Source organism: Trachinotus anak, unplaced genomic scaffold (assembly GCF_046630095.1).
Source record: "Trachinotus anak isolate AG129_WGS33_773 ecotype Australia unplaced genomic scaffold, CSIRO_AGI_Tana_v1 ptg000020l, whole genome shotgun sequence".
Taxonomy (NCBI): Eukaryota; Metazoa; Chordata; class Actinopteri; order Carangiformes; family Carangidae; genus Trachinotus; species Trachinotus anak.
Genome location: NW_027273871.1, coordinates 826200 through 964280, shown reverse-complemented (window position 1 = coordinate 964280; position 138081 = coordinate 826200). Strand labels below are relative to the sequence as shown.

The window sequence follows — 138081 nt, the reverse complement described above, 5'->3', positions numbered from 1 at the left end:
AACAATAATAATCCTCAGCAATTTTTACATTACCCAACAGGAATAATACAAAAGATGTAAAACTGACAGTGCTCTGTTGTGCTCCTGCTACCGAATAGCGACACTGGTGAATATTAACTTGGCTTGTAATGTTGAATGTGGGTCCAGCTCATCAAAAAAAAATGTCTGTTCAAATAAATTAGCTTTTATGATAAGTAGAGAATGTTTTTTTTTGCCATTTGTTGCACGCACGCCAAGATTTTATGCAAATGCAACAATCTGATGGGTTCCCCAACCCTCATATACGGCCTCATTACACGACGGTTTTGCATCGTTCACATTCCCATGTAGGCTCAAACCCCAGAATCTCCATGTGTGGCCTTATCGCAGCAGAGCAGCTGCTGTGCAGTAGGAAACCCAACATCCCATACTGTATGAATATGTCATAAATCTCTAGGCTGGACTTTCCAAAAGTTTCAAAGTGCTTGGTAGGTAATAGACATGAGCTGCGAGGGATGAGCTACAGTTTCTGCTGCTAATTAGTCAGATGGGAACAGAAAATATGTTTGTGAAAAGCTAGACATCCAGGGAGTTGAAATAATAAGCATCCCTTACAAACAGGTGCTCATCACGCCATCATATGGACGCCTTTGTTTTCTATGGAAAACAATATTGTGGGAAACAGCTTAAAGTTCCAGGTGAAAATGTTCACTAGCCTCTAATTTAGTCAACCTGAGAATAATAATTCTTACATCCCTCTTTTGTTCCCCGTCACTCCCTCTGTCTCCCATCAGACACCAGCATCCAGTATAGCCTGTCTTAATGTGCTCACTTCTCACAGAGCAGATCCGACATGCATGTATCTGAGTGGCGTCTCTCATTTAAACTCGCAGGAAGAATGCTCTGCCACATATAAAGAGTATGACAGCTGGAAAAGCTCGGGGTGCCATGTACTTTTAAATGACAAGGCACTGGAAACCCTCTAATCACCTGGCATTTAAAACGTGGGTGGTGGAGAGCTGAGAACAAAATGTAGTCACAAGCAGCGCTTCTCAGGTTCATGCTTATGTACGCGGCTTTTTAAGACTGCCAGGTTTGCAAGAAGAGCTTTTCAGGTATTCATGTCTGAAACTTGTAGTCATAGCGATTGGGAAATCCTTCAATTGGATTACAGCCTCTATATGAATTTGAGTCATAATGGCATCGTTAATTGTCACATATTCACGTTGCTGATGGTCTGACCCTCACTGATGAACTCATGTAAGTTCCAGTAAGATATTTCTCCGTCATCGTAAAACTTTTTTTTTTGCACAAACTTCTAACTGACTTCTATTTGATTAATGGCAGCCGTGCTTTTCATTTGCCCTGGGACTGTTGCCAGAGCCACTGCAAATCCCTCTCCACAAACGCTAAATATCAAATAAGAAAAGCATTCAGCAAAAATTTTAAATGGCAGAGAACGGATCACATCAAAACGTCTCCCTGCAGAGCAAGGGGGTGGGGGGGGTGGGGGTGGGGGTTGAGTTTGCTAGACCTTAGTAGGACCACTAAGGTCTAGCAGCATAGATTTTCCTCCAGTCCTAAGAAACAATTTGCTGCTTTTTTTTTTTTTTTTTTGGGCCCTGACAATAGAATGTGTATTTCACACCCCCCTGCTGCTGCGTATGGCAATATTTTGGATTCTCATTTTTTGCGTTATACTGTAGTTTACTGATGTAGAGTGACAAGGACAGGGTCATTCTGTCTCCAGCCTACTGGGCAATGAGAAGCTTTCAGAGTTTTTTTTTTCTTGCTTGAGGGAAGGTGAGTCTCAGAGGCCCATGTTCAACTGTTTCTTCATGACAAAATGCAAGAAAAAAGAAAATAAAAATGGATGAATGCATACATGAATAAGGAATAAGCCACTCAGGCTTTGGCTTTCATCGTTTTATTAACACTTTCGCTTTTTTTCCAGGAGGTGTGGAGGTGTGGAGGAGCATTAGAGGGGATGGTTACTGACAGTTTAGGGGGATAATGCCAAAAGGCTTATAAAAGTTTATCTCATCAGTGTCACATCTTATCTCTCAAGTCTTGTGCACATGTTTTGTATAACAGGTCCTTACCATCTTTTTCTTTTAAGATAATTTTAGAGTTTATTCTTACACTCAAAAAATATCATCGAACAGTCTGACAGTAGACACTGGGAACATTTAAGTAGCCTAGAGAGAGAGGACACCGTAAAGCCTCAGTTTTTGAAACTCAATCATTATAAATGAAGACAGGGACTTATTATCTTCTAAAGAGCATAAATTGTGTGAATTATTCATTCATTTTTTTAACTTTTCAAGTCTAGTGTTTATCATCAAAGCAGTAACGTCCCAAAATTAGTGGAGTGACTGAACTTTCTCTTTCTTTATATCATAGAAAATACTGACAGTCTCCCAAATGCATCGGTGTGTCTGTATGTTCACAGGAGACATGATTATATGATCTTATGTCTTACTTAAATAAGGTATTTTTCTTCAGGCCACTGTTATTTTTACCTGATCTTATTTCTACATCTTAGAGAGATTGTCGAGTACTTCTCAGCATCGCCTCGGCAGAGTGGCTGTTTTCTCCTCCTCTCCTTTTCGCTCCCCCCCGACTTCTCCTGCGTTTCTCACTAACAGCTTTTGACTCCGTGCAGTCTCAGTGATTGAAGTAAATGAATCACATCTGTGTAATTCAGCTCATCCTCTGGTCCCCGCCTCCCCGGGAATGTCAGCCGCGCTGCCTATCGCCGCCCAGGCATGAGGCACCGAGCCTTAAAAACCCTCCAATATGCGCAGAGGTGGGCGGCGGCACCTTTACGCAGGCTCTCAAGTGCCTGAACTTAAAAACTCCTGCGCGCTATTCCGGCGGAGTATGTGGAGGGTCCGGGAGGACAGATACACGGGAGTCACCGTGTAGGCATCCAGCGGACTCCCAACACTTTGGGATTTTTTTTAATTTTATTTTTTACCTTTTTAAGTAAAAAAAAAAAAAAAAAGAGCGGGGAATTTTTCCAGCATCACCTCGGCAGAGTGACTGTTGTCGGATGCTTTGGAGCACATCCGTCGCCAACATGTTCCCCTACAGACTTCTCCTGTGTTTCTCAGTAACAGGTTTTGTTCTCCCTCAGCCTGACAGCTCTGGATTATTTTACGCGCTGAGATCTGAACTGTCAGAGGATGCGATCTTGGTGGCCAACAACGGAATACGCGTGCCTTTCGGGAGATCGGTCTTCATCGATCCCATCAATGATTTGGTGATTCAGACTCAGCCGGGGGATCGGTGCAGCATCACGGTGCTGGACAATGATCCGCTCTCACAGAGACCGGGCCACCTCTCTCCCAAAAAGTTTCCGTGTGATTTCGGTCCCAATGATGTGACGTACTCCCACTACGGCTCCAGGAGTCCGGCTAAAGACAGAGTGAGGCTGCAGCTCAGGTACGATGCGCAAACCGAGACCGTTATTATCCCGTTTATGATGGAGGTTGAAGTAGTTTTTACGCAGCTCGAGTTACTCACCAAAAACATGCCTCTCACTGTTGATCGTCTGAACGGGCTCAGTAGTCCTATTGATAAAAAGATTTTAGAGTTTACCTATGATAGAGACTCTCATAAATGTGAGGTGGCAGCCCTGTCCAGCGGCAGCGCTCTGCCTAGATATGGAAGACTTATAGATGGGGGGAAACTTTCCCAAATGATGGACTGTGACGAATTCACACAAGCTGACATCCGCTATGAGCACACGTTTGACCGCAAGTCCCCCAACAGGGATTATGTTCCCATGGTTGTGGAGCTGCATGACAAGGAAGGCAACCTAGTGAAACAGGAGTATTTCCATCTCATGATTCGCATCAAAGAGGGAGAGGAGAACACTCGCCCCAAGCCCAGCTTTGTGTCCATGATGATGATGGAGGTCAGCCAGTTTGTCATGACAGCCCTCACCCCTGATATGCTCGCTGCAGAGGATGCAGAGTCAGACTCAGATGAGCTTATTTTCAACATCACCTCCCCTCTGTCTTATGAGGAGGGCTACATAGTCAGTACTGATGACAGAAACCTCCCTATAACATCCTTCTACCAGAGGGACTTGCGCAATCTGAAAATAGCTTACAAGCCCCCCTCCCTGGACTCAGACACTGAGAGGATTTTCCAGCTTGAGTTTGAGGTGGTAGACACAGACGGAGCCGTCTCAGACCCCTTCGCTTTCATGATCGTTGTGAAGCCCATGAATTCTCTGGCCCCCGTGGTGACGCGCAACACGGGTCAGCTGCTGTACGAGGGCCAGTCCCGGCCTCTCTTCAGCACCCACAACCTGGAGATCAGCGACGAAGACAACCTCGACATGGTCACTATCACAGTGGTGGATGGGCTGCGCCACGGGGAGCTCATGGTGCTGGGCTCTCATAGGAAATTCTTCACAACTGCTGACCTTACAACAGGGGTTGTTGTGTACCAGCATGATGGGAGTGACACATACAGCGACAACATTGTTTTCAAGATGACAGATGGGAAAAATGAAGTAGAATTCCTTTTTCCCATCACAATCGTTCCCACCGATGACGAGCCACCAATTATCAACGCCAACACTGGCCTGGTGCTGTTCAAAAACCAGATGATGCCCATATCTCCTCTCATGCTCAGTGCTGCCGATATTGACTCTGAGGACTCAACTATCAAATTCACTATCGTCCCCCCCTTTTCTGCAATCGGCACAGTGCTCCTACGGCAGTCAGACGCCCCTGAGGACCCCTCCTCTTGGAAGTTCAACGCTGAAGATGAAGTGTACGAGAAGGAGGTGACAGAGTGGCTTCAGAAAGATATCACTGATGGGAAGTTGTTTTACAAGCACACAGGCCCACACAACACCGATACCGTCATGGATCAGTTTGTGTTCACAGTTCAGGATGACAATGACCCCCCTAACGAGTCAGGCGAGAGCGCTTTTATAATTCGGGTTTTACCTATCGACGACGTACCCCCTGAGCTGTTCCCTGGCACCACCCTGCAGATGACGGTTCAGGAGTACAAGCTCACTCACTTTAACAAAGAGGTTTTGCGCTACACTGATTTGGACTCAGAGGACCGTGACCTCAAATACACCGTTATCCAGCCCCCGACAGATACAGATGAAAATAACCCAGCTGTGTTTGGTTCTTTGGTTCTGACAGACAGCCCAGACACTGAAGTCACAGAGTTCACACAAGCTCAGATTAACCATCATAAGATATCCTACGGCCCCCCGGATGTTGAGCTTGGAATCACGGCCCATGTCGTGCAGTTTCGTTACACTGTTGAGGACACAGCTGGAAACAGCGTAGAAGGGGCTTTCACCATCTACCTCCAGCCCGTCAACAATAAACCCCCCCAGATTACAAACACCGGCTTCACTGTGCTCGAACGCGGCATGCACATCATCACCATCGCTGAGCTAGACGCCACAGACCTCGACACTGAGAGTAAACAGATTACCTTTACTCTAAGCCAGCCCCCTAAACATGGCCAGATCCAAGCTGCATTCACTGACCTAGAGAAAAAAGGGGTTTTCAGACTTGAGGATATCTCAGAGGGGAAGATATCATATACTCATAGTGGGGAGGAGACGATGAGCGATGAGTTTCAGCTGGATGTGAGTGATGGGATCCATGTTGTGACCGTGACGGTCAGAGTTAATGTAAAGCCTGTCGATGATGAAACCCCGACCGTCAGCCTGCCTGCGGGAACAATCGGGTCTCACATGGATGTGCTGGAAAACGGAGCCACAGAAATCACAACTAATGTGATTCAAGGCCATGATGATGACACAGATGACCTCCAGCTGACCTTTATTGTGGAGGATCCTCCAGTTATGGGTGAAATATTGGTCAAAGGAGTGCCTGCCACCAGGTTTACGCAGGCTGACATTATTAACGGTGTGGTCGTGTACGCACACACAGGTGGTGAGATAGGTCTCACCTCTCAGCACGACGGCTTCAATTTGACTCTTACAGACATGTCCGATGAATGGACAGTAGGAGGCAATAAGGTCAACGGAGTGCACGTTCAAGTCACCATCCTTCCTGTTGACAGCCAGGCCCCTGAGGTCGGGGTTGGTATTCAATTCAGTGTCATTGAAGGGGAGAAATACGCCATCGGCCCTCAGCACTTGGACGCTGATGATAATGACACTCAAACAGATGATATCCTTTGCACCATCATTGTGCAGCCTACTGCTGGCTATGTGGAAAATATATCACCGGCTCCAGGCTCAGAGAAGTCCAGGTCAGGAACAGCTATCAGTGCGTTTACCATCAGAGACATCAGGGAGGGGAATGTCTACTATGTGCAAAGCATTCACAAAGGGGTAGAGCCGGTGGAAGACAGGTTCACGTTTAGGTGCTCTGATGGCATCAATTTCTCAGAGAACCATTTCTTCCCAATTGTTATCATCCCCGCAAATGATGAAAAGCCGGAGATTTATTTGAGGGAAATAGTCGTGATGGAGGGGATGAACATTGTCATTGATACTCCGATTCTGAATGGAGCCGATGCCGATATCCCACCCGAGGAGCTGACGTTCATCATTTCCAGACCTCCCAAACACGGTGCCATTTTGAACCAGCTATCCACAGGCTCAGTTCTGGTGACTAATTTCACTTTAGAGCAGATCAGGGAGGCATCAAGTATTATTTATGAGCACGATGACTCAGAGACAACAGAGGACAGCTTTGATGTAATCCTGACAGACGGAAAGTACTCTGTGCAGAAAACAGCCGTGGTTATGATCGTCTCTGTGGATGATGAGACACCCAGAATGCTCATCAATGATGGTCTGGAGGTGGAAATTGGAGAGACCAAAGAGATCAACAACAAAGTGCTCAAAGCGACAGACTTAGATTCAGATGACAGCACACTCATATATATCATCCGGTTTGGGCCTGGTCAGGGTCTCCTGCAGAGGAAAACTCCCTCCGGGTCTCTGGAGAATATCACGCTAGGAATGAATTTCACACAAGCTGAACTCGATGCAGGGCTTGTAGTCTACACACACAACGGGCAGGAGGGCATCCGAGACCTGGTCAAATTTGATGTCACAGATGGAATGAACCCACTAATCGATCGTTACTTCTACATCACCGTGGGCAGCATTGACATGGTCTTCCCTGATGTTGTCAGTAAAGGCGTGTCTCTGAGAGAAGGCGGCAGGGTGACTTTGACCACAGATCTTCTCAGCACTACTGACCTTAACAGCCCTGATGAGAACTTGGTTTTTACTGTCACAAGGGCCCCTGTCAGGGGCCACTTGGAGTGCACTGATACTCCCGGTATGCCCATTGTCTCTTTCACTCAACTGGAACTGGCTGGGAGTAAGATTTACTACATCCACACCTCCGATGACGAGGTAAAAATGGACAGTTTTGAGTTTGAAGTCACTGATGGCTACAATCCTATATTCAGAACATTCAGAATCTCTATTGTGGATGTTGATAATAAGAAACCTGTTGTGACAGTAAATAGTCTGGTTGTGACAGAAGGGCAGATTAAGCTGATTACACCATTTGAGCTCACCGCTGAGGACCAGGACACAGCTGAGAAGCTGCTGAAATTCACTGTCACTCAGCTGCCTGTTCATGGGAAACTCCTCTACAACCACTCCACACCTGTCACCAGCTTCACAAAACAAGACCTAAATGAAAACCTCATCAGCTACAAACATGATGGCACCGAATCGTCAGAGGACTCCTTCTCCTTCACTGTCACCGACGGCACACACACTGACTTCTATGTTTTCCCCGACACGGTTTTTGAGACCCGGCACCCTCAAACCATGAAGATCACTATTGTGGCCATTGACAACGGCATCCCCCAGATAGTGGTGAATAAAGGCGCCCCCACTTTGAAGATCTTGGCCACAGGTCACCTGGGGTTCCCCATCAGCTCCAAAGTGCTGAGGGCAGAGGACAGAGACAGCAGCCCAGCCTCCCTGGTGTTCCACATCACTACCCAGCCCAAACACGGTTACATCATTAACGTGGGACACGGGAACAACTCCATCGACACATTCAGTCAAGGTAAGCTCTGAACAAAACTTTTATCAGAATTATAATGTATTGACCTTTGCATGAATATTGCATCTGGATGTTATAATGAAATGACAATTAATATGATACTCCAAAAAAAGATTTTAAAATGTAATCTGTCCTATGCAGAAGGATAAATGATATGCCACTCTCTAATATATTAACAATTGCTTTTAGTGGGTTGACCTGATAGACCTGGTTCACCTCCTGACCGGCAGAACTCTTTGGTGCATGTAATTCACCTTCTCTCGTCCCATTTCCCATCACTCTTCAGTGTCCTATCCAAAAATAAAAGCATAAAATGGCCAAGAAATAACTTTAAAAAAACAACAAAAAAATTGTAATTTGTAAGCAAAATGACAATATGATCTTAAAAAAAACTTTTTCTCAATTCAAATCTCTTCAACTTTTTGAAATCATTTGGCAAATGGAAGTGGTGTTAAATGTCCTTTTTTGCAATCAAATGATTATAATCCCCTGCTGAGTAATATGATACTTTAACCTCAGAGGGAAATGTTTAAGTTAAAAATCCCTGCAAACCTGCAATTTTTGATTCATTTTTCACACCGACTAGCAAAGAGTTTAATTTATGGGGTAATAATTATTCCCATGAGTGACGAGTGCCGGCTTAGGAATCTCAATGGTTAATTTGCGGGCCTGATTTAGATGTGCCCTGTTCATCAAATCATAATTAGCAGACCAAAGTTAGGGGCTGCTGTTTCGCACAAATGTCTTGTAGATGGTTAGAGATGAATAATTTATTACTTCTGCATCTCTGGGGAAATGTTCACATCTGATGTTCTCTACAGTGGTTTGTTAAATGAAGCAGGGCAGAAGTAGAGGATGGTGTGAAAAGGTCAGCGCAGGCCTTTTTAGAGACAGGATGGCATTTGAGTTTCAGCAGGTCACTGCGGAATGGGAATTCTTAAAAAAAAATTGCTTAGAAAACTAAAATCTCTCAACAAAAATCCATTTCAATGCACGGACAGAGCAAGACGTGGCGCTTGAACTATGAATTTGTAAACAATTTTTCATCTGTGCATTTCTCTTTATTGACATTGGACACAGAGTTAAGACAACAATGTCAGTGATTGAGCTTTGAAATGATGCAATCAATGCAGCATTTCGTTTCACGCTGAGGCAATTATACGGACAAGTACGAAATTTCACCTACTCGCGCCACAGCCTGGCATAAGCACAGATGGCGGCTGAAAACACAGAGGGCTCAAAAGAGCTCTTCAGTCTGCAGGAGACGAACACATCTGACAACTGCTGTGCGGCTGCGGCCTTAGAAAGGAAAGATTTTTTTAAAAAAGGGCACAGATGAGAGTTCAGCGAGCAAGAGAGGCAAAGGGGCAGAAGAGGGGGCAGAGAGAGCAAGTAAAGTGGAAGAGAGTGCAAAGGATGCAGGAGGAAAATGGGGGGGCTGGGGGCGGGGGTGGGGGGGTGTAGGTGGCATGAGAGAAATAAAGAATGAGGGAAGGGGGCGTGAGAGAGCGGGTGAGCGAGAGCAAACAGGCTCGTCAGAGGAATCAGTCAGGTGAAAGAGACAATCCCTCGCTCTTTATTTACTCCTCCTATTTCCAGGGCACATCCCATGAGACATTCTCTTTAAATATTTGATGAACAGTGTTGCCCCTGGTTCACAGTGTTGACTTTATATTTGCAAGGTCCTCAGGTTCAAGGCTGTGTCACAATGCAGAGAAGATCCTTTTCTTGTTGCCTCCCCCATACAAGCAGATCAATAGTCACTAATGTGAAAAAGTTGAGCGGAGCAACGTGATTGTTGTTTCCATCACTGTAAAGTGTAAAGCGGTTATGCTTTTTTTTCTTTTTTTTTTTTTTCCTCCGTGCCACCATGTTAGCAGAAGAGGCAGCAATGACAGGAAGATGTGTCCCAGTCAGGAGTCAGGGGTTTATACTTTTATGAACCTCCTTCCTCTGACATCTATTATTGAAAGAGGTGGTTCGCAAGGGCCAAGCCCTTTCACAGTCTTGATGATTTTTTTTTTTTTCTTCACTGTAATAGACGTTTCTGGAGAATGGTGGAAAAAAAAAAATGCAGGCAGAGCCCTGTAATTCAGAGAAGTTGGGGGGGGGGGGTAAACAGCTGTGGAAGTGCAGCTTGCCCACCGCTGTCCTGTTTTTAACATTCTTCTCATCGTCTGTCATTACAACATCCACTGTCACCTGGTTTTCAGGGCTGTTGACACAGAGAGTCGGCAGGTTTGGGATTTAAACATTTTCTGTTGGTTTAGCCGGCGCTGTCTCCAATTTGAGGTGGTGGCCTTATTGTCCTGGATTACAGATGCATGACTTTCAGAGTGCTTTCTCTGGTAGAAAATTGTTCATGCTGAGTGCTGATAAGGAACTGAACCAGTGTGATACTTGAGACCTGCTGTTACTGTAGCTGATATGGTGCTGAAGCAGGACAGCTTCCATCTTTGAGCGATTATTTGACTGAGAGAGTGTTTGAACAAGCCATAAACCCATAATGCAACTTCAAAGTGTGTTTGAGGCTGTTTCCGCAGCCAGCATGAAACTTCACATGACGGTTGTTTTTTTTTAATCTTAAAATGCAAATTGTTTCGTAAATAAATAAGTGAATATATTTTTTTAACCTTCGCAAGGGCAAATCTCTTCGATGTGCGTTTGTATAATTTAGCATTCACCTTGCTTTAAGTCAGAGCCACATGGTTGTTAAAATTTTAATTGTGCATCATCTCAAATTGACATGACAGTGTAGTGCTTCAGCTTAAAATGCAGAGCGCGCTGGCCCTCATTTGCACTCTGTCATTAATTTTTTCAAAACATTTGTTGTTTGCTTGTCATCTCTGTGTCATCGTCGTGTTTGTCCCCCTTTGTTGGTTTTCAGGTGACAGGTTTTTTTATCATATTTGCACAAATTAAATTTTTTTGTGGTTTTATTTTTTATTGTTCTAACCAAACACCTGTTTTATGAGGTGTTTCTGAAAAAGAGAAAAACAAAACAAAGCTAAACTAAACTGCAGTTACTTTTCTGTCACAGCTGATATTGACGACCTGAACATCTGCTACGTGTTGCGGAATGAAGAAAATGCCACGTCTGATCTCTTCCATTTCTCCGTTGAAGATAACGGTAAGACTTGCCGCATCTTCTCCATCCACAGAAACTTCAAACCTGTCACTGTTTGGTTGTGGTGCGGTTCCGACTCATCTCGTCTCTCCGGGTGAATTAGTGGCTCTCCTCTTTTCTCTGAGTTTCTGCAGCAGTTGTCAGGGCTCAGAGAATCGCTCATTACTCAAACAGTAGCTCACAGCTCATGTTTGTGATGCACCTGCGAGTCAACTGTCAAGCATCATATTCCAGCTCATGGTGTGTTTAATTTTGCAAATAGTTCCCCACAGATTTTATAAACAGTTCAGTGAAGTTTGCTTTTGATAGTTCTGTTGTTTTCATTCATATTCATGGCTCTTAATCGAGGCCTCCTCCTCTCTGTCAAGCTTCAGATGCTATTGACTGACTTCATTTGATTCAGGATTTTAGAAATCTGCACGGGCCAACAAAGGCCGTCCGTCTGCACCTGTACGCTACAAATGATGCTACATCTTATTAACTCGCTGGGGAAAGTGATGAGGCTTCCAGTTTCATTAAAGATAGAAAACTCTTTCTGTGGTGCTGAGATTAACTCGCGTCATTTTCACAGTTCAATGATTTGATGAGACTGCCTGGGTAATTTTTTGAATATGACTGCAGGATATGTCAGAGAGTATTACTGTATATTCTGTCCTGATGCAAGGAGGATTTACCGGGGCTTTTTTTTTTTTTGGTCAGCACAGAGAAACTGATTTTAACTCTGCATTGAAAATACCAGCTGTAGGTCAGGACAACTGTCATATAAGAGAAATGAGCACTTTGATTTTGGAGAAAATAACAACATGCTTTCATTTCTATGTGTAAAATCAGCATCAAATTTTGCCTCCTCTATTTTTGTCATTACTAAATAGAGATGCATATAATAACTGTCATCTGCAGCTTAAATTATGCACATGCCACTTAAAATTTGGTACATTCCGTTCTATAAGAGTGCTTGCTATGTGCATAAATTAGCTTCCTTTTGCTAAAGGCAGCAGCTAATTGAGCAATCAGCGACTGGGAGGCTCATATAGGAAATTTCTGCGACTGACAAAGAGCTAAAGAGATCAGCAAAGCTGAGGAAAGGAAACCAAATGTTGTATTACTCAACAGAAATGATAATTAATGAAGTAATACCATTTCAAATCCTTTGCAAAGACTGCAGTGAAGATTCAGATTCAAAGTATTTATGTCAGTGGCCAAACCATTTAAATACCAAAACATACACAACAGGTTGGACTTCTTTCTTGTCTCGTCTTAGTGTTTTGTCCTTGCGGGCCTTATTATTCATAGAAAGGTTTGTGGAGCAATGCAGAACAAGATATTAAATTTAAAAAAAAAAACATATGGAATGACATAAAAAGTAATACAAATGTCTAGATTTCATCTAAAAAAAAATCAAGTGAACATAATAAATGCCTTAATAAAACCTTCACGTTGTGGTTTAAGTTCAAGTTCAAATGTAATCACCCCTGAGCTACAACTCCCACTCCACACTTACCATGTGTTAAAACAGTCAGATAACAGGTTTATGGGTTTAGTTCTTATTGGCTTCTGCTCTACACTTATTTCATAGTCTTTTGTGCCAGTTGTGTAATCCTCCCTTAAATGCACAGTAAAAAGAAGAAGCGTGTGTGTTTTGGTACAGAACGCATTTGGAACAAGTTGCACCAGTTTCTCTCATTTCTCTCAATCTGTTCATTTTTCTCCTGTATGATCAAATATGATGCTGCTGTATTAACGACCAAACACGCACAGAACAACTGATGTCGAGCGTTGTAAGCCTCCCATCACTGGGGTATTTGAATTTAATGGACTTGGCAGAGAAATCCTCATATTCACATTCAGTAACTCAGCGAAATGACACAGTGCTTCTCCGAGACTCACAGGACTACAAGGCTATGTATAATTGTGAGTCAAATTAAAACGCTGAGGTCATGGGTCTCTTTTAAAGGTTATTTTGTCTATTGTTTGCTCAGGGCTGAGTGTGCTCTTCAGTGGGATATAACAATCATGTTTTCATGGTGATTCTGCCCTTCATTTTAATACTACTCTATGGCTCAATCACTGAAGAAAGTCAAATGTGCTTTCCAAATTCCACAAGAGGAAATCCATGTATCGCTTACTTTCTCTATAAAAACATGTGCTAATGGCCCTAGACCCATTTTTCAGATGTGTTTTTCAAACTGTAGCCCTAATGCACCTAGAAGAAAATGCTAATGTGTAGCAGAATAGCAGAATCTTTATACACATGAAAGGAGAAACATTGACTAATTGATTGTCCATGCTCCTCTAAAGTTCTTAGGTTTTTTTTTTTTTTCTTTTTCTCTGCTCTCGGCAATAGTCTGGTTTCAATAAAAAGGCCTGAGGCTTTTAACAGGAGCTCTGTACTTCAAAAACATGAGTTTATTTTATCAATCCATACGTTTACTGGATCTACTTGGGCTTCCTTCCCTTTCAGGAGAGGAGGCATTACTGCAAACTGGTTCCGGATATTAAGAAATATTAAGAAAAAAAAAAACAAAAACAAAGACCTGTTACCACACTGTTTAAGGGCAGCAGAGCAATGAGTCACAGCTGCTGGTCCAACAAAGCATCCTTCTCAGTGTCTTCCTCCCCAGAAATCCCCCAAATCAACTCCTCCATGTCTACAAGCCTCTGTTTTACAGCAGGAAGTTGTTCTTGTAATACATGAATGTACATGTAAGATGGTACACCTATACTTATATGTATACACACACACACACACACACACACACACACACACACACACACACACACACATATAAATATATAAATTGAGAGGTGTTGCATCAACTTTACATGCGCACTTGTTAAAAACCACTCACGCAAACAGTCCCGCACATGCATGCACAGCAGGGCCCAGAGGGGTTGCCGAGGGCTAAGGGACGGTCAGCCCTCCAGCACAAAGAGGTGTTTGATATTTAAGAGCTCAGGCAGCGTTGTGAGTAATGAGGGCCCTGGGCATCTAATCCAGGCAGAGCTCCCAGGCAACCACTGGTAATTACCACTGGTAATTACATGGCTCTATTACAGGCTCATCTGCAGAGGAAGAGTGGCAGGAAGCACCTTCTGTCACAGGTTAAGACCAGCTGCGATCGCTGTGGTTGACTGTAATGGGCTGGAACACAACTTGTTTCCCAGGCTTCTCTGTGGCTGTGGGCTGTTCAGCGGGTTAAAACGCAGCAGCAGAAAACAACACGAATGGAGGTCACAAAAACAAAATACTCGACACTGATTTTCATTATTGGTTGGCCTGCAAATTATTTTCTCGATTAATTGCTTAATTTATTTGGTATATAAAATGCCATAATGAGTCGAGATGTCTTCAAATATTTTGTCTGACCACAACAATTGGAAACCAAGAGCTGTTAAACAAACAGAACTCGCAAAGAAAAGCAGAAAATCCTCATATTTGAGAAGCTGGGACTGCGGAATGTTTGGTATCTTTCAATTATCACAATAGCTGGTAATTATTTTCAGTGGCTTGGCTAATTAACTGTGTCCGTTCTACCTAAAAGGTCGCTTCACCCAAATTACAAAACCACACATTTTACAGCCCAACCAGCCATACAGAAATTTAGGTTTCATTTGTCCAGGTTGTGAGACGTCTGTCTGTAAGATCTCTGCTGCTGAATGGAATTTAATGTGTGGTGCTCATATTAAAAAAAAAAAAAGAAAAAAGTCAACAGCAACATATATCTGTCTGTTAACAATGTTGCAGTTACTGGAAAGCACACAGACCTTGCTGGTGATTGCTTTTATTTGATGAACCATGTTGACGGTGATCTCTGGATTACTCAGAGTGAATGGTGCATTGTGTCTGAAAAGAGATGCTGCTGAGTAGTGGCAGAAATAAAAAGAAAAGAAAAAATGGCTGGCTTGATACCAGCGGGAGTAAGTGAGAAAACATGTTTTATTGGTGATTTGGAAATTTTCCATCTTGAATGGCAATAATCCTGCTGCTTAAAATACAATAACTCATATTAATATTTTGTCATTTTCATTCAGTTACAATGCAAAAAGCTTTTCATGCGTTCTCACACAGACAGATGATTTCTGAGGAATGTACCTGCTGAAAAAGACCAGCATGTTTCCTCTCGCTCTTTCCTCTCATCCCGTCTTTTTTTTTTTCTCTGTTTCTCGTCCCACTGCAAATGGGATTGATTGTTACAACAGATTCCTTTCATCCCATCCTCACCACTCCCTGCCCATGAGCAGCCCCGACATGCCACTGCTTTATCTAGAGTTACAATATATCCCCTTAAAAGATCCCCTGCAGTTTCCATATCCTCACTTCATCCACGTTTCACTGCGCATAATACACACTACGTGCATTTAGTTGTCAGAAATTTCTCTTGAATAAAACAACATACTGAGTGCAGCCTTTCCCCTGTTAGTGCTAGAAGACTAATTATCACCACAGACTGCCCTGCAAGGGCACCAGTTCTTTATCATCAGTTTTGTTTGTGCACATTGTGTGATTGGGTATGAATCTGCGCTGCCACAGTGACTTTTTCCCCTCTCTTCAAAAAGCCTTTTTTCCATAATAGTAGTGCCAACACTTTAGATGAAATAACCTCCCCGGGGTGCCCTTTTCTTTTAGGCTGCTTCTCTAATAACTTTTAAACTCTTCAGCTCAGTGATAGAATGAGTCACAGAGTCTGATTGTATCTCGGCTCAAAAAATGTGAAGTCATCCACCAACACACTGAATGTAAATAATAATAATAATCCTTGCTTAGATTCTTGGATTTGCTGGGATTTCTGGAATTTAAAAAAACTAAACAAAAACTCTCTTTAAAGGTCCCATATTTTACTTTTACGGTGTTTTATTTGAAGTGTTGATATCCATACGAAGATTTATTTGTGGATTTAACAACCAAAACCATCTCAGTTTTACATCTCCTCTCTCAGGCTTCCCTCTGGACCTCTAGTAACAACAGAGGCTCTGAGCCTCTCTTCTGATTGGCTGTTGTGTGAGTGTTTAAACAAAAATATAGCAGATTTCTGGTAAACAGTCAGAGAAACCAAATCCCGCAAGGCTGGATGGTGGGTGCAAGTGGGCCAGGCTTGGAGCGTAGCTGAAAGAGGTGACTGCTTTGTTGTGACATCACAAAGTTACAGAAGTCCTGACGGCTCGTTTTAAGGCTCAGTTTCTGAATACAGGCTGTGTGCATTTCTCTGTGGACTGAGGCTTTGATACTTTCACGGTATTAATATAGAACCTAGACCTGCTTTATAATCAAAATAGACATAGAAATCTCACTTTACACTATATGGGTACTTTTAATTAGTTTCCGAAGTTGTAGTCCCTTTTCCTTTCTGTATCCTATTTAACATATCTCACCTTTTACTCTTTGAAAGTCGAAAGTGAAAGCACCTAAAAAACAAACTAATACAGTGTGAACTGACTGTTGCGTGGCCACAAATGGAGCAGGTTAATCCCTTTTTTTTGTTGTGAACCTGTCCATCTGATCAGGACAGAATTGCACGGTAATACATCAGCATGCAGCTGCAGACACGCTCACACTAACATGTCCCCTGGCTTTAAGAGAGGATTCTCTTTATCTGTCTACATTCAGGAATTTACTGTCATTCACTTCTCCCAGGGCCCAACTCTTCCATCTTTATCCCCTTCACCTCTCCCTTCTCACACTGTCAGTCTTAGATCTTTCTGGATGTGTTTTATTCATTTTCCGTTCCTTTACTCCGCTCAACATCTTTTGTTCATTACATATTTTGTTCTTTGGTGTTATTTTTATCTGTCTCACCACCCATCAAAGTCCTCTTTTCCTCTCGAGGAACAGTCTTAACGCGCTGCCCTCCCTGTCTCGTTGAGTTTAATCTCAAAGTATGTTGCGGTTTATTGTGCTGAGTGTCGACACTTGTCTGAGGCATCAGAATTTGGTTTTACTGTCTCACCCTTGCTGTTTCGTCCTTCCATTTCTTCCTGCCGTGTTTGTCTGTCAGCGCTGGTACTGATGGATGTCTCTGTTGTAGGATTATGGCACGTTCTGCAGTTGTGAATGTCGCTGGCGATGATCTGCATCTCATTAGAGCGTTGAGATGAGAGCACGAGACTTGTTGAGGGATGTGAAGGGATTTTTTTTTTTTTTTCATCATGCTAATCATCTGTGATTCTGTGATTCTCAAAGCTTGACAACTGATCCACTACGCAAACATGACCAAACACACTCTAATCTGAAGAATAAACAAGAAGACTCTTTGCAACATTTATTTTGCCACTGAAATGTTATGATTTACATTTTGAAAGATCTTAAAAGTTAGTTCTTTCATCCAATTTCCACCATGTCCTTCCTCCTCATGATTTTCTCTGTACAAAATGAAACTGTAGGAAAGTGACAATTCCAGCTCATATTCTGTGTTTTACTGCCTTGGCAGGTGTCATGAACTGACTCAGTTTCCCGCTATTTCATTTAAAATAGATTATAATGGATCTTTAATTTATGTTTACTGTTAATCATGTAAGCATTAGGATGTAAAGTGATACTGCATTTGCACTTTTCTGTTCACACTGCAGTATGATAGTACACAGCACTGGGGAGCTGTTCTGAGCTCCGCTTTATTATAAAATAATAAAAACCATACATCTAAAAGTATGGCAAGTCACTGAAGTAAACATGTACATCTGAAGAGTTGGAGGAGACAACAGAAGGAAATGAGAGCATAGAAAAAAAAAAAAAAACCAAAAACTGGCAGGGAGAAACCAGGGATTTCAGTAACCCATCCCTGTCTTAAATATTATATTAGCGGCATGGGGAGACTGGCGCTGAAGCTGGAGTGATAGGTGTGCTGGAGTTCTGCCTCTGTGATCGGCACAAAAAAAAAAAAATCCTGCGGGAGGACAAATGCTTCTAGGTGTTATTATTCATCTGACACTCAGATACAGATGTATGTACTCACACGTGCACAGCTGTAGCCACGACTGCAGACACACACGCACACACCTTAAGGAAGCGGCCATTTCTTTATCCTCGAGCCTTCTCCCCGTAAGCTGGGCCCAGGGTCATATACGGCTGTTTTTGCAGACATCAGGGAAAAACCTCAAGGTTATTAAGTGTATCGCAAGAACTTCAAAGGCGTGAGGAATCTCTGCCCTGCATGTCAGTCGCTTATGGTTTCATGTGCAAGGTAGCTCAGGGTGTTTCTGCACCACAGCCATGCCTGATGGCTATTGAGCATAGGAAAGGAAACAATGCATTATTCTATCGCATGCAAATTTCATTGCTTTAGGGCGAGTGCGTGGTGGTGGGGTTGGGGATGGAGGGGTGGTAATTGTATGTGCACTTCACTTCCTTTGTTGCCAACAGGGACCATAGTGTAGTATAGTATTGAAGTCTCCCCGATATATAAACGGCGGCACCACATTTGTCCTTGCGTTTGGATTCGGTTGTGAAGCCGTGTGAAGTGACTGATCAAACGCTCTGACGAGTGGAAATAATTACCTGCACACATGTAAAAGTGTCAGTGCAGACAATCAAAATATATTTGATCCCGGCGAATTAACAACAAAGAAAACTCGTGCACATTGGCGTCAATTTGCCCTCGAGTTGAGAGCAGCATTTCAAGTACATGTTCTCAGCCCTGGTCAGCCTACTGATAACTCACCACACCTCAGGAGATACCCACTCTCATGCTGCTTGCCTTGGGCAGAGTGTAAATGAAGTGGGATACACATGCGCGCACACACACACACACACACACACACACACACAGACATATTATAAATAATCTGGTATCCGTGTCTGATCTGGTATAATTATTCAGTCTGATATATCCGTGGCCACACACACGCACACACGCACCTTGTGATCTAAAGAAACAGCTGAGTGCAGAACCCACCACAGTCTTTTTATGATCATCTTTGCCACTCGTTGCACAAATGCCGAACCCACCAGCGTCGGTACAGTCACTGCCACATGTCTGTCAGGATAATCCAAAAGGTACTGAAACATCCCGAGGGGGAGTGAGATATGTGATGTATGTAGAGTGCCGCTCCTGTCAGATGGATGGTGCGAGGGGTCCTATTACTACTGAGATATTACTGCCAGTCTATTTTAGCAGAGAGAGAGAGAGAGAGAGAGTGTCAAAGTGCTCAACGTGCAGTGTACTTTGTGAAAAGGAACATCTTGTCAACTGAATGAATAGCAGATTTAGCGATTATGTCCTAGTCCGATGCTTCTCAAAGGTTTCCCTTGCTGAGAAAAGATCTTTGGGATTGTTGGTTGCATATAGCTGTTTGGTTGCCAATGGCACTGGGAGTTCTGGACTCATATACAAAGGAGTGCCGAGGTAGATGGAGATATAACAGTGAAGGAAGGGTCACTGTGCCAGGAGCAGATGTACTGAACAGCAGACGGCGGCGTCTTGCTGTGAAAAATCCTCCTTTGATTTTGGGGGTGAAATCTCAGACATGTAAACACATTCACACACACACGCAGCTGAAGCTGAAAATGAGACAGCCCTGATGTTTTTGTTTTTTTTTTAAAGTGAAGCTGAAGTCCTAATTAAAACCTTGATTTAAAAAAAAATATATGTCATGGCAATGTTTCTAATCTAAGTGTCGTTTTTAACATGCAGGGCTGGCTGTTACATTCTCCAACACAATAGTCTCTGTTATCAAAAGCCACACATACACAAACAAAAACACATGCTTCACACATCACCCAAAACCTATGAATAATAGCTTCACCTTTTAAGCCTGTGTGCAACACATTATGATTGGACAAACATGAGTCTGTGTTGGAAAAGCGTTTTTTAGGGAATCTGATCTGAAGACTTAATGTGGCAATTTTGAGATCACCATCTCCCTCAGGCTTGAGCTGTTCCCATATTTGCACAGACCGTTTTATGTATTTATTGTGTGATGATTTCAGTGTCATTTCTTTATTGTAGCGAGGAGGAACTTAATTATATGGCTCTCTGACATGTCACATACAGCATACAGCATAAAATGGGTTTATTCCATATTGTGTAAAACATCGAGTGGACACTCATCGTGTAGTGACATATGGTAGGCTACAATCAGCAGAGCTGTAAAATGCCAGTAAAGTAGTTGTAATGGCGATGTGGTTGGTTGGTGTAATAAGCTGGTACTTGGCTGTCATACGGTATGAGTGTCATTATGTAAAAAAAAAAGAAGCACTTTCAGCAGCCAGTCTTGCTGATGTTCAGACACTCGTTTTGCTGTTTTATCCTTTTTCAATGTTTCTTTTTCACTACACTCTGACTTTTCAGCTTGCTCTTAAGCTGACTCAGACAGAACAGGCGTGACAGCTCAGTGCACTCAAATCACAAGACTTTTGACTCAAGATCCAAAAATTCGATAACAGATTCTGCTTTAATAAAGTCAAAAAATTACTTTCAACTCCACTTTGACTTTGACACAAACATCTCTAGACTTTACATAGCCTCAAGTTTTATGACTTTAAAGACTTGATTCTCTCCCTAAGCCCAAAGTGTGAGAATCTAGGCTGATGCTTAGCAGCATGTTCAGAAACAGAGCAGATACCCAGGCCTTGTTACTGAAGGTCAGCAACACTTTTGATGTGCTTTTGAATGGTTGTACTTTCATGGCGGGTATATTTCAGGGGGTTGAGGTTCTCCAAATCTCTAGAAGGAGCAGGTTAGAGAGAAAAGAGAAGTGTGGGTTACTCTGTGTGTGTGTGTGTGTATATATGTGTTTGGGGGGGGTGGGGGGGGGGCATTTTATTTAAAATAGAGGTGACAATTCTCAAGACCACAAGCAGCAACATTAGCATTCATTTACAGTTGTGTTAATGGCCAAAATCATTTTCCTTATAGCTCTGGTCAGGTGTTCATCAGAACTTCTGATACGTTTCACGCACACTGTTTGGTGTTAAACAGAGCTGTTTTAGCTGGAAATAGTTGCCTGCCTGTAAAAGACACTATTAAGACTGAACTATAGTGTAATATGTGGGCCGCAAAACTGAATCAGTGAGATGAAAGAAACTAAAAGCTCTATTGAGGCAGCGTTGGTTAATATAATTCTGACTGTTTCATCACTGCAAGCAAAGGCTTTCACATGACTTGAAACCAATTGCTTCAGCAATATTTCACAAAAACACTGGCAGAGCTTTAACAGTGGATGTTCATTTCATAAGCTATTAGCTATTACTGTCGGTGTTTACATTTTGAATGACATTAAAATGGAAGCAGGAATATGATGTGAAATTTGGCGAAGAAACATGAGCTTTTTTTTATGTACAGAATGTGCCACAAGAAAATTTCAAGATATTTGAATCTGTTTAATCTGTTCATCATCGACATTTGACCAGCAAGTTCTGTCATGTCAAACCTGATGACATGAAGCACACCAGTCACTAACTGAACAAATCTTATGTAGAGGGAGTTTTTCCTCCCCACTGTTACCACAAACTTTCTCACTGTGGGAACTGTTGGGTCTCTCTATAATATTGTAAAGTCTTGACCTTGTACCTGTACCTTGTAAAGTCCCTTGAGATAATGTATGTTATGATTTGGAGCCATATAAATAAAACCGAATTGAATTGAATCTTGAAGTTCGGAAGGAAATTGTGAAAAACCAGCAGCTGCACCAAACTTGTAGAGCAACATGTAGACCTACAACAAAAACAGTCTTGCTGTGCATTAAGTTAAGATGCCTTTGTCAGTTTCATCCCACTGGACAGCTGTCTGTGATTATTCCCTACCACGCGCCATCATCAAAACTGTAGTTTTTCTCTGCAGATTTCTCAGAGTGCCCAGATCTTTAGAATTTGTTGTAGAGAAACTATGATCCCTAATTGGTTTTAAAAAAAAACAAACTCTGGTGAGTATTTGTTAGAAAAGCCTTTGAAAGAGGGTGTAAAGTGAATTTAGCTCTATTGAGGATGATTTCAAAGCTGCTTTTTTGTACGGTAAGCACACGTGAGAAGTCTTTTATCCATCTGAGAGGCTGGTGGAATGAAGCTCATTGATTCAGATCCCTATTGTCTGTGCACAGCTCCTAACCTTTAGTAAGAGGTCACACAGTAGGAGAAGTACACACTCACAAACATGCACACAAACACACACACACACACACACACACACACACACACACATACACAGTAAGACTTCAGGCAGCTTATCCTGCAGTTACTTTCAGGGAGCTGGGCTGAAAGTCAAGGTTGCAGCAAAGCTGAAAAGGAAGAGTTGTGTGTGTTTACATGGGTGTAAGTGTAAGATATTATATTTGCAACCGCTAAGTGAAGGCTGAACTTGGCCTACAGACTGTTTTGAGGACACTTGAGATGTGATTGTATTAGCTGTCTCGTCACCTCGACATGTTTGTTGCTGTGTGTGCTAAGCTGGAAAGTGCTGAACTTTTCACCTCTGCTGCGTTTTAGCACCATGTCTGGATACCATGTTTGGAGCTTCATCCTAACAGAGAGCTGGACCTGTGTGTGCTTAGATGTGGAGTTGGAGTTTTGCACTTTATGATACTATTTATGATTTTTTTTTTTGGTTTTTTTTGGTTTTTTTTGATCAGGGTAAGGATTTTTTTTTATTTTAACCATTACTAGAGTGTGAGAATGCAGGATTAGTTACAGAGTGTAGCACCCCCTTTTTTTGCACAAGGAGGTTTGAACTACAATCTGCCCTGCTGCCATTTCTGATCACTATGAGATCATATGATGGAGGTGAAGTGCCACGCTGTTGGTGCCTTTAACAGCCATACCGCTTCAGCCTGTAAGAGACATAAATAACTTGAAAACAAATAGCTTTGAGATCGTCTTCAATAGAATTCAGTGAGATTTTCTGTATGACAGCACCATGCATAACATTTGCGCAAACAGTCCTTCACCCCTGCATTTCCCTCTTCCAGCAAAACACACACTCAGACATCTAGTTTAGAACTCACTGAAATGCCATGCATAGCAAAGCATTGTTTATCACTACACAAAAGCAGGAAAAAAAAGGAAAAAGATCCCTCCTCCACTTGTTTTATTCCAGTTTTACAAGGTGTTCTCATTATTTCCATTCATTACTGCAGAATTCTCCCCTTTACCCCAGCAGTAGGTAGGTAAATTAGACACACAAAGCATCTCTACAAATGGCATCCTTTCTGGCTGCTTGTTGAAGTGGCAGCTATTGAGTACTATTAGCCTGGTGCTAACACAACCATTTACTCTGCAAACCCCTTCCTTTATAGCACTGATTGGTTGGCACAGTCAGATCCTCATGATGATGTGCTATTTTTGCAGAAGTGAGAAGAAAAGAAAATGCAACAAAGGAGAATGTGGATTTAATTATAGAACCCAGTAAAGATCAACTGTTACCTATAGAAAGCTTCAAGATTGTGTGTTTGGTTGCTTTTTTTTTAATGAATCTGTAAATATTCTGCACCAGATGCATTGTGAGCATTTGCACTGCACATTGGAAATAATTAAAACACTTTTTCTTCATTACAGTTTTACAGTTATTGCTCCTTTGGGGTCACAGAATATCCCCTTATAGTTTCCTTTCCAGTTTATACTGAGAACTGAATGCAGTATTTGGTAAATCAGAGGAATAAATGGGCACAGACTCATCACACCAGCTTTTCTGCAGAGATCTAATAAACAGTCTGTTTACACTGTCACACTTGAGTTATTTGAGAAGCAGATAGTTTAGATAGATAAATACTAAACCAGTAACAAAATACCTTTATGTTCTTATGTCTTTCGTCCAGGTGGTAACAAGCTAAAGGGACAACCGTTCCGTCTAGATTGGGCCTGGATCTCTTTAGAGAAAGAATACTACGTGGTGGACGAGGAGGACAAGTTTCTGGAGGTGGTGCTCAGACGGAGAGGCTACCTCGGAGAGACGTCTTTCATTGGTGAGTGTTTGTGTTTGTTTGGTCCGGTAACAGCAGACTTGTTGACTAATGTGCAGAATAAAATGACAATGAATGATAAAAAAACATGACATGTACCTGATGATAAACAGCCGATCGACAGTCAGCTCTCAGTACAGTGCAATGCAGCATGAAACAAAGCAAAATGAAATAAATGAAACTTGCAGCTCATTAAACGGTTACCGCCAGGATTAGCCACAACCACATTAAGCTAACAAAGTTACTGACGACATGTACAGCCACTAAAACGCACTTTTACCCCTAAAAATAATAGTATTTTGCCAGAGCTTTGTAAAAACGACCACCTACCACAAGGTCCCGTAACTGCAGACTGTTGACCAATTACGGGGTTTACCTGCGGAGTCTGCAGTGGCCCATCAGAGTGTGGCATTCAAATACTCACAAGAAAATACGGTAATAAATCACCGTGGCAATATACAAAGCAATAAAAACAACCATTGAGACAGCAATCAGCATAATATTAAGACAGGTAGCTGTGTAATAATGAATTAAATTCAGTGCACCTTCAATAATGACAGCAAGACAGGTAGTGGTGGCAAGTGAGATCACTAACTCTACTAACTCCGTTGCACTAGCAAGTTAAACAAAAATGGTGAACATGGTAAACATTATAGCAGCTAAACATCATATTAGCAAAGCACATTCGCATTTTCATTGTGAGCATGTGAGCATGCTGGCATTGCTCCTTTCTTGAATGTGAGTGTTTTTAAATTACTGCTCTGGTGTTGTCTGTCTTCTTGTTAATTATTTTTGTGTATTTATTCTGTTTTAAGCATACTCTCGACATCAGTGAAAATGAGGGCATGCCTCCAATGATTATTAGAGAGTTCAACAAAGGTTGATTCTTAAAAGAAAAAAAAGAAAAAATAGCATTAAGCTCCAAGCATCGCTGTGCAGCTTCACAAACGTAGCGTGGCTGTGGCCTCACAGTGGCATTCATTTAGACTTCCATTACTTTACACTACTGTTAATACTGGGTTTTTCATAGCTCTGTGTTTCTCTTTCTCTTGTGTGTAACTAGCATTAAAGGAAAAAGTGCACTGAAAAAACTGCAGTTAGATTCAGGAAATAGCACAAAACCTGAATCTAATTTTTCAGTTTTTGCTTGTATTGTACACAGTTTTGTCATGTTCTTCACTGCAGAGCTTTATGTATATAACAATCACCTACTGTGCTGCTCCCCCAATACATATAAAGACCACAGATGGAACCAAAAAGCAATTGCATATTTCTTACACAGAGCATAACCAGATTTATTCTCTAAGCCAAAGTAATTTTGTTTGGCCGTGAGTCATTTCCAGAGTTTACAAAATGATTTTTTTGTTATGTATTTGAGAACACTATATGATATTGCTGTGAGGACATTTGCAGAGATGTAATTCTTTATTTACCACCACATTCAGGAAAACGATGTCGAGAAAAGTTGTTTTTTTTCTTTGCCAAAAGATTGTTTGTGAAGTAACATGCTATTTTGAGAAATCACTTACCCACATGGGCAAGTGATTTCTCAGCATGTCACAGAGGGAATGAAAAAGGGTCAAAAGGCAATAAAAATTGCATAGCACTGAACTGTGGATACGACAAAATCTACAAAGAGTAAACAAAGCATAGATAGTAGTGACATAACTGAGGTTAGATCTGATCATTGATAAAATGCTTCACAATTAACAGAATTGCTACCCCATCTTTGTCTCTAAAGGAAACAAAGCTGTAGAATAAATGTTGGTCTGTCTATATCTGTTTGACTTGTTTTCTAGGGCTCTCATACACCAGGCTGACATTCCGCCGTTCAGTCATGTATGGCCAATGAGCCTGTAGTTTTCACAGTGTGTCCAGCACCGTTGGCGCTTTTAAGTGCACATTTGACCAACTGAGCACATTGAACTGGCTTCAAAGTCTGACTGGCTGCTCAGCCTGGGGAATTCATCCTTTCAGTGCAGTTTTTCTTTTTTTTTTTTTCACCTCTGCCTTTTATTTTCTATGTACGAGCTGACAACTTAAGTACAAAGCCAAACTTCTTGGTGCTCTTATACCATGCATATTCTCAATTTGTATTTGTTCCATATCACAGGACTACTTAATCAGACTCGCAATGGCTTTGAAAAAGGTTGGCTTGCTGCTTGGAGTAGAAATATAGTCCTTGCAGTGTTTTGCAGTGTGCAATGCAACTTTAGACAGTAGGCGGGAAGCAAAGTGAGCCAATATGTCGGTCATTCCTTGTCAAGTTGCTTTATGTAGGTGGGTTTGATGTGTCAGCGCCCTAAACTGAAGCATAAAAGGGAAGAGATTGAGATGACATTAAGATCAGACAAAATACAAAGCTGCACTCTCCCAGTTTTACTTAAAGTGACTTAGTGTACTGTTGGCTTTGTGAAACACACACATCAATGTCTCATTCTTTAGAAAATGTGCCCATGGCTGTGAAGAAAAAAGCTGCTGTTACATTTTCTTACAAATTAGACCTGTTTGGCTCTTGAGATTCAGCTTAACAATCAGGTAGCTGTTCACCTGCCTTAAAGGTAAAAGTTTAGCCATATTAGGCTGTAAAATGTCTTGTCACAGCAGTCAACAGTGACACTAAGAAACATTTCACCTCTGTCTAGAGGTCTAGAGGACAACAGGTGAATCTTCAACAGACTTAAGAAAATAAAATGATCATCATACCAGTTGCAACACTCGTCATTGTGCAAAACGCAGACAACACACTGCTGGCTCTGTGCTTGTAAAATCTGAAATCCAGCCAGCTACACAAATATCAGTGCCACAGTTTTTAATGAGCTTTTTGACCAGCAGAAACAACACTGCAGCATGTTTTTTTTAATTGTACTTCACATTACATGTAACATGGAAATTAAGCCGCCATCGGCTCCCCATCCATTACATAGCCAAGATGGCGACTGTTGAGGGTGAGATGTGTCCTGCACCGCATGTTGCCGTGAGCATGAATGCATTTATGAACTCAGACCAGCAGGTGTAAGCATGGATGAAGGCTGCACAAATTCAGACACAGCATTAGTGTTTGTGCAGGTTAAAAGGATGATGATGATGCTGATGTCCCTGTCCCTGAACCCTCCTCTTAGCCCCTACTTTATCATGCTTCAGCTCGTTCGCTCTGGGAGAAGCAGCAGCTGTAAGCAGCTTTTACTCTCTCCCACCTCTCAACGTCTTTCTGATCCCTGCTAATCGCTTGGTCAGGTGTTAGCATCGCAGTGTAGCAGTTTATGTGAGCTTAAAGACTTGTCTACCTGCGTGTGTGTATATATGTGTGTGTGTGTGTGTGTGTGTGTGTGTGTGTGTGTGTGTGTGTGTGTGTGTGTGTGTGTGTGTGTGTGTGTGTGGGTGGTTGTGTGATTCCTGTCGGGAAGGTTTTGAGTGTATCTCTTGGGCACACATGAAAGCTTGCGTTCTGACTCTCATCTCTTTGCAGTTGGTTTGTGAGCACCTGTTATCTCTGACCACGCACACACACACACACACACATACACACACAGACACACACATTCACATTTAAGGCTGCTTTTTGAATGAATCTACCATGGCAGGTCAACATGGTGCTAGAAAGCATCAATGTGAAAGTAGCCTCCATCTAGACAGACAGTACCCACAACATATTGAGTTAAGGTGTTTCTATGCATAGGTTGGTTTGAAGGAAAATTTAAGAGTAAAAGTTTGTCTTTACTCTGTATCACCAAATCAATCACTCTGACAACACCATTTTGTCTAATAACCCAAATAAAATGTGTATGCATGTTTGCATGTACGCATTTCTATGCATTGGTGTGTCTAAGCCCAGTCTGGATCTGTTCAGGCACAGATGATGAAATATGGTCCAGTTTAGGGCAACCCCAAATGGAAAAACAAAAACTGATCAAAGTCTAATAACTTTCATAGATTTCAATTTGCTGGGCTGGTGAACAGAGGAATGGAGCCAATGAACCAATAATAAAGTGGCAACACACTCGAAATGGACAAAATAGCGGGAACACCATACAGCGTAATTCAGTCCAATCCAATACTCCCTCAGTAATGGTGCCTTTGATTGATTTTGATGTCAATTGAGTTTTAAAGGTGCAGTTTGTGTTGTTGTCAAGCAAATATCTCATTAAGAGTGAGTGTTGCTGAGGCTCCACTTAAGCTCCTCTTTGCTAATTTCGCTCACATGTGTTTGGCTCAGGCCTTAATGATTTTTTTTTCTCTCTTTACCCATTTGGACAGTTTTGTAGTGTGTTTGATGGATGTCCTCAACTGGCCTCTACCTGAGTCCCCTCATTTAGCCTTGATACTGGTGATTGCCACTTAGCTATTAAAGCAAACACGTACTACAAATAGTACTCAAATCATAATATGACTCACTTGTGTCATTGCCTTTGTAATTTGGATTTACAGGCCAAGGACAAAACAACAGGAATACGTTGAGACAGGATGATTTACAAATAAAGCTACAAAGGTGACCTCAAAACAAGTCTCAGAAATGATCTACTAAACTGATAAACACCTCATTTTTTTGTAAATGTATGTTTACTGTTTAAAACAATTTAAAGTTCCCTGTCACCTCTGTAAAGTGCCAAAGAACAGTGACAACACTGATGTTGTTACTTTTTTTTGTCACTTCGATGACAGAGCAGTCAGAAATTGTTACAACGAAGACACATTTTTCCATCACATTAGGGTTGAAATAAAACAGTAAGTGTGAGGTTAAAAATCTCAACTTTCATCTAATATTTAAGGGTTTTTCGGATGAACAGTGTAGAAACTGAAAGCCTGTTTACACACACACAAACACACACACACACACACCGTCATCAATATTTCAAGACAGAAAATAGTTGAACAATCACAAACATCAGTCAGTTAACTGATTTGGACAGTTGAAAACTTTTCACTATTTGGCCTTGTTTGTATGTTTCTGCCACATTGTCCTAAAAATTGGATGCGAGTGAAAAGAAATGCCATCACGATTTCCCAGAGCTCAAGGTGACATAATTCATCTGACAACAGTTCAAAATCCAGAATATATTGAGTTTACAGTGATATAAAACCGAGAAACAAAGTAAATCCTCACATTTGTGAAGCGAGAACCAGCAACTCTTTGGCTTTTTAGCTTTAAAATGAAAATTAGATTATCCATATTGTTGCCAATTAATATTCTGTTGATTGACTAATTGATTGAACTCTTAAAAGGGATGAGGAATCAGTCTCACACTGTTGTCAGAACAATTAAACATCTGTGTGTGTGTGTGTGTGTGTGTGTGTGTGTGTGTGTGTGTGGTATTCTAAAGAGGGACATGGGAGATTAGTAACAAAGATTAAAGATGGCAACAAAGTCAGACCTGTAAATGAAAAGAAAAATTGATTACAGGAAAAAAAAAAAAAAAAGTAGATGGTGTACTTGCAGGTATAGATTAGAGAGAGAATGTGTCGGGGGTGGAGAAGCGGGGAGAAACACACCCTGCAATGCTGTCAGAAGCTTTGCTGATGAAAGCTGGTGTGGTGCCAGGCAACGGCGGAGGAGAGCTGTTACACATGCTCCATCACAACAGGACATATAGGTAGAGAGGATCAGTGAAGGAGGAACACGCAGATAAGATCAAGGTTCAAAGATGCCCCCGCAAAGCAGAGCTCAGGCAGAACGGGGCCGGACAGGAGCGCGGGGATCAGATTGGATTCTTCTACCACTGTTTTCAAGCTTATACCTCGCTTTCCCGCCTCTTATGAAAAAAAAACAAAAAAACAAACTAATCCAAACATGACTAAGATATCAACCTCCAGCTTAATTCTCCGTCTTCATGGGTGTGTGCTCTCCGTCTCACCTGCTGCGCTCCTCTAATTGAGTTTTGTCACTTCCTCCTCTCTCCTGTGACACTTGTCCCGCTGACTTGTCAACCCACTTAATCCGTCTCGCATTCTTTTCTTTTCATCCATAATCTCTCCTCACCTCATCTCACTGTGGAGAGCATTTGGTCCTTTTGCACCTAACCTGCTTTTTCTCATCAAAGACACCACCTCTGTCCTTCCTACTGCCTCACAGCCGTACAGCCTCTGGGTCTGGGTCATAAGCTGTGTCTTATATTCCTCCTCCACCCACTCTCCGTTTGTCATTCATCGTCTTTCTACCTTCCTCCCTCCTTCCCTTCTCACTCCAGTGCAGCGCTCATTCACAGTTTGTTCTTTCTCTGTCTTTACATTCTCACTTCATTGTGTGCATCCTGTATTTGGTTGTTAACTGCTGTGGTGCACCGCTGCTTATTCATCTCTATCTCTGTTTTGTCACATCTTTTTGCATTGTCCTTCATCCTCTCCTCATCTTTCCTTGCCTTTCCTTTCCTTTCCTTACATAAGTGAAAGCTCACTCCTTGACAACTTTTTTTTTTTCTTTCCTCACTCTCCTTTCTTCCTGGTCCTTGTCCTTGCTCTGAGAGATAAATGGAGGATTGTTAACAACGTGTACTTTTGCCAGGTTAAGATCTATCATCTCCTGTGGGATGTATTCCAGCCTCATTATTGTTGCCAAGCAGGGTGGATAGAGAGATAATTTTATTTCACCGGCAGAGAATGGGAACTGTTGCCCCCCTGAACCTCACTTCTACAGATCTCCACCTCAGCTGCCTCGGCGTGAAATGACCTTTATGGTATAATGAGCAGGAAGGTACCTGCAATCATAAATTTTATGATGAATTGTATATTTTACATTCAGCCAAACTCGGCTTGCTGCAGTATTTGCTTTCAGCAGTGAAATGAACAACAATGCAGTACAAAGGGAAGGAAAGTTTGCAGCTGTAAACAGAATTTGTGTGTGTTTGTGAGCAAATCTTTGTATCTGCGAGTATGTTTGTTTTTGTGTGGGTTATGGAGACACAAACACAAAGGACTGTAGCACTGAGGAACAGCACCCTAGACATCAGAAGGCCCTGTGTGGGTATATTTCCACCTGGTGAGAAATAACCCCACTGCAACCCCAGGCAAGGCATGACTCTGCCCTCCAGGGAGTCCACAATTGTGCTCCACCGTTTTAAGATCAACGCTTCCTCTCACCTGTGGGCGGGACTTTGTATGCGTGTGTTTTTAATAAGATGTGGTACAACTGATCCTCAAGATAGAAGACAGATAGAAACTCTTTTGTACAGTTTTCATTTCTCTAAAGTTATAATCTTGCATTATGTCAACACAATTTTTTCATCTATAGTTATAATTAAATGTTTTTGCATTATGCAACCGCTTCTCTATATAGACAGTACATACTCAGTCTTCATTATTGTTTGAGTCTCTCTTTCTTGCACCTCATACAAATCATGCACAAAGAAGAAGATAAACTCAACCTCAGTATTTACATGTCAGACAACAGTGTCGACTCTCTTCTTTATACAATAAATCCTTCTCACCCACAGTTTATTCTATGCTGCAAGCAGATAGTCATGATGCATTTATTTAAGAGTAGGGCAGAATGGATGACTGCCTGTAACAAGAGGTGCAGCCCTAAACTGCCAACAGAGTGTTAAAAATAGCATGACTTATTTTGGTAAATTTATTTAATTAAAGAGATGCGTTTTAAAGAGTACATTATGGTTGGTGTGCACATTACTTGACCTGTACATGGTCCAGCTGTATACATGACCCAGCTATATATATTTATATATTTATATATACATTTTTACATTTTACATACATTTGTGTGTATATATATATATATATATATATATATCACAATCACTCTCATTCATGTTTATGTACCTGTGAGGATTTACATACCCCATAAGTAGTGAGGAATGTAAGATTGTTCTAAATCTTGTATGTTTGCCTTTCTGGCTTTATTTGATTGTCATTTGTGTTGTTATCAAGAGTAATTGGCCAAATAAGCTGCTCAGTAAATGGAGTGTTTCATCAGAATTGCTTCTCTGAACTGTTTTGTTCCACTTTTCACAACCACGACTGAGAGAAGTCCAGAGCAACCAGTTTTCGCAGTCGTGCTCACCACGGCCAACCAAAATGCAGCGCAGTGCAGCGCTAGCTCACATTTGACCTGAGCATGATATATTGAATATAACACCCTCTGTTTCTCTGTATTTTGTCAACACAAAAAATAATGATGCTGCTATTCCTGACTGCAGCTGCAACACAGCACAGACAAGACAAGGTATAAACCTATATATATATATATTTATATATTCATACATAATATCAAAGATTTCTTACAATCTTACATTCCTCACTACTTTTGGGGTTTGTAAATTATTATAATCACTGAGGGTCCTCACAGGTACATAAACATGAATGAGAGTGATTGTGTAAAAAGGTTGCATTCCTGCACGTGTGATTAATTTCAGCTTTTAATTTGCATACAATGCTCGCCTCTCAAATCTTACTGTTTGTACAATCTAATGTATCCAGCCTCATCTGCATGTGTTTGTCACCTTCCCCTTTCTCTCTGTTTGTTCAGGCCTGAAAAAGGAAAACAAATCCTTTTTATTTACAGGCACATGCATCAACCTGGCATGCATCTGCTCACGTTGTTCTCGCGAGGCACTGCGAATGCAGACAAAGGGGGAATGAACAGCATATTTACAAATGTAATATGTTATCTTATGGCTTCCACCACCTGGGTTTCATTGATGTGCGTTTATATGTGAAACCCCGTATTACCAGTAAGCTCCCCTGCTTTTGAAGAAGGTGTATCGATGAGCATGAATGTTAGATGGATGTCTGCAAAGTGGATTCACATGAAAGATTTATTACAAATGAAATAAGAGCCATTTGAAGAGAAAAGAAGGTGACACGCACACATTCACACTCACACCTAACACTTGGAAAACAGCCATAGTAGCTAATCCATCCCAGGGAGGTGAATATGCTTATTTAAATGCTTCAGTCACAAATTCACTTCACACATTTCTGAGGCTCTGTAAGTGATCAGTGAAGAAAAATAGATGCGCCGCTCATTTTCACACCACTCTCTGAACAACATTAAAGGGTGTGAATATCTAATCTGTTTTTCATCTGTTTCTTTCTCCTGCCTGTCACCTTTTTGCGGTTGCTTTCTTTGCTTTGTCTCCACTTCTTCTTGTCTGTTCTCTTTTTTTTTTTTTGTTAACTCATCTTGGTGCTCTCTTTTCTTTTCCTGCTCTTCTATGTCTATCACTGTCTGTATCTCCCAGGCATTGGCACCCAGGATGGCACTGCAAAGAAAGAGGAGGATTTCAAGGGTAAGTCCCAGAGGCAGGTCCAGTTCAACCCAGGTCAGACCAGGGCCACGTGGCGGGTTCGGATCCTGACTGATGGGAAGTACGAACAGGCGGAAACCTTCCAGATCTTGCTGTCCGAGCCAGTGATGGGAGTGATGGAGTTCCCTGCCACAGCAACGGTGGAGATCCTGGATCCCAGTGACGGTCAGTACTGCTCATGCAAACATTAGAGCTTACAGGAGTTAGACCATTTAATATTCTTTTGTGGTAAGGAACATTTTTCAAAGTTGCATCACAATTGATGATAGAAGCTGGAAATTATTTATATATCTTTGCACATTTAATCTGAGTATGCTCAGAGGATTTTCTTTCCTGGAAGAAACAGGATTAATAGATCTGTGACACAGATGCCAAAAGTTTTCTGTAAGGGAAACTTGTTCGGCAGCTGCATGTTAACTCAAACAAACAGATCACACAGAGCTGTATTCTTTAAAGAACAAAACTGATTCTACATTTATTTATTCTGTATTTTCCCACATGAATATAGAATCTATTCACTCTTGTGTCTGTATTCCATGTGATATCCATTATTGAAAAATGGAAATCAAATGTAGCCTTTATGGACAGGCAATATGGAGGATTCAAAGTTAATACGATATGCCTGAGCAGATGAATGTGACGGCAGGTACACTGAAGAGTCTGACATTTATAATGCACAGCACACAGAATCCCAGGTGCCACTCAGGTATCCCTGTTACAAAGCAATGAAAGATACACAACCCGTCAGTCAACTTGGCTCGTGCAGAATGAAGAATTGTCAATATAAACGTTGCCTACTGTAGATGTGGTGTCATGCAAACCCGCCCTGAGGCAAAGAGGAGAATACAGATTTGACACACCAGGCAGTAGAGATTTGTGGTGATTTTTTTGAAGAATCTTTTTGAAGAATCAAGCCAAATTCAGTGTTATCAATAGGCTGAATTTAGCCAACTAGCCTCATTGCGGCTGCTTTTCCTCTCACATTCTTGTTTTGCTGTTTACCACTGAACATTGGTGAAACTCTAATGTTGACAGGAGGTGTCACCCTTTCTGCCTGCCATTTTCACCCACCTTGTCCTTTGTGTCTTTGCCTGCAAATTGAAATATTAATGGAATATTGAGTGCAACAAACTGGCTGCCCTGCTCCATCAAGGCTGGATTTACTCTTATAAAGCTTTTACATTCACATTTTTTTTCTTTTTTTTCTTTTTTTTCTTTTTTTTGTGTATATGCATCGCTCCCCTCCAACAGTACAATTTCTAAGTAATGCGTAACAAAGATGGAAACACTGAAGCTCCCATTATATTCATACACAACAGCTGCTTTCATCACACTCGCTCTTCATTTGTCTCCTGGTTCTCTGTCTTTCACTTCGTCTTGATCTCTCTCTCTCTCTCTCTCTCTCTCTCTCTCTCTCTCTCTCTCTCTCTCTCTCTCATTCATCCTCTTCAGTGTATCCTCCCCTGTGGGTTAATTATGGTGTGTGTGGAGCACAGGGGTTGGTTTGTTTTCTGTCATCTCCGGGGATTGTCTAATGTGACAGAGATGTGCCACTCTGTACTCTAATGGGCCAGTGAAGCTTTAGCTATGCCGGTGGCGTTAGCTGTACTCCAGCCTCTTCCTCTAATGATGAAAACTGGCTTTGTCTGGTCCTCTGCTTAGCCTGAAGATTCCCTCCCTAGAGGACATGTCAGCTAAGCTAATATCTGCTTTAGAGGAGGAGAGCGGATCGACAAGATGTAACCAAAAGCGCTTCAAAATTAAGGACAGCATAACAAGCTGAGTTTGTACTAACAGCATGGGCAGTCTCTGTCTGTACGAACAGCCTGGAGCTCCTCTACATGTCGAATATTTTTCTTTTAGCTGTAAGAATGCATTCTCTCTACCACCCGTCTGTATTGAAACTTTGATTAATAACAAAGAGTGAGCTCGTCCTGTTGTGCGTTCGCCTATGATACACCCACTCTCAGTGCTGCAGCAATAACAAACTGTTTAATTACAGGGTATGATGCTCTGGCCTTCCTCCTCCAAAACTTTATCACTTTCTGTCATATATAATTCATGCACAACGCTGACTCAAGATGAAGCTGGTAGCCTGCTGTTAGACTGTTTGCTGCAAGCAGCAGTAGCATCTTGCCACAGCCACTGATATCTTTCTTGCTTCCTCAATAGCCACTATATATCACTAGAGCTGCTACCACGCTGTATTTTGCGTCAAGGTCATTCCACTAAATGATGAAGAACTGCTCTCTCTTTGTTGCGACATTTCCATTTATTTATTTATTTTTTGTGTAGACGCATCAAGGCCAGCTGCAGTCGCGTCTTGTGTAATTAGGAGCTTTGTCTCTGTTAAGATGTTAAATCTGTTGACTAATGAAAGGCACATAAATCGAGGGACTGCCTTTTGCATTGAACTGTGACCATGGTTGTTGTGCTGTGTTCACTCGCATAGTCCAAACAGGCTCATTTGCTTTACATTTGCAGTTACATCTTAGGTAATTAGCTGACGCGCATAACCAGCATTATAAACTGCTAATGAATAAAAGTGCACAACTATATCACAAACAACAACCGAACAGTAGAAACAAAATACCCCCGCATCCATAGAATATTTATGAAATGATCAATAATGGAGAAGTTCTAGGCGTAGAAAAAAGAGCCCACCATTTTTTATTTATTTATTTATTTATTTATTTTTGTGTTCTGTGTTGTTTTGTTTTGTTTTTTTTTGTGCCAAGATGATAACAAGATAAGGTGCAAGTAACTCCAGTTCTAACACCATCTCAAAATGCATGTGTGTGTTTTTGTTGTTTTTTTTTTTCTCTCTCTCCACCATTAATGTTTTAAAATGAATGTGTATTTTCCTCCAGGATGTGAACTTGACCCACTTGTCTGAAAATTTGTTGGTTTTTTTCTGAATCTTGGGTGAATTTAGAGGCACCAGAGGAACGAAGTGTGAGGTGAAATGTGAGAGAACTGTGAGGAGAGGAGGTGAGAGAGTGAAAAAAAATCAGGGTATAGTGTGTTTTTGTGTGTGTGTGTGTGTGTGTGTGAGTGTGTGTGTGTGTGTGTGTGGAATAGGTAAGATGTGGACCCTAATCCCTTGCTATGAGCCCCTGTCCCCCCCCAGGGAGTGACAAATTGTGAGCATGGACAGAAAGGAGAAATGGAGGAGAGGGGAGAAAATTGAGAGGAGAGTGAACAATTTAGGGAGGTACCCATAAGAGAAGAGAAATGTTTGACCCCCCCTGTAGTGTGTAAGATTGTTTTATGTTGATGACTTCATCCCACAGAATCATCTCGGTTGTTGATCTCTTTTTACGCTAGGTGTTTGAATCATATGTCCAAATCTGTTTTTGCTTTTCTTTTGTCTCTTTCAGATTTTCCTGCTCTATCGCTTGCCTTTTTAAATGCGAGTTTTTGTCGCACAAACGAGCCACAAGTGTCTTGCAGTTCCCATCATTCACTCACTCATTCATTCTCTCGCTCAAACAGAGAAAGAGAGAGGGAGGGGGAGGGGGAACGAACTCACAAGAAGATCTGGGACGAGCTGAAGCTCAGTCCACTCTGTGTTTTTATTGGTCCCCGTGCGTCTGTGGAAAATAGCTCCAACATTTATTGTTTCTATAATGCCAGTAAGTTCTTCGCTTTGATAGATGGTGCTTTCACTGGCCCTAAGTCTCTCTCTCAATCACAAACTCCTCTCAGAGATGGAGAGAGGAGCAAGAGAAAGAGGGGAAGAAAATAAGAGAGATGGTTTGGCTGACCCCCCCCCCCCCCGTGTGCACTGAGCAATCGATGTATGAAACTCCCGGCTGGTTCGCGCCGTGGGATGAACTTAGAGGCTTGCATGTGTAATTGTCTGCGACGCACTAGGCAGTAAGAAGAACTTGTGGAGGGGTCTCTTTGAAGAGCACCTCTGGTTGCATCAAACTGAAAACTATGATGGAGAGTTATTTTTGAATATGAATAAGCACACTGCAGGTCCACCACTTCAATAGATGTGAATAAAAAAAAAAATGTCAGCTGCGGCTCACTAATGCAGAGCCAGAACAAAAGCCTGTATCTGCCTAATGTACTGTGGATTTTTTTTTTTTTTTTTGCAGATTGTTATACATATCATTACCCTTTTCTTTTTTTTACCTCTGACTCCCCCTACTCATTCTCTTTTCTCTCCCGAATAGAGTCGACTGTGTTCTTCCCTGAACAGATCCACTCAGTGGAGGAAGATATTGGGGAGCTTTTCATCCCGGTGCACCGCAGTGGAGATATCAGCCAGGAGCTCATGGTGGTCTGCTACACACAGCAGGGTATGGACTGGCCTTTTTTCACCTCATCTAACCCATTTATCCTCAGCGTACCCTGCCTGCCTGCCTGCTGGATATGGTGGTCAACTTGTACATATACAATGGTGGAAGTTATTTTTTAAAGGCTTGATGCATAATTTTCAATCACATATGGTCACGTACACAATTAAAGAACTGGAGGTAAAGATGGGAAATTAGCATTTTATGTTTCTCAGATTAACATAATTGAAAACATCATCCAGGTCTATTGCTGTGTATTCGAACCTTACTGACACAAACACACCATAACTCATATTTAATTGTTGTTTATGGATCCTGCAATTAGAAGACCTGCCAATTAAATTGAGAGTGATAGTAGGTTTCAGTCTTTTTTTTTGTTTAACTTTCTGTTCACATCGGTGAAGAGTTAAGTAGAGGCAAAGAAGGGATAGAGACGAGAGTTAACACTGCCGTTGCTCTCCACCACTGGAGACAGCTCTTGGTGGGTAAGAGAACGAAGTTTGTTGCTGCACTCACCACGTGTCTTTAAGACCGGTGAATAAACAGCTGTTAGTGCTAAAGTTGGAAGCAATCGCAAAACTTACAAATAGCTCCTTTAATGTAATGTTAATATATCAATGTGCCTAGAGGCGTGTGTTTAGAACAAAGCAAGAGGGGCAGTTCACACAACTTTAGCCTATTACCAAATAAAAATCAGCTGCAAAATCACAGTAGTATCATAATTAGCTGTTAACCAGTGCCCTTCTAAGTTCTAAGTAGTTCATTCAGATCAACAGTGTGCTTCTACACATACTCCACAACAGCTCCACTCTCTTTGCGATACTAAAAATGACTTTATATTGTTCCTATGGAGCTGGTTAGGGGGACAATGTGTGAAAAGTTACAGATTGTAGCCTGTATGTTCTCCTTGTGCTGTTAAATCCCACAAAATGAATTTAGACAGCACGTGAAGTGATAACGTGTTCGCTGATTAGACTAATGAAGGTGCTATTGTTAAATGTCAGGGGTAGCTACACCACAGGTTTCATTCTGAGGAAACCTGAGGGGGTGGTCTGTTCACATTGTGTTCTGATATTAAAGCTGATATACTGACTGAACTGATGGGCTTGCTGTAATTAAAGGTCAAACTTTCACAAGCCATTATGGCTACTTTACCAAACTGAAAGGGATAAATACATCTTATTACTGATGTTTTGTTTGTGAACTTGATGTATTCAGCCCCCTCTCAATTTTCAGATTAAGCTAAATATGAATATGTATATGAAAATTGAGATGCTGTTTGAAACGGCTGTTATATGTACTGAGGGCTCATGTTTTCTGATGCCTCTTTCAAATAAATGATGTTTTAATTATGTGATTTCAATCTTTTAGATGTTTTAAATGTTGGCAATCTTTTCATTTCTCCCCAAACATCGCATACCTACCACTGTCCTCACCTGTCCTCATCTCGGCCTCTCTGAAGGGTCCGCCTCAGGAACGATTCCCACCACTGTCCTGTCTTACTCGGACTACATCTCCCGTCCGGAGGAGCATGGCAGCATCGTTCGCTTCGACAAGGGTGAGAGGGAGAAGCACTGTCGCGTGGTGATCATCGATGACTCTCTGTACGAGGGAGAGGAGAGCTTCAATGTCACGCTGTCTCTGCCTGTCGGGGGACGTCTGGGAATGCACTACCCCACCACCAAAGTCAATATCTTGGAGGATATGGATGATGGTAAGGCCTGCTGATTCTGATAATATGTATGTTCAATCCAAAGGTAATTAGTTTTTTTTTTTTTCTTCGCTTATTCAGTCACGTACTTCCACCCTGTTTCTATTCCCAGCGATCATTCTGTGAAAGTTAGGATAACTTTTATAGAAAATCAAGCTGTGGTTAAACTTTCCTTCGAACGTGATATACCCAAATCACACGGATGAGAGGTCGCAGTGAACTTTGCAGAAGACATTTTGTCTCCAAAGAGGCGCTGAGAAGATTTAATTAATTTCTACTTGGCCTCTGTATGTGTATGGCTTTAAGGTTAAAAAAACAAAAAAAACACACATATGCAGACACACAGTTTCATATCAACACAGTTTGTGGGAGTGAATTCACGGTGCTAGAAGTTGTTAAGGATTGAATTGTCACCAGAGCTTTTATGTCACACAAGTTCTCTTAATTAAACGTGTTTACAAACCTACTGGGTGTTGACACATGTGGGACGAGAGCGCTGAGAGCACCCTGACATGGACCCTGCACCCTGCAGGAGACAGATGGAATAAAACTCTCGTCTCACTGTCATTCAGACAGATTTTAATTACAGTCAAGACTCACATAGGAGTCCAGTGGGAGCACGTTATCACACATGTCTGTGGTCTGCTTTCATCGCGTTGCAGCATTGTATGGACAAAGTAGATTACATCTTCTGAAAGGCAAGAGCAGTGTGTATGAGATTTATCTTGGGACAGACAGGTCTGCTGGGAAATACCTATTCCAATCTACAAGCGTGCTCCACCATCTCACTATTCTGCATTGATTTACTTTATAGACTCGGAGAGATCGAATGTCTCTGTTCATCGTTTTTTTTGTTAAATGCCATGCTGTAGATTGTTACGGTAAAAGTCATAATTTGTTCTTCCCAGAGATAAATGATGAAGGGAGCAGTGGTGTAATAAATTTGGGTCAAATACCAGCCATGTAACAAAGGGGTTGTTACAAAGGGGTTGACTTCACATCAAAGCCAGAAAGATAGTGTGAGCAAAGACTTCCCCGTCCTTGTGCACACTGTGGCCGTCACTGTAAAAGCTTATGAGCTCACATATCGATCTGGCATCTAACTAGACAAATGCAAACCTGAAAAAAAATTGCCCCAGTTTCTTTTTAGTTAAGAAACACTTGCATCACAAAGCATCACAGTGCTAGCCAATATTTTAATATGAGTTGTGAGGAAGATGCATCAACAAATAAATAAAAAGTAAAATTGACCTACATCCAGTCCATCTAAGTATAAATGGCTTGTCTTTACTGGCTACAATGCTCCAGATGTAGGAACACAAAAGTGTCCTGAATTTTTTCATCCTTTTCTATTCAAGTGTTGCTTTGCTTTGGTAAATAGACATTAACCTTGTTCTTCATCATATTCTGTAGCTGGAAAGAAAAACCTTCGTCTTCTTCAGACGCTCATAGGCAGAGCAAGGAGAAGAGTTATATTAAAAGCTTTAATGTAGTTAGATATATGTTGCAGCATTCATCCCCCTCATCTGGGTGGAAATGGTGCTAGAAATATACAATCCACCAGAATGCTGTGTCACGTAAGGTTACTAACAGGTTCCGATAGTTTCTTCGGCCTAAAAAGACATTTATTTGTTGGTGACTGTTTTCCTTTCAGCCTTCTTCTTTAGTGGCTCCTTGTTTTTGTCATCTGTTGTTTGTATCGGGAAGAGCGGTGACAGAGAGTACCTGTCATGCCATTGCCAGACGGCGGAATGGGATAAATAAAACAATGAAGACTCAGTACTGAGAACTCATTTAGGCATACAAACAAATACGCCAAATTGAATGTGTGTGTGTGTGTGTGTGTGTGTGTGGTGGCGTCAGGGGGCTAGTTAACAAGAAAGCATGACACACTGTCTGAATGTTAGTAAATTGTCAGAAGACTTCAGTCGTGGTGCTGAGTTCAAAGGAATGGAAATGTGTTTGTGAAAGCCCAACTCCAGTGGGAGATGATGTGTCATTTTTAGCCTCCCAGAGGATAATGCGCTGTCTGACGCTGCTCTAATACCTGCACCCAGGCAGTCAGGCTGCAGCCTCCCTCACTTCAGTTCAACCTCAACTCGCCGAGGGAAATGGCGAAACGAGTTACCGCGCTCCGTGTTTACTTGCGTGCGTCTGCGGTGCACGTGTGTTGATATGTGTCTGCACCAGGTAAACGCTGGACCTCAAAATTCTGCATCAAATGCAAGTGACTGCTTGTGCCCACTCCAGCCCCATTTTTCCTTCCCCCAGGTCAAAGTCAAGTTCGGTCTGCTGTTCTCCTTCCATCCATTTCTCCACTACCACTACTCTCTCTCTCTCTCTCTCTCTCTCCTCTTTCTCACACATTCACTCTTTCTCTCACTTAAGCTCAGAAAAAAAAGGGCCCAGGGGTGTCTGCTAGATTTAGTACTTTATCAGATTAAACTCTACAGTACCTGTCTCCCTGCGTGCTGCACTCCGCATGGCTGCACACCCTGACTCAAAGTGAATGTTGTCATCTCCTTGTATCCTGCCAAGGAGAGAGGACACTCAGGCTCTCTCAGTCGGGTACATATGGCCACAGCTGAGTTTGTAGAATTGTAGATTAGCTTGGAGTACTTCTTGAAACCCAGTCCTTCATATCAATATTAGGGCAGCCTTTCTGTTGAGCACTCTCCCAAAGCAGCAGACTCACTCACTAGTTTGTACCATGTGCCCTGTCTGTAAATAAAAAGTGGGGTTATTCTCCACTTTGTAGGAGGTAGATTGCAGCAGACTTAGAATTGGAGGGATTTTGCACATTTTGCACAACAGCACATCCCATTCTTAAACCAAATCATTTTAATTACAAATTTTTCTGTTTTACATACGCGCCATCTTGCAGCCATATGTCCTCAATTAGCATACGAGCAGCAAATTGTGGCATGCTCCGTCACTGTCATTTCCTTCAGTTTCTGCCTTAATTTTACCTCTTGTTACATACAACACACAACTGAGTTTTAAAATGAAAAGAAAATAGGGAAAATCAGCACAAGTTTTGTTTCATTTTATTACTTTTAAAGGCCTGAAACCTGTCACTGAAAAGTCAGAAAACATGAAACAAACAGATTGTTTTGTTTTGTTTTGTTTCCTGCCTCCTTAATCACTGCATGATCCCTTACATGTTTGAATTTTAACTCCATGCACCAATGAAAGGTGTGTAACAAAGAGAATAACTTTAGGTTCCAGGGGTAATCTTTACAGACAAACCTGTAAGATCTTTCCAGAAAACACAGGGGCCCTTCTTAAGAGGACAGCTGAGAATGCTCCATAAATGGTATTTAAAGGTGCAGTGACACACAAATGGCTACAGACCCCCACACACAGTAATTATCCCAATTTGGCTTTACACCTTCGCCAGCCCTCACACACACTTCAGAGTGCTAAACCACAGGCGTTGCCCCGGAGGGGAGAGAAGATGCGGTTCTCACTCATCACTCATCACTCATCTCCCTCTCATGGTGTCAAGAATTTGTCGTCTCTGGTGCAGTCGGAATATGTGTGAATGCAGACGTGTACATTAGCACTGGAGCTATAGTTTCCTCTCTGAGCATAAAAGGGATGTGCGCCAGATTGCAACATGTCTCCAGTATTACTGTTGAAGCATCCATTAACAGCACGAGTACAGTAATAATCAATTTTTTTTTAAAAAGCCTCCAGCCTCCAGATGAGATCTGATCAGATGATTTCAACCCACCCACACAATCTGTAATTCTCCCTTTACTCTGCCACTGTGCAAATACGTAAATTCTATTTGCATTACAAACCAGCGCTACATCTGTGAGGTTAGGCTGACTGTGTGGGAGGAAAAGGTACGAGAGAGGAAGACGGATGCACTGAGGAAACAAGTCTTCAGAAGGGAAGGCTGCAGTTGATGTAAGATGCTCGCTCGATATTGTCAAGTTGAGAGTCAAAATGCAACTGCGGTAATTTTCCTCAGTCCCCTCATTGTGAACGCTGTGCTTAGCTTTTATTATCTGGCCCAGTTAAAGTATATAAATAAAATATGAAATTTAATATGTCATTTAAGTATTATTCAGGAAAAAAAATACCTCTGGACTGCTGAAGTGTTTGATCATGACACAAAAAAAATGATAATACGCAGGCTATTTTTGGATTATATGCCAGAATATAAGAAAGGATCTGAGTGAGAGAGAAAGGCAGTTTAAAATGGAGACAGAGGAACTTTTATTCTGTCAGTTTTATGGACTTGACAGTGGGGGGATGAGGGAGGGGGGGTGGGTTGCGAGAGATGAAGCTGTCAAATACACATTGGACTGCCTCCACTTTGCTGCCTCAGGAAACAATGCCAGTTCAAACAAGCCTTTGAGCAGTCTGGGGGGCCGCTTTCTCTTTGTCTCGCTCTCTCTCTCTCTCTCACACACACACGCGCGCACACACGCACACACGCACACACGCACACACATATTGTTTTTCAGCGCTAACTTCATCTTTTTTTTTTTTTTTCCATTGGAAGTACTTAGTGGTTTCTGTCAGAAGAGCGATAAACAGAATGATAACAATGAGGTTGGATGAGAGACCAAGAAAGGTTGAAAGGTCACGCTTCCCTGCGGATTAACTCCAGACTAATGGGCTGTCGCTGTTTGACCTCTGTGTCCGGATGCTGGCTGTACAAATGAGTCATGTCAGAGTGCGGGTGGCCCCCAACAGGTCTAATGTTGCCGCAGGTGCGTGCATAAGAAGAGAAGACAGGTAACATTAACACTGAAGAAAAAGTAAAGTAAGAAAGGTTGGTCATATGAAGTGGAAGGCCACGGAAAAAGGCACTGATATTGAGTTTGAGTTACGTTTCAAAGCAACATGAGACAGCAAAGAGATCACCTGTGCCCAAATATGCACTGATAAAAAAAAAAAAGTTCAATATGTGTGTCAGTATTTTATATGTTAAACATTTTGAAAGTTCATGGCAGAATGTCAAACACAGTAAAACTGCATCAACAAACAACAGGGGCAGGATCACAAGTTGGAACATCAGGGAAATTATGAACCCATTGTGCAAAATAAACAAGATGATAAAAGAATTACCAAGCCCGTCTAATTTATTTATTTATTTCCTTTCCTAATTGCTTTCTTTGCTCCCCAGCTCCGGTGTTTTACTTTGGAGAGTTGGAGTATCGCGTGGATGAGAGCGATGGATATGTGGAGGTCAAAGTGTGGAGGACGGGAACTGATCTGTCTAAGACTGGCACAGTCATCGTGCGCTCTCGCAAGGCCGAGCCTGTCTCTGCAGAGGGTGAGCTCATATAACCAGACAACTGCAGCTTGTGACTGATTAGACATGATTGAACTTACCAGTAAGACTCAGCTTCTTATTGTTGTAATTTGTCTGACTTGTCATCCCACTCTCTGTCCTTCCTCCAGCCGGTATTGACTACGTGGGCATCAGTCGTAATCTAGACTTTGCCCCAGGTGTCAGCATGCAGACGTTCAAGGTCACCATTCTGGATGACCTGGGACAGCCAGAGCTGGAGGGGACTGAGAGCTTTGAGCTGGTCCTACGTATGCCAGTGCAGGGCATCCTGGGAGATCCTGAGAAGGCTACAGTCTACATCAATGACTCAGTGTCAGACTGTAAGTGATTTGATTAACTCTTATCTAGGATTTGTCTCACCAACAGTATTTGTCGCTTCAGGAATAGCTCCAGGGAGGGCAGTGTCAGTCTTTCTGAGTTTATACAGACAGTCGTGGGCCCCAGAGGATGAATCCTGCTCAATATGGTGATCCCCTACTTTTCCTCTAACTACACCAGCAGGTTCATATTTTTTGCCTGGATTTTAGTGGATGAATTGCCATGAAACCTGGTAAATGAGTACATATGATGCCCAAAAGATGAATCCTAATGAGTTCGATGATCCTCTGATTTTTTCACTTGTGCCACCAGCTGCTTTCACAAACAACATCTACAACTACATGTTGTCATGCACTCCTCCCCTTTTGGTAATCTTTGGCTTTTCATATAGCTCCACCATAGGATGGTGAAATTTCAGTGTGTCCATTACTATGGTGGTTTATGGCTCCCATGAGCCTTGGCTTTACTTTATGTTTCGTGTCAATTGGCAAATGTTAGCATGCACAGGTGCTGAGCATACTGGCCCTAGCATTTGCTGTCTTTTAGCTCAAAGAACCACTGCACCTCACAGAGCCCCTAGCATGACCGCAGATTCTTTTTTTTTTTTTTACATGTCTAATTGCATCTTTTTGTGTCACATGTGCTATATGAATAAAGTTAATAGTTCTTAGTGAAAGCAGCTGATGGAAGTGGTTAAAAACTACATGAAAGTCTCAAGAAGGACGGTGTTCACGGACATCTTCAACACCTCACTGGAGACCTGCCATGTGCCAGCCTGCTTCAAATCCTCCACCATCATCCCTGTCCCCAAAAAACCAAGGCCCACAGGTCTAAATGACTACAGACCCATTGCCCTGACCTCTGTGGTCATGAAATCATTTGAGCGCCTTGTCCTGTCCCACCTCAAATCCATCACTGACCCACTCCTGGACCCCTGCAGTTCGCCTACAGAGCCAACAGGTCTGTAGACGACGCTGTCAACATGGCTCTCCACTTCATCCTCCAGCACCTGGACTCCTCAGGGACCTATGCCAGGATCCTGTTTGTGGACTTCAGCTCTGCCTTCAACACCATCATCCCGGCTCTGCTGCAGGACAGCTGAGCGTGCCTGACTCCACCTGCAGGTGGATCACCGACTTCCTGTCTGACAGGAGGCAGCACGTGAAGCTAGGAAAGCACGTGTCTGACTCCCAGACCATCAGCATTGGATCCCCACAAGGCTGCGTTCTTTCTCCTCTGCTCTTCTCCCTGTACACCAACACCTGCACCTCCAGCCATCAGTCTGTCAAGCTCCTGAAGTTTGCATACGACACCACTCTCATTGGACTCATCTCTGATGGCGATGAGTCTGCCTACAGGTGGGAGACTGACCGTCTGGTGACCTGGTGCAGGCAGAACAACCTAGAGCTAAACGCTCTGAAGACAGTGGAAATGATAGTGGACTTCAGGAAGGGCCCAGCCCCACCCACCCCCATCTCCCTGTGTGACTCCCCCGTGGCTACCGTGGAGCATTTCCGCTTCTTGGGTACCACCATCACAGAGGATCTCAAATGGGAGCTGAACATCAGCTCCCTCATCAAAAAAGCTCAGCAGAGGATGTATTTCCTGAGGCAATTGAAGAAGCTCAACCTGTCAAGGACTATGATGGTGAACTTCTACACCTCCATCATTGAGTCCGTCCTCACCTCCTCCATCACCATCTGGTACGCTGCTGCCATGGAGAGGGACAATAACAGACTGCAGTGTATCATCCACTCTGCAGAGAAGGTGATTGGCTGCAATCTTGCATCCCTCCAGGACCTGTACACCTCAAGGACTTTGAGGCGTGCAAGGAAGATTGTAGCTGACTCCTCCCACCCTGGACACAAACTTTTTGTGACACTCCCCTCTGGCAGGAGGCTGCGGTCCTTCAGGACCAAAACCTCTCACCACAAAAATAGCTTCTTCCCATCTGCTATTAGCCTTATCAACAAGGCTAGAGAGCCCCACTGTTGCTGATCAATTGCACCAATCACCAGAAAAAATTCCTTGTATGTGAAAACATACTTGGCAATAAAACTGATTCTGATTCTGATTCTGATTCTGATGAAACGTGTTTTGTTGAGCTTGTTACTTTAAACCTTCACCTAAACACAGCTTAAAAATTAATTTGTCAATCTTTTACTGTGTGTTCCTAGTTTCACAGCATTCATTACCGATGTTCAGTCAGAAAATAGCTAGTTGCTGTTGACAGCTGTGTAATTGGATTTGCTTTTTAAAATCACTTCAGCCAGTTAACTCCAGCCCAGACAACATGAAGGACAATATTACTGCCTTCATCACACCTGATGATTGAACTATCCTGTTGACTGACAGTGCCAAAGGTCCAGTTCCGTGAGCCGGTGTACACTGGAGAGGAGAGTGACGGTCAGATCGCCGTGACAGTGTACCGCAGTGGCGACATCAGACACAAATCCACTGTTCGCTGTTATAGCCGTCAGGGCTCTGCTCAGGTGGTCTCTGACTTTGATGAACGGCCCAACACAGATGCATCTATCATCACTTTCCTACCAGGTACTTCAGTAATTACACAAGTACACCACATGTTTCCTCTCCCTCTTCTTTATTTTTTTTATTTAAAAAGTATCTTGTCTTGAGAGTTGACACCCTTTTAATTAAATAAACAGCTCATCCACAAATTTTCAGCTTCTTGTCACACATTTTTTGCAAGATCAACAGTGCCTTGCAGATACCACAAAGGCTTGGAGGTTTAACTGTGTTTCACACCTTACTTACTGTGCTGTCATTTACAATTTTTTTTTTTTTAATTTAAATTTTTTTTTTTTGCAAAATATATTTAGTTCAGTTTTTCCAAAAACTCTGGAGGACCTGAACAAATGGGGGAAATACAAAGAAAAAAATGAATAATTGTGGGACTTATTCTATCAGTTCTTTCACCTTAAATTTTTTAACATGTCCTGTCATCACCATCTTGCTGTGCACTCCAGGCGAGGTGGAGAAGCTGTGTGTTCTGTCACTAGTTGATGACACGTTGTATGAAGAAGGAGAAGAGCTTCGTTTGGTCTTGGGCAACCCGAAGAGCGACTCACAGTTTGGCGCATCAGTGGGAGCTCTGAGTGAGACCCTGGTGAAAATAAAGGACACAGCTGACAGTAAGTGAGATGGCGAGGGGAGACGATGTGGAAGCAAAGTCAGAGATTAAATATATGGTGATATTATTTTTTTTATCTATTTTTATCTTTTATTTATCTGGATACTTGAGGCGTTTTGGCTGATGAATATGAAACACACGGCAAATGCAGAGTATACCTGAACATTTATGTTTTTTTTTTTTAATTGTCATTAGCAGTGATTAAAGAAGTTGTAATTAAAAATTTACATCCATAATCTAACAATGTGTTTGCTTTTTATTTCTTCTTTGTCCCTTTTGCTGCACCTTAGAACCCATCATCCGTTTTTTGGAAACCAAGTTCAGTGTTAGTGAACCGAAAGAGGCGGGCGCTGTGGCAACTGTGAGGATCCCTGTGGTACGAGTGGGTGACACATCAAAGGTGTCAGTGGTCCGGGTTCACACCAAAGACGGGTCGGCTGTCTCAGGAGAGGACTACTACCCCGTCTCTCAAGGTAAACACATCATCTAATGGCTCAGGGTTAAAAGTACATTGTGACATATCAAAATCAAAATGGATGACATTTGGTGGGGCAGAGCAGACCTGATCTTCACAAGAGTTTTCTAACTGACCACTGGATGCATCCAGAAGTTTAAATCACCAGCATGGTTTGCAAAAGTAAAAGTGATATGTACAAAAGCTTCTTCTCCTTCTTCTTCCTACATATGATACAAATAATTCAGGAACCTACCTATCGATGTATCACACTGCGGCACCACTAGTGGTCAAAAACTTCACAAGATTTATCACCTTTGTTCTTGCTGCTTGCAGATATCCTGATACATTCCCCTTATGCATTTGCAGCAGCTAATATAGTTTTGACAAGTGTGAAACAAGGCACCCCATAGGAATGTTAAGCTAATGAAAGTGGGCATAGGGGGTTTATTGGGCCGAGGGTCATTGATTTCTAATTTCATCCCAAATGGGGAAAGATTATTTCTTCAATAGTCCAGCGGAGGGTCGTGTAATTTTTGATTGAATTTCACTACTCTTCCTGCTTTGTCAGCAGGGTGAAATCTTCCTCTCTGTTCACTCAGCTTTTAGTGCAGTGAACCTTTCTCCTCTCAATCAAGGCTTGAAATATTTATGTGAATTACATTCAGTCTATTCAAATCATACCTGCCTGCCCCACCGTTCAAATAGTGTGAATCTACCAGCAGTTTTGAATCATTCAGCGTTGAATTTCTCATTTTGTGCAATATTTTCTCAGTGCACCACAGTTCTAATGCAAAGCTCTATTACTTTCTTTGCAAGGAGATGGAGCACCTTTGGCAGTATGCAAATAGAAACCTGCATGCACTGCTTTTTAGCGAAGTGATATATTCCTGTGAAGCAATAAAACATGAATTGGACGAAACTGTGAGGCTTTCCGTTTTTGTGGAAAACTAAACTCAGCAAAACTTGGCTCTGACATCACCTGACAAAAAATATCACCAAGGAAAACTGCAAAAATTTGCCAATAATGTATTACACCTAACAATGATCTGTTAATGCTGTATTGTATGTGGAATATACACTCGACGAACTACATTTCAAACTGCTTTTTTTGGTGTTGGTGTGTGTCCGTTTGTGTGTTTGTATGTGCGCAGACATTGAGTTTAAACAGGGGGATAAGGAGCACGTGGTGGAGGTGGAGGTGCTGTTTGACGGCGTCAGAGAGATGAGGGAAGCCTTCACTCTCCACCTGAAGCCTGATGAAAACATGGTGGCTGAGACTCAGGTCAGGAATGTGTTCATGCCCAAGCATCACACAACAATCACACAAAATCCAAACAGACAGTTACAGAATTGCAGCCTGATGAAAAAGTAACGAGATAAGAAAAAAAAAAAAAAAGAAAAATATATTTATTTTTCCCTGGTTTGACCCATATTTATCCAGGTCAGTCCCACTGAGATGGGGGATCTCTTTTACAAAGGTGTCCCAGCCCAGACAACAGCAGCACTTAACTGTAGTTGCAGCCAAAAGTGATGAAAACATTTCACAATAAATAATAGATAATCTAAGAGGAAAAAAAAAAAAAAAAAAAAAAAGTTCAGCGAGTAGAAGAAAAAAGGGAGAGAGAGGAACAAGAGAGAGTAAAAAGAGAAGCCAAGAATGAGCCGTGACCATGAGCTCGTTAACACATCCAGCTCTGTGATGACTCCAGTCATCTCATTAACAGCAATTCATTGTGTCTGTGTCAGTGGTTCTCAGTGGTCTTAAACCTCTTTCTGTGGAACAGGTAACTAAAGTGATAGTTTACATCGAGGAGACCAACACCATGGCTGATGTCACCTTCCCCTCCCTGCCTCATGTGGTGTCTCTGTTCCATTACGACGATGTCACCAGGACGCCAGACAACCTCCACCCACCAGCAGGCTACCCCGTCATCTGTGTGACGGTGAGTCAGAGTGAAACAATATTCGGGGACATGACTGGTGTTTGAAGACGTCTTTTGAATTGAACTGAAATGAATTGCTCTTATCCTTACTCTTCAAAAACAGTGCACTCCTGCAGCACCTGGAAAACTGTTACTTCGGAGCATAGTAGTGTGCTTTTTTTTTTTTTATAATGAGGAAGCAGGACCTAATCAGGACCCACTTCCTCTGGGAGTGGATTGTATATCGTTGTCCCCCAAGGATCCATACTTTTCCTCAGCCAAAGTTAAACTGTCCTTCCACAGTTTGCCAGTCTGTCCTTAAAAGACACACAGCTTAGTAGGCCACAGTCCTCGTGCTTTCATACACAGGAGAACCACTCTTGAATACAGGCTCAGTGCGACACTTAAATGGATTTTCCTGATGAGCTAAGTCGTTTGATTCTCAGGCGAATGCGATGTGTGGCTGGAACTCTTTGTGTGTTTGTTTGTTTCCCTGTGTTATGGTCAGCTGCGTAGGAGGCTCCCTGGGAAGACAAAATGAAGTAGTCTTGTCAAAATTGTTGAGTGCTGCAGGAGGGGCCGGAGCGTCAACAGGTTTAAAGGGATATCCACAGAAACACTTCAAAGCTTACACTTCCATGCCATATCTCTATCTTTGTGATGATAGAATAAGCAATCTTACAAATTTAAATACAGAAACATAATATAATGCTCAGAAACATCTGGATTTCTTTGGCAACAGTCTCTTACTCATCTGTATGCTCTACCTCTCTCACCGTTTGTCCTCTGGCATCTGCTCAATCTTTCCCTTCCCTCTGCTGTCCCTGTCCATCCGCCCACTCGTGCTATATCCCTTTTCCTTCCTCCAGGCTTGCAACACAAAATACCCAGACTACGACAAGACGGGCTCTATCTGTGTCAGCGAGCACATCAACAACACCTTGACCCGCTACCGCTGGCTCATCAGCGCCCCAGCTGGCCCTGATGGCGTCACCAGTCCCATGAGGGAGGTGGACTTTGACACCTTCTTTACCTCCTCTAAGATGATCACGTTGGACTCAGTCTACTTCCAGGCAGGCTCCAGGGTTCAGTGTGCTGCTAGGGCTGTTAACTCTAATGGGGATGAAGGCTTAGAGCTCAGCAGCCCCATTGTCACTATCAGCCAGGAGGAAGGTGAGGACAGAAAAAATGAACATCCATCTTTAAATCTTATGTTGCCAGTTTTCTAGAGGAGGCATTAAACAGGGATTTGTTCTCATGTTGCAATGATAAGCAAAAGGACTCTGTTCTTATTCAGCATCATAAAGGTTCAGGAATAGTGCATTTGAATGAACAGTACCCACTGTTCGGTACAGTTGCATAACAGACTCATTAAATGAAAAATACACCAGAATCACTGGAAAACAAGCAGGTTTTTTGGTCTTATTTTGTTTTTAAGCCTTTCAGGTCTTCTGAATTCACTGATAAACAGTCTTCAGATCCTCCACCACAATGTAAAAATACTCCAATACAAGTAAAATGCCTGCATTCAAAATGTTGCTTGATCAAATAATCTGCAAAATATCTGTAACTAAACTGTCAAAAAAAAAATGTAGGAGCTTCACTCTGAAGTGTAGGAGTAGAAGTATAATATGGTATATAATGGAAATACTCAAGCAAAATGCCTCATATTTGTACTTGAGTAAATGTACTGAAAGACCAAAGAAATCTTGGTGAACCATTTAGGAAATTATAAGCAGAGACATCATTTTCATTGCTCTCAATAGCCCCAATAAACCATAATCCAGTGCTGCTACAGGCTATGTGCTTTGATGAAGGGTCAGAGCTCTCACTCTTTTCTCAAATGAAGAAAGAAAGGAAAAAAATGCACTAATTTGCTGTTGCTATGCTATTTCAGTATGCTGCGCTCACTCCACCTACAAATCCTGAAAGCAACAAGTTCAGGCTCTCTGTCTCAGGGTGGTTGCAAGGTATTCTTAGAAATATGGAAATCACTGCCTGACTCAGTGATAGATCAGGCAGAAAATGTATTCAACAGTATGTGTAGTATACTATATATACTGTATGTTTGTATTTAAGTAACCAGACGAGGATACAGTCATAGCCATTTAGTTTGTCTTGTTTCCTCCAAAGGGTTGCAGTGTGTCCTTGTGTTCAGACTCTCTCCTCTGTCTAATGAAGGTATGTGTCAGCCGCGCAAGATGGGGACCGTTGGCGCTGAGCCTTTCTCTGCCAAGCTACGCTACACTGGAGCAGACGACCCGAAACATCCCAACCTCATCAAAGTGACTGTCACCATGCCTCACATAGACGGTGGGTAGGAGCTGGAGGCAGGACTCGTACCACAGATGAAGTGAAGTGTAATGTAGTGTGTGTAATATTCACGTCTGGGGATCCTCAGGAGCGTGACAGCCAGAATATAGATCTTGCCGGGTTGTATCGAAACCCCGCTGTAGAAACCCTCCAGCACACCCGCTACTTAACATTCCCTTCTTGATTTTTAATCAGTTTCCTTCTGCCTCGCCTCCCCCAGGTTTCCTTCCTCATTTTTTTCCTGTTGCTCCCCTGCTTTTCTTTTCATTACTTTTGCCCTCTTCGCTCAACTATTTCTTTCCTCTTAGTTTTTTGAAATAATCATTTCTCTCAGTTCACGTATCAAAGGCGCCCAGGATCACATCATCCTTCCCTCTCTCTGTTTTGCAGGCATGCTTCCAGTAATCTCCACACGCCCTCTGATGAACTTTGACCTGACTCTCAGTCCTGATGGAACCCGGGTTGGAAACCACCGCTGCTCCAACTTGCTTGACTACAACGAGGTCACCACCGGTTACAGCTTCATCACCGCTTCGACGCGCAGCCCCGAGAGCATGGGAGACACGGCTCCCTATCAGTTCAGCAGCTCTCTGCGGGGGAACAACACGTTACGCTTCTACAAAAACCTCAACCTTGAAGCCTGTCTCTGGGAGTTCACCAGCTACTACCACATGTCTGAGCTGCTCACTGACTGCGGAGGCACCATAGGGACTGATGGACAGGTGTGTGTGTGTGTGTGTTTTAGTGTGTTTCTGTCCACAACGTATAAATTCCAATCTAGGGTTTGTATGTACATCTGCCTGACTGTTAGCCTTTGTGTGTGCGTGTGTGTCCACCTGTGTGTGTTTCTGTCTGTATGTTTAGCTTATTTACAGCCCTCTGAATGAGAGGGATGCACAGACAGAGCGGCACCATATCTGTTTGCCTGCTTCTCATCCATTGTGTGTGTGTGTGTGTGTGTGTGTGTGTGTGTGTTTGCTTGCCGGCTCTGTACCCCACCATATGATTGGCAACTTTTAGAGTGCACGCACTCGTAAGTACACAGAAATGTACACACTCCAACAAAGTATTTCCAGTCTGTCAGTCACTCCCCCTAAAGCTTACCACTGCTATCAACATGGAGCATTAAAGCTTAGACTCACTGGAAGTCTGTAAAATTGTAAAAAGCTTATTTGGAGCAATGGATAACCTGAGTACACCATCAGCCTGTCAAGGTTAAGGGCACAATTGTAACTTACCTAACAGGCAGCCATGCTCGGTTTCTCTTTTACTGCTATGACACTGGAGCTCTCCAGAGAAGTCAGACAGTGCTGTTAACTTTTGCCATTACTGTTGGCTGTCACTTAGATGCTAACAAACTTCCAGTAGTTGTTCGCTGTTGTTGCATCATTGCTACAGATGTTGCAGTTGTTATTTGTGTTCAGAGCTCCAGTATCCTCCTGCCTCTTGTTGTTTTTGTGCATTAGGAAACCGACCCTTGCTCCCTTGCTCATGTCCTGCTGCTCTTTTGTGCTCCTTCAGCCTTTGATCTACCAGCTTCTTGTTGCTGATCAGACTGCTGAGTGTGTGGGTGGGTTTGTGTGTGTGTGTGTGTGTGTGTGTGTGTGTGTGTGTGTGTGTGTGTGTGTGTGTGCGTTTGTCGGAGACAAAGAGATACAGAAGAAATAAGAAATGAATGTACTTGTCCCCAGTCACAGCAAGAGCCCCTTGCACACATAGTTGCACATGGTAGCCGTCATCCACAAGACCTCCACTTCATTAAGGGAGATCACACACACTGTCACTTCTAAGGGCTCAAATTAGGGGCAAAAGGAGTTTGAGTTTGTGAAGTGATGTTCGCAAATAATTCTAAAGTTTGTAGTTGTAAATCGACCTTTGTAAACCTGTAAAAGCTCACTTTACGAAATCCTGTTAACCCTAATTCAAGTCCATACACTTGAGTTAGATTTTTATTGTTTGTTTTTCCAAGTAGTGCCAAAAAAAACAAAAAAAACAAAGCAGCAGTCACAACCTTGCAGCTCCAGCAGGGAGCACAAATCAAAGAGGACAGAACGAGTTAGATAATTCAGTTTCCTCTGAAGACAAAACTATGGTTAAAAAAAACAAACATTACATTTCAGCTATAATGAGTTTGATCTGTGTTTTATTCTTAGTTTTTCATCACAGTTTTCTTTTGAATAGCTGTTGAGTTATTTCCTCAGTCCACAGAGTACATGCATCTCTGAGATTGAAAGGCTGAACGTAGAAAAGTAAGGATGATGAAATTTCAAGACCGTTGAAAATTCCTATTGTAATTTGGGATCTCAAGGTGAACAGCTGTTTTATTTATTCTGTCTGTTCCAGTCAGTATAAAGTTACTGTTGAAAAAAAATTCTGGGTTTTTCAAACCCTCGGGCTGTGGTAGTTCTGCTCTCAGTTTACAGTCATTAAATTTCTCATTTGGCTTTGGTTAGCTTGGGAAGTGAATTACAGGTCTGTGGTGGAAATTCTCTGTTTGCAAATATATTTTATCAGACTCTTAATATACTGATACTTTGTGTTATGTTAGAAATGTTGTTTTATAAAATAAGATTGGATGTTGCTTTATATGTACTCAGTGATAAAGAATGGTGGATGAGGGCAATGAGGGGATTAGCAATCACATTCTTTTTTTTTTTTTTTGTACTGAAAATATCTTGTGCCAAATTGCTTTTCTGAGCTTTTCTTGCCAATTAATCTCCTGCCCAGTTCTCAGTTTGGTAATTGACTATGTAAATTGACATGTTTTCACTTCAAGTCCAACAAAAAAATTTGCAATTTCAATCACTTTCTAAGACAAACTGGCTTGTGTGTGTAGGTGCATAGTTCAAATCTTTCAAGTCACACAAAAAATTTTGAAATAATGTTGGTGAGCAGAGACACCTAGTGGAGGAATTTATGTAAATACATTTAAAATTTCATATTTTCTTAAGCTTTAAGTTGTGTTGGATTTTTTAAATGATTTTTTAGAAAAGGTATTGAGTAGATTTGTTTTGTTTTCAGCTTTATAAATCAAAGGAAATGTAATTACATTGTTTTCCAAAGTGTCTGTAATTGCATTTATATTTTAGAGATTATGTTTCAATAATTTTCAAGATGAAGAATCAAGTTTTTAAATTCATGGAAAGCTTAAAAAAAAAAAAAAAACCCAAAAAACAGGAGACCAAGATAGAAAAGAAAAGCCCACACCACTGCCCACTGTGGTAACAAGACAGGAAGACTTATGCATCTTTGTGAGCACTGAGTAGGAGGGAGTTCAAACACCTTGTGGAGGAGAACAGTGTGTTCATCTGTTACTTGTTCTCATTGCTTATTATAGCTGATCGACCTACAGTCACCCTTAATTTAAAGGGATAATACAGCTGTTGTCATACAGTACATACTGAGGAGTTCTTGTGTGGAGATTCAACGGAAATATCAAGTAAGGAAACGGTGTGCTTTGTCTATAATGAATTTTACTCCTGGAGAGCCTAAAGTTATACCTGCCTTTGGTTCAGGATGAGGCCAAACAAATGTTCAAGGATGGTCGCATTCAATATATTTGATGAAGCATGTTCTTCACTCATCGCTGCGGGAAACATCCTTACAGGTGCTGAACCTGGTCCAGTCCTACGTGACCCTGCGTGTACCTCTTTACGTGTCATATGTGTTCCACTCCCCCGTGGGAACCGGTGGCTGGCAGCACTTTGACCTGCAGTCCGAGCTGCGCCTCACTTTCGTGTACGACACGGCCATTCTCTGGAAGGATGGCATCGGCAGCCCCCCGCAGGCTGAACTACAGGGTCAGTTTCCAAGACTGTGAGAACAATGTAGTTTGTGTTTCTGGACTCAATATCATTCACACACAAAAAAAAAAGGAGCGTTTTTTTGTAGAATCTGATGTGTTTTTCAGGTGCGTTGTATCCGACCAGCATGCGCATCAACAACCAGGGACGTTTGGTGGTAAACTTCCGCACCAAGGCTCGTTTCAGGGGTCTGTTTGTGGAGTCTCATTCTGGAGGCAGAATAAAAAGAGCTGGTGAGACTGACAGATAATTGTAACCATAAATTATTCACAATCACTAAAGACTCGGACACATTACTTCAGTGATCAGTTCAGTGGATTTTCTGAATTGTGAATCAGTTTGTCGTTATGAGCTTCTCCTCCTCTGTGTTACCAAGGAACCTCAATGTCATCCATGGTGATGAGCGTGGACCACCCAGGCCTGACCTTTAACCTCACCTTAACACGGAGTGAGCCCACCTACAACCAGCCGGTCCAGCAGTGGACGTTCACCTCTGATTTTGCTGTAAGTCCGGCCGCATTAAATACTTTTTTGTGTCCTGGTGCACGACCTGAAACATCCTCTGTTTAAATCTGTGTTCCTGAAACATACATACTGATCTTTGTGTGTCTGTTCCCTCTGCTCCACACAGGTGAGAGACTACTCTGGGACCTACACAGTGAAACTGATCCCCTGTACAACAGCCCAGAATATGGAGTACACTGTTCCACCCGTTTGCAGTCCCAGAGAACCAGTGACCTTCGACCTAGACATCAGATTCCAGCAAGTACGGCAGTCTTCTTTGTTTTTTTCTCCCTCCTTGTTACTTGCTTTCTCTCTTTCTTTGTTGTGCTATCCCTCACTAACTATCAACATCCGTCCTCAGGTGAGCGACCCAGTTGCAGTGGAATTCAGTCTGAACACTCAGATGTTCTTGTTGTCCAAGAGGAGCCTGTGGCTCTCTGATGGCTCCATGGGTTTCGGTCAGGAGAGTGACGTGGCCTTTTCTGAGGGTAAGTGACCTCCTACAAGCTGTAAAGACTTGAATCATCTGTGCAGTGAAGATTTAAAGAATTAACAGATATTTTTTATCCCCACAGAATTTTCTTTATATAATTTTGTGTGTGATTTCTTAGTTTTTACTCCAGGACAGTATTAAAGTCAAAGGGCTAAAATTTAGACTTTGCCTGACATACGTGTAGCTTATTCATCACAGTGACCATTACATCAGCTAAAGCGTGGTGTTCAAAGGAACTCATGTCTGAGATTTGGGCATAAAGGCATTCATTTTTACAAAATACTGTCTGAAAACCAAACCTGGAAAACCTGGAAAACCACATATATGCAAATGTCAATTTGGTCGTTTTTGCTTCATCAATATATTGATTACCGCCTACTTTGACCTGAACTGAAACCAGGGAGAAAATCAATATTAAAAAATAACATTGTAATGCTGTGGGCATTGGTCAACAGTTCTGTATATGAATTTGTAGTTTTCTGGCTAAAACATGCAAAACCAACTGTGCTCTGTTCTCTTCGTGTTTATAAATGTGATTCATCCCTTTTTTCAGGTGATACGATCTATGGCCGTGTGATGGTGGACCCTGTGCAGAATCTGGGAGACTCTTTCTTCTGTAGCATAGAGAAGGTGTTCCTCTGCACCGGCGCTGATGGATATGTGCCAAAGTACAATCCGACCAAATTTGAATTTGGCTGCCTGGCTGATTCCCCATCATTGCTCTATAGATTCAAGATTCTTGTGAGTGTATTCTTTTTTTTTTTTCATGTTTCAGTACACAGAGAGATGCGCAATGATATTTTATTATCAACACAAAAATAATTTCCTTGCTTCCTTTTTTTCCTCCTCAATCTAACACACCTCATCAGGACAAGGCTCAGCCTGAGACTCAGGCACATGGGTTTGGGGATGTCAGTTTTAATGCTGTGCTGGCGGTGGATGATCCTTCAGCTATGTCTCTCGTCAGACAGCCAGGGTCTGATGGCTTTAGAGTGGACTCTACAGCCATGTTCCAGGTATCCGATATTTTTCTCTTCCTCATTAGGAAACGACTGATTTTTATTTTGAAGCAGCAGCGTGAGTAGTGAGCTACTTTGTTTTTCAACATATAAAAAGGTTTTACTGTGCAAAAGCTCCTGTGGGATAGAGTGGTGAAGCACAACAGCCATTTTTAATCAGCAAATAAATTCAGGCAGCTCAAGGCAGTGAAAGCGCACAGAAATCAAAAGTCGAATGAGTCAATTTACCAGCAAGTCCCACCTTATCAAAAAATTACTGCAGATGATTCATTTTGCAAGAGGTGCTCATTTTGGACACTTAACCAATTCATCATGCTTTCTGTTATGTGCCAAAATTCATTCTGTAAATTATGTGTGTTCCTCAGGTGGCTGCAGGCCGTGAGTGGTACATTCACACCATTTACACAGTCCGCTCCAAAGAAAATGCTAACAGAGGCATTGGAAAGCGCAGCCTAGAGTACCACTCGTTGGTTTCCGCAAGCAATGATCTCGCCTTGACAGCATCTAGTGGCAAAGGTCATCGCCCCAGGAGGTCAGCTGGCGATGAAGTCCCTGAGATTGCCGAGGACATCGGGGCAGACAACAACCGTGGCACCAATATCATGCACATCGCCTTGGACCGCACCAAGCGGCGGGCGGTGGGGTCAAACGACGTGTTTGTCGACGGGCCGGAGCCTAGCGAGTTGAACGCAGAGGAGGGAGAGGAGGGTCTGGTGACTGTGGTGGGGGCGCTGGTGGGGCTGCTGCTGACTGTCCTCATCGTTGTCATCGTCGTACTTGTGCTGAGATCCAGACAGAAGGATGTGAAGGAGGGGTGGAGGGAGGGGGTGCAGGAGGTGGTGAAAGGGTCTGTCAGTACGGAGCCCATGTTGGTGGTGAGGATGCAGGACTGCCACAACAGCTCGGAGGTCTGAGCAGTGGATGCATGCATGGACAGATGGACAAAGCGATGAGGAGTATGTGGGAGCTTTTATAAAAAATAAAAAAAAATTTTGGATTTTCTTTTTTTTTTCTAAATTTTTAACTGGTATTAAATTACTTTCATAACACCAAAAATCTGAGATTGACCACATGAGTTATTTGGTGTGTGTGTGTGCCTGTTAGTCGGGGGCGGGGGAGGGGGGTTTCTACAGTGTTGGATCCATTACGCACCTTGATCACTGCAAGATAAAACAGCACAACAGTCCTAAACACTGTCCTCACTTAACATTCCAACTCGTGCTGCTGGTAGCATGGTATTTCCATTCTCTCTTACTGGCTTTATGGTGTTAAAGTGCCTGAAGCAGCTATATCCCTTCAGGACAGTCCCAATCACTGAGAGCACTTTTCTAATAAAGGTAGTGTCACACAGACCAAGTCAGATGTAGTGCTGCGGATGCACCTCGGGTAAAGGGGACTGGATGATGTCAGTGCTCATACTGAAAGGAGCCGTTCATTTCAGAAAGAGCACTGGAACTGCCCTTGTGTCAGACAGAACTTCACTGAAGTGTGGTACTTCTGTGCATCTCCTAAACAAGATCATCTTTTCTACAGCTTGCAAAAGATAAACTTGGTTTCTAGTGTTGAGCAGCTTCCAGTTGAATTATGGATACAGTAATCTCACTTTTACTGTCTTCAGAGTTCTTCTGAAGGGCATCCTTTGCCAGAGGATTATATCATTTAGGAATGTATTGGGGATTGAAAGATACATATTGGACTATATAATTGGACTATTATAATTATTGAAACCATAGCCAAGATTTTTGGCTACAAAACATTTAAGACTGTGCTGCATGAGTAGATAAGTATTCATCCTGGGCTGAACTGTGCCTTTAGGCTCACAATTTTGTCCTGAAATATTTGCTGTGACTGTCACTCTGGATTACACAATGTGTAAACAAAAAACATTAACACAAGACAACACTAGTTGTTTCTTATCCGTGAGCTAAACCTGCGTAACTCTCCTATCAGACTACTCGAGATGAAAACCACTGCTGTCAGAATTGATGTTTATTAACCAGCGGAACATTTTATTCATTCACCGTGTTTACTGTTCTTTATTTTGTTTACCATATGATGAGGAATGTTTTCCTAGATGTGTTGATCATTTCTGTTTTTTTCTCATATTGTTCATTTTTTTTTGTAAACTCAGTCATTTACTCTTGTCATTCGTTTACAGTTCGTCATGGCTTCTGTTACCACAACGTTTCCTGCGATCCATCCCTGAAGTTTTGTCGCTTCACTGTGTCGCCATATTTATTCAAAACACTTTGGGCATAATATTTCATAAGTGTTTTAAATAACTAGTTAAGATACATATGTATAAAGACACTCATCTCAGGAGTTATTTATTTTACAGATAATGGACTGTGTGTTGTAACACAATTTAATACCGTTGACTGTAGAGAATCTCTGTGGAGCCACTTTCCACTTTTGTGTTACACTGCTGATAAGTGTGGTGCTGTGAACATGCAAAATACTGTATCCATAGCCAATGATTTGACCCCTGTTCTTCTCATATTATCTTCCTGTAAGCTTTATTTTTGTCACTAGTGCTGTGTGGGATTTCGGTGTTCTGACTCATGTTTTTCGAACAAAGGGTGCAAACAAAATAGCTGCTCACAGATCAGTGCGTCACCATGAAAAACATTACGTTCTGCTATCTCATTTTGTTGATGTCACTGGTGAAATTTCTTGTTTACATGTGTTGTTAAACCTGTGTCTTACTCTGCTCTGGATATACAACATGCTGAGATGAGTGTTCCTAAATATTTGTCTTACTGTGGTGTTGTGAGTCATCAATGTGGACTTATTTCCAATATTTATCAGGGTTAGCTGATGCGACGGACATCAGCCGGAGATCACCCGGGATGTGAGGGTTTAAACAGCTAAGTCGGTGGCTTTTTTTTTTTTTTTTTTTGGCCCTGATGAATTTGGAAATAACACCATATCTGACATCAAATGCACTTTTTGAGTCACATCCCTCACATGCCAATCCAAGCTATGCAATGTAACGTATAACCCACAGCCAGTTATTCCCATTTATGACAATTTTAGCACAATCAATCAAACTTGATATTCACTTTGTGTCTTTTTATGAATGGGTTTTTATGTATATGTATTTAAGAATAAATATTGTTGCTTACTGGTAAGTTGTTGATTTAATCAGTATTTATGCTGAGCTGTAGAGTTGAGGCTCAGGACATGGACTTGAGTCAGGCTGAAAAATGAGGGCTTGATTTGATTGGGCTTTACTCAGAGGTGTAATGAAGGTGGAGCCACTTTTTTTTTTTCTTCAAAAGAGGAAATAGAATATTCGCAGTTCACATAATATGGTTGAAAATCATATACAATTTTTAAGCACTTGAAGATCCAGTCGTAAAGCATATGTTATGCAAGAGAGCCAGTAAAAACAAACTGAGTAGTCAAAGTTGTCATATTGATATTCAAGGTGTGTTGATTGAGTCACAACATCAACTCATGCACTGAGTAACGTGAAAGAAAATGTTTCATCTTAAAGGTGGCCAGTAGCTTCTGGTGGCCTTTGAGCTGAGACACAACTAAATAAACCAGCCATTCACCCTGTGTTCATCGTTTTAGAGTCGGGATTATCTTAATTTATAGTGAGCAACTGATTCACATGCATTGTTTAAAATAAAAAGGGTAAAAGAACAAGTTGTTTCCACAGATTTCCAGAGTCAACATCCATACCCATAAGGGTGCCGGAAAATGTTTTACAAAATGTCTCCTTATTTTACTTTTAATATATGTTAATTATTAGAATACACCTCTAAAAAAAAGAAACATAAGTTTAAGATAGAATGATTTTGTGTAATTATACTTTAAATCTTACCTCTGCAAGAATCCCACAGTTGCTCCCAGCCAGATAGACATCTGTATTTTGTTGATTACAAGGTAATCGGCCAAGTGTCAAGTCCGCAACTCAGCTGCTGGAGATTGACGGCTAACTCACCTTCACTCTTTGTTCCTGCTCCTTGATCCCGCCCCCCCATACCTGGGGTCAAAATGATTTTGAGTTTATAAATTGATGCTGATGAATACATCTGTAAAATAAATCCGCAAAAGATTCCCACACACAGACTTGAATTTCTATTTGTTCGTTACTTCACAGCATACTGACGTTATACATAAAACACCTTTCACCTTAATGGGTTATTTTGTATGCTCCTATTCAGTGATGCTGCATTCGTGCCAGTGCAACCCATATATAGGATTATGCAAAACATATCCCAGCTTCAACATTAAGCCTTACATTGATCAAAGGTTGCATGTTTACTGCTTAAACCTGCCCAAATTATACACACTTATGTCAGGATGTTTCCTTTGCCTATGGGATGGTGAGATACCAAAATACAAAACAGAGTAATTAGTGATGAATGTGTGCTGAATGGCATACCAATGCTGCTGGAGATGTTCCATCCACTCCACCCACAGCAGTCATCCCTGGTGTCTCTCAAGCCCTCTGATCTGGTCCCCTGCAGTGAAAGAAAATTTGTGCAAGGTTTGAAACAAATATCTAGAACTGCCTCAGCTCAGCCCTATTCTCAGGATGTCTGGTGTCAGTGGCTCTCTTCATGTCATTCCACAGCATCTCTACTGGATTAAGGTCTGGGCTCTAAATGGGCCACTCCAACTGGCGAATTTTCTTTGTTTGAAGTCATTCTGTAGTAGATGTACTTTGATGTTTACAGCCATTGGCCTGCTACATCACCCAGCTTCTACTGCGCCTGGGAATTCACTGTCTCCTTGATGATGTCAAGCTGTCTCGGCCCAGAGGCAGCAAATGCTCCTTCAAACTTCAAGTCTGGGATCATGCTTTCATTTTTGTATGCAGTGGTCTTTTTACACCATAAATAGTGCTGCATGTTCTTCCCAAACAATTCAACCATAGTTTCACCAGTCCACAAAACACTTTTCCAACAGTGACGTAGGGCAGACTTGTAAACAGAGATGATTCCTTTAAGCCTTTCTCTGTTACTCTGGGGTTTTTTTGTTTTGTTTTGTTTTGTTGTTGTTGTTTTTTTACCTCATTGATCATTCTACGTTGTTTTTGGGGGTCATTTCAGCTGACACTCCTTGAGAGTTTGTCATCCTTTCCAGCTTCATGCAAATCAGCAGTTATTGACTGTAAGTCTTCGAAGAGCTCTTTTTTCCAAGGCATGGTTCAGATCGGCATTTCGGTGTTTTTAAAGGTGTTTTTTTAGAGTAGCTCTAACATCTTCAGTATAGCTCCATTGACTGGACTCTAGGTTTGTTAACTCCTGCCTCCAATTAGCTTTAGTTCATGTAATGAGCTGAGGGCTTCACATACATTTTCTAGCCTACACTGTGAATGAATGATGTTTTTAATACGGACAAGAACAAGTCAATTTAGTTAACAGTAGAAATAGACTGTTCTTGTTCATTATTGTGACTTTGAAGAGGATTTGATGAAATTTATACAAACATGCCACTCTGAGAGAGGGGGGCGGGGGCGGGGGTGGGGGGTGGGGGTGGGGGGGGGGGGGGGGGGCTGGGGGGTGTCTCTGATTGGTTAAGACGGAAACCGACGCACCACAAATGTGCCTGCGTCCCCTCTCCCTCCTTCCTCCTCCGCATCCCCCAGTTGTTGTACTGCCGCTGGCTTGTAAACATGGCTACTGCTGGAACAACTGGAGACGACCTGAGGAAGGAGCTCACATGTGCGATCTGTTTGGACTTCTTCAAAGACCCTGTTATCCTGAAATGCGGGCATAATTTCTGTCGGTTTTGTATCTGCATGCACTGGGATGAAAATGGCGGAGACTACGGGTACCAGTGCCCTCAGTGCCGAACGGTAAGTAAATACACGTTTTCTGTATTTTCCACCGTGTTTTCTTCACGGAATGTGTTGGCACAGCTGTGAGAGTATTACCTCCAAGTTGTTTTATCAGCCAATTCAGAGTAGCTGGTTTACGGGTGGTGTTTGCATAATAACATTAGCTACGCAGTGCATTTTGTAGCTACTGTTGCTATGATACCTAGCTAGCTGGATTTAGCTAGCTGCAATTTTCTCACCATATAAGTTAGCCAACAATTACCAAGTGACTTTGTGTTTGAGCTATTATAACGCAGAATAAATAAATACACTGCAAACGAAGTAATACTGGCTTTGTGCTTGGTCACAAACGGATTTCTGTGTCTTTCTCATTTGTTTTCTTTGTTCTCTCAGGTGTTCAATAAGAGGAGCTTCACCAAAAACTACCTGGTGCAGAACCTGGTGGCCAAACTGGACGATCTGGAGTGTCTGGGGTCTTGTACCACACCCTCCAAGCCCGTTAAAGTAGATGGGAAGTGTGACCAACATGGAGAAGACCTGAAATTGTATTGCCAGACTGATAAGAGGCCCATCTGTGTAGTGTGTCGGGAGTCTAGAGCACACAGGTTGGTTGTGGTCTCACTTTCTTTTGGGGGGAATAAGATGCATATTCTGATGAGTTACCCACTTGTTTGCTCTGTAAAAAAAATATTTCTTGTGCAACTTATCATTGTCACTCTCCTGTTAGAAGATTAGTTGTGACCAGTTATCACTCACTGTGATTGCACAGGCGAGGTTGCCTTTGTAGACCTTGCTAGTTGGTAAATCTGAAGAAATACAAAAAAAGTCCAAACACTTGCATTTTTCTCCATAAAACCTTTGCAAACTTAATTTATCCCATTCTATTAGATCATCAAATCATCAAAATAATGACATCACAAATGTAGGTGTTTAAGAACATTAGTGTGAGTGTTGTAGACAATATGGATTCAGCTGCTGATGACGTACTTAAGCAAAGTTAGTAGCACAGCTGTAGCTACAGTATAGGGCTTCAACTAACAGTTATTTTCATCAACCAGTTTACCAGTTCAATTTGTGTTGTCTATCAGATGTCAAAAGGTACTAAAAGACAGCCATCATAACTTAGCAGAGCTTAATCTTTCCACAGACTATTTCAAAGATATTTGATTTACAATCTTATGTCAAATGTAATCCTTATGCTTGAGTTATTGCTGAAACAATTGATTATCAAAATAGTTACTGATTAAAATGTTCTTTTAAGCAACTCATCACTTAATCTACTGATCATATTAGCTCTAGTACAGTAATAGCACATTACAGGGGGGGCACATGGGTATATAATAGGGTATAAGGGTGGGGACTAGGGTTGAGGCATAATGTACAAATGGCAAAAGTCACAAGGGTGTTGCAGGGTAGGTTGAAAGTTTCACTACAGTTAGTTTATTAATTGACATGATATTGTTGAGCCCACCCCTCAAGCCATAGCTTTAACATGAACATTACTATTTGCAAAATTGTACTATTCAGGTTTTGCTAGCCTGATATGTGCTTTTGATTTAATTTACATCCATTTTTCAGAACAAGTAATTGTCATGGTTGCTCTTGCAGAGTTTGGTGATGTAAAAAATAACTTACCATCAACTCATGTCCAATGTCTTGCGCAGCACAGTCCTTGTTACTTAATATTTTTTGCCCCTGATGTCATGTGCATCAGCTTTCTCTCCTATCTGTGTGTGCTGGACTCTAAACTTAAACAGTATATCACCACATTTTGCCATTTTAGTTTGTTATGCCCTTAAACTGTTGGATTAAGCTTCAATGTCCAAGCGTCCAACTGACAGTTTGATCTTTATTTCCCAAATCGTCATCTGAAGTTAGGGCCGTTGTAATTTTCACTCCAAGAATTTAGAATTGAATTAATCAGAAACCAACTTTTGTTTCTAGGTGGAGACAGTGTATGAACCTTTCCATTTACTGATTCATATTGAAAAGAAAAAAAAAAAATAGTCAGAGACCTAAAAGCTTTAAGTTCAGGTGTTTACTTTTGTGGACATTGTACAGTTTACTTTTGTTAAAATTACTTAAATTAAATACTTCAGCTTATTTGAATTTGTAGTTTACATGATTAAAGGTAGCATAAGTATTAGGCATTGTTTCTGCAGGTCACTTACATGTATGCTCAAATTTATTGTCCCTCTTAAGGATAGCTGTGAGGAGACTGAGTCAAGCTGGCCCAGTCCCCAATGGCAGTTGCCATAGCAACCAAGGTCGTAGAACAGACCCTACGCTCGCAAAAGATAAGATAAGCGGAGCCCACTGTCTAGAGAGTGAATAGCCCTTCAGGTCTGGGCCAGATTCTTTCCTTGGTTAAATATTGAATGAAATGTATAACAAGACTTAGGTGAACTTGATGTATTGTGTAGGATCTGGTACTAAACAGAATCTTCACATGTATGGATCAGTGCTGTGATCCCATGAACAATATCCTGAACCCTGCAAGGACGATGACCTTCAGAATTAGGTGGCAATACAGTGTTGACTTGAATTCCTAATCTCTATTCTCCTCAGTTGAACTCAAATATATGCTTCTGCATAAGACGTGGGTGTCCAGAAAAGTTTTCCATCACAATCATTATGTGTAAGAAACATTTCTTTGGCTTCATTCCATTACAAATACAGCCATACATTGCAGCTGCCTGTGATTGGGTAAAGGAAGTTATGAATAATATGACAGATTGAAGCAGTGGGGATACCTTCCAAAGCAGTGGACATTTATTATCACTACACAAACCCACATAGGTCAGAGTTACAGGGGTTTCAGCAAATGTCAGGGCTGATGTTGTTTGTCAGGGGTGAATTAATTCACAAGCAACAGGTCACATGCTTTATGTATTTGCACCTTTTCAACGGGGATTGAAGTGTTCCAAAAGCATGCATGCACAGTTTGTTGAAATTCATCTTCTCCATTGTTGAGTTTACAGTCCTTTCTCATTTCAAGTAAACTCTCGTGTTCGTTTGATGAAGTTAATGCAGGAGGCAAACTCAGAATTCTTTTCACCAATTTATTGAACAAGCTTTCACAAAATTAAAAGAGGATCGTTACAGAGCTCCGGGTCCAAACTATCTTTCCCGGACAACAACATGCAGCTGTGCCAGTGCACGAAGTTTGACACACTAACTTCCCCCTAGCCCGGTCTTTTTATTACTGTTACACAAAGGAAGCAAAGAATGTAGGTTGAACTCTTCTTCATTGGCTCTTGCCCGTCCGGCCTTCGCCCAGGCGCCTCCTTTGCGGTTATCTGACTCCATTTGACCTCCTTCACTCGTGCCTAGGTGCCCATCTGATTTTCCTGTGTGAAACAGAGAAAAGAAGACAGAAACAGACACAACACTCACACCTCCTCAAGGCTGTCTCACATCTATCAGTTAACCATGCCCTTGCATACTTCTGTCCTCGTCTTTACCTATGCAGTCTATCCGTGGCATGTCCGCCCCTACAATGTTTTTACAAGTGGGTCTTTTTTTAATATTGTGTATGAGGATGCACATGCATGCATAACTGTGTGACTCACCTCCTGTCACAGGTTTCGCAGATTTTTTATATTAGTGTTTGTGTTTACTTGCCCTGGGACTGCAGATGGAAATTAGCTCTTTTATTTTTGTAGGAGGCTGATGTTTCTGTACGTTGTCCCTGACAAATAAATGTAATAAATTAAACTAAACTCATTGGCAAGTGAAGACAGAGACACCAGCAAACAGGGTAGTGCACCAACAGAGCATGAGATGAAGAAGACTGCAAAAATAAATATTTTTTAAAGAATCTGCTTTTCAAATGTTTTATTAGGAGGGAAATGCACTCAAGGATATACCTAGGGCAGTTTGGTAAGAAAAACTGAACGTTAACATAACTTTTGTTAGTTTACAAGAAAAAGGGCACTCAGATGTTTGGAGTGTGTATAAATTGCTCTGGAAACCACTAACTGGTCAGCAATTTGGTTTGTTGTTTCAGACACCATGAGGTGGCACCAGTACCAGAAGTTGTAAATGATATGAAGGTAGGTTGATGAAGAGATCAGAGATTGTCTTATTATTTAAAATCTTTTTTTCTTATCCTTTTTTTAAGCCTGTAATATCGTGATACATTATGTTCTGTTTTTGTGTGTGCATATGTCTTGATGTACATGTTTGTTACAGATGGAGTTAAAGCTGAGGCTAATGGAGCTCAACTGGCAGAAGTCTCAATGTGTAAAAGTTATTACAGCTGATGAACGCACCAAAAGTGAAGTGAGGGTATGGAATGAACCTTTTTTTTTTAAGCTTATTTTTGTGTAGAAGACATTTGCATATTTCCGGGACAAGCTTGCAGTGTATGTTTGGTTCAGGCGGTCTTTCAAGATCACAACCTTCTCAAATGTCTCAGTTTTACCCTATTTCATCAGATAACTCAAATGCAAAAGTACAAACGGGCTCAGAGGCTCTAATTATTGGTCATGAGGTGTTAGATGTACAATCATTAGGATACACACTGTACTGAAACATTATGGCTGACACTGAACATATGCAGCGCTACATCATCAAATCTTTCGTTCTAATCCTCTGAACCTCTGTCCCAAAGTTGAAGAAACAGAGACTCAAGGAGAAGATTGAGGCAGATGTCGGTGCCTTGGTCCAGTTCCTGCTAGATGAGCGAGACTCCCTGCTTGAGATCCTGGATGCTGACGAAGTGGCCACCATGGCCGTCATAGACAACAACCTGAAGACTGTGGAGACGGAGGCGGAAGCTGTGGACAAAGCCATAGCTGATATCCACAGCCACATCAGTGGGAAAACTAGCTTTGAGGTCAGTCTAACATATCAGCTATTGGATTTACTGAGGTGATTTAACCCTTAAATCACCATGCTTTTGCTAGAGCCTCATATTACAGATGTATAAGTTGCTGCCAGTGCATAGTAAGAATTATATAAAAAATACTGCATTGAGTTGATTTTGTTTTTTTTCAAAAATATTCCTGAAATTAATTAACACGTACAGTATGTTTCAGACTGTGTTCGAGAGATCCAAAGATTCAAAAACATTCTCTTTCCCTATGAGATCAATATTCAGGTAATATTAATCAATGTGTCTGTGTTTGTTTGTTTTTTTTTGTCTTCCAACAGAGCCTTGCTGAGACATTCAATGAGTAAGTGGCTTACAGTTGTTTAATATGGACCTATAAAAATCAGGAAAAAAACATTATTTTAAAACCATTGCATAATCATTTTAATGCATTTTATTCCCACAGAGTTATCCATTGCAAGCCTTTCACATCTCTGGAGCCAGTTAATTGTCCAACTGAATTTACAGACTTCTCAGGGCCCTTCCAGCTTATTATGTGGAAGAAGATGATGCATGTGCTGCACACCAGTGAGTTTACTATGAACACAGAAGCATACCCTGAACTGAGTCAAAATGTTGCTATAGATGCATAAAAGTTATCTAAATGTATTTATGTTAATTCAGTTGATTGTGGACAGCATAGTTGTGCAGTGGTTAGCAATGTCACATCACAAAAAGATGGTTCAAACCTGCCAGCCGGCAAGGACTTCCTGTGTGAAGTTTGCATGTTCTCCCCATGCCAATGTAGGCAAGCAAAAGCCAGTATACTCAGTGTTCTTGAGTGAGCAGGAAAAATTCAAGAGTTGCAATTTAGAAAAGTTAGGTTGCATCCAGTGGAGATTTTTTTTTTTTTTTTTTGTGCAAAGTTATTTTTATATTTATATTTATATATCTGCTCATGTTCTATGCATGCAACTTTTTAATTAAGGTCTGATCATGCAAATTGTACAACACGTTACATTCTACATCTTTAATCATAAGCACATTTATATTGTAGTATTTAGTATATTCTTTTAAATTTAATACAATTGGTGATACTAGAATTTATTCAACTGTAGACACAAACCAAAAACATGCAGCCAACAGGATGTCCTTTCGGAGTGTAACTGACCACATAGCACCAGTTGGAACTGTCATTGTATTTGGAAGCAGTGTAAAATTTTGACAAAGTTGGCTGGTCATCTACTTGTGCTGTAGCAGTGAACACCAAAAGCAGATCTTGCTGGTTTGCAAATCTTCCAGTTTTCTTGGACAAAAATGTCAGATTGGATTTTTAAATGTGCTGCCAGCTTCAGCCCAATTGTAGCAGCAAGGCAAATTAATCTTTCACTGTGTTTCTGTGTAGTGCCCCAGAACCTCACCTTGGACCCAGACACCGCTCACCTAAACCTGCTTATCTCAGACTTTGACACCAAAGTGGAGGAGGGCCGTGTTCGTAACCAGGAGCCAGACCTGCCAGGCCGCTTCACCCGCTTCTGTGGTGTCCTTGCCACAGCTCAGTATGCCAGTGGCCAGCATTACTGGGAGGTGGATGTGAGAGACAAAGGTGTGTGGTACCTGGGAGTCACCACTGAGTGCAGCAACAGAAAGGGCTTCGTCAGTCTCACACCCTCTGCAGGATATTGGAGCCTGTGTCTGCAGGACCGGCTGTATGCCAACGGGGAGGACGGGCGCATCCCGGTTGCTGACTACTGGAACTCTCCTCGGGTCGGTGTGTACCTTGACTACGACAATGGGCGTCTTAGTTTCTATGACGCTGTCACAATGAAGAGACTTTACATGTTTGACACCTGCTTTGAAGAGCCTGTCTACCCTTTCTTCAGTCCAGGGAAAAATGATCCAGGCAGCAGGCTGCAGATATGCCACTATTACTGAGAGAGCAGTGACGAGTGTTTGATTTAATTCACTAATGGTCAACTCGTGTCTGCCAGTGTTTTCAGATGTGCTGATAGCAGGGTTTAAGGTTGACCCTTGGAGAAATGTATTGTGTGCATTTGAGCTGTTACTTGTTGGTCTTACTGGTGTTAAAAAAAAAATAAGGGTCACACAGACTAAGAATTACCAGGTGTCTCATCAGACTTTGGTTGGAATGAAGAGCTTTGTTTCTCTCACGTTTTGGGGTTGAAATTTTTGAAATTGGGTATTTTTCAACATAGACACACACTGTAGGCTTATACCCCCTGTGTACTGTGGCTGGGGGTGTGGAGAGGTGCTTTGCTGTCTATATCACTGTGTCTGCTGGGATACAGATGTCTCAGATGCTCTTGTTGATTAGAGCATGTACAGCTCTTATCCTATTAGCATTACTATGCTATACTACTGTACACTAACTCGTATCTGGCTAACTCGTTTTTGCCAGGCAGGGTCAGTGCTCTTGCCTTGTTGGGTAGAACTTAAAGGAAATATGACGTAGTTATCACATTGATATTCGTTGACAGTTAAGATTCCCTCGTTGATTGAAGAACAGTCAGTCAGTGCTGATAGTTATCAGAATGATTTGACTCAAACAGGCCAGCTTGCACTGGGATTTCAGCTCTCAGACAATGATTAGACTTCCAGGAACTAATGGCTCAGGTTGTTTTGTTTTTTTTTGTGGACGTTAACATCATTACAGATAATAATTTTATCATCAGCCTTTTAAAATCGTCTTCATGTATCTTTTCTTTTTAATTTTATTATTCTTTTTAAATTATTTTGCACATTGTTTACTTTTTTTTGACTGTTGGAAATCCCTATGTATATTGCTGAGTCACATTTTGCAGCTTATTTTTTTTCAGCAGTGATACTGATGGCATCTTAGCTTTGTTGGAGATATTTTCAAATCTTAAACATTTTATCAGTCTGCTTGAAAATGACAAGGCACAAGACAAAGCAAACCATTTTCAAATATTCTAATGGTAAATGATTAACCATCCTTAATCAGTTCATTAGCTATGTCCCCAAGTATATTAATGTGTGATCCTGTAGATGTGTTTTACTGTGAAAGACATTCCACTGCTGTCAGGATTCACAGCCAAGAGCATGGTGGACTTGACCGACATAAAAATTAATGGAATGCTGAATGAAAGTTTTATTACATGTTACTTTTTGTTTGCTTTTATAACAGTATTTCCTTAATAATATTCAGTTACTTAATCCTGCTTTAGTTTATTAATGGCTAGTTGTTGAGTTGGTCCTGGTGCTGCAAGTTGGTCCTAACAGTTTTAGGTCTATTATCCAACTCAGTCCAATGTGATCTTCTTTTTTTTTTTTTTTTTTTTTTTTTTTTTTTTTTTTTTTTACATTATTTTTGATTATAAATGCAATTTTATTCAATTTTGAATGTAAAAGTACATTTATCTTGACAATTTTATATATATATATATATATTTTTTTTTCCTTCCTTTATAAAAGTATGATTTAAAAATTTTCATTTCAACTGATAATTGTTATGGATCTTTATTTTTGCTTGTGCAGTTCCCCACAGTGTTATTGACCAACAAGTGGGATGTTTGCCATCTTACAGTGAGTTTTTTCTTTTTCAGATGATCTTATTAAGAAGCATAGTAGAAGCATTTAACAACATGATGAGTGATAATATTTGAGAATGGCCATTGGTGCAGTAAAGCTCAAGAGGTTCCTTTTTTTTCAGTTTCCGTTTAGATGTCTAAGGTGTTCATGTGTTAGAACTGCAGAGCTCCGCTCTTTAACTTAGAGTATTTGCTGATTAATGTGTTGTCCAAGATGGTGTACCTCATATAATACGTACACATACATTTCACTGCTGAATATCATTCATGTATTCATCTTAGCCGTTTTTTGGACTGTCTTGATAAATGTAACATGAAAGAAATAATCTTTGTAATCCCTCTTTGTGGCCCTTTCACCCGCTTTTAATGTGCCCAGTGTTTCTCAGAGTTTACAACGACATTAAAAGAGGTAAAAAGACTTGGATTTTATTTCCTTTAAAACTTTTTTACTATCCTCTTGCTGTACCCACACAGACAGTCAGGATATTAGTTACAGGTACATTAAAGTGTATTACTGGCCTGTAATATGGTTTTCCCATATTGGCTTTGCAAAATTAGTGTGGTTAAATCCTGGTGAATTAGTTATTTCTGATATCAAGACACTGTCAGCCAGTTATGTGCGATTCAACACTTTGAATCACTACTCCTAGAAACTCAACATTAACTTTAGTAAATCATTTGTTCTGTTTTTGCACTTTGCAACATCGAAGTATTGAACCAGCTCGATCCTTTCCTTCTCGAACTAAGATGTACAATGGTCAGATTTTTACACCTCAATAATCAAGTCAACTTTGATATGTACGAGTTCCAGGTGAGGGCTCCTGTTTTTTTTTTTTTTTTTTTTTTTTTGTTTTTTTTAACAGCAAAAACTACAGCATAAATCTGCTGGGCTGTGGTTCATGGTTTTCTCATCCTCATCTTCTTTGCTATCCTGCTCCAACATGCGCATTTAACTCTCGGGGACAGTTTGGTGTTGCTGATTCAGTTTTCATAGAGCAAGAACATTTAAGGAGGAGGTGAGAAAACAAGAGTTCTCTCCATCTCCTCCTCCTCCTGCTTTGGTAATGACTCAGCACTGACTTTTTTTTTCCCTCTTTACAGAGATTTGGTTTTAATGAGGGGGCATATAAATAGTTGCCCATACAATATGATATAAATGAATTAACATGAACCAGATGCAGTACCTGGCAGGACCTTTTTCTGACAGCCGTGGTGAAATTGTGAAACTAAAGTCAGGCCAACTGAATCTCTCAGCAGTTTGCTCAGAGTAAGTTGAATAAACAAAACTAGTTACAGGTAAAAGATACTCAATCACTGTCTGTGGCCATTTCCCTGCTGTTTTCCTTTAGTATATATCTCGGTCTCAATTTTGTTATATAAACTTTGTCAGAAACTAAAATTGAATGTGAAAAATTTGTGCACTCATTAAACTGATTAAAACTGTTAACAGTTATTATTCTCTGCAGGTCCTTCCGCCTCCAGAGCTGTAGAGTCTGGATCTGCAATTGCAAACCACCCACTGCCCCCATGATCCTGCTCAACACCTGCTGCAAAATGTATTAAAATGAATATTTTTTTACTTTTATTAGCTATCATTAATACTATACTTATATCAGTAGCAGTACTATAGTTACCATTAACATTATTGTTGTTGCTGTTACTGCAGTCTCTCTCTCTGTCTCTCTCTCTGTCTCTCTGTCTCTGTCTCTGTCTCTGGCAACACGACAGGTCGGGGCAGATGGCTCACCGAGCCCGGTTCTGCCTGAGGTTTCTGCCTCTTATAGGAAGTTTTTCCTTGCCACTGTCGCCAAGTGCTTGCTCTTGGTGGGAATTGTTGGGTCTTTGTAAAAAAAAAAAAAAAAAAAAAAAAGAGAAAGTCTAGACCTCCTCTATTTGGAAAGTGCCTTGAGATTACTTCTGCTGTGATTTGGCGCTATATAAATAAAATTGACTTGGCTTGACATGCTGCACCACTGGCTGGGGACAAATTGGTATCCACTGCAACACCAGGGCTCTTCCTCAACAGAGGACCCATACGGCTGAGCATTATCATCAGCGCAGATTTTAATGGCTGCTTATGTGACCTTGTGCCACAGATTCTGAATGTCAGTCTTTTGGTACGGAGATAGGGGTCTCCAAATATACTGATACTGATTTTGATGCCAACATCAGATTTTTGAGGTAAATAATAAATATCTTTAAAATTGAAATGACTCCCAATCCTGCAAACATAAAACAACAAAAATGCTTGATGCCTAAGAAATAATTATTGCTAGTTTGCAGCTAATTTGACAGTTTTTCAAGCAGCCACTAGAGAGCAGTAAAGGCTTGTCAGGATGGGACTCAGGCTGATCCCCTTTACACACTCACAGGAAATGGATATGCTGATTTCTACTCTGCCAAAAAAAATCACATGAACGTTGACCTGATTCCAAAAACAATGTATCATTCTAGGCCTTAACGCATATTTTAACTGAAGCCTGGTTATACAAAACTGACCATCTGCACAACAGCTTGTAACATTATTTTTAATATTTACAATCATACCTTTGCCATTGATTACATAGTGATTACTTCCTGTAAGACTGGCCTCTTGTGGTATACAGTAGGCTACACAAGATGGTTGATGTTGTGTTAAATCTATAGGTGCTTCCTTTATTTCACACAGACATGAGCAGGTCAGTGACCAGTACAGGGGAGAGACGGACACACCAGTAAAAATAAACACGAGTCCAATTAATGGAGGAGGGAATTCAACTAAATCTGTCACTACGGAGAGTTTTCCGATAAGTGGGAAACGCAGATGGAGAGAGAGGATGAATTACAGATCGGTTACCGGGTGCAGACAATTTAATCAGAAAACACAGGTGGAAAAACTTTCAGTGTCACTGCGTGTTAGCTGGTGTTGTGTTTCTCTGGGAGCAAACACAGAAAACCCTCAAAACGCTGAACCACAAAGCAAACGAATGCAACCACTGGAAGAGTCAAGAATATGATTGTAATATACAGTACACTTTCTGATTATGTTAAATGATAACTATACACAGAGGCATATATTACTCTTGCAAACTATATAACTCTTATAATATTTGTATTTTGTGCAATGTTCAACAACAACTTGACAATACGTTTTGGCGGTGGGAGAAGTCACTGTGTATAACTGGATGTGGAGCTCATTGAGGAGGAGGAGGAGGAGAGAAGAGAGAGAACAGCTTTCAGTGCTACAAGTTACAAGGCCTATGTACAACGATGTTTGGCAAAGAGGAGACAGTTCAAATGCACCAATTAGAAAAATAATTTGTAGAACAAATTATGTAGAAAAGAAAATTAAATATAAATTAAATCCTTTGCAAAAATAAAATACAGCAAATAATGTGTATACAACATTGTTCCATTGATGTCATTCAGCTGGCTACGACTTGGCATGAACCTTCTACTGTATTAGTATATTCTCCAGTGTTGAAATCCTTGATTCATTAAGTGCTAGAATAAGTATGCTATATAGTGAAATAACATGGACACCAAATCCATATATATATATATATATATATATATATGTGTGTGTATGTATGTATATATGTGTGTGTGTGTACACACCTAAATATGCATATGTACAACTACATCAGGTTGTAGAGATGAATACACAAAAGTGCAAGAACTCGTGGGTTAGAATAGAAAGACTGGTTAGACTTAATGTTAAAGTGGAGCTGGTTGAAAAACCTTTTCGTCATCAAGTGTTGTGCTTGTTGATGCTCGTCTTTGGGTACCAAAATTAAAAAAAAATTGCATATTGGTAACAAAAAACTATATTCATGTGCAGGGATTTAAGGTGCAGAATGAGAATAAACAACACATTCCTGTCTGCGTGTGTGTTCTGTTGTGTTTACTGATGAGTAAATCATAAGGCAGTGACCACAGGGTAATTTTTTGGAGCGCACCGACATGCAACAGTGTTCAAGAAAAAGCCTGAGCATTGTTACTTCAGCCACAAAGCGTCGTCTTCTCGCCGGGGAAACAGGTGGTTGACTCCCGCTTGTGCGTCTCACTCTGTTTGCTGGTTGGTTGCTGGTATTGTTGCCCAAAAAATTGCGGTGTAGCACCAACTTCAGACTGTCAGGCTGTCTACTGGTGAGGTCGCACTTTGAAGACACAGAGCTGGAGCGTCATGTTCCAGAGGTTAATTTCCAGTTCCTTTTTTCCCTCATTTGGTTAACATTTGGTTATCAAGTTTTACCAAGTTTAGCAAGACCACAAATGGTCAGGTATCTAACTACAGGTTTTTTCCTCCTTTTTTTGAAGGAGGAAATAATGTCACTTTTTACAATAATTATTGGAATAACTGGCTTGTTTTGTCTTTGAAAACCCTTTTAATCACACTTTTGGAGTTTGGGTTGTTTTTCATGTAAACATTTTTTCTCTGACTTCTTCTTTTTTTTTTTTTTGCTCTAAATATTAGATCTTCCAAATTATGTACAGGCAAAATGAATAGGAAATGAATTTATGGAACATGGGGTCACTGTAAAGTGTGCAGGCACGTTGCAGCTCTATGTCCACAAGCAGTATGTAACATTAACTTGTCTGAACAGGAGTTGTGCCGACTGTGTCTTCCCTCAGCTTACTGCAGATATCTGTAAACCTTAAAGCAGTGGTTGCCGGAGTCAGCGACAGCCACATGTCCATCTGAGGTGAGGGCCAGTCCCTGGGGGCCATACAGTGGGTCTGCTGAGGTGTTAATGTAGGATAAGAAGGAGCCTGTGCTGTCGAACACCTGAAACAAAAACAAAGTGTAAGCAATGACAAAACACTCAGATCTGCAGGTTTCAGGTTGCTGTGACTTGGTCAGACTCAAAGCCCTACAGTTATGATGTTGACAGCAAACTGAAAACAGCCCGTCTCACCTGTATTCTGCTGTTCCCCCAGTCAGCAACAATTATGTTTCCATTGGAATCCACAGCCACACCAGTGGGAGCATTGAACTGACCATTCCCTTCACCGTGAGAGCCAAATCTGAACAAGAACTCTCCATCTGCATTGTACACCTGGGACAGGAAGTCAGCAGAAACACGAGCTTTGTTGTGCACTTTGATACATGTGGTGACTGTAAACTACATAGAAAATGTATATGTGTCTAAAGGAATGAATGCTAAGACCGCAACGTTGTGTTTTCAAAAACGTATGAGAAAGTTTTTCTAATGAACGCAGGACCTCTTACCTTCACAGAGTGATTGTGAAAGTCGGTCACGATAATTTCATTCTTGTTGTTAACTGCAACAAAGTGTGGACCTGGATGCGGAGAGAGACGCAGGTTATTGTTGGAGTTGGAGCTGATTTGTGTAGTTTGCCTCGTTCCCTTCGCTGTTAGTAGGCTGTTTAAACAAATTTACTGCTATTACATAACCTAGTCTCATCAAATGGTTAGCTGTTGCTGTGTGATTTGCCTGGAATAGTCTGCTGGCATTTTTTCATGCATTTAAGTTGAGAGTTACACAATTGTTTTCCTGTTTTTTCAGAGCGTCAAAACAGCACTAAGTTAGACTATAAGGAAAGGTCCTAAGGATCTGAGATTCAGCCCTCCCCTCTGTTGTGCATACATATTGGTAGTTGTGTAGCTCACAGCACTGATTGTCTTATAGCAAACAGGGAACTTTGGTTAGTTTCATGGCACTGGAGCCAGAGCAGAGAGAAATCATACACACCGATCGTTTCATGGCCATTTAACACAAAGAAAAAAAACACAATGCATGTGACAAAAATGTTCATTATTGTAATAGTAAATGAATATTACAATGGCATGTACTTGTATGTTTGATCAGTATCGTACAGGCACAGCTCCATCCAACAATTTGTCAACAATCTTGAGTTTTCAAGAGGTGAGACACATAATCAGGGAGTCGGGTTAGACAGAGGGCACTGCACTGTGGGATTAAAGGTTGCAGCAAGGCCACACTTAGTACTTACTGAAAACTGAGCCAGATTTATTTAAGTTTGGGCCAAGTTTTTCTGAATTGGAAAACAGGAGGAAGAACAGAAAGAAAGAAAAAAATAGGTAGTCAGAGATAAAGGATAAGCAAAGAAGAAAATAGAGCAGGGTGGTCAGCAGAGGCACAGTTTGTGGGGGGAGCAGGGAGGTCATTGCATTGCCTCTGGCTTTGCCTACAAGTATATGAAGCCTTACATCTTTAAACAGAATGTAACACATCAGCCTATATTCAGAAATACAATAAAAGTGGCAAAACAAACTAGCAGTGAAAGTGAAACTTAACTAACTTGGCAGTATATTAGTCATAGTGCTAATACTGTGACCACTGCTTTACTTCCTGCTTTCACGCCCAGATGGGCACAGATAATATCTATCTATAATAGAGATGAGAGAAATCAACTGTAAATGTTCTTCATGCTGTTTGCAGTCCCAAGCTGACAGTTCAAACTTTACCTTTACTGATCACAATGACTGCTTATAAATATAAAAAAGCACTTGTTGCAGAACTCTTTCAAAATCCATAATAATACACATAGTGTCCATACATTATTTTGTGTTGTCATGTGTTTTGCTAAAAATCAATCATGACAGATTTACTTCAAAAAGCTGGCAGACGCTGCTGCATCAGTGAGAGATGAGGAAAGACAGGGCGTTGCTAGTGAGCTCCCTGTCACACATCAGTGCTTCCTGCTCACCTGCAAACTGTCTGTCCGACGTCCCCCTGCCTCCGAACTTAGTCACAAGCTTCCCATTGGACTGAAAGATGAAGACACAGCAGGCCTTGTTGTCCACGGTGATGATGTGTCCGTTCTTATCCACAGCCACACCTTTAGGACCCATGAGCCGGCCTGCGCCGATCTTATTCTGGGAGGGAGGAGGACAGAGAGGGTTTCTAAACCATCGTTATCTCTTTGTGTTTCACCTAAGAAATGCAGGATTTTGCAAAGGTCCAAACTCCCCTTCAGAAAACGTATTTTTCAGGTGACATCATTCTTGAATAAATCTTAAATGAAGCATACTGTAGTGCTGTTTAGCCCGGGGGCCTCACCTTAAACTTGCCATCAGAGGAGAAGATGCTGACCCATCGATTGTCATAGTCAGCCACCACAATGTCACCATTCATGTCCACAGTGACGCCTGTCGGTCTTTGAAGCTGCCCCGGAGACCGACCTCTGACCCCAAAGCGCATCTTGAACTGGCCATCATTGGAGAATACCTGTAATCAGGTGCATCACAGAGCATGAGCAACAGTCTTTTCCTGTTCTACATCTTTGCACTTAACATGCATCTTCCTCACTGTGTCTGCCTCCCTCACCTGTATGCACTGGTTGTTGCTGTCAGCCACCACCACTCTGCCGTTACTAGAGGCTGAGATTCCCTGCAGATTGGTGAACTCCCCCCTCTCTCTGCCCCGGGAACCTGACAGAAAAATAATTATACACTCAGTAAGTGTGCCATTTGATATTTTTTTTTTACCTTAGTCACATTTTTTCTCAAAGTCTCATACCAGTGCTTTGGGGCAAATAAATGCTTCTGCTCAACTTTTACCTTCCAGACAAATGGATGTTTGTCTTCTTTGTCTGTGCAGTTCAAAAATGAACTTGCAAAGACTTGAAAACCTACTTGAGCACACATTATCTCTGCATGCCAGGGATACTCTAATATCAAAATTCTTTATAATGCAAGTAAGCAACCAGCAGATTTTTATTGTGCTTTACACAACATCCATGTTTGCTTGTTGTTTGATTTCTGGATGTGATCGCGAATACAGTGTTCTCTGTGGATGTCACGTGTGTCAGGTCTCAGCAGGTTGGCTTTCAGTCTGCAGTGCAGTGGCATGAATTGACAACAGTAGCTTCCAGCAAGGAAGAATGCCAATCTGAAAACTTGTTTTATGGCTTAGGAACTAGTTTGTGGTAATGTAACATGTTCCTGATTAATGAGCTGAGACATCCAAAACAAAAAAGAGGAAATGTAGTGTTTTCCCTGTTGTTACGTAAGTCTACATCCTCTCCTGGGTGGGTCATCTGTCTTACCCACTCTGTAGATGAGCTCATCTTCGATGGGGTTCTCCTTCTTCTTGGTGGTGCTGTACATGCTGGAGGGCCGCCGCACCGCTTTCTGCCGTATGTGGCCCCCTGTCCCGCTGGGAGACTTCACCCTCCTCTTCACGTCATCTGGAGACGGGGGCACGTCAGAGGGCTTCACCGCCCGCAGGCGGAAGGGGCTGCCGCGTATCGGCTGGCCGTACAGCAGCAGAGAGAAGGAGTACTCTCCCTCAGAGCGTAACGTGTAGCCCACCTCATATGTTCCGTTCTTATTGTCCGTTATCTCTGCCTCTGAAGCCCGGCTCCCGTCAACAGACGTTATCTCTGCTTTTAAAACAGCATTTCCTGTCCGCACCAGCTCCCCATCCTGCAGACACAGGTCACTGATTCAATTTCATAACAGGAAAAAAAAAAATCTCTTGTTGTTCAAGCACTATACACATGGTTGCAGCATCTAGGGCAGCACTTTCTACAGACACATCACAAGCTCCTAATAGATTTTGTTTTTGATAATAACAACACCCCATTAGTTACCTTGGTGACCAGAGTTGCCACCATGAAAAAACTTGCCAAAAAACAAGAGAAAATGGCGTAGAATTTAAAGCTGCTACCCATGGTTCACTCTACACATGTAGCATGTAAATAAAACAGTACTTTGTCTTTTGTCGTCACGGTAATGGTGTGGTGCTGCCCGGTTGCTGCGTGGCGGAGGCCCTCTCCTGTGGCGACGGAGGTGTGAGCTACAGCTGCTGTGGTGAGGAGAACACCCAGGTTTTGGATGGAGCGTCGCAGACCTTCAGTCTCCACCTGTAACCCACAAGATACACAAAATTTTCCACTGGAGAATCACTTCCTGCTCTTGTTGGTGGAAATAAAAGCAGTGTTAAGCCATCAGATGCCCATAAATACAACTACAATGGGATGCTCATGTTGCTCTGATGTCAAAATTTGCCTAACGTAGCTTTAATGTCTATATTCTACAGCCATTCATGTCTACATCTTCACATTATAACTTGAGATCAGTGGTGACAACAAGCAAAAACTGTCACATCCTTAACAGAAGAACAAAAGATTTTTTTTTTAAATTTGCTCTAGAACAGACCTATAGACTGAAGTGCTGCTAAAAACTGCGCGACATGAACATATGGGAAGATCAGATTTGAATCAGAATAAGCCACAGCTGATACCTGGCAGTTCAGGTGTGCATTCTGATGTGGTCTCTCTGGAAAGTCGTGTCGGGCCAGTGCTGTCACACGCTCGCTCATCTGCTTCTGGACCAGCAGCACCTATAGTTGCAAGAGGCACATATTGTCGTCTAAGTCAGTTTTTAATGCAGCATTTTGCGAGAGCTCCCATCCTGTTCCACTGCTGCATCATATTTGATAGCTGGTCCCCATACGGGTTTTAAACTGTTTGTTAGCTTGCTTGAACAACATAACAGTCCGCCAGCCCACCTCAGTAGCACTCCCGTGGCTGAGAGCCTGCTCGGTAAAGCTGCAGCTGCTCTGGATGTGTTCCTTCCCCTGAAGGAGAGATGAAAGCTGGGCCTGCAGGACCTGCACTCAGGTAAGTGGAAAAAAAAGGGGGCACAAAAGAGCAGGAGGATGAAGAGAACAGGTTAGAGTAGAATATGATACGAGAGAAAACAGGAGGTGATCCAGAGTCTTCTATTAAGGCAGCAGGCTGAAGTGTGTTGACATGAATGTGTGCACTTGTGTGTCTGACTATAACTGTGCAAAGATGCAGGTGCACAAAAATATGCATGCGCATGTGTGTGAGAGCATATACTGTTTACATGTGTATGTGCAAAACACGCATACCTTCTGCTTGGCGCTGCAGATGCTCTCCAGGTCTGTGATGAGGGCAGACTTGCGCTGATGCAGCGCCCGCTCCAGCTCCTCAAACGTGCTGGTAATCTCTGCCACCGCCTCGTTCTTCCTGTCATTCAGCTGGCGAGAGATCTCATTCACCAGCTCGATGGCTGCTGTCAGCTGAGGGAGCCTGCGAAATTGCACAAGATCGCACAATGTGAAATTTTCTTCCACAAATTGTAGAGAACAATCATATAATAAATCCTTACTAAAAGATGGAAAGATAATCTGATGATGTGGCTATAAAGCTACAAAAACCCATTGTTTGCTGGGCATGAACATGTGCCACTATAATCAGTGCTAAGTTTTAACATGCCAGGCGCAGCCCAGCACAGCACAGCACAGGTGACGTTTGATGGCAGATGCTAAATCTGGGCCAAATGCTTACGCTTCCAAACACCTGATGTGAAGGATAAAATCTGCAAGCTCTATCAAGGCATCGAGCCCCCACCTGCTGTGTATCGCGTCCAGCTGTGTCTTCAGCGCAGCCTTGTGCTGTTCCACCACGTCCCGAAGAGGAACAGTCACGTGCTCCCGGTGCTCGCCCTCCGTACAGTCCAGACACATGGCCGTCTCACATGATTCACAGTAGAACTCCATCACCTGCGGAGGGGGACAAACTGAGTCAAAGCTGGGAATTGCAGGTGGGGGAGGAATTTAAGTTTAATTCACTTTTCACTTTTACATTCATTATTACTAAAAACAAAAGAGGTGATGAATGAGTTGAGAGCCTCCCACCTTCCCCTCATGGTTCGGGCAGCAGAGGGGTTTTCCTGCAACTGCAGCACTGACTGACTCCAGGACACTGCAGGCCTCCGGCCGCGAGCACTCTGGGTCTCGTTGAAGGACCTGGTCAAAAAAACATTTTAATCTTCATTATGCTGTTTTTTTTTTTTTTTTTTGAATGAGCAAGTTTAAGTGGGATTGGGACATTGCGTTGTTTCTTTTAGTATTTTTAGGGGGTATTTTTCCTTTACTTGGCAGGAGACAGTTAACAGCTGACAGGAAACAGAAAGGGGGAGGGGGGCAGAGAGCGAAAGGACTTGCAATAAAAGTCCCCAGCCAGAATTGAAGCGGGGACATTAGAAAATAAATCCTAAAAAGAGCCCCTTGAAGGAGTAAGGACCGTCCAGAATGACGTCAGTCTGAAAAAATGTCCTCCCTTTGTTTAACACTAGGAGTGGTTCTCACAAAAACAGCATCAGGAGCACACATAAACCCTCTGGCTCAGTACTGTCTGTAACTGTGTTTAATAATGTTGTTTATCTCATAATCGTTTCTCCCTTTGTTCCATGTAATGTACTTGAAAATCCTGTTGGACTGAATGAACATATTTGTGTCTGACTTGAAGTAAAAAGAAGGATTAAGGGTCAAACCTCCATAAGATTAGTGATGAAGAAGTTGTTCTGTAGAGCACAAACTCCTTTCTCAGGCAAGATGGACGTCTGCCGACACACTGGACACGAGAGCGTCAGGGACTCTGGGGGAATGTAGTTCTGGAGACAACTGAGGAGGGAGTCAACAAATTAAAGAAAGCATGAGTTAGAGGAGAAAATATGCCCTAGTGATTCTTTTGCACATATTCGATTTAGCGACACAGCATAGAGAGAAGGAGAGGAAGAGCGAGAGCTGTCACCTTATCACCGTAATTGAAAGACAGCGCCTGAACGGTGCTGCTGTCACAACAAATTGGGGGAAAGTTTAAATCCGAGTTGATACAACAGAACCCACAGCCTCAGCAGAAAACACCCACACTCTGTCTTTCAGTAAGTGAATTTCTGGCAAACCAATCTGCCTGTCAGAGATACAGGGAGACAAAAGACTTCAGGGAGGCTACATGTTTGTGTGTGGCACGTATGTTTGTGTGTGTGTGTGTGTGTGTGTGTGTGTGCATGTAAGGAGGTGTTTGGTTCTGGCTGAGCCTTATCCTGGCAGCAGTCACACATCTATCCCACCAGCCGGCTGAGGATGTTCAGGTTCCGTTGGAGGCAATCAATTTAACATAAGACACCTTCAAACCTAAACCAAACCCGCAGTCAGCAAAATTCAGCTGCAATATGCAGATTTCACTGCATTCCCTGGCCTACAGCGTGGCTGCCACCCAGCGCATCATGCACGACTGCTTTTTCTTTATCTTCTCTGATCACTGATACTGTGTTTAGTGCCGCAACAAACCTGAGGTCAGTGTGGAGGATAAGCTGCATACCAACACCTGTCTGCTTCATTTATGACAACACACCAGGCTGATATCAGCCAGGCTTTGGTAAAGTGCAGTCATGAGCCTTTGAGAGCTTTAAGAGAAGTCTTGGTCTACCTATCGCTCTGTAAACACCACTATTACACTATTCCTCAGTCACACACACAGCCAGGTGGCGACCGCTGACACAAACAGTCACTATGTGGTGAAAAGGTCTGTGATGGGGCCACAGCTAATGATTATTTTCACTGCCGATTAAGCTGATGATTAACTTGAATACTTGTTGGTTATAAAATATCAGAAAATAGTTGAAAATGCTCTTGAAGAGTTCTATTTATTTTTTAAATTGCATATTTTGCTTGATAACAGAAAAAAACCCCACAATGGTATAAAACAGAGAAAAGGAACAAATTGAATGTAAAAACTATTAATCAATAACAAGAGATGTTATTTATACATTTTCTGATTGATTAATTGGCTAATTTTTTAAATCACTATTATCATACTCAACACCGTTAAAATCCTACAGTTATTAGTATGAGTATTTGAAACAGTAGCATAACCCGAGGTGAGCTGATCCTGATCTCTGAATAGTGAGGACACATTGTAAAATAAGCAGATGTGCTGTAAGTTTACATGATTAACAACAGATAACCATCACAAGGAGAGGAAAAGCAGAGCCAAATTGAAAGTGATACCAGACCATTAACAAAAACAACAGGCCCAGCAGGGGTTGCCAGCTCAGCCCTAAAAGCCCTAAAACTACATCAGCCCATCCAGTATTAAAACATCTTTCTGGCTACATCATGTATAGTTCCAGACAAAAATCTGTTCACCTCAGCAGGGCTTCAGATCACATGCCATCCAGTTAAACCAGGGATTAAACTTGCCCTCTGGTGGGCAAATGCCCCTCACCCTGCTCGGAAAAAAGGATTTACCCCATACTTTGTGTGGCTATTCAAAACTATTCCATAAATATTTGTTTGATCATAGGTTTAGACCAGTTTCAAACATAATCCTGGTTACCCTCTCAATCTAACAACGTGCCCCTCCCTTCATTCTCCATCCTCCCACCCTGACCCACAACAAACTTTCCCAAAAGCCCCCACTGCTTGGCTCGACATGAAAAGGCCTCAGTAAGTATCTCCCGAGGGGGTGTTGTCTTTCTAAGGACCTGCAAATTCAAGTATTGTGAATGTATCTCCCAACAATGGGGCTTTTTGTCAGACTGCAGTCACTGGCGGTCCGTGATGCTAAGGAATGCACTTATCCCAGTGGAGTCTGTGAGGAGAAGTGCTCTGAGCTGTTTAATTGTACGTAGGGATTTGCAATAGATGAAGTTCGTCTATTATGGGACATGTAAATATGACAAGAATTCTTCAGTAATAAGAAGGGAGGATAAGCCCTGGCAGGGAAATAGCTACAGTGAAGATTGTGTTATACCACCTTCTTTGCATGGCCACAAAAAGCTACATGTAGCAGACGGTGTGAACAGGAGTGAGCAGAGACTTGGGTTTGTGTCAGGTTTAGCTTGAGGGAATTGTAGGTAATTAAGGCTTTTGCCAGCGTTCATTGAAACAGAGCACGAGTGTTAGTTACCTTTCACAGAAGGTGTGCAGGCAGGGCAGGACCTTGGGGTTGCGGTAGTGATCCAGACAGATGCTGCAGACTAGAAACTGCTTGTCTATCTGACGCACCACAGGGCTGGTGCTCCCAGCCTCACGCTTTGCCATGGCAGAGGACATTTAAAGCCACGGACAGCGACAGCAGTTGGCCTGCAGAGAGACAAAGATAAAAGCATGAATATTTGCCTATATTTGCCTACAAAAGCTTTTCTGTCGAGTGTCACTTTCAAGGCCGCTAAAGCTCAGCAAACTTCCCACAGGAGGTACCAGGAACCATCGTGAACAAAGCTGATTAATTCCTTGATTAGTATAAAAATGTCTCCATTGTTGTAGCGTTATTTCAAGGTTAATACCAGGCAAAGTCCAGCTGAAAGAGAACTGTGTGAGACAGAGTGATTGTAACAGACGGGAGCAGATGCAAACAAACCTGAATGACCATGAACGACTTAAACCAACACAGGAAAATAAAGGAGTACATATCATGTACATATACATAGATTTACAGTACATATCTAATTAAAAAGTTTGGTTCACAAATAACTCATCTAGCAGTTCTATTATGTTCTTGTGTGTATTAAAGGACCTGCGTATTATATTTGTGAGTGGTAGTAGGTTATAATTCTGCATTTTAACTTTGTGTCTTAAAACGAGCCATCAGCACTTCCGTAACTTTGTGATGTTGCAACAAAGCAGTCTCAGCCGAGCCCCCAGCCCGGCCCAACCAGACCCACTGTCCAGCCTGACAGGATTTGTGTTTACTTGAAATCTGCTACATCTTTATTCAAACACTCAGAAAACAGTCAGCCAATCACAAAAGACACTCAGAGCCTCTCCTCTGATTGGCTCCCTGACCTCTTGTTACTAGAGCTGCAGAGAGAAGTCTGGCAGAGGAGATGTAAACCTACATGTAAACCACAAATATATCTTCTAATAGATATCAACACTTCAAATAAAACCCTGGAAAAGTGTAAAATATGGGCCCTTTAATATGTTATTAAATGTTACCAGATATTTTTTTACTGGCTCAATTTGAAACGCCATCTAAATTACACAAGTACATTTTAAATAATACCAAATAAATTACAATGCATACATATCACTGAGAGTTTATTCATTATTAACAATTACAAAACAGAGAAGCCCCATGCCTTACATAATCTCATCCATTATGAAATTACAGCTGCAAGGTATGGATATTCTGCCCAGCAACACACATCAGTGCTGTCGCCAACGCGGCCCACTTTTATGTTCATCAGCCCAAGCCCTAACGCACTTGGTTTAACAATTACAACGGTATGTTAAAGATGCTACTGCAGCATGCTCCCATTGCTACCGTGCATCTGGTATGTGAATGTGAAATGTGAAAGTGGAAAGATGAACTATGCAGAAACATCCAGTCTGAATAACAAAATGCGCACGTCATTTGCGACGGTGACTTTTTTTTTTTGTGAGGAAAGTGACAAATGGCCATGGCAGTGTGTATTTCTTAGAAAACAGTTTCACCTGACCTGACCTAAAGCTTCAGTTGCCACCTTTCATGAATACTGTGTTGCTAACTGGCTCCAGTAATGTAGTCCAGCCACGCTTTCTCAGTGGGTCAACACATGTATTATTCATGTTTCAGACACAGACATGCACATATGCTCATACAAATGTCGGGATGAGTGAAGAGCAGCGTATGTTTGAAACAAACATGCCTGGCCTTAAGATATACACTAGTTATGAACATAGTCACTTACATAAACAATGACAAGGACACACAAACTCATGCACAACAACAGATACAAACACACTGATAATCATCATCCCCCACCAGACTCTCCCTCTGTCTGCGCATCTGTCACTGCTGGATCTAATACAACACTCAATCCCCTATGTCCCATCTCTGCTCATGTCCCATTGTCACACACACACACATACAGTACACACACACACACACACACACACACACACACACGATCAGGGTGGGTAAGAGCCAGGCAGTATCTTTCCAGTCATTGCAAAGACGGTCCAATTACACACAGTAGACTGTGGGGGGGGGGTGGGGGGGGTGGGGTGGGGGGGGGGGTGGGGGGGGGGGGGGGGGGGGGTAAAGGTCCAAATCACACTCTGGTTAGGGACAAGCACGGTGTCTGATGGAAATGATTAGTGGCTAAATAGCTTGTGTTTTGTCTGAATCTAAACATGCATTGTTCTCTAGAAATCCTGCACTTGAAAGCAGCACTTCAAGAGTATCTGGTTTTCTCTGGTGAAAAGAAACTTGAATGTCTCCTGACATAATGTAGAATTAAAGACGGATCAACCACAGGATGTTCTGTACATTTCAGTAAAGTTCTCACACTTCCCTGCTGTTCTCTGTCTGTACCAGAACACACTGATACTAATATCATCACTCTGTAATGACGTCTGTCTAAATTTAGACACATGTATTAGTGGGTAGACTTGGACGCAATGACAGAGAAACTAAAATAAGACCAGGGGTCTTAGGACTGCTGGAGAGTGATGTGGCTGGTGTCCATTTATTTACTGCTGGGTATATCTGAAAAGAAATTTATTTTGGGTGGCCACAGTAAAATAAGATTGTGAATAAGAATAAATCCTCAGAATATGAATTCTTACTCAAAACACCGGGATGAAAAAACACAAGAGTGGCACAAAAGCTAAAACCATCTGCTCAGTGTCAGTCACAGAAAATGGAAATTTAAACTTACAGTGTGACAGTTTGACTGATGCATGAAAGGCGTTGGACCATTTCAAAGCTCTTCAATGTTCTTTACTATCAAGCTGATTGAAATATAAAATGCATACATGCTGCAAAAACAGAACACATGTGAAAGTCATGCATGCACGTGAGTTTTGTCCATGTGTTCAGCCGACCGTGGTCCAGACTTCATTCATGCCTGCCTGAGTGGGCCACAACGCTTAGATTTGAAGCTTTAAAGTAACCATGACCGCTTAACTGACGAGCCTGGCTAAGTTAGAAAAGTGAGTGAAGACGTTGCAGATTCAACATTTAGGCCCTGCATTTAAAAGCAGCAGTGTGGGAGAAAGCCAAGCCCAGACAGGAGTGCAGGAACCTTCAAAGGTGATGTATGAGAGGACACATCCTGCAGGGAACTGTCAACTAGTACCATCAGAATGAAAGGTGTTATAATTCTCCTGGCAATTACACACGCAATAATAAGAGCAGTAATGTTGCTGGCAACCTTAACCTGAGTAATTCCCCGAACTCTCAGGATTACAGTGTTTGCAAGTGTGACTAACTGTGTGCGTGTGTTTTAAGTGCATGGTTGCAGCAGGTTTGCGTGTGACAAAAAGCTAACACCCGTGGAGTTTATACACAATACGCTCATTCACTGCTGGATTAACAGGACACAACGTAATGGTATTCTTTCCCTCACCTCCCTTTGTCTCATTCAGCACTAAAACCTCTGCAGTTGCTTCACTGTACAACGGGATCCTCCCAGTTCATGTGTATCTCCTGTAACACACACGTGGAAATGAAGTGGGGGGGTCGGGGGGTGGGGGTGGGGGTGGGGGGGGGGGGGGGGGGGGGGGGGGGGGCAGGAAATTAATGGCCGTTCTTCCCAGTTCAACGGGAGGGCAGGGGAAAGGGACAGAGAGACAGACGGTTTCATTGGGAAAGAAGTGAGTCCAGTAAAAGTATCAGCCCATCTGCTCCGTGCTCACTGTCATGCACCTGCACAGACTCACACCGAGCTGATACTGTCAAAGTCACACATGCACACATGTACTGCATGAACATGAGGACAAACACACACACACACACACACACACACACATACACACACACACACACACACACACACACACACACACACACACACACAGATGACAGAAAGACTACCTACTGTCAGTGGAGAGGAGTAGATCAGTGCAGAAGGCTCCATGGCAGCTGTTTGTGAAGTCAGACCAACACTGAAGAGTCAGCACACGCCCTGACTCACGCTCGCGGGCCCACTCCCCCTCTCTCGGCTCTCCCTGCCGACCACTCTTCCTTTTCCCTTTTCCTTCTCCCGTTTTTCCTCTTTTCCACACAGCACACACACACTCACTGAAAAAGGGCTGAGCAGGGACGGCAGCAGAGGGTGGGAATGTAAATTGAAAGTCCCTCCTACTGTCAGTGCTGTTTACAAGCATGAGCTGACTGGATACCCTCCTACTGCCGCGCTCTGATTGGCTGGGAAACTTAAACTGTGGAGGGGGGTTGCATCATGGGCCAACAATTTGTGCTGGCCAGAGGGAGAGAGAGGTAGAGATTGAAACAGACAAGAAGAAGAATAAGAAGAAAAGTCCAACTGTCAGTGCTGGGAAGACAATAAGTTGATTCCAGGAGCATATTGCACATCATGTCTCAATCTGCTGCTTCTTTGTGTGGTTTGTGAAATGTTGTGCGCTCAGAAAAAGCCACAATGATTGGGCCCAGAAGCAGGTTGGCATTTTAAATGCAGCTCGCTGTGAAACAGCAGCTGACGGGTGACGCTCATCTAAACAGTTGGATCATCTGGCCTCCAGTTACTGTTATGAAGAAATATGTCATTTCTTAGCCAGCCAAGTACACACATGCACATGCACATGCACGCACACACTCAGGGCGGCCAAACAAAACACAGAGTTATATAATTCATGATGTCACCTTTAAAAAAAAAAAAAACTTTAAATGAGAATTTGGAACATATGCTTCTCAGTCCAGCATTATAGTATCAAATTACAAATATGCAGGGATTAAGAAAAACCCTTAATACTGAAAAGGGGATTATCATTTGGAATTTCAAGTAAAAATATCTCGCCATGGGATAATTTTGCTCCCGATCTCTTAAACATGCTGTCCTTATGAAGTGCTCAGAGTTTAATCTGGAGCAAGAGGTGACGATTTTCTGACAAAAACATCAATCTGCAGTTAATCTGTGCGGATTGAGTCCAGTCGTCTCTCCTCCCTCGCTTCCGGCCATGCTTCCTCCTCCATGCCCACACACACACCTTTCCAAAATCCCATCAGTCTAATCTCACAAGTCGGTCTGCTATGGTGGGTTTAACAGGAAGTAAAGGATAAGAGGATGAAAATACCTCTCTGAGAATGACATATCAGTAGCTGTCTGCAGCGAATTTATTGAGTCACCCATACAGACTATTGTGGCAGTGTTTCACATGTATTGCAGCAGCCTCTTAGCAACTTCAACTGACTTCAGTAGGAACTAATGTTCTTATACCTGTTAAACAAATGAGTCAAATGCTTGCTGGACTTGACGGCAGTTACATGATCTGAGGCGCTTGTTCTTCCAAAACAAAAATCAACTCCCACAAACTTACTGCCGGCGGATAGAACAACCTAATCGGATGTCGTGTTTTCATGCTCCGCAGTAGGTAATTAGAGAGAGGGTATATGACAAAACCAATACACAAAATGCAGCACTCTAGTGTGGGCAGCCTTTTGAGGAAGACTGCTGTCGTCCCCGCAGTGTGCACTCGACAGCATTATTGCTTTAGCGCCGTGCTTTCTGCTGAAACGACAGTTTTATCAAAATATACAACTCCTGCAGTTATTAAACGGGAGGAAGATGAGCCACCAGCAGCAGCCACAGCGAGTCCCCCGAAACTATACAAGTAATACACTGGGAGTATGCAGGAGAAGACTATAGGTCAGAGAAAAGTATTTCATTATATAATGTCAAATATTAAGAAGGAATTTGCCCTTTTCCTCTAAATAAAAATAACATTATGGTTATCTATGTAAGTCTGTGTAATACATATGCTTGTATAATAATTTCTTGCGAGCTAAATGGTCGAAACAAACCCACTGCAGCACTTAGCAGCAGTTAACTCTGTTCCTTGTGCAATAACAGAAGCCGTTCTGCCCCAGGGTCAAGAGGCAGATCAATAGCAGTAATGATAGTGATGACAGCAATGCTCCCCGGGTTGCCTGACAAGAAAATCCACGCCTACTTCAGGCAGTGAATGAAGAATTATGTTTTCAAAGGCTCACCTAACTGTTATGTAGTTTGTTTTTTGTTTTTCTCAAGTCTTCTGGTGTTACACTTTTCCTTCTGTACCTTGTGGAAGTCACACACAGCGACAAATGATGTGACAGGAAAGATTCTGAGAGTGAAAGTGAGTAACAAAGGTTGAGGGTGCTGCTGTGCTTGCCTGAAGCCAGTAATGTGTCCACACTCAGAGCTGCACACCTGATGCCTTGTTACTTTAAAAAAAAAAAAAAAAAATTAATTTTTTGCTTGATCTTGTGTTTTATGAGCTCTTCTCCCTCCACAGTGTTGTATCCTCTATCTGCTGCGCTCTGAAACCTCGTGATCGGAACAAATCTGGAGGAGGAGGGAGAGAAGAAGAGGAAACAGACCTCAGGAACAAGACGAGTAGGAAAAGCGATGGTGAGGATGAGGAAGAGGGGACATGTAGATACTGTTTACACAGTACATTTAAACACACACACTGAATAAGGAGAGGGCTCTTGTGTAACGACGCATGATCCTGAGGTCTTGGAGCTACCACGATGGTGTTAGAGTCTGACAGCTCCAGGCCTGACACGATAACTCTATTACACACACACACATACACAGTCAGCTGTTTCATTCTGAGTCACACTATAGCCCACCTCCCCCTTTCCTCCTTTGCTGCACCAATCACAAACAAAACATACACACGCACGCACGCACGCACACACACACACACACACACACACACACACACACACACACCTTGCTTAAGGGTTCAAACCTTAATTTAGTCTTCATAAGGATATAAATGAAAGAATACACACCCACAGCTAATAGATGGCGTGTATGGACCAGCCTATATAACCCTTGTTAGTATGCTCGCCAAGCCTGCCCTCTCCCGCACGGGCCAGTCTTAAGCCTCCACATACATATACTTCTATATATAGAGCTATCAGTTCTCATCCCCCTCACACCACTGGCAGGCACGTGCGCTGAGCTGCACACACACTGTTTAAAAAAGAGCAGGGATCCTCGGATGACCAGCATAGCAAAGACTCAGAAACACTCCAGAAGGACCCACATGCCAAATATTTACCCTGGTTCCATAACTCTACAGTTCATGTAATGCATATTAGACATCTGAGTTTTATTTGTGCACATCCTCACTCATTCATGTAGTATTCACATCCAAACAGAGCCATATCCTCATGGTTACAGTGGGTGATTATATTCCTCTATTCTATATACTTGAAATATGTAAACACACCACAGTGTATGCACCACACAGACACAACCGGCCCGTTTGAGACTATGCACACACTATCGTAATCAGGAGACTTGTTATTGGCAGCTCATAGTAAACACAGAGGTTTGCTGTTAGTGCAAATCCCTGATTGATTGATGGGTTGAAACCCAGCTGTCGTTACACCACAGCTGGCCTCAGGGGAAGCAGGTGCGTGAGCTTAAATTGTATGCCAAGAGCTCCACTTCAAACAAACATCCTTTGCTTTACATCCATACAAAACAAACCAGCGTAGGAAAAAAACAGAAAAAGTACTCACTCAAGTGTCAGTATCATTCAAAAAAAAAAAAAAGGTCACTTGAAAGTAAATAATTCTCCAAAGTCCTTAAACTGTGCACACTTAACTTATTGTTAGACTCTCACACCTGCCCCTTGTATATGATCAGGTGAAAACCGCATTTTATGTGATCATCACTCACTCATCATATTTTGCATGTAAAACCTGCAAAGTAATTAGCAGTGACGGCCTTAAAATAAATGTACTGCAGTAATGTAGAAGTGTACAAAGAAAGTGTTTCATAGAAAATAATACAAGAACAGATATAACGTAATTCTGAAAAGTCGATCCATTTTAATTTTTTACACCACTGAAATACTGAAAAAAAAATTAAAAAAATTCTGTTACTGCTGCAGTTTGAAAACCATTATATCTCCCTTCGTACTCATTCTACCGCAAACAGAACTTCATCAAGAGATTCTTGACATGAATATCATCAAGGCAAACATCAGAGGAGCAGCTCAACTCCACTGAGCCTTGAGAAATAGATACACGAGCAGCTAGGATAGAGAGATACAGGCTCCACTGCATCTCTTAGAGTACATGACTCAGAGCCGGTGTGTGCACAGTCACATAATATCACAACCTCAGCTTGATATAAGACCAAATTTGGGGAGGGGGGTAAAAGGGCAACTTGTTTTTCTGTCTTTGAATTATGAATACCAAACACACTCACTTGACATCAGCATTCATTATTCTAGCATGTGTTTTACACTGAACATCAGCAGTGTTTGTATGGCCAGTTAAAAGCCTGTAAAAAATCAGTATAGGTGTAAGAAATAAACAGATTATAATGCACATTTTAAAGTGCATATTCAAATATTTTGAAGTTCAATTCAAAGGGAATATTAAATGATGCACAGATTCTTCATCCTCTTTCTTATTCCACCCGACTCTGTCCCTCACCCAGCAGAACATGTGCCACAGGGTAGAGGAGCTGATCCTGACATAATTTGTTTCCTTAAATAACTGTGGGAAAAGATGCCCTGAGCTAAACATATATTAACATAAACAGCTAGTTCCAAGTCACATGGCATCATAACGCAACCACACCACAATGGTGTCTCAGGTAGGTTTGAGTTTAACAGACCTTCCATGTCTCTGTGAGAGGGTTTATCTGTTTGGGTATGTGGGGATTTTAGATGTTTGTCATCATATGAGCGCTTTTAGAAAAAAAAAAAAAAGAAAATTCAACAATTTGGTTTATGTAAGAGCCAAATATCCAGAAAACAAGCACACCAATCACAACAGAGGACAAAAAAAAGCACTTGGCCATGGGCATTTTGCTCCCATATCTTTCACATCACAGAAACACACACACACACCAAAATCAAGCAGAGATAAGGATATCAGAGATAAAATATAGATGTTATGTAACATGACATGGAGTTCTGGTTGGTGCTCTCTGGTAGTAAGGAGCAGAATTGCTGTGCCTCAGTGGTGAAAACTGTTGTGTTTTCCTTTTTTCACCAATTTTAAACAGGCATCATGAAAAACCCTGTGGGTCCTAACAGGGTGGAAATTCATTTACTTAAAGGGGATTAGAAATTCCATCATTTGTTCGTCATGCAGATAGGTCGACGGATTTATGATTTGCATGTCTGTCAATCTCTGCACATGAGGGAGGAGAACTGGTTCTGGGGGGACAAAATAACAGAAACTCCATCCAGTATGAAGAAATCCAGCCTGGCAAGGCATCAAAAGCAACACCTCTCTGACACCATCTCAACACAAATGCAACACAATAAGGTTTCACAAATGTTTTTGATTTTTTTTGCATTGGATCGTACTGTGCACCTTTTCTCTGAAGAAATCTTACAGTATACCGACCATGCTGATTTCAATGCCGTTTTGCCTTGTAGTCTTTCAGATTGCTGCGATGATGGCAGGGCAGAGACACAGGGAAGCCTATCTGCTGACTAACACATTACAACACACACATTTATCACATGCAGTCCTATGGCAAGGACGACGTAGCGGATGACAAATGTCGAGGAGTGGTACCTTTTCTTCACTGTCCTGCACACAGCGGGCCTGACTGATGTAAGCGCAGCTAAAATTATCAGCTCCCCTGATCCGAGCCAAGCTGAGCAGGAATGTGTCACAGGAACTGCCTGTATCAACACATTGACACACGGCTCACACTTCAGCACGCAAGCACACACAGACACACAGGTGCACACACAACTCCGGTGGCACATCATTACCACAGAGACATGTTGATGGAAAACAACAAGCACATCAGGATTTTCCCATACACAGATAATGAGAGAATTCAGATAGAGGCTAGATAGCTGCATTTACAATATAGTGATGGTGCATTTTTGATTTTCTAATTACAGATGGTTGATTGAAGGCCATGGTTTTAATTAGACCTCAGAATAGCGTTCAGACACTAGTGCTTCATCATTCATCCACTGCAAATGGCTAAGCCACAATGTTTTTGTTCATCTAACCTTATCTGCCCATGTATTTCTAAATAAACTGCTTTTATATTGTGTTATAGCCTTAAACACACTTCATACACTCAGCTAAACTTTGCCAACTTAATGATCACCAAGCTATTTGTTTTCACTACCACAGAGTAACCAACGCCTTCGTTTTGTCAAGTTTCTATCCTTATAGGAAACCGTGGTGAACAGCAAAGAGAATTCAGTTTTATGGTTAAGCATTTTTTTCAATACCAAAATATTTGGCGCATGTTCTAACATCAACTGTCCTTCAAGAAGCAATGAATCAACATGTGACTGGTTCAAGGTTTACTATTAAGACAGTGACCTCTGACATCAGCGAGCATAACTACTCAATCCTTCATTTGTGTTCACATAGAATAACAAGCTCACCTCTCCACTGTCATAGACATGGAAATGCCAGTGCTATATAATTCTGATTTGTATGCTGCATAGCTTCCTCTTTTGACCCTTTGGTCAGAGCTTATAATGAGCTGAGGCTCCAGTGCACAAATCTCTGTATTACTATAAAGGTTAGAATTACAAGCCTAGATTCATCTAGTCATCTTCCTGTTCAAGGATAATGTGATGAGAACAGTGGAAGAAGATGGTTTAAATAAAAGTGAGAAACATGCCATACATTGAAGAAAAACCCGAGCACACGAGTTTACACATGAAATGATCCAGTATTGCATAAGACGTGTGCATTTAGCCCTTCTTGGTGAACTATATTGAGATGTATAGTCTGTGTAAATGTAAAGTCTGCCAAAAACCAAAAAAAATCTCTCTCATGGGATGACAAAATGTTTAACTGAATTTAGAAATGGACTTTACTGGGTAAAACAGCACTGTTTTATTGCAGTTTTATATACTGGTAGAAATATAATGCTCAAGAAATGGCATAATATGGTCAGTGCTATTACTGAGACCCCCTGAGGGATCTGTCTAAATATATCCACCATGACATGACTGCATCTCTCAGCTCAGTCACTAAGCTTTCACCACATGGCTCTCCCCCTACAATGCAAAGTAAATACAGTTGAATATGCTTTGTTAAACCTCAATGTCCATAATCAGAGCGCACACATGCACCCACTCTTATTCCACATATACATACTGTACATGTGTGCATATTGAAGCATGTATGTCATTTTGAAACCAAACAAGAAAAAGAAAAATAAGAAAAATGAATTGTTTGTGCCTCCAAGTGAAGCATAAAATACACATAAAAGTGAACATGAAATACATGAAACATAAACTGTATATTTTTTATACAATCTTTGGTGTAAAACACAATGCACATAGACTCCGACACCACAACATAAACCATATAACCCAGTAATCACTAATGTCCCTTCCACATGACGGTTATCAATGAGAAAAAGTGATAGCTGAGTCTAGCATGAAGTTGGAAAAGCTGGAGTTGGAAGTTTAAAAAAAGAGACGATAACAATTAAACTAAAATAACAAGGTCATTATAGCTATGTTAGCCATCACAGCTTTTACAGCAGAGGGTAATAACAATTAGCCTGACCAGATTCTTACAGAACTCCCAGCCAAAGCTGTTACATCTCTCAGGGGAACCCCTCTAGCTTTGAGAGTTTAATCAAAAACGTTCTCTTCTTCTTAAAACTTTGAATTAATGAGTTTGAGCTGTACTTGTTTGCTTCTGCGCCAAAGGGCAAGTTTGCCACAAGGAATCAAAGGGGCATTTACATAAACTTAGACCGGCACAAATATTTTCTTGACCTTGCGGAGTGGAAGAGAAATTTTCTGTTGCTGTTACCCATGGCAACATAGTCACTTTAGAACAGCACACCTTGAACATGCACACACACACATACACACACACGCACAGAGGATACAACAGGGTTTTCAGTGCTGGTGTCATGTCATGTCGATGTATTTATAGACTACAAAAATGGCTCCACGTCTTTCCTTTAATGAATTGCTGCACTGTTTGTTGGAGGATACCTGATCCAGCATGTGCATCAGCATCAGCATCACGACCTCCCCATTAGCAAGTCGGAGGGGGGCCACAAGACAGTAATGACTCAAATGAGGCAGAAAATCCAGGTACTTGTAGTACTGGCAACCACTTAGTTAATCAGTCAGTGTTTTTTCACTGTTAAGTTTACATCCCTTCTCGCCTGACTCTCACCCCCTCCTGGTGACATTCCTCCCATGCCAGCTGGACATTCCAGTCTCTACTTCCCCCACAGTGACCAGAGGTGCCCCTGGATCACTATTTCAACCTTTTCGAAAAAGTCCACATTCAACATCCCAGCTTTACTACACTTACATGTACAAGAGTTGCACCTCTGTTGTAATCCTCCGCTGAGCCCCTCTGTGACTTTTTGGAGTTCTGTTCAAAGCATAATGCTTAAGGTCAAAGTAACGCTCTACTCCCAGCATCATCAGTATGGGACCAGAGTGAGGAACTGAAATCCATTTAACTGACCATGAGCAAAGGCAAACAATTTAGTTTTAGCTTGATGTCAATGTCGTTTTTATAATCCAAAGAGTTTTGAAGAGTTTGCTAAATCCATGTGATACATGTAATCTGATATTGTAAAAAATGACCAAACATCGTGACATAAGATTGTCACCTGACCGTCATGGTGAGGAAATAGCACCATTTAAAATAAAAAAAGCGATAATTTCAAATTGATGCATGCTGACTGAATAAAATATTTTTTTTCTATTTGAGAAAATCACAGATTTTTGTTTCATGTTTAAATGTCTTCAATAGAACAAGGTCTTATCTGAGTTATTACATCATCCATGCAAACAATAGTCACCATCAAGCCACTACTTAATATTCCAAGTGTCTCACACCAGAATATCACCAAACCATCGAGCCAGCACAGATAGCTGCAGCTCATCTGTAATCCCAGCCTCACAGAAGGTGTGTCACAAACACAAGCTGGAAATAATTTTCAGGTTATGCTGCACAGCACAAACCCATCACAGGCCAGCAAGTGGCCTGCAGCATAATTCTGCATACAGCCAACATAGGGTGGAAGCATCCACCGGTGGGGAGGGAGGTGAGTGGAGGAGAGGGGGACGTGAGAGAGGGGAATGGCTGGCACCTTATTACCAAGGGGAGGAAAGTGTGGGAGGGAAATAGTGGAGGGTGAAGGAATGAGCGCTGGCACATAGTGAGGGCCGGGGGAGGGGTTGGGGGGTTGTGGGGTGGGATGAAAGAGCAAGGATGAGAGCAGGCATCGTAGCGAAAGATTTACTTACAGCAGGTTCCTGACAGATGAAAGAGAGGTGCAAGGAAGTTTCAGCACGTTCTCCTCCAGTGGGAGCGAGATCCGTCCACAAAACCCGACATCGCCAAAGCAAAAAGCACCTCATGCAGGGAGTCAGGGGAGGCAGGCAGGAACAGGGCGTGTGTGTGTGTGTGTGTGTGTGTGTGTGTGTGTGTGTGAGAGAGAGAGAGAGAGAGAGATCAGGATCTGGCTTTAACGCATGTACGTGTGTGCTAGCGGGAGGGAAAGTGACTGAGGGAGACAGAGAGAGAGAGAGAGAGAGAGAGACACTCTTAGGAGGCAAGAGATACTGAGATTGTACAAGCTGACTGGCTGGTGTGAAAATGGGAGGGGGCTGGATTGTCCAATAGTGTGAGAGATGAACAGAGTGAAGGGGATATGGCAACAAAGAGACAGAGAATTTTTCAATTCCTGCCCTCACTCTCCCTCACCTATCTCATTTCTCCCTTCCTTTTCTTTTATTGCGTTTGCAAGGAAAATGAGAAAAGCTCAAACTGCTAAAACAGAAAATGGGTGATGCTTCACATGAGAGAACTAATAAAACAGAAAAGGCAACCAGCTCTGTCACTCTCTCCAGCCTCCTCACAAACAGCGCGTCTAGGTGCAGGGCCGCTGACAAGAGGAATGACCAAAGCCTGCTGGGAATTGAAGGCTGGAAAGAATGACAAATGTGGAGCTCAGCTTTAAAAGGGTGATGCAATTGTTGATGGAGTGGTATATAAAAGACAAAGAGAGAGAGGAAGTGAGAGGAGAGACACAGAGAATGAAATGAGAAAGGGTTCAAGTTCTCCCCACGGATAACCCACAGTGTGATTATTGTTTGTAACATGTAGCGAAATATATTGACAGGAAAATAGAGGTAGTGGAGTTTGTATGATTTGTGTGTGTGTGTGTGTGTGTGTGTGTGTGTGTGTGTGTGTGTGTACAGCAGAGGCATGAGCACCATCCTCCTCTCAAGTGTCTGTGGAGCACTTGTGTGCATGCGCATGGGGGTGGGGACCAAACCATCTTCCCAGGATTTTGCCGCGGGAGCACCATGTTGCCATGGAGACTGCATCCAGTGCAGCAGAACCCACAGATGGCTGCTCTCTCTCTCCCTCTCTCTCTCTCTCTCTGAAATAGTACAGTTAGCCTCTCATCCCTGGCCTCCTGCAAATCATAAAAGCTGTGCAGGTTTACAGAACCCTCCAGGTACAGACAAGCTTTTGACTCAGCACACAGACAAGCTATTTTTTGACGGAAGAGGAGAAGGCCTATTCATTTCCTCTGTTTTCAAGAAATTGTAGGGGAAATACTGCAAGAAGATAAGATTAATCACCAAATATCATCGTATTTATTTACACATTCTGTATGTACACATGTCATTACATATCCAGAAGGTGAAATATATTCTACTTTATTCAGGGGACATTTCTCTATGGGTGCACAGACGAATCAGCCCAAGTAGAGTGTACATGGTCTGCATCTGAATGCACATTATGCAGATACTATTATAATATGACAGCTGGAGCAGAAAAGGTGACAGTGGTTTAATCAGTAACTCCACACTGTACTGGTGGTCTTTTTGCTATTTTCCAAAGCCCCGAGTTATCAGACTGACCTCCTAACTTTCCAGACAGTCATGACTGGTATAAAAATTAATGTACAGAGAATTTGAAATTTGCTCAAGATTATGGAATCTATTACAGTGATTATTCAGCTCATTCATGGCCCAGGATGTGAGAGTTAGCTACATGTCATTGCATTCATTTATCTGTGTGGAGAGAAATTTAAAACTAAAGAATAAAAATTGGATTCCTGCATAAAAAAGTCTAATGTACTTTGAAATAAAGAAAAAAAATTGAGTATATGTAAACAGTGATGGTTTAGTTGTTTCAAGGAAGTCTGTACAGGTTGATTGTCATACTGACATGAATAGAACAGTGTGGACCTGGAAGGTAGGGAATAATGGTTTGGGTGAAATGGTTAGCAGAAATATGAAGTACAGACAAATAATATGGTCCTTTAACTATGTCCCTTTCTTCATGTTCAGAAACAAGAACTTAAATGAACTTCTGTTCTTTAAGAGCACAGTAAAAAGTTTCTATGTCGTGCCACTGCTCAACTGCAGTGACAGTAAGAGTAGCTGTGCTTTCTGTCCCAAAAGCTCCACTGAAAAATCTTCCATCAGCTGTGTTACTTATGAAAGCAGACTTTCAACTAACTGGTAGATTGTGTCTTAGATGGATTTTAAAATTGGGCTAAACCCTTGTGAATGTGGTCAGATGGGTATTAGTTAGTCTGAAAATCAAGCAGCGCTGGAGCTGTGGCTGCTGCAGTAGCGAGGTGTGTTGGGCAGGCTGTAGGTATTCTTATTCTGTTTCCTGATGGCGAGGATAGGAATTGTGACATGTAATGTCATGTCTTGTCATGACAAGACTTGTTGTTGGACATGTGTGTGTTCTGTTATTGGACATGTGTTGTCCAATAACAGAACAAATGCACACTGACAGGCTCACATGTTAGAAATCGGACCGAACAAGTTTCCACCTCACTGTCCAGATACAAAGAATATCTGCTGAATACTTTTGAATTAGTGAAAGGAAATCTGGCTTTGGTGTGATAGAAGCAGTGAAATAAAAACAACTGGATGGATATTGATAGCGTTCCTATACTGTATGTTCACCTATCCGGCCAAACAATGTGCTAACTCCCTGACTTTAAACCCAGAGAACAGCATGCTTCCTAATCAGATCAGCTACAGCGTGAGCAGTAGAGACAATAAGGTCAACACGACCTTAACCCTACTGATGACTGTGTTTTAAATAACCTTGATTACCCTGTAACCTTGATTACCCTGTAAAACTAAAGAATACTGTAAAAGCTAAAGAAGCCCCTCAGTTTCTTCTTGGTGATATTATATGGCCAGGATGCAACAACAGACAATCCCAAATGTGTGCACTTACCCATCCATTTTGCTATGAGCAGGCCGGTCACTACCGAAGGTTAGCAGGTAAAGTGCCCTAGATTCTCCAGATGCTCCTCTTCTTTCCTAAGCAGAGAACAGCTGGAATTAACAGACAGGCCTGACAGACCTACATTAACTGAACTACAAGCACATGTACTTATACCACATGGCTCTAGGAAACAACATTTTGTTTTGTTTTCACATTACCACAGATTAATTACAGTCAGTTCTTGCATTGTGCAGAAGGACCATGAACCCGAGCAACAATGTCACATGCATTCCTCTATAAGCTGCATAGTTTAATGCAAATTGAATTTTTTTTTTTTTTTTACTTCACTTATGTACAACGTGCATCCTTTAGAGGACAAACTATTATTTTGTTGAGGGCCTTATGGCTCTTTGCTGGGTGTAAAAGCAATACGTTAAACAAACGGAATTTAGACTGAATCAGAAACCAACTAACCTGTTAAATTGCGCCATCTAGTGACGGACTGAGGACAAAACCACCTGCAACACCTTGACATTTTTTTGCTAGACAGACCCGAAGAGGGACACGAGGAATGAAACGCCGTGCAAATGAGACGACAAAGCAGCGGTGTGATCTCACCTGTTTGCTCTTCTTTTAGTGAAAACAATAAGAGACGCGTACTTCAGAGAAGCTGTTCGTAAAAAAAAAAAAAAAAAAAGCCGAATCAGGTAGGAGCTGCGAGAAACACAGGTTTAAGGGTTCGTGTGCATAAACGCATAGGATGGACGAAACAAACATTTCGCTCACACTTTCGGAAGAGGTGGGACAGACACGGTCACCACCACAGGTCCATGATCGGTTGTCCACTGCCACAATGCACAGGACCTCGTGGCGCAACGGTAGCGCGTCTGACTCCAGATCAGAAGGTTGCGTGTTCAAATCACGTCGGGGTCAATTCTTTGGATATTTAAGCAAAAAACAGAAAAATTGGACGTTGTTCATGAACGACACATTTCTACTAGAGCGGTGGAATATTAAATATCCTCAAAGCCTCTACACTGTAGCAATTCTCTCTGTTGATAATTTAAGAGAGTTTATATTCTGCCTTGAACACTGACTGCATTTAATTTGTAGGCCTGCTTGTGTAAAATATATTAATTTATTTTCCCATTTCCTTAAACCACTGATCACTCATGTTCATTTGCTATTCCTATAAATGTAATCATTCATTATAGATGACATGTACAGTATCCCACCGCGCCTAATCAGCATCTATCAATTTAAGTTCAAATCAATAGTTTAGTTAAATAAAAAAAAATTTAAAAAAAAAAAAAAAAAAACAGAGGCTGAGGAATCAAAAAAAAAAAAAATATGGATATGAGGCTTAAAAAGTTCAGTTCTGGAAACACATCACAGTGCATCACGAGTGGATTCTACATGGTTTATCTGATTACAACACACTTGTAAACCATCTAATACCCATAACTGCTATGGTGGATTAGGTTTGCAGCACAAGCAACCACACAGTGTGATCCTCTGTCACGTTACTAAAGAGCAGAGAATGTCATGTCAGCAGGACTCGGTTTAAACAAGTCGTTTTCCTCATAGACAGTTTGCTTTAGGGGCCTTCGATTTAAAAGTACACAGAAAGGCACAGATTAAAACAAGTAAATGCATTTTTGAAACATGTTCAATTAATCAATTAATCTACCTTTTTGGTCCAGCTGCCAGTTCCCACATTAAAAAAAATATCCAGGATTGTCACTATACAGGCTTTGCTGTGTTCCTTTTCATCTGCAAGTCCTGTACAGTCAGTCCCCCTTTTGTGTTTCCACTGCCTTTCTCTCTCCTCTGCTTAAATGCTCCCTCACAACACAACTTGCAAGTCTTCCTCTGTCTCTCTCACTTGGTCCAAGTTTCCCCCACCCCACCACCTTTCTCTTCTCTATTCATGCCCGTTTCTCATCTTTCACTGGGACACACACACGCACACACACGACCTCTGCGCACACAGCCGATGAAGGATAGCCCCGATGAGAGTGCAACTTGGCAAGGAAGGCAGTACACCTCATGTCCTCAGGAGATGACTCACATGAGACGGTCCTTTAGCAGCACTCAACATAATATAACAATGCTGTCATTGTACTCTGGAGTTCTCATTTGACATCAAATGGGTCAATGCCTGCTGATGTAGTGCTCTCAGTACCAGATTGTTGTGTTCATGGTCTGGCTTAGAGCAATATTTATAGCTAAAAGGCTTAATTTTCATTGTCACATAGTAGCCTACTTTCTTAGAAAACTGTCCATATATTTCCCAAAGTCCCTCTTTTATTCTATTCATCATGCCCCCTGATTTGAAATGCCAGGCGCCTGCAAATGTCCCCGTTGAGCTGAGGCCAGTGGGAGGGATGGATGTGAGATGACAACAGAACAGTCAGAAAGGAGCCTGTATTGAGCAGATTGTTCCAGAGAGTATTATTACACTGTGGGGACTCAAATGAAATGGGTGTAAACAAACCCTGTTGCCCAAGTGACTCTACTGAATGCCTCTTTCTGTCCAAAATCTCACTTAGAGACACCAGGGTGGCACAGTGGTGCTGGGCAGATCAGATCATGTGGAAGGGGGGGGGGGGGGGGGGGTGCAGGCAATAGCAAGTGTGGGTTCATGAACAACAATGTGTCCCATTCAAATTTACTTTTCTTGTCACTTGTGACAACAGAATTTGAAAACAAGTTTGAAATGTAAATGAATATACCTATGGCCTAAATTACCAATGCGGATGCATTTGTCTTTGATTGCCTCAGTGTACATACTCATATAGTTAAAAGTCTGAAAGCCTAAAAGTTAAAAGCCTGACGTCTCTGCTACTTGAACACCTGCTGTCCAGCCAGACTGACTGAGAGAAGAAATAATAGATGAAGTGAAAGGTAAGTACTGGAAACTGAGCAGGCATCACTAAGGAGACATTAGCGCCGGTCAGACTTCAAAGGATTTCATGACAAGAGGAGGTGGATGAGGAAACATTTGAACCTGAAAAGCAGTAGATAACACTCAAATGTTACAGTAAGTTCATATTCCATATACAACTAAATTAAGAAGGTAGAATGTCACCCTTTATTGCGCACAATAAGACAAAAAAAGAAAGAAAGATGTTAGGATTTTTGAACGTGGTTTGACTTCCAAAAATCAAAAGTCTTCACAGTTCAAAGCAAGTCCTCAGTTGCCTTGGTTCCACTGAAGGGTAAAACCATGACGGGGGGAAAAAAAAGACAAACAAAATTTTAACAATCTGGAGCACAAAAACATGACAAAGCTTGGTTTCTGTCTCTAAATAAAACTTTAATCAAGTATTAGATCCTTTGAAGTTTTGTTCTTCCACATCACCAGGCTTATTTCTGCCTCCAATGCGTCTGAAGAAGGATATAAGCCCAGAGCTGCTCACTTGTCCTTCCACATGATTCCTCGCCTTACTGCGATGCAATGGAAAAACTCCTGCAACTTCTTCTGCCGTATTTCCTGTCTTTGAGCCAGAGGAGTATGACCTTTGAGACATGCTTCTCTGGAACAAGTCCCCCAGGCGGAAAACAGATGATGGAGATCGTCTGGTTTCGTCCATGGAAACAGACCTGAGGATCGGACCCTGGGACACAGCTCTCTGATGGGGGCACTCGGGAAGAGAAGCAGAGCCCACAGTTGGAGATGTTAGGCTGTCCCGACCGGGAAGATAATTGCCTCCATCACTCTCCCAGACTCCATCATCAAGGTCATCTCCACCGGATGTTGGTGATAGCCTTTGTTGTGCTTGTCTGTTTCGCTTAGGGATGTTTCTTTGGGAACAAGTAAAAGGGCTCAGGATAGTCCATGGGGAGCCCACATCCCCATTGTTGGCAAAGAAATAGTCTCTGGTTCTAGGCCGAGGGGTACTTGGAGTAGCTGGAGAGTCCTGAGGTCTCTCTGAGCGCCGAGGACTGACTGAAACCCTGTCCCCATCAAGGCTACTTTTGCTGTTTTGGTAGCGAAGCACCTTCCGAGTTATCTCACGCATCTTCTGAGCTTCTTCCTTGTTTTCCGGTGTTGCTGCCTGCTCTTTCTGCAGTTTGGGTTGTTTCTTGTCAGGCCTCCCCTGTTTCGTAGAGGGCGTAGCCCCAGCTTTTTCTGCTGATGGAACAGTCTGAGGACTGCGGACAGTGGGGGATCCTTCGACTGTGGGCAGCACGTTCCTCTTACATCTGGCTAATCCCTCTGGAACAGTGGACAGAAAGCTGTGCAAGGCTGACTCCAAGCTGGCCGAGTCTCGACCAGGCTCAGGTACTGGGCCTGACATTGTGGAGCGTCGTTTGGATGCAATACGCATGCTCTCCTTCCGCTTACGCCTTTGCTCTGCCGCCTCTCGCTCTCGGTTCTCCTACAAGCCAGGTAAAGGGAGAATATATTGAAGTACGCAGTGCAGACTAATGACACAAGGGAGCAGGAGGACAGAGCTTGTTGAAATTAAAAGTACTCAACATTAAACCATCTCAAAGCAATAGTATAATTTCTCACCTGTGATGCACATGTAAGTATAATTGCCAATTCCTTCTATTCTTACCTGCACAGCTGTATCAAACCGCTTGCAAAACGAGTGAAAGATGGAGCAGCACTCCTCCATTTTGAAGGTAGTTGGGTCTTCACAGAAGTACTCAGCAACAGCATTGCTCAGGGCATTTAGCTCCTGGAGAGAGGATTCCACATCAGCCAGCTTGGCATCAGCCCTCTGAGAATTTAAAACATAAAAAAGGGTATAAAGACAAGGGGTCCAAAGTTCGCTCTTGCGCAATTCAGGTGAAACAAGTGAAAACTTTACCAAGAGGAATGTTTCCATCTGTTGTAAGAGGCCAGGCTGTCTGCTGCTGTACAACTTCACTTCCTTGATCTTCTTCACCTCTCTCCCAAAGTCTGTGATTACCTCCTCTTTACAAATTCTGTGGTATCGAGTGACATTTACACATTGACGTGATGTACTCAGTGGAGTGCAGAAATTGTATCTTAAATCATCAAATTTAAGATTTTAAATAGTAAAATACCAATAGCCACCTTGCTGCCATCCCGATGTGTTCAAGCTGGCTGGGAAAAGTCAGCAACGCAACATCAATGTCCTCTGCTTGCTGTGGGGTGACGATAAAGGAGTGAGAGACAGTCAGATGCATAACTGTTCAGAGACATAGCATGATAAAAATCATTATTTCACAAATATTTTCTTCAGTGAGCATCTATCCATCCCAGGGCTCTTCCTCACCTTGGCAACATAGTGCATGAGGTTCATGCCAGGCTTGTTGGCCTTGGTGTCTGCCAACTTCAGCAGAGACGTCATCCTGAAGCCAATAGCATTGGCACTGTAACCACCCTGAATGTGAAATTATTTCAATCGTCCATTCATCAGTATAATAAATGAAATGAAAGCACAAAAGGGCAGCTCAAATGAATTAGATATTATACAGCATCATGTGTAACAGAAACATGATTCGGAAAGAAAAATACCAACAGCGTTCATGTAATTCCCAGCTTTTAACACCAGCCGAATGACTGAGTGGAGGTCATCACAGTCCAACAGCTCTAAGAGGAGAGAGGAAAAAGAGATGGAGACAAAGAACCTTAACATAAACATGAAATGGGGCCTGAGGCCGGTACTACGAAGCAGGTCTGAGGTAAGCAAGGTAACTTCAGGTGTAACTATGGGTTTTTCAAGTGCTACAACAGTGGTTCACATCTCACTGGGCTAAATCACCATGGTAACTAACGCTGAACTCCTTACGTGCCAAAAGCACAACTATTGACCGATCACATCACTGCAAAAACTGAGTTGTCATTTCTACAGGATGCCAACAGGAACAAAAGAGTTTACAATAAAGTGACAAAATAATAACGAGCAGTCGATATTTTTATAAATCATAGCTTCATTTGAGCTGAACAAAGATTTATTAGTCCCAACAGGGTTAATGAAAGATTCAAGCATAAACCCTCTGATAACAGAAAATTATTCACGCACTGTTAAACATTTCCCATAATTATTATTATAATTATAAATGAACATTTCAGTCAGACTGACCTCATCAGACATGAAATATGCTGTGGCAGCAGAGACAGTCAATTATTATGTTAACTGTTTTATCTGCATCACATGTTTATGAAATTTGTTCATCATCAGACAAGAGAGCAAAAATACTCAGAAACTTAATAACAATAAGTCATGTACTTATTTACAATACAGCCTTAGTCTGACTTTTAATAATTGAAAATTATTTCCAGTGTTTCTTTACAGGTTATCCAGGATGACCAATGTTAGGTTCAGTTAAGCCAGATAAGTTATCCTGTCTTTATTTGAACTTGCTTCGTAGTACAGGCCTCTGAATGGTGTAAAACAGACCAAGCTGGGATTGTTAGCAGGTTTGGTGGAAGTGTGTGACGTGTTACCATTGGCTGCTTTGGTCATGACACCAATGGAGCTCTTCACCTCCTCCATGAAAGGAAAGAATTCCTCCCTCAGCACCATTGTTTTCAGGCGTTCCTCGTAGCTAAAGGGAAGACGACATTGACAAAACTGCTACTTGCTGCATCAACTGTTGTCAGTTTTTCAGTTTTATTACCCATCATTCAGCCTAGACAGATTTGGAGAAGGCAACGTTTTCTTTCTGTGAACATGTCACCAATATAACAGCACAGTTTTCTTCAATCAATCATACATAATTTGATGAGCTGTAAGTCTATGGTGCAAAAGTGGTAGCATTATGTAAATAATATCACACTGTACACAAGATTTTAAAAAAATATTCTATACATTTTTTCACTGTCAGCATATCAGCAATTAATGTGTTTTTGTTTTTGTGCCTTAAGTGAGTTAAGATGTGTAACCTTTACACATTTTAGTTAGTTAACATGGCTGTGAACATGGCTAACTAACATGCAATCAAATAGTTCAGAAATGTTTACTGTAACCTCAAAAGATTTTTTTTAATCTTTTGGGAAAACTCCAGACTCACCCCGGCACTTTGACCAGCTGCACCATGAACTGGTCAGCCTCAGGTAACACAGAGAGGTTCCCACTGAACGACAGCAGCTGCTTCACCTTAACAGGGGATTGATGCAACAAATGTTGATTACATTTTTGTTATCATTCCTTCTGATATATACAGTGGGATCTAACAGTCTAAAACAACTTTCCCATTGAAGTGAATGGGAAAGTAGTCGTGGTAAATGATGAACTTCAGGCCGATATCTTTTTTCTTCCAAATAGAGAAAACAGATGGGAGATTACCAGGTCTTACAGTAGCTCATATTCCAAGACATGTACATGTTCATTAGGCTTACTTGATGCATACAGGAGCAAAGTGGAAAGTTGAGCTGCTGTTACCTCACTTTCCTCTGGTAGCAGTTTACACAGCTCTTTTAGTTTGCCTGCTCCAAATCTGAGCCAGTTCCCTTGACGAATGTCCTGTACCAGTTCTGCCACTGGCCTGAAGATGGAGACAAAACACAACAATAATAAAAAGCTGCCATAATTCCATCATAATCACCATAACTTACCAAACATCATACTTCTTGCAAAGTTACAACAGCTCTTTCCCTAGCTTCCATACTACCACTGACACCTGCTTGTATCTATCATGGTGAGCATCCTGTGCCGCTTTTGTTTTTTTTTTTGTTTAGTTTTTTTTATTTTATATTGCTCTTACATTGCAGACCACAGTTGAGACCAGTGGCTTATTTGAAAAACTCCTTAAGGTATTCATGTGCTGGTGGGTAGCCCCCATAGTGCACCTTTACTGGACTAGAGAGGTGGCTGCTACAGTATGAGGGTCACAAAGCCAACCCCTGAATGAGAACACATACAGTGTATAGCATGAAAACAGGAGTGTTAATTTAGTAGCTTATTGCAAGTTGTCGGTTGGCAGCCAACTGTAACACCACATATTATGCTAAGTTGGAGAATCCAGTGTTAACATTCAAATTTGTGCAGCAATGAAGGAATGGAATGCCTGTTGATGTATTCAGCGAAACACGTCACACTTTACAGTGTCCAGCATGTTTTCCAATACCTCATGAAGCACACTTTCGTCTACACCGTGCAGAAACTGATGCAATTTGAATTTGACTAAGTTGCTAAAACAGATGTTATTGCAGTACTTAGCTGCTGACACACACTCAGTGCATTTGATATTCAAAGTGACAGCTGAGTGAACCTCGGACTGAAAGTGACATCATCTTGATAAGTTTCAGACACAGCCCCAGTATATATCTCTCAACTACCTAAACTGTTTACCCATTTGGCCGACTTATGTGACTGTACTTTATAGTAATAGAATTTGGATGTCGAAAAGACACCCTAACTTTTCATGAGGACAATGTCCCATACTTTTCCAGTTTAGTTTGATTTACTCCCCAAGCTCTCTCCAAACACTGTCCTTTTGACGTCCAGCAGGAAAGGGGAGGAGTTTATCAAAATGTTGATACACTTTTAGGAGCTGCTACAAGTGCTCTGTGCATTTTTATCTCTAGGTTTTGGCATCTCAGGCTGCTCCCTAGAAGCCACCCCCTCATATATATGAAGGATATGCATTTGAATGCAGCCTGACAGTAAGACTGCAATCACTACTCATGGTTGAAGACAGTTCTCTGCATGTCTTTTGGGTTATTTACAGTTATTATTCTATTGTTCTTAGGTATCAGGTCTCTATCAAGGGAAGTAAACTTAAGTAAGTGCATTAATAAAACAGCAATTTCTACTGCATTTCCATTTTTTTGTTATACTACCATTATTATGAACACGACTATACCCAATTTCATTGTATTATATTTGATGGATTGATATAAAAGTACATTAGTGCAGGGAATAGCATTTATTTAAAATACATATATTATTTAGGGACTTCTGACACTTGACACCCTGAAACCAATCCTACACACTTTCACATAATACATGGCGCAAGGATACATCATGCATACATTCACCTGTTAGAGTTAGACCACAACAATTGACATTATCTCTCTGTATTTTTCACATCCAAAATCATTAGCAACTCCAGTAACTGACTCTCTAACTTCAAATGATCCAGGGACAATTAAAGAGACAAAACTGTAGGGGCAAATGAGAGGCTCAAAACACTCCCCCATCATCGCCCTGAGGGCCTTAACAAGTGCAACTGGCTGTGTTAGGTTCAACAAGGATATATGTCCCTGATGCTACACTGGAAACTGCATTTTAAAAAGAAACAATTGGCTCAACTACATGGAAAGGATTTACAGAAGTAGCTGAGGTAATCCAATATGGCTACTTCCCTTCCAATTCTCGCTGCTCAGCCTCATCGCCATTTTTCTATAATTTAAAATGATAATGAAATGAGTTGTAATTGTTAAAATGAATGTGTTGTCCCATATGTTGCTACTAAATGTTCAAATGATGTTTAAAAAGGCATTTCCTTGTATTTGAATATGGCCCACTGAGATAAAGAGCCGGTTGGTAATGATTAGCACAGTGGAAGTGGTTCATGCGTAATGGCCTGTATTTGTATTTCCACCATCCACTGTGTTTGGCATGAAAGCACCTTTCTCTGACCACTGCTTACTGCAGTTATTCCAGCTCGAGTCCATTTAGTTCCCATTGTGTGTCCTTTTCTTCATATGTTGCATTCCTTAACTGGATCACGCTCATTTTTTTAGTCACTTACTTTAAATATTTTTCTCCCTTTTGGATTTTACTTCAACTTTTACCTCACCTCTTGAAATGTCTCAGGAAGATCCCAATATTCATGCTCTTTTTAGAGTCAAGGATTGTGACCTGAGGAGAAAAGGAAAAAAAAGCATCAATACCAATAAAAAAAAATAAAAAATAAAAAAAATAAAAAAAACTTTCTCCTCTGTACAGCCATATTCTGATAAGTTCATACTCAACATTATAATGCAAATAATGTTTAAGGAAGCAAAAGAACTTCCAGTTCCTCACTGATGACAGGATTAGTGTGGAACTTCCTACTTTCTGTGTTCATTACTTCCCTAGCACTTGGGTTTTGTTTGAGTTTACTCGCCCATAAAAACTTAGGATGCTCTACATCAGTTACTGGAAATCAACCACTGTTATATCTAACAAGGTTTCAAATATGCTTCAAGTGCAGCCCAAGCTATTTACCTGAGGCTCCTGAGGAAAGAGGTCCATGCCGTCAAACATCTTCAGACCCATGACCCTCGAATTGCGTAGCGATGCCCGTTTGTCTACATGACTGAAGAGCTCCTCCATGCTCCGAATATCCAGCACTAGGTCCCTCTGAGGCCGCTTAGACGTCCACACATTAACTCTACCCAGGACACGCTGGCTGGGGATGGTGTCCCAGTTCAGCTTTTTCATGGATTTTCTCTGGACATTACGAGAGCCAAAGGGAGTAGTAAGAGGAGGAGGAGGAGGAGGAGGAGGAGGTGGTGGGGGAGGAGGTGGGGGAGGGGGTGGTGGTGGTGCAGCGATAACAGACGTGGGGGGGGCCACAGCAGAAGATGCTTGGAGATCTGAATCTTCCTGAGCATCCCGTGGCAAAGGAGGAGACAAGTCTTGAGAGGAACAGTTGGGAAGAGATGCAGATTTTAAAATCAGCACTCCCTCCATCTGTATCTCTCTGGATGGAAGTATGCCACTGCCGGCCACTCAGATCTGAGAATAAAATCCAGAAAAAACGTAGTATTTTAGACAAACAAGGTAATTAGTTTGGAACACGAAACTATGTGCACACTCACAATAGCAGGAACAATCTTTCAGATGTGGTGTTTTCTCATTGTTTCGTAGCGACAGATGTATGTAAGAACATGGCACAAAACATCACACATAAAAATATCATAAAGGTCATATTTCTGCAGCTGTTGCTTTGCTGAAAGCCTCATACATTTTAGTAAAATGCCTCAATTTCTTTAGCTCAAAAATACAACTTACATATAAAAAATAAATAATAAATAAAGAATCAACTTCATCAGCTTCTGCTCCATAAATACAATACCCTGCCCTAAGTGATTTTCTTCAGTGTATCACACGAAACGTCATTGAAAAAAGATCTCACTATGTAATGCTTTCCTTGTCACAGCAAATGAAAATGCCTCACATAACTCACATTATACCTGACATTACTTATTCGAGCTTAGTGGTAAATTCGGCATAGATGCCATCCACCAAATAGCAACTTTCACACAGTAAACGATACTCTAAAATCTCCTTCTACAGTTTGCTGCGGGTTATTTTCGTGGAGGGGAAGCTGTAGAATGAACAAGCAAACCATCTGCAATTAAATGTGATTACACTGAAACACATCCAATTCGGTGGGATATTTTTTTTTTTTTAATGATGAATATTATAGTTGACACAAGAGACTCTGGAAATATGCTCAAAGTTGTTAAAAAAAACAAAAAAAAAACATGTCTGTGCGTTTTCCCGACAAACAAGACATCACTGATTTGACATCGCTTTGGCATAGTTTCGCTGTCACTTACAGTCACATCCCTGTTCGTGCTCCCGACTCAACAAATCCTCCAACAAACACTATCGACCGGCGTGACGGAGTCTGAACTGTCAGAAGAGCAAGGTTACAGACTCGTCTTACTCACCGTGTTTTTAAAGCGTAGCTGTCAAATAAAAACCCTCACTCCGACCTCTCGCCTCGTGTTCCGGCGGACTGCTCCGGTCGGTGTCTCACAAGCAGCATCACAGGTGCAGGGCGCGTCTCCGCCAATCACATTCGAGTCCGTGTTACCGGTACGGAAACGCCCTTTTGAGGGGAGGTGAGGCAAAAAAAAAAAAAAAAAAGTGCATGGGTATTTTCGGTAAGTTCAAAACTTCAAACAGGCAGGTTAAAAGTGATAGAAATATTACCATGTCATTTATTGTTATAGGTAAATATAAAGGCAGAAGAAAGAGCTGTCATATTCATAGGTGTGTACATTTAACAACACAGCTGCCCTCTAAATGTTATTTAGAAATTGACAACTGGTGCAACTTGAGTGTGAAAATGTGTGCTTTTCTTTGTGACGTCAGAAAACAGCGCAGGAATGTATTAGTAATATTCTGTCTGCTTCCAGCTGTCGCCATAATAAAACAGGAAGCTTTAATTACATGAGACAAGTTTGATAAATGAGGACGATCAACAATTAAGTCTTAAATGGCTGTGGACGTCTGTAACCACGAGATTATAAAGTTTTATTTGACTGACTCCAGATGGCTGCTGCCGCTCTGCTCCACATGCAAAACAAAACTGAGTTGAAAGACGAAACAGAAAATACAGCCCAGAGCATTTGAAAATGTGTACTTTTAATTTTGTTCCCTTGGAGTGGGGCGGGGTGGGACTTCTCAGGTCTGAGTGAGGAATGAAGGCAGAGTATCACATCAATCCATGACACAACTTCATTGATCATCTTAAATACCATTATGTGCAATCATTCATACAGTACAATACACCAGCTCAACCTAGAAAATATCGATTGTACACAAATAAAATATCTCATTTTATAAATCTTCATTTTGGTGCAAGGGGGTGGAATTTCAAAGGGGCAGGTTTGGAAAGGAGGAGTCACATTTTTGTTAATATTGCTGTGTGGTGGTCAAACAGACCAGGAGCTGGCCAGTGAAACTGCTCTTTTTGCCGTAAGTGAGGCCAAGGTCATACTAAAGCTGGAATAAAATACACCCAGTTGACACACACTGACACATAAGAATTCAGAAAACACAAGAAAAAAAAAATCTTTAAATCCATTTTTGATATTTGCTTTCCATCAAAAATCAAATCCACCTCCTTTCATGACTGTCCTTACGTATGCAGCATTAAAGAGCAAACCCTAAAGCATGGCATAAAGCCAGTCCATGCGAGCTGGCACGCAGAAGGCCAACAGCAGAGCGCCAGTGCACTCACATATCTGCACCTATACTTTGGATCGCTGTCTGCCATGCAAATAGAGAGGAGCCTGAAAGCTGGAGGCCTAACATATTAACTGATGGCAATTTCACAGAGCTCTCCCTTCTGTTTCTAGAGTTAAATGCAGTGCAATGGTAAAACATTCATTATACTGGATTATCTTCATCTGACTTCACAGCAGGTTCTTTCTAATCAGTTAGTGTGGAGTTTCTTCTTCTTTTGGAGCATATCAATTACAGATTTGGTTAACCTGAGGCATGTTTTCGTGTTAGTGTGACCTCTGCAAAACGCCTTAAAATGTCATACTCTTTGCACAAACCAGAAGTTCCAGTGTACAGTATGTTGATTCCAACAGATTAACACATACGATGGACATAATAAATACAGTGATGCATAAAAGTTCATTACATTTGTAGTACCATGTGACAATACCCTTTCTTAATTGTCAACAATTAATGATTGTTTACTACCATCACACTAAGACAATGTTTCAGTTACAGGAGATTAAAAAAAACAAAAAAAACAAATCATGAGTGTTATCCCAAACACCAACCACTAAATTAGACGATTTTATGTTGCAATATTACAATTAGTAATATTAGACAGCTACAGTAATCTTCAGTGTGAAGAAAAGTAACCATACACAAATATATTCTGCTTTAGGAGGACTGAAAGATATGACCCAGGGTGTCAATGATATGTTAACTTTCAACAAAAAAAAAAAACACATTTCAGTGAATCACGTATCAGTGTTAATTCCTTGTAAATAAAATTAAATAATGGAGAGAATCCATTCAAGTTTGCTGGATCTTAACAGACTGCCATACCAATCTAATACCAGTCAGCTGTCCCTCAAAGCCTCCATCAGTCCTCAGTGAGACTCAACCGATCAGTGTTGCTTAAATAACCCATGAAACCAAGGCAAGGGTCATCGTCCAATCATCATCCACCTCTCGCATTTCTCTTTGGGTGAATAAAATGCAAATGATAAAGAGCCAAACCAGTATAACTTTGGGAAGCTGCGCGAGAGAGCTCAAAGAGTAGAGGTCAAAGGATTTTAAGATTACAATTAAAATCTGTAGCATTTCTGACAACTACAGACTAAACACTGCAGTACATGCAGGCTAAACACCGGCACACACTGTCCTAACAGTAAACTGCCCTTTACTCTGAGGCATAAGACTTACAGCTGAGTAGAATTGATAGAATTAGAAAAAAAAAATAAGGACATGATGGTCAAATTAACAAAACACTAATCTAAACACAGCATTGTCTTTTTTTATAAGCTACAAACAATCATATAATATTCATTTCAAAAGTTAAACAGTACTTAATTTGAAATGTACATTGATTGGAAATGTCTGCACATTCCTTTCCAGTGTAACAAACAAATCCCCTTCATGTGAAGTTTGATTTTTTTTTTCTGGACTTACATTAGCTCATACATTAGGAGGCACACTAGGAGAGTGAGAAGGTTTGGAAGAGTTCTGATGTAGTGTTTGGTTACATCTGAATGTATTTTAACGGGTTTTGCTATTTTTCCTTTACTCATCAGTCTCTGTTGCTAACATGGTGTGGGGTTGAGGTTTAACTCAGAGCACTGGGAGCACTTGAGGAGTACAATAATGTTTAGGTAAATGGGACAGAGGGAAGGAGAGATGAACAGATTCTGTGGGAACCAAGCACGAGGAGAAGGTTAGAGTGGAAAAAAGAGGAAGTTGGGGAGAGAGGCACTAAAAGCCCCCTGACTGTTCATGAAACTGGCCACGTTGTCTCCTGCTGCATTCGGCCTACTCATCGATAATACCCTGCAATCCATCTGTCCGATCTGCCTTCATCTGTCCAATCATCCAGCCGCACGCTCATCTCTTATCTTCATCCACCCAAGTATCTGTCTGTGTTTCCCTCTGTAACGGTCCTCTGTAAGTTGGGGGTTTCAACAGGTAACAGGTGGAGGCGGTCAAGAAGGAGGCTGCAGGAGGTCCAGGAGGCCCTCTCATTGCTCCTCTAACCAGGAGGGCTTGTCGGCCCCTGGAGGCCTCAACTTTATGTTGAACTGCTTCAGCGTTTGCTCCAGCTGCTGCTGGTTGCCAGCAAAGTACGCTGAGATGGCATTATGAAAGAGCAGGAGCTGCTTGTGCATCACCTTCACCTGAGAGACAGACACAAGGGAGTTTAGGGATTTAGTTTGTGTGCATTTTCAACTTTGAGTCAGTGTGAATATAGAGTTTTTCCACTTTGAAGGTTGATGATGATGCAGACCTGTCCTGCAAACTCACCTTATTCTCCTCCAGGAACTTGAGTTTGATGGTGACGTCTGAGCGGAGGCGTTCATACTTTTCCTTATGCACTTGGTACTGCTGCTGAGCTGCATCTATACGGGCCATGGCGACAGCGTCCCTTGGACCCATACTCAGCTCCTCCAGGTCTGCCCGGTAGGCATCAAACTCCAGTCTGTTAACAAAAGCAGAGACGAAAACAGGGAGTTTTGAGAAAAAGAGGAAACATGTTTATATGATCTTAGCTCATTAATCCTGATTTAAAAAAAACTTGAAAATCATTTTTAAACCTGGCCACTTGGGGGAGGCAGAAACAAGTTATGAACACAACATTATCACCTTTTAAGGTCGATATGGTGAACTTGCTAGCAATAGGTTATTTACACATCCGCCAGTTCAGGGGCAAAATTGTCATGGGAGTCAATTTCTGGCCAACTGGCTCCAATAATCTGAGGAAACCATCTTTAAGATGCCTTTAAGGCCTTTAAGCTGCTACACGCTCGACGTAAAAACTACATAAATAAATTGTGCAGTGCGAGTTCACCAAAACAGCTGAGTAGTTGTTCAGACTGCAACACAATGAGCTGAAACTCACTGTAAAACTCCATCAAGCCCAGCAGAGCTGTAGATTCAGGTGATAATCACATTGAGCGACTCTTTTCACACTGTCACAATGTGAAAATATTGTCACTTGATACAGGACAACATCAATGTTTCTGTGCTCATGTTTTGAAATGTCTTGGCTGATTCTCCTCTGAAAAGAATTTCCATCCTGTTTCTTAGATGAAATGAATAATGTCGTTACCTGGCATTTTCATACATCTTGATCGTCATCAAGGTGTCCTCCATGGTCTTGTTGACTAGTGTGTTAATGCTGGACACAAAGAAGTTAATGGCGCCAAGTAGAGTCTCCCCATTCTTACACAGCAACTTCTGAGTCTCTGCATTGTAGCCAAACTCATCCTGTGGGGGAAAAACAAGGCATTAACGCACACAATAGAACACAAATGGTAATTAGGCTTTTAAATGTTGTCTAAATAAGTTTATGGCATTAATGTAGCTCACTAACACAGCCTAGTGTTATCCAGCTTCTAAGCCGCTAAGCTTTAAGACAGGTGACATAAAAACTACATAAATAAATTGTGAGGCCTCACCCGTAGCTCTGGAGATTTCTGACTGAGGTCAGCAAAGGTATCACCCAGTGCATGCTGTGTCTGCACCATGTTATAGAAGTGGTTGGTCAGTGCTCTGGCCAGTCGCAGCACATTCTCATATTTCCTTTTAGTGTCTCTCAGCACCTCGATCTGGGCCTCCAGCTCCAGGTCCACAGTCCGGGAACCCCGACCAAATCGCTCCGAGATCATTTGCTTTGTACACTGACACAATGAAGGAATCACACAGATGCATCAGTAACACAAAGCAATTCCTTTTTATGACTTTATATACTTTATAAAGAAATGGGGAGAAGGGGATCCAGAAGATCCTCAGAAACACACAAAAATAAAAATCACCAAGTAGCTCTTTATCATAAAGCTATTGTCTATTCACCGTTTTACTTGTTAGTCAACATAACAGATACCTTGTAAGTGTTGAGACCCCACTTCTTCACCGATTCTAGTTTCTCCACAGCCACACCCCGGGTCATCTCTTCTGCCGTCAATGACGAGCTGCTGCTGCTGTGGTGCATGTTGGACCCTGAGAGATAAGACCCAAACGCACAGACACAAGAACATGTTAAACAACAAACACATTCAGGCAGGCATCAAGATTAAACCCAGCAAAGAACAGACCAAGTAGAGAATCCTTAACTACTTCAAGTGCATTCAAACTGTGCTGCATTCAGTAAAGACAAAACTTTCACAAGATTTTCCTGCTGTGTTGTAACCCACGTCCATCACCACTAACCCTTAAACCAATGTAGAACATGCATAGGGGTGAAACAGAGTTAGTGAGTGAGCAGCAGGAATGTGCAGCGAATGAAATGTTATGAGGAAATATTAGAAAAACTGGGAGGAAAAAAAAAAAACATAACATACCCTAGCACCAAGTTCAGCTGTGATAAAAGGTAGACTTAATACACTAGACTGCAGGAATATTTTGGGTCACTGCTAAAATGGCGATCTGGTTTTTAATGTGCCATGTTCTCCTCTCCAGTACCTTGGTATTCATGTGATTGGCCTGCTATGTGGCAGACGACAGAATCGCTCGGGGGAACGCTACTTCGCCTGGCCTTCATACGCAGGTCTGTGGCAGTGGATGATGGGTGGTCATAGGGGAGGGAGAGGATGAAGGAACGGTTCAGGGTGATGAATCAGAGTAGGGTGTGAGAGGGCGATTTACATTGTTTTTTTGTTTTCGTTGTTTTTAATTATGGGAATATTTATTTTTTTTTTTTTGGATCAGGATTTAAAATGATGGTTGGATATTTCAGGGTTACAAATAAAGAAATTATTGGTTAAACAAACGTGGCAAAAATGGAACGATAACATAGGAGGAAGTTTGTCGGGAGGAGCAGGGAGACGCAGAAAAGACAGAAAAGTAAGACAACAAAAGAGAGAGGAGGAGGATGAGGAACGTGTGGGAGGGAGTTGTGAAAAGGAGGTGGAGGACAAAGATAGACAAGTACAAAGATGAAAAGACATTTAGTGCATGACAGTCAGTGAACAATGACGACAAATGAGTGATGATGAAGACGGGGGCAGGTGGAACTGCAGCAGTACTGAAAAGTGTGATACTAAATAAAGTGGATCAGCCTTTTATTAAATAAGAAATAATAAAAACGATAAACATGAGAGAAATAGGGGCCTAAATTCTTGCAATAATAACATCAATACTGAAGGTCTTAATACAAGTACGCATGAGGACAGTTTCTGTTTTGCTACAGGGAAGTTCAGAATAACAAAAAAGTGTAGACCAAATTGAAGAATGAGCTTATAACCCAAGAAGAAACCAGCCAGGAAATAGAGGAATAAAATGTTAATGAAATACTGTGACAGAGGAAAAAAGCCTCTGTTTATCCAAGAAAAGGAGCAGTAGGCAGAAATAAGTTTACTCCCTTCTCTCCACTGAAAAAGAGTAGATTTGATGAAAAGGGACAGAGAAGCTGTTTCTCAGCTACTTCAAAAAAGGCACACTCGGTAGAAAGAACATCTTTCCAAAATGAGATAGTGAGAAATAACCATTAGTCCCATTTTGTTATAGCTAACAAAAAAAGTTCTTGCTCACCCAATCCTAACCACAGTGCTTACAAACTGGATATAGCCATCCAGCATCACTAAAAAGGATTCTCATCACATTTTGGAAACAAGCTCTCTATTATCAACCGTAACTAGGTCTAAGGAGCCACCTAATCCTGTAACTGGGATCCTTTTGTTAAACTCTGCATTGTAGCGCACAGCAGGGCCTGAGAGAAAGAGAGAGAGTGGGACAAAGATGCAGAAATATTAGTATCATAAGAAGCAAGAGGGTGTGTAATTCCCTCTGAAACTGTATATACAGCCACACTGCTGAAGTCAGTGCCTTGAAATAGAAACTGGTATGAATACATCAGCTGCAGACCAAAAGCATCCCACAATGTATTGGATCCATTTATCATTCAGTATGTGGCAAGTTTTCATATAAAAAACTAAATATTAACAGCTTGTGGTGAAAGGAAGAAACATAATGACGATTAGTGGGGTGTAACAGAGTTTGATGGCGGGCACCAGCGGATTTCTTGACATGATATGGTTTGAAAACCACTGCCTGACGTTCAGGAACAATGACGTGTCTGATAATGAACCTGTCTTTCAGCGCTGTGAAAAGTTATCATGGCCGCAATCATTTTATCTTTGATTGTGACAATTGCTAAGTGAACTGTACAAACACTGTGTTCACAAAAGTAATCTATGAGGAATGTGTGCTTTGCACATATTTGATTGGTCAATGTGGCTCCTTGCCAACATCACACTGAGCTGCAGCGAAAGTTGTGCATTTTTTGCTGGACAAGCCTGTGTTTTCTTGCTGGAGCTCTCTCTGTCATCACCTTGCTCCGCTGATAAGACTGGAGGGGGCAGACATTGTTGTCTGTCTAAATACATCCTTATGCAGTGCAGATTCAGATTATGTTTGGTGTTTGCTGTTGGTTTTCAAGTAGTTATAATTGCATTTATAGAAATTCATCTTTTTTGACAGGCAGTTTGGCTTTCAATTCAGTTAACACACCACTATTAGAGCACCTTGGTACTCACAGGTGTGTTTTAAAATCAGTGTACGGTAGTTCATCATTCACTCTACCACCCTGCTTTAACCCACGTTTCCACACAGAACCAGTTAATTTGAGTAATAAGGACCAGAGAGAGTGGAGGCCTGTGCTGGTGATAATGTGTGCTAATTAAACAACAATTACCACAAATTAATTGCAGCAGGATCTCATGGGAAGACTGATAGGAGGTCTGAGGAATCAAACACTTAAACTCACAGAAAAACATCCAAGGCAAGAGATGGAGCACAGAGTCAACAAAAAATGGGAGAGCGGAAGTCCAAGACACGGGAAAGATGCCACAAATGAGTGAGAGAGACAAAGAGTGAAGTAGGACTCTACCTTTGATTGAGCTGGTGGGGATGATACCCTCTGCTGTTCCTCCATACCCCCCTGATACAATGCTAGTCTCATTTAGATTGGGACCCGATACCATCACCTGCTGTAGGTCCTGCAAAGTTTAAACGGTCAAATAAAAATAAAAAATAAAAAAAAAACAGAAGAACAAAGGGAAGGGTTTTTGGGTGGGTTGGGGTGGGGATATGTAAACAGGCGATTATGACTTTGAGTGTTACATTAAGACAGTGCAGACAATGTGTTGTTAAAGGCTTATTCACTAGAGGGGGACAAACACTGCTATGTTAGGAATGTTGGTCAGTACACACACAATCTTCAGGCATTGTCTAACTTCAACTACTTATCTAGGAGCCAACAAAACCACAAAGTGTTTGAAAGACAGAAAACACACCACTGAAATTGCACAGTCAATGATTAACTTAACTAAGGATTTAAGCTGAATCTGCTGCCATGATGCTGTTGAGAGAGCAAGCAAGGGAGGCTTATATTCCAGAGCAGTGATCGACTTAAAGTCTAACTCAAGCAGTGACTTCCGTGATCTATGCAGCAGGAAATGCTCAAGCAAACTACTTTCTCCTTCCAAAGTAATCACCATCACAGGCTTCACAGCATAGCTCTGGATCACGAGGGGGGAGGCTGTGTTATAAGCCACATGATCCATCTTGTGTGTTTTCTTTAATTAAAACTCACTGTTTTCTTTTGTCAGCCTTCCTGCTCATGTATCAGTGAGTAAAGAAAAGAAACATTGGTGAGGGGATTTATGGGAAAGGGGAATATCTGGCCTGAACAGATTGTCTCACTTTGTGAGCCCTGGTTCCTACAACAAAACAGGTCTGAATTTTACTCATGCCTGTGCTGTGAGCAAGCCCCTTATTTCACTGATACAAAAACAATACACAGTAACTCAACTATGAGGAAAGAAAGACATCGCCCAGTGGGAAATGAAATGGGAGGATAATATATAGGGCATTTCCTGAAACCTTGAACTCTGACATGGAAACTACAGAAAAATGCTTTAGAAGGGAGGAAGCTATTACCTTGTTGTAAACAAACAGAGAGAGTATGTTTGATAACGACAAAAACGAAGTAAGAATACAGCTGCTGTGATTTGTTAGAGGTCAAACAGAGTTCGCGGATGAAGATTATCTGCGTCAGGGCCTTGTCTGCTTGTTGAGACCTAATAGTCATCTGACTTTCATGCTGTAACACAACTGCATTTCTTGTTAAAACTGAAAAATAAGCTGACACATCACGACACAACTAGTGAAGCCGAAGCACATCACCAACACAGAATTAGTACGACATGATGATTATTAGTGTGCCACCATGTTTTGTTTTGTCAACCAACACCTGCTAAAAAAAAAATAAAAAAATCAAGGGATCACACATCACCCAAGGGAAAACACAAACACACACACACACGCACACACACACACACACACACACACACACACACACACACACACACACACACACAGAATCTAGGCTATATTAGCTCACCCAAGACAACACGTGCTAGGTTATTTTGAATCTCCTAATTTAAATGCATTTTTGTGTTGAGTTCTACGTGTTAGCTGTCATCTATGTTTGTCTCACAGAAATTGAGAGACTCCGTCCAGCTGCAGTTAGTAGGAGCCAAGTTAACAGGCAGCACAATTCAGGCTGCACAGTGGTTTGCCATGAAAATCAAATATTTGACGTTTTGTGAAATAAATCAGCGCAGTGAAGCGAGACAATGCAATGCCGCATAAAGTCAAACCACTGAGCAGCAGTGCTTCACACCAACACCAACATAGACACACACACACACACACACACACACAAATGCACGAATGGCCTGCTCACCCTGGTGCCTCTGGAGCTCCCTACCTTCTCATCTAAGCTCCACTGCAGCTTTGCAGCCTGCACAGAGATGGAGGAGGAATGGGGCAAGAGGGGGAAGGGGGGAAAGGGTGAAGGGGGGGGGGTCGACAAACAAAACAAGAACAACAACAACAAAAAAATAAATAAATAAAAAAAAAAAAAAAGGAAAGGAGACAAAAAGAAAAATCCATGACTGAAATCATGAAACAAGATAGAATGATGTAAACAGAAATTCCCAGAAAAATTATTGTAATGTCCACGGACAGCGGGGATGTAAGATGGAGAGCAGTGATGACTGATATCACAGCAGGTCAGGTCAGGGTTCATCATTTAGCTGGTATATGTCAAAGTTTCAAGTGGATCCTCTAGTCCACTGGGTGAGCATGTTTTTCTCTGTGTTTCCATGTCTAATGTGTTTCCACAGCTTTGCCGTGATATAATTCCATCACTGTCTGGACACACAGAATACTGACTCCAATTCAACACTGTAAAAATGAATATATTCATTTACAAGACATTTACAGACATTAAAAGTGACATTAACAGCAAGGAAACAAGAAACTGTGTAGACATACAAACATCCACACAAACACAAAATCCGGGTGCCCAGACTCCAGGTACCATTTCACCAATTGAAACTGGGTCATGTCAGGAGCAGCCAACTGGCCCTCATCACAGCAGCAGTGCCAATTTATGCAGCCTACAACGATAGTTTTCAACATTTTAACCACTGAACCAACAACCAAAAAAAACACGTTAAAACAGGAGGACAAAACCTTCATTCATTTGAGATCTGCCTCATGCTGTGGCATCTGTTCAGTGTGGGAGAACACTGACGCAGACACTGATCCCTCCCTGGACACTTTGTTGACACAGTGCCTGTTCCCCAAGATGAAGGCGAGTACAGAACCTTTAAGTCATCATAAAATAACTCTGGTTGTCACATAACAGCGCCGTTTGTAGGCTTATAAAACTGTACAGACACACTCTGCTTCAAAATACCACAAACTGCTATTCTTTGAAAATAACTGAGATACAACTATGAAACAGATATCCGCAAATTAATAGCAGCAAGTAATCACCCATGAGTAATTGTGTATAACAGCATAAAAGGCTGTTGAATTTCTGTCTTCACACCAGTGATCCACTGTATCTGATGCTTTTGCCAGGATGCTGCTGGCAGTCAGTCCTATCTGTCACTGTCAAGCTGCCAGTCACCAACCATGTTCTGACACGAGCGCAGTGCTACAGCATCTGAAACCGGACATCTGCTCTTTCCTAACCTGCCAATCTCCATCTCCAATGTGTGCACGAGCGGCACAAACTGCTGCAGCTTCAGACCAAGTGCTGCACGGCAGATATCAATCTGATTTCAGAAGGCTTTCACCCAAGGACAAAGCACGGCTAGTTTCGCAGCCAGATTAATTGCAGAGTTGCTATGACAACTGGTTAATATCCAGCACACTAAACAGTGAAGCTAAACGCACACATGAACACATTAAACTGAAGTGGCCAGATCAAACGGTTGAATACTTGCTTCACTGTGCAAACTTGGTGGGGAGGTAGGGTTTCCTTTTTCCGCATGAGCGGAGCCACATTTAGTTTGGTGAGCAAATAAGTCAAATAAGTAGCAGTGCTTCTACCAGGATCTTAGGTCTGTTTGTCTAACAAGGTGTGCCTTAGGGTGCAGGAAAATGCACCTTACTTACTCTGCAGCTCTACTGCTATTTTATTTTAACTGACTCTGACTAAGACGCTCCCTGTAAAGGGTGGAGACAAAATGTTTGTGCTTGACGCCTCCACGGGAGCACAGTGTCTTTTGCCTTCAAATGAGGCTGACGTGTGTTTATTCCTTCTGTAAATAAACACTTCCCACCTGGAGAGCAACATCCATATCTGAGAGTTTAGCATTTCAGCTTGGCACCCAGTGTTCAGATTAACCAAATACACCAGGGATGTACCTGCAACCCCTGAACATGAGGCCACATGAGCTGTTAATGGGAGAAACTGGTTCCCAAGGAGACATCTGGACTCCTACACCTGATTTCCCAGGTGGTTCTCTTTCCACAGTTGTAGCTAAGCAAGCTAGGGAACATAAGGACCTCTAACAGTGTGTGACAAGCAGAGACGGGAATACAGCTTCAGGGACATTATTCTGCTCAGCTGAATACAGATGTGTAAAGGATATACTCAGGACTGAGAACCGGATTTACTAAGAAGAATGAGTTCTAAACTGTACTGTACATTTTTCCTACAGAGGGTTACCGTGGTGTGAATGGTATGAAAAGAGTCAGCTCACTTAGCTAATCTTGTGATAGCTGAGAACAATACCCATCGCCACTATGTCAACTTCAAGCAGCTGAACGGCACACCTATATCCGTCACACTGTGATCAACCAGCAGCAGAACCACGAAATGACTTCAGCTGGCCGACTTATGTGGGGTTGATTCCCTGCGTGTGATCTCATGTGAATGATGCAGTATGACCTTCAGGGATATTACGGTATCACTGGCTACGTCATCAAGCGAGGGCTATTGTTAGAAGGAGGAGTATATTTATAAGTATATATATTTTTATATGTAAAGACAGGAAAAATATTTGGTGTCTGATGAAAGTACTCATGAAGACTTCATAATTAATCTTACACTAAAACTGACTGTAACCACACCCTTAAAATTGGTAAATACCTTATTGGCTTAAAAGAACTGACTATAACTATAAACTAATATATCAGACTGAGAAGTAAATGACAACTCTGTATTCTCTGTACTGGTCGTGAGTATGCAGATGATCTATTGTTGGCCTGGGATCACATGTGGGTAAACACAAACAGTTTGCATATTTGTCTCCTTGTGTAATAGCTTTAAACAGGTAAATAACAACTACGCAGTGTGGTCTCAAAATGCTACACACACAGCACACTGTCAACGGAAACATTCGCCAGGACTCACCTGCTCAAGGCTGTCATCCTCTGGTAGTGTCCCTGTGTCGCCATTACTGTTGATAGGAATCTCCATTGTGGCAGCTTTACTCATAATGCTGTCTGTCATAATGCACTATTTCTGAGAGAAAAAGGGGAAAGGGGGAGAGAGAGAGAGAGAGAGAGAGAGAGAGAGAGAGAGATAAAGTGCGGATACAACAAGCTACAGTATGTAAATAAAGTGAAAAAGGCAGAGATGGAAAAACAGTGGGGCTTTAATGCTGCTTTGAAGAGGAGAGACCAAAGAGCGTAGTCAAAACAACCAAATCATTAGGCAGATGGGGATATAATTGCCACAAACAAGGTAGGAGGCGATTTTCAAAGAGCAAGGCTACCGCTCGGCATAAAAAACAACGCACCTATGAAAGGCCCTCGCACAGGGAGCCGCCACTACAATGAGCCGTACTGCTGAAGTGGCCACTCTACTCCACTCAATTAAAGGGCCGTATGTTAGCAGCACCCACTCCCCAAAAACCCCCAACTAGAGAGGAGACGGAAAAAGTGTTTACATCAACATTGTCCAGCCGTTCTCATAGACACAGAGGAGACACATAGTCACACATTCAAGTTGTACGATTACATATAAATAATAACATTTGTGGACCGGAATAATGAATTCAAAGCTTAATGAGTTCACTCCAACAAAAACCGATGAAGGGTCTGTTTGCGCTGCATGTGTGACGGATGGTTGTCTCTGTGGCTACTCCAACCCTTTCACATTGCAGAGCAGGTTTGCGGTTTAATAGGTAAATATCCAACCTGGAAAAACTCCAGCATGCACACTAGTAACGCAGCACCTGGTTAACAAAGTTTGTTCCCTTATCTGTTGTAGACCGTGTGAGTTTAATTCACTAAAATCATTGAGACAGGATCTGGGCAGCACCCACATGGCTCATCATCATCCTAAATGCAGTATAACTACATGGCAGGTTTATGGCAGTTAGATCACCTGCTGGCACCAATATCACAGATGCTGAATGAAGGGAGGTATTGAGTAAAACTTGTTTACAATTGCCCTGACCCCGCCTAAGTGGCTTTTTCCATTAGAAATGTATGCTTTGCCATGCCCAGTCAATTTACAGAGGAAGGACACGTCTGTTGACTTGAGACATTACAAGACTGATGAGCATTTCTTGCCTAACAATACTCCACACTTTTCCATACTACTCCAGATGACACTGATTTAACATATAGTGCCGTTTACCAGAAAGAAAAGTCCATTTATTAATATGAAATTCCACATTTACAGCACGAAATACTACAAGGCTGCACAGTCTGAGCAACCAAATGTGCTGCTTTGCATAACATCTCCATCCAGGGCCCTCAGTAAGTGCCTCAATCCACTGCAGCATGTTTTGTCTCTCAGTTAAGTCATTTAGGCCAAACTGAATCAATGGAAAAGGCCATAAGGGTGAGCTCAGACATGAACTTTAATAGTAGTTATTGTCAGTCCATTATTAGTTATGGGCAGCATTAAAAATAACTCTAAATAGCCATTAGCTGCATAATTTGTGCTACATCAGAGACGATGTGCTTCATTATTTTGTAGAAATATTATCATTAAAATGCTGTGAGTCATTTAAACCAGTCATTTAACTTGAAATCAACTGCACAATTACAAAATCCCAATAAACAGAGCGTCAGCCCTGGCTATGGGTTTACACATGTCCTGACGCCGCGCCAAACACGGCTGGGAGCCCGGACAGGTGCACCAGCACAGGTGTACAGTTATTCTCCCGACAGCAGCCGACGTTAGCTTGGCCTCCGGTGGGTTCACCCTGTCCAACACTGCCACGGTTTGTTTAGGCCGTAAAAAAAAACAAAAAAACTAATCATAAACGCTTTTTTTTTTTTTTTTTTTAAAGAATGTGCAATATACTGAAACACAGGCTAGAAATTATTTTGCTCCCAAGAAAAAAAAAAAAAAAAAAAAAAAAGGCCTCCAGCTTCCAGTCCACACATGCAGCTGTTCAGAAGAAGCTGCTTAAACATGGTAAACAAGTGAGTCCTCTGTGCAAAGCCGACCGATCGACAGCGGCAGAAATCTCTCACAATCTCAAACCCATACAAAGACAAACATCGCCGTCTGACTTACGGTATGCTTGGTCCCGTCGTTGACACGGAGATGTTCGGGAAGCTAACGAGAAAGCTAATAACAGGCTAACGCCAGTGCATCCCAGTTCATGCGCGGCTTGGAGAAGACTGCTGTGTCTTATGTCAGTCTGAGAGGGGAGGGAAAAAAAAAAAAAAACTGCCCGTAGGAGACAATGCAGCGTTTCTCGTTTAAGAATATTTTAATGACATAGCAAGGTAAAGAATTGTTCTCACTGCGTTTGTCCTGAGACTTGGTAAATTAATCCTCTGTCTTCTCTTCTGTGAAGGCAGGAGGAACGTTTTACGGAACTGACGACACCGTGGGATTCATTTAGCAGACGGGCGCCGACTCAAAGAACGTCTATTGACGAGAAGATGGATCACTCCTCACAAAATCCAAAACATGCCCTTCACCATTGTCTAGCAGATTGTAACACCGGGTCATTCTTAGCAGTTTTATATATGTATAAATGTATTTATATTTATCTTATAATATAACAGAGATAGTGAAGAAACTGTTGCAACATTTTTTCAGGGGCGTAATTAACTTACTCTTTGCAAAACTTTGCAAAAACAACAACATTGTGTAGTCATTGTAACAGGTCAAATTGATTGGGTCTGCTACACATAGTCACACATTCATGTTGTGTCACCACACATGCACAGTGACATTTGTAACATTTATAAGATATAAAATCCAGGGCAAGTATAACTTCAACCTTTGGCTTGAACTGAAACAATGAATTCACAGCTTAATGAATTCACACCCACACATACTAATGAGGGATTTATGTATGCATTGGTGTGTGAGAGAGACAAGGCCACAGATGATGGTACAAAATTAAGGGTAATTTGAAGACCTACAGATGTGGGAAATGCTTATCAAGGTTTCAAAGTATCAGGAGCAGGATGATGGTTAAACGGGCAAACGTCACACTTAGAAAAACAACAGCAAGTACAGTAGATCTATGTCAAGAGAGATACACAAAAATCAATAATACAGCAGGTAATTATTTATGGCCCTTTTTGTTCTTTAGGACAACAGAACAGGCCTGGGAACAATAGATATATGTATATCGAGTTTATCACATGATTACAGATGGAGAACAATCATCTACCAGTCAAAAAATGTAATAGCCTTGCACATGTATGTGAGTGGCTGCTAAAAGATGAATCACAGAAAGAACTTCAAAAACTGGGGTAAGAAAGTCTGCTGCCTGATCTGTTGTAGACTGTGTGAGTCTAAATTCCACATGCCTTCGAAATACTTTATAACTCATTAAAGTCATTGTGCAAAGCAGGACATAAAGGATATGATGTCATTACAGTACGCTCTGTATACTCTGCATTCACATTTGTGATTTATGTGTTGAGGGAAAATTGATCATGGTGTTATAATTTTCATCATTGTTATTGTACTACTCCATACTAGTTGTTTTAAACATACTGTAGAATTCACTGTAATGATCGGTTGTCTTGCACCTTTAATTTGATGAATGGCATATATTCTACTTTCAGTCATTTCAAACTAATGATCTTTTGACACTTTTAACAAAATATATGGACTGCAGACTTCAAGCACATTTCCCCCATCACACTTCAGAATTGTACCTGAAAATGGGAACGGAGTGAGAGTTCTTCATTTTTCATTTATTCGGCTGCAACCCCTCTTTGGAGGGCAGGTTTCAGGGGGCTGATGATGGTTGAACATTAACTCAGTTAAGTGTGAGTTAAGAATGTTCTTTTAACTGTGCCCCAAGAATTGCGATGACCCCTGTACATCCACGGGTCTGACACAAACTCCATCAGTTAAAGAAAACCCTGCCCCGTGTGGACGCAATTGTAAATTAACTTTGATCAAATAACTGGAGCAGGATGACCTGTACTAAACATCACACATACTGTAGCTTTTATGAGAAAATAAATGACCAGCATGTTAATATGGTAAGACTGATTATGTGTGAGAGAAAAAGAAATTAAATGTATGCAGCTGCAAATAATTGTATTCACTGAGGTTTTAGGATTATTTACCAAATTAGTCGTTTTGTTTTATATAAAGTAGTTTAAAGTATATTGATAATATATATATATATATTTTTTTAATTATTATTTTGATGTACCAGCTTTCTTGTATATATGCAGATTTCTGGAAAAGGCCTAAATGCAATACCCTCCTCACAGATAAAGGAGAATTAGTTGTGTGACAAGGAGAATACCTATTGTATGGGAACAAACATGAAAACGCCTCATCCCAACACCCAAACATCATTAACATACAGTAGCTTGACACAGTGGAGGTAAGCAAGAGAAATGCTTAAACTCTTTCATATATTACATCATATTTTTATTTAACTTTATTTAGACTTACTATAATTTTACTGAGGCTTTGGCAAATTCAACACTCCCATAAATATTGGATGCACTCGTAATTTTTATGTTGTTTTTTTCTCCCTGCTCCTTAATTTCACATGGCTCCAGTGGGTTTTTATCAGTTGTGTACTTGTCGTCTCTATCACTTCTCTGGTAATCTTCCTTATCCTGTTTTTAACTTCCAGGCTTCAGGCTGTGGGAAAAGCACACCATAGCTACAGTGCTGCCCTCTGTGGGTAAGTTGAGGTGACACTAAGGAGGGAAAAGGTGACAGGCAACCGTCTTTCTCCCAGTGAATGCAGCATCTTTATGAAGCTCCTGTGTGATCTTAATTACTGTTTTATTTTTTGCAGCACACACAGAAACAGACAGGCAGACTCATTCAGAATTTAATGTTTTTGAATGAAAAAAAAAATCTATACATTTTTTTTTTCCATATGAGTAAATTCAGGTCATTTTATTTTCAGTTCAACCACAATATCTGGCCACAAGGAATTAAAAGCGTATTTTGAAATTATAAGTGTGTTTGAAGAAAAGGACCGCCAGTACATACATATGCATATTTCTTGCCAAGTCACAATATGGATCTCATGCCAGATTTTCATGGTTACACATGAGTTGAGGGTTAAAAACCAATAATCACAGATAAATAGCTGCTGTTGAGCACCCATGAGAATACTTATTGGACGATACAGTTCAAGCCAAAGTGAATCATCATCACTGTAGGATGCAGCCTCCAAGTGAAAGTGAATGTTTGAGCATAACACATACAGCATATACCACTCACACTCAAGTATGGAAGCAGTGAATGAACCACCTCTTATGAACAATGTTAACAGTGCTGGATGAGGTCCTACAAACACTGACAGGCCGAAGAGCTTAAAACAGCTTCTGCAGTCAATCAGAGTCCGAGGAAGGTGGTGGAAAGTGAAAGCGAGGGAAAGAGTGAACGTTTTATTAATGAATGGATGGGAAACTGAAAGAACTGTGCGGCCAAAAGAAACTCATGGTCTATTTTTTTGGAAGCGGTGTGAAATTCCATATGGGAACATTTTACCAATGGAAGTGTGCTTGAACACAGAAGGAGTTTTCCAGCTGTCAATGTGTGTGTTTTTAAAAAAAAAAAAAGAATTTAATGCCAGTCTGAGTCACTACCTGTTGGAGTGAACATGGCATGGTGTTTTGTGCAGTTTCTTCTTCTTTTCTATCCCAAATAACTTAAACACAACACAATAATGTTTTACAGCTTGTGGACATGCAAACAGTAAAATCACATGTAACATAATTCGCCACAGCTGCTGCTACTGCAGATGTGTGTGTGTGTGTGTGTGTGTGTGTGTGTGTGTGTGTGTGTGTGTGTGTGTGTGTGTGTGTGTACAGTACTGTCCACCAAAATTATAGCCTACAGCTGTAACATTCCCACCAGCTTGGCCAGTTACCATCCATTTCTTCTAATTATGATAATGATTCACTTTTATTGTGTAGTGAATCTTGATTTTCTGGGTTTAATGCATTTATTGACTCTTCTCCTGGTTATGATACATTTACATTAGTTCCAGCCATGTGTGTTACACATGAGAGGAGAGAGGAGAGGTGAGCAAGTATGCAAAAATGATTTTAAAGTTTCTATATTGATACTATGAAAGTATCAGAGCGCTCAGTCCACAGAGAAATGCAAACAGCTTGTGTTCAGAAACTGAGCCTTAAAATGAGCCATCAGGACTTCTGTAACTTTGTGATGTCACATCAAAACAGTCACCGCTCTCAGCCATGCTCCAAGCCCAGCACAACCAGACCCACTGTCGAAACTGTAGGGTTTGTTTTCACAGTATATTGTGCAATGTTTACCTGAAATCTGCTGTATTTTTATTCAGTCACTCAGAAAACAATCAGCCAATCTGAACAGAGGCTCAGAGCATCCCCTCTGATTGGCTAATTTGAGGCTCCAGACAGAAGCCTGAGTGAGGAGATGAAAAACTACAACAAGATAGTTTTTGGTCCAAACCACAAATTAATCTTCTTATGGATTTCAAAACTTGAAACAAAACACTGGAAAAGTGTAAAGTATAGGACCTTTAATATTCAATCATTTTAAAAAGTAATGGCCAAACAAAAGACACTTATCCTCCTTCTACACTCACACTCTGTGGGAGACCCAATGAAATTAAATATAAATTACCATATTTATTATATGATGAAAAAATTATTATTAACCTAAAAAACAGAGAACGCACAATTACAGAGAAAAACATGTTTTAACTATGCCTAACTTTTCTGTAACAGCTGGGATTCATCACTCCAACAGGATGCTAAGAGGAAAAAAGAGGCACGCTATGACAACAGCTGCATTTTTAATCGAGTTATCAAAGCATGTTCTGTAGAGATGAGTTGCTTCCACAGAGGCTTATATTTAAAATTATTCCCTATACTAGAAACTCCTCCAGACAAATCAATGAGCATAATTCAGAGCTCCTTTTTACTCTCTGTGCTCTGCCTTTTGCTTTTATGGACATGTGCAGGAATTTTATTGCATATTCATGTGGAACAAACAAATCAATTAAATTCTCACTTGCTTTGAAATCACAGGCAATTGTGTCCATTTCTCACAAACATTATACAAATTAACACTTTAGGGAAAACGTTAGTGGCGGCATGAACACACGGTATTCGTAGGGAATCACACTTACATGCCCAAGTAGAGCGTGACCTCTCACTGCTGCTGTGGAAAATGCAGAGTTAGCAGTGTGCAGCACAGAGGAGGTAGGTACATATTTTTCTGCTAAATGTCATGGTTGTAGAAAGTGACGGAGAAAGTTTTTGATCTTCTGAGTTACTCAGTGACCGCATGAGGCGTGAGCTTGGCCGCAGAGCGACCGGTTACTGGAATCAGAGGATGTTATTCCTTACTCACTCATTAGTGAGCAGACTCACCTGTTGACTCATATGAAGACTCACACACATTTAGGGAAAACTCTCATGCAAATAAATCCATCACCCGTGCAGATGCTTTCTCCACTGACCCGGAACATAAATTGGAAATCAGTGCATTTCACATTTTTAACTTGGCAGAACTTTTAGAAATATATCAGAAGTGCAGCACACAATTTGTCCTCCCATCCCTTCTTCGACACACTCATTAATACCTGAATACAATTTTTGGTCCATTCAATACCTGATATGCCCTCATGATGGCACCAAACCCCAAACTTAAAATGCAGCCAAATAAGAGTCATTTGTACATCATATAAACCTTCTGCAGACAAACATCTCATCACTGAAGAGACGACTCAGTTCAAAAGCTGATGAGGCTTTTTAGATATCATGTGTGTCAGGGAAAAAGATGAAGGGCTGTCATGATGACTACAGCAGTTTTTATGATCACTTTCATGATCATCTTGATGACTAACAGCCCCGTCGGAGCCGCTTGAAATCATCTGCTGACTTCACATGTGGGTTTCTGAGCTTATTATAAACATGACACTTAATGAACATGCCAATCACCAGCAGGCCCTGAGCAAATGACAGTGATGTATATTTTCCAGGAGACCACACCAGCCCTGATTGCTTTTGTTCATCAGCTAATCAGAAATACTGCTAATAGACTGATGTCCCCTTTGAGGTGTTTACATTGTAGCGAGACATCCCACCCTCTTTTCAAACAAAAAATGTGTGACCTCACAGTGGTTGTGTGTATAAGCTGTGTGTACTCCACCGAGGTACTCGGTTCATGTGGACGAATTCCCACCAGGCGCGCGGCACATACACACAAACACACTTTTCTCGTATGTATCTTAAAGTCATATCAGTGTTTAAATATTTTGACTGACCATGAAGCTACTGAGTGCAGCAGGGGGTTCCAATCCTCGACAGCAAAACAAAAAAATTTCCAAAAAGTCATTCTCATCTGTTCTGCATCAGGAGCAACAAAAACATCGGCCCCTGCCCTGAGGTGTGCGGGGCCCTCCATAGCTGTGAGCGAGCCATTCAGGAGTCACCATAGGTAAATATTACAGGTCATTGCCATTCAAGGTTTTTCTTTTTCCTTGAAGGGTGTCGTGCTGCTGTTTTTGTAAAGCGTGTGTGTTGGTGAGCTATAATATTAGCACAGCAGCTGTCAGAGTGCAGTGGTGTAAATCCTTTCCCTCTGTTCCCTTTAATAAGTGACAGCATTTTTATTCCAAAACTCACAGTAAAAAAGTCAACATTTCCAACATAGTTGACTTCCATTTACAAATTTTTCATCATTTCATTTTGTGGATATTTTTGTGGTTTAAATGTGGTTTAACCATGATTGACAAAGATTTGCTGAAATCTTACAGTAACGTAAAGGTCCACACCTCAGCTTTGCCTGGAGCTTTCAACCACATCTTCCTCAGCAGACTGAGTTTCCTCCTACCAGCCATCACAATCTATAGCTGCTGAGGAAGGCCAAGAAGCAGTGGAAAGCCATGGCAGAGCTAGTAAGTGGATCTTGAATTTTTCTTTTTTTTTTCCCACCAATAACACTTAATAAATGCTCTCTCTTTCTCCCTCTCGCTCTCTCTCGCTCTCTCTCTATACTTACATATATATATATATAATATATATATATGTGTGTGTGTGTGTGTGTGTGTGTGTGTGTGTGTGTGTGTGTGTGTGTGTGTGTGTGTGTAAGCCTTCAGCACTTAATGAGGAGAAAAAAACACAACTCTACTATGGTACAACTTGAATCAGTTTTGTAATTGTAATTGTCCAATTCTAATCATTATAATTGTATTGTCTGATTACAGTTACCAGCTAAGTATTACACTTAGCAACCATCAGCACAGCAGAATTAGCCTTAAGCTAAGTTTTGCTTTTAAACCTCAACTGACAGTCTCAGAATAATCTTTCTTATCAAAACTGATACATTAAACATATGATAAGTATTAATACTGATGCATGTTGAACATGATATTGCTGTAGTTTGTAATTCATATGGAGGCCTTTACAATGTTGGAAGCATCCACTGCTCCCACATGTGCCAGAGATGTTATTAATGCTTCCTGAGTTTATTTTGTTTTTGAAATCAGCTACCTGTGCTTGGCAGAACACACTGTAGCTTGTTAAAAACTACACAACGTATGTCCACATAACAGGGCACACACACACGCACACACACAGACACACAGATGCGGCCAAATGAGCAAGCTGTGGTCAGAAGTGTTTGCCTTAGTTGCCAAGATTGGTGTTTTACAGCTGCATTTGTTCCTGAATCTGCTGGTTTATGGTGCACTCTGGGTCACGCACTACATCTAAACACTGCCAGAGTGAAAAAAAAAGGGGGTCTTGCATGTACCCGTCACCTCAACCCTGCCACACACACACTAAGACGGGCACAAGCCACATCAAAGCAAACACACTAATCCATCCAGGAAGTGGGGGATCCATAGGCCATAGTCATGAAAGGAGAGAGAAATGCGTATGAAATAAAATAAACAAGAGCTATCTCCTAAATATTTACGCCAGCTGTAGTTCATCAGTGGTTAATGAGAGTAAAGGTTCTTTATTTTTTCTGAGGTGACATCTTAAGAGACGATTTGTCCTCTGCGGTCATACCTATGGGATTAGTGAGCTCAAGCTGGAACCATCTGCAATGAGACTGAAAAGATGATCTGGATTGAACTGTTGCACTGACATACACATACATACTATACTACATTCAAAGCATGAATGGCTCTCAAGATAAACTGATCATCCTAGTGCATAGAAATATGAATACCTGGTTGCGATTCACAAAAACATTTCGGAAAGGGTACACATTGACTTTACGTGTGCACGTTCAAAAAACAAATCATATGATCAACAAAAGCAGTTGAGAAAGATCATTCAAAAACTTTGGGAGTTCCGTTCAAACCAATACTTCACGGCAATGTTTAGGAACCTCGAGGACCTCCAACATATTGTGTATTCTGAAGAATCCTTTTTCAAATCAAGGAGCTTAAAGGCACCTCTTTGAACTTTTTTTTTGTCGGTCCCAGTGTTCTTTGAAACAGTCCTGATGAACCCATTATTTTTTTGCATTGAGCCCAAACGTCCCTAAAGTAACCTCAGTGCCTTCAGGAGGCTTCAGCACCGTGGGACCACAGAGGGTTTGGTTGACAGAGGAGAGCCGGGCAGCCACCTGGTGGGGCTGTGGGAGAGGGGGAATGGAGTGTAATCAAACAAGCCGCCACAGAAACACCAAGCACTCACTGGGTTTATGATGCAGTCACAACCAGTCGACCGCTAACAATGAAGGAGGGAACACCTTTTTTTCAA

The 138081-nt window shown here is 41.6% G+C and overlaps 5 protein-coding genes and 1 non-coding gene across 22 annotated transcripts; 3 read left to right on the top strand and 3 right to left on the bottom strand.

The window, feature by feature from the left end:
* The first annotated feature begins 2790 nt into the window (after positions 1–2790).
* On the top strand, positions 2791–61842 carry LOC139637570 (FRAS1-related extracellular matrix protein 2-like). Its single transcript, XM_071506371.1, has 24 exons — positions 2791–8036; positions 11074–11163; positions 23899–24045; positions 33234–33464; positions 37484–37609; positions 39069–39320; positions 44461–44610; positions 44739–44948; positions 47302–47499; positions 47934–48098; positions 48388–48570; positions 49706–49836; positions 50339–50497; positions 51346–51649; positions 52658–52789; positions 53180–53511; positions 56397–56589; positions 56700–56825; positions 56969–57096; positions 57224–57358; positions 57458–57584; positions 58143–58330; positions 58459–58605; positions 58974–61842. Exons 1-24 carry the CDS (start codon positions 3035–3037, stop codon positions 59520–59522), a joined length of 9405 nt encoding a protein of 3134 aa, XP_071362472.1. The 5' UTR covers positions 2791–3034; the 3' UTR covers positions 59523–61842.
* A 2303-nt stretch (positions 61843–64145) lies between these two features.
* Positions 64146–73208, top strand: trim47 (tripartite motif containing 47). The gene is made up of 8 exons (XM_071506544.1): positions 64146–64423; positions 64799–65010; positions 68415–68460; positions 68600–68695; positions 69021–69245; positions 69563–69585; positions 69688–69809; positions 70627–73208. Exons 1-8 carry the CDS (start codon positions 64241–64243, stop codon positions 71154–71156), a joined length of 1437 nt encoding a protein of 478 aa, XP_071362645.1. The 5' UTR covers positions 64146–64240; the 3' UTR covers positions 71157–73208.
* Positions 73209–75302: 2094 nt separating this feature from the next.
* Positions 75303–104579, bottom strand: trim3b (tripartite motif containing 3b). 5 transcript variants are annotated; one of them, XM_071506538.1, is made up of 18 exons: positions 104415–104579; positions 102734–102819; positions 86486–86661; positions 84066–84195; positions 83428–83538; positions 83141–83292; positions 82639–82819; positions 82273–82374; positions 82006–82104; positions 81473–81625; positions 80807–81185; positions 80086–80189; positions 79819–79986; positions 79466–79634; positions 78749–78790; positions 78003–78073; positions 77689–77829; positions 75303–77558 (listed from the first exon to the last, which is right to left on the bottom strand). In XM_071506538.1, the coding sequence occupies exons 3-18, from the start codon at positions 86629–86631 to the stop codon at positions 77406–77408; spliced, it is 2301 nt and encodes a 766-aa protein (XP_071362639.1). In that variant the 5' UTR covers positions 86632–86661; positions 102734–102819; positions 104415–104579; the 3' UTR covers positions 75303–77405. The 5 variants fall into 5 exon arrangements, with proteins under 5 accessions (XP_071362639.1, XP_071362641.1, XP_071362640.1 ...); XM_071506540.1 differs by lacking the exons at positions 102734–102819; positions 104415–104579 and adding an exon at positions 99760–99982; XM_071506539.1 differs by lacking the exons at positions 102734–102819; positions 104415–104579 and adding an exon at positions 90384–90891.
* trnaw-cca (transfer RNA tryptophan (anticodon CCA)) lies at positions 103586–103657 on the top strand. Its single transcript has one exon. It is a non-coding gene; the product is annotated as a tRNA-Trp (tRNA).
* A 1225-nt stretch (positions 104580–105804) lies between the features above and the next one.
* On the bottom strand, positions 105805–114467 carry fhdc3 (FH2 domain containing 3). Of its 2 annotated transcripts, none has more exons than XM_071506536.1 (12): positions 114318–114467; positions 112864–113376; positions 112454–112515; positions 110092–110194; positions 109721–109806; positions 109155–109255; positions 108226–108296; positions 107980–108087; positions 107778–107848; positions 107548–107665; positions 107293–107457; positions 105805–107109 (listed from the first exon to the last, which is right to left on the bottom strand). In XM_071506536.1, exons 2-12 carry the CDS (start codon positions 113329–113331, stop codon positions 106048–106050), a joined length of 2415 nt encoding a protein of 804 aa, XP_071362637.1. In that variant the 5' UTR covers positions 113332–113376; positions 114318–114467; the 3' UTR covers positions 105805–106047. The 2 variants fall into 2 exon arrangements, with proteins under 2 accessions (XP_071362637.1, XP_071362638.1); XM_071506537.1 differs by having other exon boundaries at positions 114204–114352.
* Positions 114468–114996: 529 nt separating this feature from the next.
* On the bottom strand, positions 114997–129778 carry arfip2b (ADP-ribosylation factor interacting protein 2b). 12 transcript variants are annotated; one of them, XM_071506546.1, is made up of 11 exons: positions 129434–129753; positions 127698–127819; positions 127310–127420; positions 124340–124396; positions 122480–122588; positions 121244–121300; positions 119477–119592; positions 119052–119273; positions 118703–118860; positions 117898–118072; positions 114997–117770 (listed from the first exon to the last, which is right to left on the bottom strand). In XM_071506546.1, exons 3-11 carry the CDS (start codon positions 127406–127408, stop codon positions 117615–117617), a joined length of 1149 nt encoding a protein of 382 aa, XP_071362647.1. In that variant the 5' UTR covers positions 127409–127420; positions 127698–127819; positions 129434–129753; the 3' UTR covers positions 114997–117614. The 12 variants fall into 12 exon arrangements, with proteins under 12 accessions (XP_071362647.1, XP_071362648.1, XP_071362655.1 ...); XM_071506547.1 differs by lacking the exon at positions 127698–127819 and having other exon boundaries at positions 129667–129778; XM_071506554.1 differs by lacking the exon at positions 124340–124396.
* Positions 129779–138081: the final 8303 nt, after the last annotated feature.

What these genes read in the sequence shown, in the direction of transcription:
- LOC139637570 (XM_071506371.1), top strand. Translation starts at nt 3,035, where the DNA reads ATGCTTTGGAGCACATCCGTCGCCAACATGTTCCCCTACAGACTTCTC. An exon ending in AATAAAGGACACAGCTGACA is followed by an intron (nt 48,099 to 48,387) that starts GTAAGTGAGATG and finishes GCTGCACCTTAG; the next exon opens with AACCCATCATCCGTTTTTTG. An exon ending in ACTCTACAGCCATGTTCCAG is followed by an intron (nt 58,606 to 58,973) that starts GTATCCGATATT and finishes TGTGTTCCTCAG; the next exon opens with GTGGCTGCAGGCCGTGAGTG.
- trim47 (XM_071506544.1), top strand. Translation starts at nt 64,241, where the DNA reads ATGGCTACTGCTGGAACAACTGGAGACGACCTGAGGAAGGAGCTCACA. An exon ending in CTTGCTGAGACATTCAATGA is followed by an intron (nt 69,586 to 69,687) that starts GTAAGTGGCTTA and finishes TTATTCCCACAG; the next exon opens with AGTTATCCATTGCAAGCCTT. An exon ending in GATGCATGTGCTGCACACCA is followed by an intron (nt 69,810 to 70,626) that starts GTGAGTTTACTA and finishes GTTTCTGTGTAG; the next exon opens with TGCCCCAGAACCTCACCTTG.
- trim3b (XM_071506538.1), bottom strand. Translation starts at nt 86,631, where the DNA reads ATGTCCTCTGCCATGGCAAAGCGTGAGGCTGGGAGCACCAGCCCTGTG. An exon ending in ATGCACACCTGAACTGCCAG is followed by an intron (nt 81,626 to 82,005) that starts GTATCAGCTGTG and finishes TGTGGGTTACAG; the next exon opens with GTGGAGACTGAAGGTCTGCG. An exon ending in GGGGGAACAGCAGAATACAG is followed by an intron (nt 77,559 to 77,688) that starts GTGAGACGGGCT and finishes TTTTTGTTTCAG; the next exon opens with GTGTTCGACAGCACAGGCTC.
- fhdc3 (XM_071506536.1), bottom strand. Translation starts at nt 113,331, where the DNA reads ATGGAGGGAGTGCTGATTTTAAAATCTGCATCTCTTCCCAACTGTTCC. An exon ending in TCTTTCCTCAGGAGCCTCAG is followed by an intron (nt 112,516 to 112,863) that starts GTAAATAGCTTG and finishes TTTTCTCCTCAG; the next exon opens with GTCACAATCCTTGACTCTAA. An exon ending in TTCCTGAGACATTTCAAGAG is followed by an intron (nt 110,195 to 112,453) that starts GTGAGGTAAAAG and finishes CTCCATCTTCAG; the next exon opens with GCCAGTGGCAGAACTGGTAC.
- arfip2b (XM_071506547.1), bottom strand. Translation starts at nt 127,408, where the DNA reads ATGACAGACAGCATTATGAGTAAAGCTGCCACAATGGAGATTCCTATC. An exon ending in AGGATGACAGCCTTGAGCAG is followed by an intron (nt 124,397 to 127,309) that starts GTGAGTCCTGGC and finishes ATCTCTGTGCAG; the next exon opens with GCTGCAAAGCTGCAGTGGAG. An exon ending in GATCCCAGTTACAGGATTAG is followed by an intron (nt 119,593 to 121,243) that starts GTGGCTCCTTAG and finishes CTTATCTCTCAG; the next exon opens with GGTCCAACATGCACCACAGC.